A 121,896-nucleotide genomic window follows, 5' to 3' on the forward strand; every position below is an offset into this window, starting at 1 on the left:
TGGTAGTATTGTTGACCTCATACTGGTGGTAGTATCATTGACCTCATCCTGGTGGTAGTATCATTGACCTCATACTGGTGGTAGTATCATTGATCGCATACTTGTTGTAGTATCACAGACTGGTGGTAGTATTATTGACCTTTTGCTGGTAGTAGCGTCATTGACCTCATACTGGTGGTAGTGTCATTGACCTCATACTGGTGGTAGTATCATTGATCGCATACTTGTTGTAGTATCATAGACTGGTGGTAGTATCATTGACCTTTTACTGGTAGTAGTATCATTGACCTCATACTGGCAGTAGTATTGTTGACCTCATACTGGTGGTAGTATCATTGACCTCATACTGGTGGTAGTATCATTGATCGCATACTTGTTGTAGTATCATAGACTGGTGGTAGTATCATTGACCTTTTACTGGTAGTAGTATCATTGACCTCATACTGGCGGTAGTATTGTTGACCTCATACTGGTGGTAGTGTCATTGACCTCATACTTGTCGTAGTATCATTGACCTCATACTGGTGGTAGTATTGTTGGCCTAATACAGGTGGTAGTATTGTTGACCTCATACTGGTGGTAGTATTGTTGACCTCTTACTGGTGGTAGTATTGTTGACCTCTTACTGGTGGTAGTGTCATTGACCTCATACTGGTGGTAGTGTCATTGACCTCATACTGGTGGTAGTATCATTGACCTCATACTGGTGGTAGTATCATTGACCTCATGCTGGTCATAGTATCATTGACCTCATACTGGTGGTAGTATTGTTGACCTAATACAGGTGGTAGTATTGTTGACCTCATACTGGTGGTAGTATTGTTGACCTCATACTGGTGGTAGTATCATTAACCTCATACTTGTCGTAGTATCATTGACCTCATACTGGTGGTAGTATTGTTGGCCTAATACAGGTGGTAGTATTGTTGACCTCATACTGGTGGTAGTATTGTTGACCTCTTACTGGTGGTAGTATTGTTGACCTCATACAGGTGGTAGTATTGTTGACCTCATACTGGTGGTAGTATTGTTGACCTCTTACTGGTGGTAGTATCATTAACCTCATACTTGTCATAGTATCATTGACCTCATACTGGTGGTAGTATCGTTGACCTTATACTGGTGGTAGTATCATTGACCTCATAGTGGTGGTAGTATCATTGACCTCATAATGGTGGTAGTATCATTGACCTCATACAGGTGGTAGTGTCATTGACCTCATACAGGTGGTAGTATCATTGACCTCATACTGGTGGTAGTATCATTGACCTCATAGTGGTGGTAGTATCATTGACCTCATACTGGTGGTAGTATCATTGACCTCATACAGGTGGTAGTGTCATTGACCTCATACAGGTGGTAGTATTGTTGACCTTATACTGGTGGTAGTATCATTGACCTCATAGTGGTGGTAGTATCATTGACCTCATACAGGTGGTAGTATCATTGACCTCATACTGGTGGTAGTATCATTGACCTCATACTGGTGGTAGTATTGTTGACCTAATACTGGTGGTAGTATTGTTGACCTAATACTGGTGGTAGTATCATTGACCTCATAGTGGTGGTAGTATCATTGACCTCATACTGGTGGTAGTATCATTGACCTCATACAGGTGGTAGTATCATTGACCTCATACTGGTGGTAGTATCATTGACCTCTTACTGGTGGTAGTATTGTTGACCTAATACTGGTGGTAGTATTGTTGACCTAATACTGGTGGTAGTATCATTGTCCTCATACTGGTTTTAGTATTGTTGGCCTCATATGGGTGGTAGTATTGTTTTTAATGTTCAAGCTGCCATGTCTTGTTATCAGCATACTTTGGTCTTTTGTATTCTTAGTTTAGGGTCTTTCTACAGGTTTGTATTCTTAGTTGTGGGACTTTCTACAGGTCGGTGTTCTTTGTTATTCATTTTATACAGGTTGGTATTCTTTGTTATTCATTTTATACAGGTTGGTATTCTTTGTTATTCATTTTATACAGGTTAATCAAAGAAATAAAATGCCTATAATATGCAGGCTTTCAATTCAAGTAATTCCACAAACTGATGTTCCCATAAAATCAATCTTTAACAAAACCATGAAAATTGATATCATTGGAAAAAAAATGAAACCACTGATTTTGATATTAGACATACCCTTAAATTTAGAGTTGCTTTTCCTTGATTGAGATGATTAAATCATAATTTAGCTATAGAGACAGAAAGAAGAAATAAGGTAAGCAGGTAAAGAGATTTGTTAGTTTTGTGTTCTTGATATTTGTTATCTAAGCTGCAGTTTATTTTTTAATAAAATCTCTCATCTGCAAACAAGTTAAAATCAGAACTCATTATTTTAAAATGCTCTGAATTTCAAAATTATTAAGTATAATTTTATTTTAAATTGAAGATTTCTTTTGATAATTTATTTAAATACAGGTTTTTTTTCCATCTTCAGTTCTTCTTCTCTAAAACTTTTGATTATACTAATTATGTTACTACTGTATAAAGAATGTATGATCTTTATGTTTGCATGCATTGTTTTGAATAAATAGAGGATATTTGATTTTCCCCCATAAATGCCAGATATATTTCATCATGTTGTAAAAAAATATGTGATATTTTAACAAGTGGTGAAATCACAAGTTAAAATATATTGTTTTTGGTACCACCGGGTGAAATATATCCTGTATTTAAATAGGAAAAGAAAATTTTCTCTTAGTTATATTCCAAACTTGCTCCAGAAATGAAGTTTTACAAGATTAAACTCACTTTTTGGCACAACACCCTCACCCCCCCTTTTTCATAAATTCACTTCACTTTCATGGACTGATCGTATAAATATATGGTACATAAATATATGTGACTTGAGAGAGAAGGATTGGATTGACCTAATCTGTCACAGTAAATAACACTTTTGACACTTGTAACTACTTGACCCTATCTGAAAACAAAGCCAGGTCAATTCAGCAATACATCACAGAGGTTTTACCGTAATTGTCAAGAAAGTAAGGGAAATAATTTAAGAGAGATACAAATGGAATCTGGCCAGATTTTCTCATCAAAGATTAATTTCCATGTCTGAAATGTAAAGCAGTTTCTATTTATTTGTTCTTGGTCACAAAGTACTTGTTTTTATTGCTGCAGGTACAAGATTTGTAGTCACTCACAATCATACATCACAAAGCATGATGGAAAACCTTATATTTTCACATGTAAAAGTATAAAGATATATTTCTAATATGTGAAAATATTATGGAATGAATAAAAATATGAAAATTATTTCACCAATTAGTCTCTATTTTTCACATTTAAGTAAAATTATTTCACCAATTAGTCTCTATTTTTCACACAACAACCTTCACATTTTTTGTTTCTATTTCAAAATTTTTTGGGTACTGCATTAAGACTTCTCATAGTAGCACAGTAATGCTCTTTGTTATTGAAGAATAACACCAGAAGGCGATCTGTACTGATTATTAAATACAAGACATCAGTTCAGTTAGGAAGAGGAGACAAGACTGCCATGAGAGTATTTTCCCATCGAACTTAAACTTTAGTGAACATATAACATAAACAATCTGTTGCCTGGATCTCAGTTCTAGTCCAATGTGGAATGCCTGATTACTTCTACCGTCAAAAACAGATGAGTGATGATTGAAAGCTGATTAGATTAAGGCTGACACTACTAACAGCAACATGAGTACTATCACAAGCAAGTCATTTTGGATGAGTATGTTGCCAACAGATCTATTTTCATATTAGTAAAACAACAAGTAGTCAACACAATGACTGAGAAAAGGAACTGATGTGACTCTAAAGAGCATTAAAACCTTGTCATGTCACCATAGAAACATTTGAAAGACATTTTGCAGGTTAATAACAAAAGTTTAAAAGAATCATAATAATTCTTGTTTAATCATTGTCTCATGATTCCCAAGTGGATACTTTCATCCTCACTGCGGTCTTTTGATTCCAGATGTGGATACAACTATCCTCACTACAGTCTTGACTCATGATGTGGATGCAGTCATCCTCACTGTAATCTCTTGATTCCAAATGTGGATAACATCATCCTTTATGTGGTCTCTTGACCCCAAAAGTGGATGCTCTATAGCCATAATGGTGGTGGGGTGGGATGATAGGATCAGCATATTTTCAGTTAAACCATTTTCAGAATTTTCTTCACTAAGCATCACAAACATTGGAGATCAATTTTTCTTTTAGCCAGTAGTGATGGATTTTGTTAACCATGCATGAAAACGGATCTTAGTGGATAGATCATTTGAATATGAGCCAGACCAGATGGTTGAGAAATTGTGGATTGTTGTTCAAGATGGACCCTTGGTTCTGTGACATCTTGTCCCTTTTCTGTGGTAATTCCCAGGGTGTGGCTGCCAACAAGGTAAGGAGATTACTGAACCTTAATCACTGGAGCCACAAGGGACCATGTCATTGAGGTCATTACTGTGAAAATCTTCAGTGACTTATCAGTTTGGGACATAATAATACATAATTAAGTACTGATGCTCAAGAATATCTATTTATTTATGTATCTGTCTGTTTGTCTGTCTGTCTGTCTATCTATCTATCCTTGATCATTCAGCAAAAGATTTATATCTATTGACATACTTTTCTTTGACAGTGTATGTCTATGTGAGTTTGTGTGTCTACCAACTGTTCACATCTTTATTTATCTACATATATACAGTGTATATAACACAAGGGCCTACAGCTAAGAGGCCTGCATGATTTCAAGTATATTTATAATAGATTTGTGAAACATTCTTATAGTTTCATGTATTAAGATAATTTGTATACTTGCTACCTACATTAATTTGTCGTGATCTCCTGTGACATTTAATCTCTCTTCTTGAAGTAACTCAGGCTCTAACATTTGAATGCCAATACAGTTTGAATGCCAGTACAGTTTGAATACTACTACAGTTTGAATGCCAGTACAGTTTGAATGCCAGTACAGTTTGAATACCAGTACAGTTTGAATGCCAGTACAGTTTGAATACTCACTGTTCCTTTTTGTTGTAATTTATTTTCATGACCATTTGATCTTCAAGATTACTAACAAGCTAATGTCAAGGAAAAAATCAACACCACTTCCAACTACCTTCTCTCCAGTCGACCTTCCGGACATGTTTGCAAATTTCTTCCGTGACAAAGTACAAACCATTAGAGATAAGCTTGACACCACAATTTCAATTGACTCGTCGTCACCATATAGTTGGGATACAGAATTTGAGCAGCAACCATTAGCAGCATTTGAACCTGTCTCTATGGATTTCGTACATACAATCGTGATGAAGAGTGCACCAAAGTCATGTGAACTTGATCCAGTTCCAACATCACTGCTGCTTGAGTGCTTAGATCAAGTATTGCCTTCACTAACTGATGTTATTAATACCTCTCTCTCATCTGGGGAATTCCCATCATTTTTTAAAACTGCCATTGTAAAGCCTCTGCTGAAGAAACCAACACTAGACCATAACGATTTAAAGAACTACCGCCCAGTTTCTAATCTCCCATTCATTTCAAAAATCTTAGAAAAGGTTGTTCTATCCCAGCTTGTATCTCATCTGAATTCAAACAGTCTTTTTAGCAATGTACAATCTGCATATCGCCCTTGCCACAGTACTGAAACTACTCTTCTAAAAGTAGTTAATGACATTCTCTCTGCTTTGGATAGTGGAAAGATTGCAGTCCTCACCCTCCTTGATCTGTCTGCAGCATTTGACACAATAGACCATGATATATTACTTCACCATCTCCAGCATGTATTTGGCATTCATGATACAGCCTTACTGTGGTTCAAGTCCTACTTGGTCAACAGGACACAAATTGTACCTGCAAATTGAATACACTCAAGCCCAGGTGATCTATGTTGTGGTGTTCCACAGGGGTCTGTTCTTGGACCTGTTCTCTTCATTCTGTACACTCAGTCGCTCTCAAGTGTCATAGATCATCATCCAGTGTCTCACCAATTGTACGCTGATGACACCCAAATATACAAATCTAGCCACCCAACTGAAGTTGATGCTACCATCCAAGGTGTAGAGAGGTGCATTTCTGATGTTAAATCATGGATGACATGTAACAAGCTGCAGATGAATAATGATAAAACTGAGGCCATTCTGATCACAATACAAAGACTTTCTCATTCACATCCTTTACCTCAAACAATAAATATCAGCAACACCAACATTACATTCACACAATCAGTACGAAACCTAGGTGTTACTCTGGACAGTACTCTCACATTGCACCAACATGTCTTGAACATATGCAAGGTTGCATATCTTGAGCTGAGACGCATCAGCTCAATTCGCAAATATCTTTCAGTTGATGCCACTAAAACACTTGTGTGTTCATTAGTACTTTAAAGACTGGACTATTGTAACTCAATTCTGTCTGGTTCATCTCAATATCTACTCCAGAAACTTCAAAAAGTTCAAAACACAGCTGCTCAGATCATACTTAGAGTACCATGATCAGAGCACACCTCCCCGTTGCTCTGTACCCTACACTGGCTACTCATTCAATCCAGAATCAAACACAAAATTTGTTCTCTGTGCTACATTTCACTGTCAGACTCCAGTCCAACATACCTATCTGACCTCACCCATGTGTACACACCAGCAAGATACTTACGCTCCTCCTATGACATTCATATACTCATTATTCCCACTATGAAAACAAAGTCATATGGGCAGCGTTCTTTTGCATACCAGGGCCCAGCAATGTGGAATGAATTGCCCACTGAACTTAGACACAAAGACACAGTGATCACATTCAAGAGGGCTCTCAAAGCTCACTTATTTCGACTGCAAGAACAAACTTAAAGACCTGATAATGTTTCCTACCTGAAATATTCTCAGCATGTTTTTATTTTTTAATGTTTTTCTAATTTCATGTTGTTTGTTTTTGTAATAATATTATTATGTTTCTTATCTTATAGGTGTTGTCTAATGTTGTAAAGCACTTAGAGCTTCTAAAGATTAGGCACTATACAAAGTCCTCATTATTATTATTATTATTATTACTATCATATGCTTTAATATTTGTATTATTGTCATATTTTCAGAAGAATCTTTGTATCTTTTACAAAGGAGGCAATTAATTATTCTGAAAGGTGAGAAGTAGTAGGTTTACGGTAAATTTTACTTCAGACTGAAGGTGCCCAACACCCAGGCTCTCTGTCCACCACCCGTGTGCTCTTCTCTTCTGGAGGACAGGAATCAAGAGGGAGCTTATTGTTAAACCACATTGTGACAAGCTTTTGGAAAGGTGTCTCATCTTTCAAATGGTGCATACAGCAAGGATTATTGGTCACTGGCTGTACAGCTGTCTGGCATGATATTTTTTCTTTCCTCAGAGGGGTTGTGCAGTTAATGAGATATCATAATTCCAAGCAAAGACAATTGACATGAGTGCCACCTTGATTTCTGAGGTATGCTTTGAATGTTGTGCTGTACATGGCAATCATGACCCGTCCTTGTCTTATATGGTTCATGTAGTGGTAGAAATGAAGGACATATGGAAGATGCAGGAAACTGTTTAGATGGCTATTCATTTCAACTAGTGTTGGCATTATTGTGAACACATTCAAGACCATTTTTACATCAGGATATTCAAGACTATTGATACATCAGAACATTCAAGACTATTGGAATTCATTTGGAACATTCTATACTTTTGGACTTGTGATAGAACATTTAGAATTATTTGTAATTTATTTTACAATACTATAAGTGAAGTGACTCCTTAAATTTTCACTTTAAATGACAAAATCCAGAATGTTTTGAATGAGTTCTCAACAATCCCAAAGCAGTGTTTTAGTCCCAATAAACTCAATGAGCACTTTGTAATTCCAATGAATAATTTCAATATATAATTCCTCTCAAATTACATCTGAACACAACTGTAAATGATTCCAAATATTGATCATAAAACAGGAATGAATAACTGTTTACCAAACTCAAATATATACAAATACACAAATGATTGATGATGCAACAGAGTGTTCTGGAAAACCCAAAATTTCTAATAAACCTCTTGTTTACTACAAAAGTCAGGTAGGCACTAACTCCATTCACTACCTTCATTCACAGTCATGACAAAAGTCAGGTACACAATATATATATATATATATATATATATATATATATATATATATATATATATATATATATATATATATATATATATATATATATGGTACCACTTAAAACACATTAAGGGGTCCTGTAGACAGCTTGAGATAAAGTTTCCAACTATTAAACAAAGGATTCTTTTCACTAAGTGGGAGCCCATTCTCAGCAATGAAATCATGAGCCATCATAATGGTAAGTGAAACTGAACACATGCAATGTGACTACAGTTAACCTGAAATGACCAGCAAGTTGTGTATCTTACTAATTTTGCCTGTTGTAGCTTGAATGACTAGGAAGCATAAGTTATGTATTACAAGTACATTCATGAGGCTTAGACAAAGAATCAAAAGGTGCTTTATTTAGTCATGTCAGGATCCAGAGTAGATTCCATTTCAGACAACAGGGTCAAAATATTTGGTCAAGATGAAATTGGTATACCATATTCCTGAATGTGTCATTTTTCTCCTGAATTGCATTTGCTATGTATATTTATTTTGCATTGTTTGTTATTTAGGTTTTTATTTTTAAAAATTTTATTAAATGCTATTGTAATGTAATATTTCATGTTGGACTTTATCTTGTCCGAAATCAAGTTTTATTTCTTCTTAACCTGAATTGTTGATTTTTTAATTTTATTCTGTCAACAACTAATACATAGCTAAAATGTGGTCTATGTGTATGGGTTTAATATCAGGATCATTGTTAATAGAAATAAATATGTTTATTTAGATTTGGGTCTAGGTTATTGGAATTTCCCACAATTTTCATGGTGTACATGACATTTTCCAGGTTCTATAATATAAGTTTAGTAATTGATTTCTAATAATAAATATACTGCTCTGGTGGCCTAGTGGTTAGAGTGTCCATGCCGGATGCGAGGTCTCAGGTTCAAACCACAACCAACTCATACGAAAGACTTATAAAAATGGTACTGACAGCTGCCTTGCTAGGCACTCAGGATTAAGAGGTTAGTGTTAGGACTGGCTGGCCTGGTGTTGGGATAATGTGACTGGGTGGGACATCATGCTACATGTCTGTGGCAGTATGTCCCAGTGCTAGACATTGCTGTAAACTGCCATGCTGCAGATATTGTAAAAATATGACTGAAATTTTTTTAAAGCAGTGTTAACATCCAAATCACACACACACACACACACATAATAACTAACATTTTATTCTATAAACATTAAGAACTTTCTAGAAGGTTATTTTTCATTAGGTAATGATTTTTAGAAAATGCTAATTATGACATGAGGTCAAGCAGAGGAAAATATAATCTTGTTATTGAAATAATTTTAATTTGTCCTTAAGATTTAGGAGAATCAATTTGTATTACTGTTGTGTCCAGAAGTTCTTTTGGTTTGCAATTCATTTCTTCAGATTATTCATGTGATTTTTCTCTTGAAATACAAAAGTGCTCTGATAACATTCTTGGAAAGAGAGACACGGATTTAGAGTGAAATGCAAACAAAAGGATATATTCTCAGATTGCATTATTGTGATCCAACAAAAGACTGTTGGCACGTCAGCATTATATAGGTTATTGCAGACACATCAGCACCTTCAGGGTTAGACTTGATTTGGATATCTACCTAAGTTTATTCAGAACTTTAAATTATTAGGACTTGGGTCTTTGATTCTATGGTTATTTTGGGATTTAAATCGCAATACTATAACTTCTTTTTTTTTCATTTTCACTTTCTTTTTTGGGGAAATAAATTATTTTGTTGAATTTTACAAAGCTTGATGTTTTTTTTACTATTTACCGTTACTTATTTTAAGAGCATAGACTTGTAACACATTGAGAACCAGTCTCAGTGTCTCCATTCTGAGCCATGGAGTCCAAATGAAAAGATTGAAGAAGCCTAGGTGATGATTGCCCTAAGAATACCATTGGTCTTTGGCAGCAGGAATAGTCTTGTGTAAAGTCACAGCAAGCCTTCATTGCAAGCAATCTCTTGCTACAGTTCATTAACTAAGAATGGACATTGGTAGTAAACAGATCCTTTAAAAATGGTTAAAGTAATAAATACTAAACATGATTTGTTGACCCTCCAAGATGATTTGTAAGATTGTCGGTACAAAGTCCTTCCCAGTCCATGGTGAAGTGTTTGGGTCTCCCCCTAGTAGGATGTATGGAATAGGTGGTGTGGGCATGACAACATTTTCTATGGGATGAAGGCTGATGTAGAGGTAAACTGGGACAAAAGCAATCCTTTTTCTCATCATTGGACCTTAGAAACAATGTTCTTGTTAGAGAAAACAGCCTGTACAGTTTTCCCCAATTTCTCAGATCTTAACTCTAAAGGGGTGCTCACCAGATAATATGTACTTTTTAGAGAGTGACATATGTAAGGTAAAGTTGTTTGCATTTAAAACTTGCACAGTGGAGAGAATGTTTGCATATCTCTATGCTACATTAATGTAATGTGGATGATATTTCTTTTGGATATTGTACTTTTGGAAATTGTAAATGATCTTAACATGCTGCTAACTAAAATGACTGCTGAATTTGTCTAAACCACATTATCCTTAGCAGCTATTAAAATAGGGAAAATGAAATTTTGCCAGACTTGACAATACTAGATTCTGAAAGTGCAATGAATGAATTATCAAATATATAAAATGTTAAAAATAGTTATTGGCTATTATTTTTTACAATTTTCTAAATGTCCTCTAGATGACCATGGCCTGGTGGATTGGACAACATTAGTTGTGATCTAAGGATGGCATTTTAGGAATCATTGATATGGACTTGAAAATACATAAGTATGGCATTTTAGTATTCATTAATATGGACTTGATAAGTATATAAGTATGGCATTTTAGTATTCATTAGTATGGACTTGATAAGTATATAAGTATCGCATTTTAGTATTCATTAATACGGACTTGATAAGTATATAAGTATGACATTTTAGTATTCATTAATACGGACTTGATAAGTATATAAGTATGGCATTTTAGTATTCATTAATATGGACTTGATAAGTATATAAGTATGGCATTTTAGTATTCATTAATATGGACTTGATAAGTATATAAGTATGGCATTTTAGTATTAATTAATACAGACTTGATAAGCATATAAGTATGGCATTTTAGAATTCATTAATACGGACTTGATAAGTATATAGGTATGACATTTTAGTATTCATTAATATGGACTTGATAAGTATATAAGTATGGCATTTTAGTATCCATTAATATGGACTTGATAAGTATATAAGTATGGCATTTTAGTATTCATTAATATGGACTTGATAAGTATATAAGTATGGCATTTTAGTATTCATTAATACGGACTTGATAAGTATATAAGTATGACATTTTAGTATTCATTAATATGGACTTGATAAGTACATAAGTATGGCATTTTAGTATATTCATTAGTATGGACTTGATAAGTATATAAGTATGGCATTTTAGTATTCATTAGTATGGACTTCATAAGTACATAAGTATGGCACTTTAGTATTCATTAATATGGACTTGATAAGTATGTAAATATGGCATTTTAGTATTCATTAGTATGGACTTGATAAGTATATAAGTATGGCATTTTAGTATTCATTAGTATGGACTTGATAAGTACATAAGTATGGCATTTTAGTATTCATTAATATGGACTTGATAAGTATGTAAATATGGCATTTTAGTATTCATTAATACAGACTTGATAAGTACATAAGTATGGCATTTTAGTATTCATTAATATGGACTTGATAAGTATGTAAATATGGCATTTTAGTATTCATTAGTATGGACTTGATAAGTATATAAGCATGGCATTTTAGTATTCATCAATATGGACTTGATAAGTACATAAGTATGGCATTTTAGTATTCATTAATATGGACTTGATAACTATGTAAAAATGGCATTTTAGTATTCATTAGTATGGACTTGATAAGTATGTAAGTATGGCATTTTAGTATTCATTAGTATGGACTTGATAAGTACATAAGTATGGCATTTCAGTATTCATTAATATGGACCTGATAAGTACATAAGTATGTCATTTTAGTATTCATTAATACAGACTTGATAAGTACATAAGTATGTCATTTTAGCATTCATTAATATGGACTTGATACGTATATAAGTATGGCATTTTAGTAATCATTAATATGGATTTGATAAGTATATAAGTATGGTAATTTAGTATCCATTAATACGGACTTGATAAGTATATAAGTATGGTATTTAGTATTCATTAATATGGACTTGATATGTATATAAGTATGGCATTTTAGTAATCATTAATATGGATTTCATAAGTATATAAGTATGGTGATTTAGTATTCATTAATATGGACTTGATAAGTACATAAGTATGGCATTTTAGTATTCATTAGTATGGACTTGATAAGTATATAAGTATGACATTTTAGTATTCATTAGTATGGACTTGATAAGTACATAAGTATGACATTTTAGTATTCATTAGTATGGACTTGATAAGTATATAAGTATGGCATTTTAGTATTCATTAATACGGACTTGATAAGTACATAAGTATGGCATTTTAGTATTCATTACTATGGACTTGATAAGTACATAAGTATGGCATTTTAGTATTCATTACTATGGACTTGATAAGTATATAAGTATGGCATTTTAGTATTCATTAATATGGACTTGATAAGTACATAAGTATGGCATTTTAGTATTCATTAATACGGACTTGATAAGTACATAAGTATGGCATTTTAGTATTCATTAATATGGACTTGATAGGTACATAAGTACGGCATTTTAGTATTCATTACTATGGACTTGATAAGTACATAAGTATGGCATTTTAGTATTCATTAGTATGGACTTGATAAGTATATAAGTATGGCATTTAAGTAATCATTAATATGGACTTGATAAGTACACAAGTATGGCATTTTAGTATTCATCAATATGGACTTGATAAGTACATAAGTATGGCATTTTAGTATTCATTAATATGGACTTGATAAGTACATAAGTATGGCATTTTAGTATTCTTTAATATGGACTTGATAAGTATATAAGTATGGCATTGTAGTATTCATTAATATGGACTTGATAAGTACGTAAGTATGGCATTGTAGTATTCATTAATATGGACTTGATAAGTATGTAAGTATGGCATTTTAGTATTCATTAATATGGACTTGATAAGTATGTAAGTATGGCATTTTAGTATTCATTAATATGGACTTGATAAGTATGTAAGTATGGCATTTTAGTATTCATTAATATGGACTTGATAAGTATATAAGTATGGCATTTTAGTATTCATTAATATGGACTTGATAAGTATATAAGTATGGCATTTTAGTATCCATTAATATGGACCTGATAAGTATATAAGTATGGCATTTTAGTATCCATTAATATGGACTTGATAAGTATATAAGTATGGCATTTTAGTATCCATTAATATGGACTTGATAAGTATATAAGTATGGCATTTTAGTATCCATTAATATGGACTTGATAAGTATATAAGTATGGCATTTTAGTATCCATTCATATGGACTTGATAAGTATATAAGTATGGCATTTTAGTATCCATTAATATGGACTTGATAAGTATATAAGTTTGGCATTTTAGTATTCATTAATACGGACTTGATCAGTACATAAGTATGGCATTTTAGTATTCATTAATATGGACTTGATAAGTATATAAGTATGGCATTTTAGTATTCATTAGTATGGACTTGATAAGTATATAAGTATGACATTTTAGTATTCATTAATATGGACTTGATAAGTACATAAGTATGGCATTTTAGTATTCATTAGTATGGACTTGATAAGTACATAAGTATGGCATTTTAGTATTCATTACTATGGACTTGATAAGTACATAAGTATGGCATTTTAGTATTCATTACTATGGACTTGATAAGTATATAAGTATGGCATTTTAGTATTCATTAATATGGACTTGATAAGTACATAAGTATGGCATTTTAGTATTCATTAATACGGACTTGATAAGTATATAAGTATGGCATTTTAGTATTCATTAATATGGACTTGATAAGTACATCAGTATGGCATTTTAGTATTCATTAATATGGACTTGATAAGTACATAAGTATGGCATTTTAGTATTCATTAGTATGGACTTGATAAGTATATAAGTATGACATTTTAGTATTCATTAATATGGACTTGATAAGTACATAAGTATGGCATTTTAGTATTCATTACTACGGACTTGATAAGTTTATAAGTATGGCATTTTAGTATTCATTACTATGGACTTGATAAGTACATAAGTATGGCATTTTAGTATTCATTACTATGGACTTGATAAGTACATAAGTATGGCATTTTAGTATTCATTACTATGGACTTGATAAGTACATAAGTATGGCATTTTAGTATTCATTACTATGGACTTGATAAGTATATAAGTATGGCATTTTAGTATTCATTAATATGGACTTGATAAGTACATAAGTATGGCATTTTAGTATTCATTAATACGGACTTGATAAGTATATAAGTATGGCATTTTAGTATTCATTAATATGGACTTGATAAGTACATCAGTATGGCATTTTAGTATTCATTAATATGGACTTGATAAGTACATAAGTATGGCATTTTAGTATTCATTAGTATGGACTTGATAAGTATATAAGTATGACATTTTAGTATTCATTAATATGGACTTGATAAGTACATAAGTATGGCATTTTAGTATTCATTACTACGGACTTGATAAGTTTATAAGTATGGCATTTTAGTATTCATTACTATGGACTTGATAAGTACATAAGTATGGCATTTTAGTATTCATTACTATGGACTTGATAAGTACATAAGTATGGCATTTTAGTATTCATTACTATGGACTTGATAAGTATATAAGTATGGCATTTTAGTATTCATTAATATGGACTTGATAAGTACATAAGTATGGCATTTTAGTATTCATTAATACGGACTTGATAAGTATATAAGTATGGCATTTTAGTATTCATTAATACGGACTTGATAAGTACATCAGTATGGCATTTTAGTATTCATTAATATGGACTTGATAAGTACATAAGTATGGCATTTTAGTATTCATTAATATGGACTTGATAAGTACATAAGTACGGCATTTTAGTATTCATTAATATGGACTTGATAAGTACATAAGTATGGCATTTTAGTATTCATTAATATGGACTTGATACGTATATAAGTATGGCATTTAAGTTATCATTAATATGGACTTGATAAGTACATAAGTATGGCATTTTAGTATTCATTAATATGGACTTGATAAGTACATAAGTATGGCATTTTAGTATTCATTAATATGGACTTGATAAGTACATAAGTATGGCATTTTAGTATTCATTAATATGGACTTGATAAGTACATAAGTATGGCATTTTAGTATTCATTAATATGGACTTGATAAGTATATAAGTATGGCATTTTAGTATTCATTAATATGGACTTGATAAGCATACAAGTATGGCATTTAGTATTCATTGATATGGACTTGATAAGTACATACAAGTATGGCATTTAGTATTCATTGATATGGACTTGATAAGTATAAAAGTATGGCATTTTAGTATTTATTAATACAGACTTGATAAGTATATAAGTATGGCATTTTAGTATTCATTAATATGGACTTGATAAACAACTTATATTAATTTAAAACATGAATGTGGAGATGTTAAAACCAGACCAAGATTAAACTGTCATAGAAGTGAACAAGCTGTTACAAAATGATACAAGTAGCTCAAAAGAAACATTTGATAAATGGTGATATTGTTTTAGGTTTGTATTGGTATGTGAAAAGAGCACAGCTTTCACTGTTTTTAAAACTTTAAAGGAACAAGCAGTTTAAGAAGTTACTGTACCAAAAGTGGAGACAGATCCATTTTCAGAACTGTTGAGCACAAAAAGCACAATTTGACAGTAATAAATTGCACATAAGGAATAAAGGCTATAATTAACTTTATTTACTAATCAATAATGATTACATATTTAACTCCATTCACCATGCAATGGTGATAATATATACATAGTTAACTAATGATGATTACCTAATTAACTCTATTTACCATACAGTGGTGATTACATAATTAACTATAACATGCAGTGGTGATTACATAATTAACTCTACCATACAGTGGTGATTACATAATTAACTCTACCATACAGTGGTGATTACATAATTAACTATAACATGCAGTGGTGATTACAGAATTAACTCTGTTTACCATGCAGTGTTGATTACATAATTAACTGTACCATGCAGTGGTGATTACAGAATTAACTCTATTTACCATGCAGTGGTGATTAAATAATTAACTCTGTTTACCATGCAGTGGTGATTGCATAATTAACTCTGTTTACCATGTAGTGGTGATTACATAATTAACTCTGTTTACCATGCAGTGGTGATTACATAATTAACTCTGTTTACCATGTAGTGGTGATTACATAATTAACTCTGTTTACCATGCAGTGGTGATTGCATAATTAACTCTATTTACCATACAGTGGTGATTACATAATTAACTCTGTTTACCATGCATGCAGTGGTGATTACATAATTAACTCTGTTTACCATGCGGTTGTGATTACATAATTAACTATAACATGCAGTGGTGATTACAGAATTAACTCTAATTACCATGCAGTGGTGATTACATAATTAACTCTGTTGACCATGCAGTGGTGATTACATAATTAACTATATTTACCATGCAGTGGTAATTACATAATTAACTCTTTTTGCCATGCAGTGGTGACTACATAATTAACTCTATTTACCATGCAGTGGTGATTACATAAATAACACTATTTATCATGCAGTGGTGATTACATAATTAACTATATTTACCATGCAGTGGTGACTACAGAATTACCTCTATTTACCATGCAGTGGTGATTACATAATTAACCCTATTTACCATGCAGTGGTGATTACATAATTAACTCTACTTACCATGCAGTGGTGATTACATAATTAACTCTATTTACCATGCAGTGGTAATTACATAATTAACTCTGTTTACCATGCAATGGTGATTATATAATTAACTATATTTATCATGCAGTGGTTATTACATAATTGACTGTTTACCATGCAATGGTGATTACATAAATAACTATTTATCATGCAGTGGTGATTACATAATTAGCTCTATTTACCATGCAGTGGTGATTACATAATTAACCCTATTTACCATGCAGTGGTGGCTACATAATTAACTCTACTTACCATGCAGTGGTAATTACATAATTAACTCTATTTACCATGCAGTGGTGACTACATAATTAACTCTATTTACCATGCAGTGGTGATTACATAAATAACACTATTTATCATGCAGTGGTGATTACATAATTAACTATATTTACCATGCAGTGGTGACTACAGAATTACCTCTATTTACCATGCAGTGGTGATTACATAATTAACTCTATTGACCATGCAGTGGTGATTGCATAATTAACTCTGTTTACCATGTAGTGGTGATTACATAATTAACTCTGTTTACCATGCAGTGGTGATTACATAATTAACTCTGTTTACCATGTAGTGGTGATTACATAATTAACTCTGTTTATCATGCAGTGGTGATTGCATAATTAACTCTATTTACCATACAGTGGTGATTACATAATTAACTCTGTTTACCATGCAGTGGTGATTACATAATTAACTCTGTTTACCATGCGGTGGTGATTACATAATTAACTATAACATGCAGTGGTGATTACAGAATTAACTCTAATTACCATGCAGTGGTGATTACATAATTAACTCTGTTGACCATGCAGTGGTGATTACATAATTAACTATATTTACCATGCAGTGGTAATTACATAATTAACTCTATTTACCATGCAGTGGTGACTACATAATTAACTCTATTTACCATGCAGTGGTGATTACATAAATAACACTATTTATCATGCAGTGGTGATTACATAATTAACTATATTTAACATGCAGTGGTGACTACAGAATTACCTCTATTTACCATGCAGTGGTGATTACATAATTAACCCTATTTACCATGCAGTGGTGATTACATAATTAACTCTACTTACCATGCAGTGGTGATTACATAATTAACTCTATTTACCATGCAGTGGTAATTACATAATTAACTCTGTTTACCATGCAGTGGTGATTACATAATTAACTCTGTTGACCATGCAGTGGTGATTACATAATTAACTATATTTACCATGCAGTGGTAATTACATAATTAACTCTATTTGCCATGCAGTGGTGACTACATAATTAACTCTATTTACCATGCAGTGGTGATTACATAAATAACACTATTTATCATGCAATGGTGATTACATAATTAACTATATTTACCATGCAGTGGTGACTACAGAATTACCTCTATTTACCATGCAGTGGTGATTACATAATTAACCCTATTTACCATGCAGTGGTGATTACATAATTAACTCTACTTACCATGCAGTGGTGATTACATAATTAATTCTATTTACCATGCAGTGGTAATTACATAATTAACTCTGTTTACCATGCAATGGTGATTATATAATTAACTATATTTATCATGCAGTGGTTATTACATAATTGACTGTTTACCATGCAATGGTGATTACATAAATAACTATTTATCATGCAGTGGTGATTACATAATTAGCTCTATTTACCATGCAGTGGTGATTACATAATTAACCCTATTTACCATGCAGTGGTGGCTACATAATTAACTCTACTTACCATGCAGTGGTGATTACATAATTAACTCTATTTACCATGCAGTGGTAATTATATAATTAACTCTGTTTACCATGCAATGGTGATTATATAATTAACTATATTTATCATGCAGTGGTTATTACATAATTGACTGTTTACCATGCAATGTTGATTATATAAATAACTATTTATCATGCAGTGGTGATTACATAATTAACTCTATTGACCATGCAGTGGTGATTGCATAATTAACTCTGTTTACCATGTAGTGGTGATTACATAATTAACTCTGTTTACCATGCAGTGGTGATTACATAATTAACTCTGTTTACCATGTAGTGGTGATTACATAATTAACTCTGTTTACCATGCAGTGGTGATTGCATATTTAACTCTATTTACCATACAGTGGTGATTACATAATTAACTCTGTTTACCATGCAGTGGTGATTACATAATTAACTCTGTTTACCATGCGGTGGTGATTACATAATTACCTATAACATGCAGTGGTGATTACAGAATTAACTCTAATTACCATGCAGTGGTGATTACATAATTAACTCTGTTGACCATGCAGTGGTGATTACATAATTAACTATATTTACCATGCAGTGGTAATTACATAATTAACTCTATTTACCATGCAGTGGTGACTACATAATTAACTCTATTTACCATGCAGTGGTGATTACATAAATAACACTATTTATCATGCAGTGGTGATTACATAATTAACTATATTTACCATGCAGTGGTGACTACAGAATTACCTCTATTTACCATGCAGTAGTGATTACATAATTAACCCTATTTACCATGCAGTGGTGATTACATAATTAACTCTACTTACCATGCAGTGGTGATTACATAATTAACTCTATTTACCATGCAGTGGTAATTACATAATTAACTCTGTTTACCATGCAATGGTGATTATATAATTAACTATATTTATCATGCAGTGGTTATTACATAATTGACTGTTTACCATGCAATGGTGATTACATAAATAACTATTTATCATGCAGTGGTGATTACATAATTAACTCTATTTACCATGCAGTGGTGATTACATAATTAACCCTATTTACCATGCAGTGGTGATTACATAATTAACTCTACTTACCATGCAGTGGTGATTACATAATTAACTCTATTTACCATGCAGTGGTAATTATATAATTAACTCTGTTTACCATGCAATGGTGATTATATAATTAACTGTATTTATCATGCAGTGGTTATTACATAATTGACTGTTTACCATGCAATGTTGATTACATAAATAACTATTTATCATGCAGTGGTGATTACATAATTAACTCTATTTACCATGCAGTGGTAATTACATAATTAACTATGTTTACCATGCAGTGATAATTACATAATTAACTCTATTTACCATGCAGTGGTGATTACATAATATACTGTTTACCATGCTATGGTGATTACATACATAACTCTATTTATCATGCAATGGTGATTACATAATTAACTCTATTTACCATGCATTGGTAATTACATAATTAACTATGTTTACTATGCAGTGGTAATTACATAATTAACTCTATTTACCATGCAGTGGTGATTACATAATTGACTCTTTACCATGCTATGGTGATTATATAAATAACTATATTTATCATGCAATGGTGATTACATAATTAACTCTATTTACCTTGCAACAATGACGACAGAGTTAATTCTGTTAACCATGCAATAATGATTATATCTCTCACACCATGCTGTATAAGAAGCTTTTCTTTTAGATTTCAATAGTTTCACCAACAAAAACAGGGTTTAAAGAATAAAGTTAATCTTTCCAGTTTTTTAAAGCTGATTTAAATTTAATTACTCAATAGTACTTGAGATAGTACAAGACACAATAATTCAGAAGCTACCTGACAATTTATTTTTCAAGTGCATTATCATTGTGTCCCATACTATCTTTAGATACATTGCCTACAGTAAATGACATTTATGTAAGGTAGTAAAAATAACTAAAATTTATTATTGTTTGATTTAAAAGATCTACTATTGAAGGTTTGTCAACAAAATAGAAGAACGGAAAATAGTTATGCCTGTGGACGTAACGATGGTAATTGCATTTAAACAACCAGAAGAATAAAAAAAAAATCACAAATTCAGAGAATCAAATAAGTTCGTCAAGACAAACTTGAAATTACCAGTATACAACCACCAAAATGCCTGGCATATTGTTTATAAATTCTAAATTCTTGGCGCTAATTCCGTAATAGCGGGAACACCTTGTAATTCCTGTCCAACAAGAACCCTACTTGGACACAAAAGTGCCTTTGTCCCTGATAGTGGCGCTAGATGGTTAAACATTGTCTGATCTGGAATATACTCAATTAGAATTTTATTAAATACATTTACGAACATAATTCAGCTAGATCTAACGATGAATGATTTATATTTTGTCAGTATATTTATTTTTTAAAAATATTATTAGATATTTAGAACATGTAGAGTTATTCAGAGTCCAGTTCTTCATCCAAGTTTAGTTGATAGTACTTTTTGTTCACTTCCTTTCTTCTTATATCTCTCATTTTTGGTCGTTTCATCGTGTTTTCTTCCTGTGTTATTTTCTCTGCACCTAGTTGCGCTTTGTTGTTGTGTTTGGTCATATATTATTGTTGTTGTTCTTGTTTTTGTTTCTGCATTGCCTGTTTAATATTTTGTTGATCTTGTTGCTGTTGCTGCTTCGTTTGTTTGGTAGGTTGCTTTGATTCCATTGTTTTCTGTTGGGTATTCTGCATTGTCTGTTGTTTCTGTTTGTCTTGTTGTTTGTGTTGTTTTGGTTCTTGCTGCTTTTGTCTCTGTTGAGTATTCTGTGAATGTTTCTGTTTATCTTCTTGTTTTTGCTGCTTTTGTCCTTATTTTCTGTTCTACACTATTTGTGGTTTCTCTTTTTCATGATTTTCTTTCTGCTTTTTGTTTGGAAAAATGGTCATTTCTGAGACATAGACTTGCTGTTTATTCTCTTAAGTGGGTGCCCATTCTTGCTTTGGTCACTTTTATTTTAAATTTTCCTTCAAATCTCTCCAATATTTTCTGCAGAGGTATTTCTAAGAGGATATCTGCTAAGTGCAGTTTGCTTTTTGATTTTCCTCAATATTGGTGACGGTTCCTTGATGGTTACAATTTCTCCTCCAACGATTAATTCTCCTAATGGCAAAACTGGCTTGTTTCCTTTGGGTCTTAGTATGTAGCCTTTGAAGCCCTTCCTGTTGAGTGATTAAGTAAGTCTAACAAAATCTGTATTTTTATTTGTAGCAGTGTCATCACTGTTGCCATTCCCGGTCTTCTTTCCAATGGTATTCCTGTCATGATTATTTCGTGCGTGCCTTCCTTGTAAACACATTAAAGAAAGGGTAATTCTTCTGTCTCTTCTTCTACTCTTGAAGTATTTTTCTAACTCTGTCGTTTCTTTGTACGCAGCCGCCATTTTTTGATATTCTTCGTTTAGTTTCAGTCCTGTATCAAACCTGTGGACTTTCCGGACGGTTTGTTTCGTGCGTGCCATTGCAGATGAAAATCGGAAGACTTTACTTCTCAAGAATGAGTATACACGTGTAACTTCACCATTTAATGCGGCCACAACCTCGCATCCTAGTTACCGAGACGGCTATGTGCGTGAGATCATTTATTTGTATGTATTAACATTTGCTGCACGTACTGACGGATAAATAATCGTTATGCGAAAGAACGGTTAAATCGTTCAACGATGGACAGATTGCGATCAGCGCTAACGTGCCCATGACAAAATGTTTGAACACTATTCAAGAAAACAATTTATGTATGATTTTATAACAATATAAAATATATGGTGATTCCATAGAAAGCCGGAAGTTTGGTGAAAATTGTCCCCCATATTACAGAGATATAGTAGTATAGTGAGATGGGGATTCTGGCTCAGCAACCTCATAAAAGCCTCAATTTGCCAAAAACACCACTAAAATCCAGTTTTTCACGTTTTTGAAAAATAAAAAATCCATCAAACTAAGAAAAAAGTTTTATATCTCAAATTAATTGGTGAAAGGGTAAGATGGGGGATTCTGGCTCAGCAACCTCATACAAGCCCCAATTTGCCATAAAAACACCGCTAAAATCCACATTTTTTTCACGTTTTTGAAAAATAAAAATCCATCAAATTAAGAAAAAAAAATTATATCTCAAATTATGGGAAAAAACAGTGAGATGGGGATTCTGGCTCACCAACCTCATAGAAGCCCTAATTTGCCAAAAACACAGCTAAATTCCACAATTTGTTGAAAATAAAACATCCATCAAATTAAGAAAAAAATTTTATATCTCAAATTATGAGTACAAAAAAATTGGATAGGAAATTAATCGGTGGGGTTATAATTTACTGGCTTTTCACGAGTTTGAAAACAAAATGGAACTGTATAATTGAAGCAAATCATCACAGTGATGCGGTGAAAAAATATGGAATCTCATACGGCTAGATAACTAGAAAGGCACTAAATTTTTTCCTGATTATCTAATTGATTTTTAAAATTACGTTGCTTAAGAAACTCCTTAACTGATGGTGGCTTTTCACTTAAAACAGTTTTGTTTCGATTTCTGTAATATGTCAAAAGACAGCGATAACTTTTCCTACCACAATCGTCACAGATCGGAATTTTATCTCGAATTCCGATACCGCAATTAAGACAGGGAAATGTTCCAGCATCAGGATTATTTCGCAGCAAAAAAGCGTGAGTACCACAATATTCTCTCACACAACTTTTTCCACATTGATCAGTACTATCCTGTAACAACCACTGGCATTTGTTTAAATTATACATCTTATATTGTTTACTATTTATTTAATTTTTAAATTTGTCTTAAAAATATGGTTAAAAATCAATTAGACAAATGGTAAATATAATAGATGTCACATCAGAGGGCACAATTACTTGGGTTTGCAATGTCAACCCGAAATGTTAGAATACCGAATCGACAAAAGGTTGTTTCATTGCTGAGGAGATTTCATGAGGAAATATTTCACGAACGGATAAAATGGCCGCGGTCAAATATTGATCTGATTAATTTAGCTACCAAAATAGCGGAATCCAATTATAATCCATTAAATTTGAACTGGGAAATATTTGGACAAGGCATTTGAAACGAATTGTCGTTGCAAGAGCGAATTAATAGATTATTAAACCGCACTGTTGGGCAATCTAGAATAAAAAATCGTCAACAGGTTACTAAATCACTTTCAGAGGACTATAAAAAATTGACGGGCTCTAAACCAGAATGGCCCAGATCAAATATTCAGCTTGAAGAGCTAGCTGAGCGGGTAATAAATATTAAAGACAGGTATTGGATAAAAAGGTCAGTTTTACAGGAGCTAAAAAAACGAGGCACTAGTTTTGAGCCAATACTTGTATATGACGAAGTATCTAAGGGGCTCGACAGAAAATTTGAGTTCATTCCAAGATTGAGACGAAAATACGATCGATTTGCATTACATGATCTAACAAAAATCATTAACCAAATTGTTCCGAAAATATTGATTGACCAGCCATCAATAAAAATTAATGTGATTTATGACGTTGATATGCTCAAGGCGACCGATCCAAATAATAATGTACAAAATCGCGATTTTAGATCCTCACCAAAAATTATTCTTGCTGGCACAGACTTAGATGATTTAGCTAAAGACATTTATCAGCAAATATCGAAGATAGTTGAACAACATAAGTAGTGAAGGGGGGCACCCTACGGACAATGGGAATTAGCATTACAAGCCCCCTTGGGGCACTCTACGGACAATGGAAATTTAACATGGCGAAAAATCGTGGGTCACTCTACGGACAAGGGGAATTTAACATGGCAATAAATCGTGGGTCACTCTACGGACAAGGGGAATTTAACATGGCAATAAATCGTGGGTCACTCTACGGACAAGGGGAATTTAACATGGCAATAAATCGTGGGTCACTCTACGGACAAGGGGAATTTAACATGGGATTTTTTTTTTTTTTTTTTAAAATTTTTTTTAAAAAAGGGGTAGGCAATGGAAAGGCTATCTCTTTTCGAGAAATATGGCTGGCCCTGAAAAGGGCCTTTGGTTTATGTTAATATGCCCTTAACATAAAGGGCATTTGCGACATCTTCTTTTCCTCAAACTTCGTCTTACAGCAGGGCCATACATCAGAGTCCTCTTGAGGCAACCTTGTCTCTCTATATAGACTCTTCTTATCCACAGACTGCTGTTGGTCCTGTAGACAACGGTCCACTTGGATCGGACATACATGAGCATGTCCGTCCTGAACATCATTGTTGACACAAGGGTTGAAGATTCAACGTCGGTCCACATGTTGAGGCTCCGAGAATAGGTGAATCAATGCAGTGAACTGCGCTTATTTATAGGGACAGAAAGGATTGAAACGGATTGAGTTCATTCACCAATCCGAACACGCGTTACAGAATTCAGTCAGCCCGCATCCAATCCGAAGAGAGCAGTCTGTGACGTCACGTAGTCAATATAGATTCGCTAGCGCTTGTGTGCAGTCAATCTATGCGATAGTGATTCAACATGACGGAAACTCAGAAAACGATCCAGTGGGGTGCACCAGCAGGGGAGACCGCCCAAGGGAACCCGGACTTACTTTCAGAAGAGGTGAATTGGGATTTTGTGGATTTTCTCTCCTCGCAAGAATTTGTTCCGGAACCTTCGTTACCTTCTTCATTACCGCAAGTGGAGAATTTTAGACAGAGACAGAAAGAAGAATTGGAGAAATTTATACAACGACAAAAGGAAGCGGAACAGGCTTTTCTCCTACAGCAACAGCAACAAGAAGAAGAGGTAAGAAAAAAACAACAGCAAGAAGAAGTAGCAGCAAAGAAACAAGAGGGTGAAAATCAAACGGTCACGGTACTGTTGGACATTTTAGCAGAGTTAAGAAGTCTGAAACAAATGTATCAGACTTCTTTATCACGACCGAAGAGAATACGACCTTCCCGAGCCAAACATGTCAACCCTGTGACTAAGCCTACCGTACCACCCTTAGTGATTTCAACCCAATCATCGTCATCATTACGCAGTCCAGAAGTAGGCCTTGGCCGTGGCAAAGGCTTAAGGCAGTTAAAATTGATTGCTTAAACTCACCCCTTCACCATAAAGAAAAAAAGGCCCTTTTCAGGGCCACCCACATTTCTCGAAAAGAAATACAATTTCAATTTGCCAATAACTCAAAAAAAAAAAAACTCACCCATGTTACACTTATAGTACGTGTCTGTGTATGAGTGCGTGAGTGTAGCTTCTTATTTTAAAATCAAAACTCAAAGACTCTTACCTTATATCATTCATTTATTCTTTTCTCCATTTTTTACAATCCAATTCACAATTCACAACACAACACTTTAATAAAAAGTTCATTGATTTCTCCTTGTTTAGTCTCTCTGTTTTTTGAATTTCTTCACCGTCACACTCTTTTCCTCTTCTTCCTCCTCGCTTTCTTCCCTTCTTCTTTTTTTCTCCTGTTTCTTTTTCTTCACCTGTCTTCTTTCTTCCTCAGAAGAATCCCTCTCTTCCTCTGAAGAATCCCTCTCTTCTTCTGAAGAATTCCTCTTTTCTTCTGACTCCTCTTGTTTCTTTTTTGGGCAATCTGGAGACCAATGTCCTTTTTCTTTACAATAATAACAGGTATCTTGACTTTTGTCTTTTTTATCCCCTGTTTTTTTTCTTTTTTGACGGTCTGGACACTCTGAAGACCAATGCCCTTTCTTCTGACAGATATAGCAAGTATCTTGACTTTTATCTCTAAAGGAAGGAGAGTAGTCCGTAGGCTGGTCTGAAGAGAATTTTCTAATGACCCCTCGCAAAGCTCTGACGAAACGTTCCATCTGGTTAGTCTCTTCCATCGTTGTGCTCGGCTTGAGAGTGAAATGAATAGTGAAAGGACAAGACACACACCCTTTTATATACGCTGGTCTGCTATGACTATAAAGTAGTTTATGGTGTTTGAACTTGAGTCATTTGACTTTTTGCTTTCAAGATGAAACGATCCCATTCATTCGAGAAGAAAGAAGAAGAAAGTAAGAGGCAGAAACGTGATCTATCGCCTCGTACCAGGGCTGAAATCTTGGCACAAATTCATGCCAGTGATTTTGAAGAGGACATGAGTGAACCAGAATTTGAAACCTCTAAACCAAGTTCACCACCCTTAGTCAACCCTGAAAAGTACTATTCCATTCGAGAGACTGAAAAGCGCTCCTCTAGAAAATTTAGAACCACGGCTTACAAATACACGGTGAAGTTTAAAGATTTCAAGGCTGAAGTGCCGTTAGAGAAAGCAGAAGTGTTCATCACCGAGGTGTGGAATTCTTTGCTCACTGCACTCAAGCGACAATGTCAACCCAAAGAAGACGATCGCTTGAGACTTTCCATACAACACGACGGTTTGAAATCCCCTGTTTGGATCGAGTTTAGCACCCCTGCAGAATTGACTGCTTCCAAAGTCATGGACAAGATTCAACACGTACAACAATCTAATGATCAGTTTGACATCACCGATGGTAAAGCCACACTGGACATGACCCACGTCTCTCCTCCTCAAGGGACCGGACGCAAAAAGATGTTATTGGTGGACGACCTTCGCAACACCAAAACGAGTCTCGTCCGAATTAACAACCCTCATGACCAGATGTGTTTAGCCCGTGCCATCGTGGTGGGACGAACCTATGCCAACAAGAACGACACGGTAGAATGGAAAAGAACCTGGGACACTATTCAACGATCCGATCGAGCCAAACAACGAAACGAAGCAGAACTCCTGTTACAACAAGCTGGCCTGCCCAAAGACACACCCTGTGGCATTCCTGAGATGCAAAAATTGCAAGATGCCCTAGCTCCACGATACACCTTGAAAGTGCACCCTCAAGAAGTGCGCGGACCTCTATTGTTTCGAGGGCAAGATTTTAAGGACGGAAAATACATTCACCTTTATCATCACGATGACCATTTCGATACCATTACCAGTATCACTGGATTCCTGAAATACAGTTATTCCTGTGAGAAATGTGACCATGGTTATAACAATCGAGAGCAACACAAGCATTGTGGATCGAAATGCACAGGATGTTTGGCCTCTTCACCCTGTCTGAGCGAAGAACCAGTGCCTTGTTCCACTTGTCTGCGCACGTTTGTCAGCCCTACCTGTTACCAACATCTGAAAACGCAAGGTTCACAGAAGAAATGCGCTTGTCAACTGCTCAGATTGTGCTCTACGTGTGAACAAGTCATACGTACCAATAATACCAAGGCACACGTATGTTCAGGAAAGAAAAAATGTCACATTTGTCACCACATCGTGGACTTGGAACACCAATGTTACGTGCAAAAATACCAACCCCCACCAGAGAAAGAGGACGGTCACAAGAAGAAAGGCAATTTCATCTTTTTCGATTTCGAATGCATGCAAGAAACCGGCATTCACATTCCTAATTTCTGCGTGGCTCATCGAGCGTGCGAGAAGTGCATTCAAGAACCTATCTTCAGTCATTGCCATCACTGCAGCAAGATACCCGGAGGGCGTGAAAAAATCTTTCGGGGACCAAACACGTTAGCCGATTTTGCCCAATGGGTCTTAGACCCCGTCGACAAGACGTGGAGCCAAGAGGACATCGAACGTTACGGAGATTGTCATCGTCATGCCACGGTGATGGCTCACAATTTCTCCGGATACGATGGACAGTTTCTTTTGAGGTACTATACGGAACAAGGCACCGAGCGTCCTAAAGTGACTTTGAACGGAGCCAAAATCATTTTCATGCAAGTGGGACAAGTACAGTTTAAAGATTCGATGAGCTATTTGGCCATACCTTTGAGTCGAATGCCTAAAACGTTTGGAATGACAGAAATGGCTAAAGGGTACTTTCCACACTTTTTCAATACGGAAGCCAATCAACACGCCGTTCTACCCCATTTACCTGAGGCTCACTATTACGACCCCGACAACATGCGTACCGAACAACGAGAAGCTTTCTACGCTTGGTACCAGATTCACGCCTCGGACCCTTTCGACTTTCAGGAAGAAATGCTAAAGTATTGTCGTTCCGACGTGGACATTTTACGACGTTGCTGTGGAAAATTTCGAGAACTGTTCATGGAACACGGAGGGGTCGATCCTTTGAAAGAAGCTTGCACCATTGCCAAAGCGTGTTCCCTAGTGTATCGACAACGATTCATGCCTGAAAACACCGTGGCTGTCATCAGCCCTCAAACGACCCACTTTGTCAAGCGTCAATACTCGGTCAAAGCCCTACGTTGGTTACATTACTTGTGCGACAAGGAAGACAAGTGGATTCAGCATGCCCGCAACGGAGGGGGCGAAAAAACCATCGGAACGTATTCAGTCGATGGTTGGGACTTAGAAAACCCCAAGATTGTGTACGAGTTTAACGGTTGCTTATTTCACGGATGTCCCGTCTGTTACCCTGACCGTGACACTAAAAATCAGTTTTTGCAACGAACCATGGAAGACTTGTACCAGGACACTTGTCAGCGACGCCTAAAGTTAGAACAGCAAGGATACCAAGTGGTGGAAATGTGGGAACACGAGTACGATCACCGTTTGAAAACCGATCCCGAGTTTAAACGCCTCGTGGAAAGTTACCAGTTCATGGACCCGCTGAACCCGAGGGATAGTTTGTACGGAGGAAGGACCAATGCCACCTGTTTGCTGTACCAAGCCGAGGAAGAGAAAGGAGAAGAAATCAAATACTTGGACGTGTGTTCGCTGTATCCCTACGTGTGCAAATATTGTCGCTTTCCTGTAGGGCACCCGCAATTGCTGACGGAACACATCGACCTGGTCAACATTCGACAATACGAAGGCTTGATCAAGTGCAAAGTTTTGCCTCCCACGAACCTATACCATCCCGTCTTACCTCACCATTGTCAAGGCAAACTGATGTTTCCATTGTGCCGTACTTGTGCCGAAACGTGCAACCAAGACCAGCCTTGTCAGCACACCCAGGAAGAACGGGCCTTGACGGGAACCTGGGTCAGCGTAGAATTGTTCAAAGCTCTGGACATGGGATATGAACTGTTAGAAGTATACGAAATTTGCCACTTTCCCAAGACACAACAGTACCACAAGGGTGACCCTACTCAGAAAGGCATTTTCGCCGACTACGTGGATGCCTTTTTGAAACTGAAGCAAGAAGCCAGCGGCTATCCTTCCTGGTGTCACACTCCCGAAGACCAAATAAAATTCAAAGAGAAATATTACGAACAAGAAGGCATCACTTTAGACCACATCGAGAAAAACGAAGGCAGGCGATCGTTTGCCAAAGTGATGTTAAATTGCTTGTGGGGTAAAATGGCACAACGGCCGTGTTTACCCAAGACGGAATATTTGACAGAACCTTCCCGCTACTTCCAGATGATTCACGACAAAACCAAATACATGAAACACGTGGACGTCGTTCGAGAGAATTTAATCTTGGTCAATTACGAAGAAGATCTGGACTTTGTACAAGACGACCCTTTTGGAAATGTCATCATTGCGGCTTACGTCACAGCCCATGCTCGCTTAAAATTGTACGAAGCTTTAGAACTGTTAGAAGAACGCGTCCTGTACTTTGACACGGACAGTTGCATTTACATCCATCACCCGATTCAACATCACCCTAACATCGAAGGAGACCGTTTAGGAGCCTGGACAGACGAGCATCCCGACGACAAGATTCTAAGTTTCGTCAGTGGTGGTCCCAAAAATTACGGCTACGAATACCGGGACAAACAAGGAGAAGTGCACACGACGTGCAAAGTGAAAGGACTGACTCTGAATTATCGTACCAGTCGAGTGGTCAACTTTGGGGTATTGAAAGAAGCCTTGCAATCGGGAGAGGATGGAAACTTTAAAGTGACCACCTATCAACCGAACAAGATTGTACGTTTACCCACTCACCACATCGTCAGTCGACCCTTGGAAAAAGTCTATCAAATCGTGTACCAGAAGCGAGTGCGACTTCCCAATCATTTCACCTTACCGTACGGTCACGTTGGTATTGGTCTGTATATAAAAAGGAACCCTAGGCAAGATCGATAGTTCATTGGGACTACCAAGACCGAGCGAACAAGATGAATACTTTGAAAAAGACATCGTTTCAGTTTGGGGATTGTAAAAAAGTTGTATCTTCCTCTAGTGTGACTAATATTGGATGGATAAGACCCAGGCATTGCGACGGAAAATGTCCGGAAGGAAACTGCGATTGTCCATGTGGTTACCATTGTAATTGCGTAACGGAGTTTGCAGACGAGTGCGATTGTGAGCCTTGCGATGGGACCGATGCTGTACGTTGTGACCTGAGCGATGCCGTAAAGCATCATGGGAACTTTGTTCTCACTGCCCCTGTCATGGAAAGTGATGCTGTGCGTGTCAAACCTGAGGGATGTGAAAGCGATGCCGCTCGTCCTCTTAGACATTTTACCGGGTTTAAAGGGGAATGTCGACCTTCACGTTTACCTCCCTACGGATGTCATCCAGCCCTGAGCAAACTCCTGTTCCTGTCACCCAACCCTCATCGAAACGAACCTGTGAAAGACGAATATTCGTTCCCTGTGCGTTTGTCGGAATACTGCGACTTTGAAAATCGTCTTCAATCGTTCAAAGGAAAATGGCCAAAGTATCTGGGAGGACCGACCCCTGAAGAATTAGCCAGAGCCGGATTTTTCTACTTGGGCGAAGGAGATAAAGTCAAGTGCTTCAGTTGCGGTGTGTCACTTCACCACTGGGAACCGCAAGATTCGGCCTACGTTGAACATGCTCGATGGTCACCGAATTGTCATTACTTACCTTTAGTGGGACCGAGACATTGAAGTAACTTCTTACCATAATAATCTGTTCATGGATACTTTACAAGAGAACATTCGTGCTTTGCCTGTGGAGTTGAGAGAACGCATTTACCGAGAGCTGGTCAAAATACAAGTGAAACGTAAAGAACAATTGCATCCGTTACGTCACCGGTGTTTGAACCACTGGTACCTGAAAGCTATACAAGGATTGATTCAATTGAAAGTGTTCCATCGGACAGACATTGATCAACGATCCTCTAGTTTTCAAAAGGATTGGTTTGGTATGGACGATTCTACCTACATCATTGTAAACGTACTGCATCGAATTCCAGAGGAAGAGTTAACGAATTACCAACATCTTGAACACAATGTCAACTTAGTGAAAGAGGAAACTTCTGAACGAATTGTAATGTGTAGATTAGTGACTCAACGATTTAAATTCGACACTGAAGTAAAACCATGTTTGTGCAAACAGTACATTTCTTGTGTCAGACCAAAGAGGATTTAGTATGACCTATTCATGGATACTTTGCTAGAGAACATTCGTGCTTTGCCTGTGGAGTTGAGAGAACGCATTTACCGAGAGCTGGTGAAAATACAAGTCAAACGTAAAGAACAATTGCATCCGTTACGTCACCAGATCTTTAACCACTGGTACCTGAATGGTATAAGAGAACTGATTCGTCAGAAATTGTTTCAGTGGTCAGACCTTGTTCAACACTTTGAGTTAGTGAATGATCGAAATGTTCATTATTTTGGTTACTTCGAGATTCACCTACAGCAATACATTGAGGAAGACAAGTTAAAGGATTATCAACATATTTTACGTGGAATCTACTTAGAGGAAGAGGAAACTTCTAAACGAACTCTGAAGTTTCGGTTACAGTATGCAAGATTTAGATTCCCTACTGGAGAACGAAGATCTCTGGCTAGAAAGTACGTGTATTGTTTCCGAAACAAAGAGACTATAAAAACAGGCTGCCATGCCACGACTTATGTCACATGTCATCCAACAGATTCCGTGGAAGGAACTCAATGACCATATTCAAACCGTGGATCATTACCATCGATTATTACAAGAACTGTATCCATTCAATTTGGGACGACAAGTGGTGTGTGTCTTAGTGACTTGTTTTTTGGGATTTCGTTTACCAGCCGATTCTTTGTGGACTCTTTACGATCAGTACTTACCACCTCCATGGCCTTAAATGGTCACGAAAAACTCCTTTTGCTCAAAGCCTTGCGGTTTCATCTGGATACTTCTCGACCTCAACAGGAAAAAAAGATTCGTCAACTTTTAGCTACCCAAGACGTGTATGACGATGTGTGTGTAGCTTGTGACTTACACCCTCATTGGACAGATGTTCGTGACTGGAAAAAGGGGGGTTTTGAGGCTTGGACCCAAGAAGTGGCCCAGTATGCACAAGAGTTGTTCAAGGAAAAAAGTTACTTTTCAACCTGTGTTAGTGACGGTGCCAGAAGAACCCGTCACCGAGAACAACCACTCGCTTCAGGACAGGACTGTCATGGACATTCCTGAAAGGTCATTCCGGGAGGACACTTGTGTGACAATACCTCATGTAGAGACTGTAAGAACATTACACACTGTCCCTAGGACATCTTGGTTACCCAAAACATGTTGTACAGACACTTGTTTATATTCCACTTTGATCGCTTTGCTGTGTTTTATATTCCTGTACATCACTATTTGGGTTGTATGTATTTTTGTCTTTCGTGTTCATATTTGAAACATTCAATAAACGTGTTCTGAAAAAGTATATAAACTCTTGTCTTGTTTGTTTTTCGTGTCACAAGTGACATTTCTCACACCATGGCTACCTCTGCTGTCTCTGCTCCCTCTTCCTCTACTGTCAAAGTCATCGACGAACACTTAGATCGTGCCAGTTGGGAGGCTTTGTATCTTCGCCATCCCTTTAACATGCTCATTGCTGGACCTAGCGGTTCAGGCAAAACCGAATTCGTCAAACGTTTGATCGAGCATAAACATCATTTGATCGATCGGCCCCCTCAACGGATCGTGTGGTGTTACAAAGAGTGGCAATCGGCGTACAGCCTTTTGCGAGAAAGTCCAGGCGATTCCATCGTGTTTGTGGAAGGCATTCCTAAAGAAGACGACGGCATCGTCTCTGACTCCCGTCTAACCCATTTGGTCATTTTCGACGACATGTTAGGAGAAGACGAAGAAGAAATTAAATTGTGGTTCACGCGCAAAGGGCATCACCGTAATGCCAGTGTCGTTTACATCACCCAAAATTTGTTTCAACAAAGTAAAGCCCATCGCACCATCAGTCTCAATGCGCATTACGTGGTCTTGTTTAAAAGCCCTCGAGATAAATCGCAAGTGCAAGTCTTAGCCAAACAGTTAGGAACGCCTTGGCTGACTCAGGCGTACGACGATGCCACTCAAACGCCACACGCCTATTTACTCGTCGATTTGAAACCTACCACTCCCGAGGATTTGCGATTTCGTACCCACTTGTTTCACCACTGGTGCCAAGACGGAGGGCCTGTCCTGTACACGTCTCCGTCCTCGACTTCATTTCACTCCCCATGAAAAAAATCTATAAAAACCTCAGACCCTTTTTCGTCTGTCTCACACTCAGTGCGAACATGACGTCCCTTCAGTCGCATCTTCCCGTCAAATTGATTCGTGCCTTGTATGGCATCAGTCGAGAAAAAGATCCACAAACACGAGCCCGTGTCTTAGAAGCTAGTCTCAAAGAAGTCTTACGATGGTTCACGGTGACGGCACGTCAATTACTCCAAGGAATCATTCAGATTCCTCATCAAACCCAACGCTTTTTCGATCGAAACAAAGTCGCTTTGGTCCAACTGGCCGATCCCCGCATCGACACTCAAACCAAAAAACAAATCATTTTGAAACCTGGAGGGAGCGGTACTCTAGGAGGGGTCATCATTCGTTCACTCTTAAGATGGGATCCTAATGCCCCCAAAGTTATCCCCAAGACAAAAGTTCAACAAAGCCCCAAGAAGAAAAAGAAAAAGACCAAGTTCCCAAGAAGAATAACTTCTCCAGTGGCAGGACTCTCCTCTTACCAGACACCACCACCCCGGAAAAAGAAAAGAAGCCCCCAGAAAAAGAAACAGAGAAAAAGTCCCCAGAAAAAGAAAAGTCCACAGAAGAAAACTAGTCGCAAGAGAGGCACTTCGGCCAGGACGCAACCTTACACTCGCAAACCACGACCTGCCACAGCAGTGACTGCGTCTCCGGCATCCTCACGTTTGTCCACTTCTCCGTTGATGACACCCAGAACTGAAGAGTACTTGGAGACGTTGATCACACCAAGAACATCTCCGTTGATGACCCCCAAAAGAACTTCCCCAGTGGCAGGATCCTCCAATTTAGTGGCAGTGGCTGCTGCTCACAAAGTACCTTCTCCCAAAATCAAAGTCCAAGAAAGATCGGGCATGTTACAAAGTTTACTGGATTTGTCCAAGCAAGAACTGGCTCGATTTAGTCCGTTGCGTACCCCTGCACGACGTGTCATGCCTGTCCTCAAACTGATAAAACGTAAAGACAATCAGTGGCGACGCGTTCCAGTATAAAAAGAGCCTGTGACCAAGTCGGGGTATCAGTGAACTTGTAAAAGATGTCACCTCCAAGAAGCCACAAAAGAAAGAGACAAAGGCAGACGCGTCATCCGACAAAGCGCTTAGCCAAGCATCGACATTACCCTAAGAAAAGACACAGTCGTTCCAAGAAAAAGAGGCGTCAACAAAGGGGAGGATTCCTTGGCGATTTTGGGAAAAACATTGTCACCTTTATGACAAAGCGATAGTCCCAAAAAAAAGATAAAAGGGTGTGCGTTAAGTCATCGACGTTAGTGTCTGTTCGGTGAATGTCCCGGAACCCACAAGCAAAAATGTCACCCTCCAGAAAACCCCAAGGAAAGAAAAGGAAAGGACTGCCACCACGTTTAGCTAAACATGGGGACCTGTTATCTGTCCTGTCCAAAGCTTCTCCACCCCCACGAAAAAAACTCATTCAAACGGCCTCCAAAGAGGTCATCGATACCGTGTGCGAATGTTGTTTGAACGTTTTGAAAGGCACGATCCCTTTGTCCAAACACCAGAAACAATGCTTAGGCAAACATCGTCACGTTCTTCGCCAAATGGTTCAAAAGAAAATTCCCATTCGTCAAAAAAAGAAGATGTTGGTTCAACGTGGAGGCATTTTGCCTCTCTTGTTAGGCCCCATACTGAAAGGAGTCTTGGGAACCATGTTGGGAGGACTGGTGGGAGCAAGATAAAAAGGCCTTCGAAAGTCCCAAGATCTCAGAATCGACCCCTGACAACCCCATGGAAGGACGAAAACTAGCTTTAGTGCCTTACAAACGATGGATGGAATACCATCGGTGGCAAGAACAACGCACCCCGCATTTACCTCCCAATCCCAATTTGAGCGAGATGTCCCAGTTACAACACGAATTGCAGTCCTTGATGGATCGCCAAGATTTGTCCGAAACAGAAAAATCGCAAAAGTACGGTCAACTCTTGCAAAGACTGCAACTCTTTCACCAGAAAGCTTTAGACGAAACAGCTTTACCCACTCTGAAAGATTTTAAGACCTTGATGAAAAGTCCAGCACCATCATCATCATTACCACCACTACCATCCCCAAGGGTCACCAGAGATGCTACCCCACAAGGACCTGAGGAAGAAGAGATGCGCGAAGTGTTTCAAACACCGTCAGCAGCTCCCATTTCGAGTAAGATTGCAGCATCCTTGTTGACCCCGTCCCCTACACCCCAACGAGAAGAAATGAAAGCTTGGGTTAAAAAGATGATGTCCACGCCTCCTTCGACAGAAGTGAAAAAGAAAGAAGGGAAACCAGAAGCGAAAAAGGAAAAGAAGACCAAAGCCATTCCATTGCCACCACCATCACCACCACTACCTTCGACTTCTACTCCCGTAGCCCATCGGACACGTAAATCCGTTTCCAAACCACCCTTTCGACCCACCCAAAGTAGCATCACCGAAGAGTGGGTGACTTATTAACACATCAACACAAAATAAAAAATGGAAAAAGTCTTAGCCAGCATTTACTACGATCCCTCCCATCCTGCAGGTTACGCAGGAGTTCAAAAATTGTATCGTGCTGCCAAAACGCGACTGAAAAGTCTCCGTTTACCTCAAGTGCAACGATGGTTACAAGAACAAGCTACCTACACTTTGCACAAACCCATTCGACGCAAGTTTGCCAGAAGTCGCACCCGAGTGGAAGGCATCGATCATCAATGGCAAGCCGATTTAGCCGATGTCTCTCATTTGGCCAGCTACAATCGCGGCTACAAATATTTGTTTTGTGTCATCGACGTCTTTTCCAAATTTGCCTGGGTCGTGCCTTTGACTTCCAAATCGAGCAGCGAGTTAGTGCGAGCCCTGCAACGGGTGTTGAAACAAAGCGGTCGTCGCCCTCTTCGATGGCAAACGGACAAAGGCACCGAATTTCTGAACCAAGCTTTCCAAAAAGAATTAAAGAAACGTGACATTCATTTTTTTACCACCGAGAATCCCGAAACCAAAGCCAGCATCGTGGAACGTTTTCAACGCACTTTGAAAGAACGCATGTGGAAATATTTTACGCATCACCACACTCTGAAGTATATCGACATCTTACCGCACCTGGTGCAAGCGTACAACCAATCTTACCATCGAAGCATCGGACGTGCCCCGCAAGACGTGACTCCCGACAACGAAGTGCTGGTGTTCGAGCGCCTGTTCGGTACGTCCCCGACGAGGGCTGTCCCTAAGAAAAGTGGAGAGTTGACCGTAGGAGATTGGGTGCGCATTGGCAAAACCAAACGCACTTTCGACAAAGGTTACTTACCTAACTGGACGACCGAACTGTTTCGCGTCACTGGACGAGTACATGGCCGTCATCCTGCCGTCTATAAATTGGAAGACATGAACGGAGAAGTACTCAAAGGAACGTTTTATTTGCCCGAGTTACAACGTGTCACCAAAAAAGAAGACGACGTGTACGACATCGAAAGCATTCTCGAACGCAGAACCCGTAAAGTGGGCAAACGACGTGTCAAAGAAGTCAAAGTACGTTGGAAAGGATATCCACCCAGTTTCGATTCTTGGATCGACGCTTCGCAAGTCATCGACTATAAAAAGAAGAAGTGACCATCATGCCCTTTCACACATCAGCAGACGCAGCTACGTCGACCACTCCTTCTTCCCCTAGTTCTTCTGTGCAAGATTTACAAAAACAACCCTTGTGGGTGTGGTGTGGAGAACGTGTGCCTAAAACGCAAATCGTCTTTTTCTGCCAAATCTTCGTGGTGTATTGTGTCATCGGGGCAGCCATCGCCAATTTGAGTTTGCAACAAGGAGACAAACAATTGTGGACCATTTTATTGAGCAGTTGCATCGGTTACCTGCTTCCCAATCCCTCCCTGAAATTCTCCTCGAACGGGAACGTTGTGTCCAGTGCCAGTGCCAGTCACCACTCCAACAACCACAACCAGAACCCCATTTTGGGCGGAGACACGCCTCTGACGTCCAGTAATATCCCCTCGGACAGCCACAGAACTCTGGAATTATGAGTCACCAAAACCAATTTTACTTAACCTTACCCAGTGACAGTTCCATGGAGGTGTTTCCCAACAACACGTTGTGCTGTTACACGGCCAAATTACCTCAGGCCATCCCCTTAGATCACGAAGCCCATTGGGAAGTGGCTTTAGTGGAAATGATTCACCCGACCCAAGTCCTCAATGTCATTGACGATCAAAGTAAATTTACGGTGGAAGTTTATGACGAACCATTGCAAAAGTGGATGAATGACAATAACAAATATCCCCATAAAACAAAAAACAAAGTCAATCAAAATTGGATGGACTATGAGTTGTTCATTCCCTCAGGCTATTATTTTAGTGGTCAACATTTGGTCAGCGCCATAGCCTCCAAGTTTAATGGCGTGTTTGGGGAAGCTTTTAAGGCTTTCAAGTCCAAAGCTGTCACCCTGGAATACCACAAAACAGCTCGTCGCTTCCTGATGAAATTTCCTGAGGGGGAAAAAATCTTGGGTTTCTATTTCTGTGATGAATTGTTTGACATGTTGGGTGGTAACGTAAAGATGAGGAAGAAAGTAGAACAAACACTAAAACAAAAAACCATCATTTACAGCAACGAGTCTTTTGGCCAGTATTTTCATGCCCCGGTAGAACTGAACCAAGGACTGAATTTGATCTTTGTGTATTCCGATGTGGTGGAATACAACGTGGTGGGACACACCTCCGTGCCGTTACTGCGTGTCATTCCTTTCAAAGTGGACTCTGCCACAATCGCTGACGAAGAAGGTGGAAACACTTACCACGTTCACCGCGAATTTGTCCATCCTCACTATTTGCCGGTCGGCAAGTCGTATTTGGACACGGTCAACATTACTATAAAAGGAGATTTGGGACAAGATATTCCATTCACCAAAGGAAAAGTCACGGTGAAACTCCATTTTCGAAAACGGTTCTCGCACGACTCGTAAGTAAGTAAGTCATGTATCCAGTGTACCGAGGGGTTGCTCGACAGCGAGGACACGGTTTAGGAGACATGTTAAAATCGGCCTTTCGTTCGGTGGCTCCAGTCTTGAAACCGATGGTGACACGAGGATTGCACGCCTTGAAAGATGCGGCACTGACACAAGGCAAAGAATTTCTCCAAAATGTCATCATCGACAAACAAAACCCTAAAGAAGCCTTCATGAGGGCTGGCAAAAATGTCTTGCTGCAAACGGGCAAAGACATTTTAGGTCGACGAGACACACCTATAAATGCCCTGCACGCTACCGAGTCAAGCATTCAGCAAGGACAAGGCAGAAAGAGACGACGAAGAAGAAAACACCCTTTCACCAGACTTCAAGCGAGAAAGGCCAAGAAAAGAAGAACCGTTCGAGACTTAGACGTTTTCGATTATTGAGACACAGCAACAACAAAAAATGATGCACCGAGAGTCTTGCGCCTGTTCCAAGACGGAACTGGATCTGTTTGCCATGCCCCCCACCATGATGACCATGCAAGAATCCCAATGGGTGGAATTTCATCCCGTCTCCTCATTGACAGCCTCAGCTCCCATTGAGTTTGAAATCAAAGGACAGCCCGAAGATTACATCGATCTGAATAGCAGTTACTTGTACTTGAAAGTCAAAGTTCTAGATAAGGATGATAGTGGAGTAGAAGACACTGAGATTATAGCTCCCGTCAACAATTTCATGCATTCCTTGTTCAGCTCAGTGGACTTGTACTTGAATAACAAACTAGTCAGCAGCAGCATGGATACTTACCCTTACCGTGCCTACCTGGAAAATCTCTTGACGTACGGACCAGATGCCAAGACAAGTCATCTCAATGCCTGTGTGCTGTGGGTAGATGACGAAGCGGGCAAGTTTAAGATAGCTGACGCAGGTGACAATGACGGCTTTGTGACAAGACGAGACAGAATAGTAGGTAAAAAGAGTTTAGAACTGATGGATCGTTTGCATTTGGACATGTGGTTGCAAGAGAAATATTTGCTGAACGGTGTCAATGTTCGCCTGAGACTGAATCGTAGCAGTGCCGCTTTCCATTTGTTGGCTAATACTGCTGCTGGCAATCCCAAAAGCCAAATCGAGGAGGCCAAACTCTACGTACGACGCGTAGAAGTGTTACCTAAAGTGGGAAACGACATCAGTCAGACGTTGAGCAGAACGACCGCCAAGTATCCCATACGACGTGTGGAAGTGAAAACGTTCACCATTTCTGCTGGACTGCAATCCATAATCGAAGATCATCTGTTCCAAGGACAGTTACCCAAACGTTTGATCCTTGGTATGGTCTCGAATGCAGCCTTCAACGGAGCCTTCACTGAAAATCCTTTCAACTTTCAACACTTCGACGTGAAGAAAATCGAAGTCAGTCGCGATGGCAAGACTTTGTGTACCCGACCTTTCGAAACTGACTTTGGTGATGCAAAGAATTACTTGAGATCGTACTTGTCCCTGTACGAAGCCACCGGCCAGTTAGGAACCAACACCAGTCACGGCATTGATTACAAAGAATATGCAGAAGGCTATACTTTGTGGGCTTTCGATTTTACTCCAGACCAAGGCAGCGACGAGGGACATTTCCACCCTATAAAATCTGGCCAAATTCGTGTGGAACTTCAGTTTGCAGAACCACTGAAACAGACAGTGAACGTCATCCTGTATGCAGAATTCGATAATACCATAGAAATCAACAGTTTGAGAGAAGTCATTCTAGATTATTAGAAAGCCATGGAAGACTGTTATCCCTCTTTACCTAGTGGAGAAACTTTGGAGATGGAATGTGAGGAGACCGTGGAAGGAGAAGAATCTCAAGACAAAGACGAAGAAGATATCATAATGAAGTCGAGATGGCCAGAACAAGAAGCCCATTTAGTCTGCTGTTTTGCCAAACACTTGGTCGACAAAATGACGGAATTGATCAAGAAAAATTGCTATGGATGTCAAAACGATCATCCCAGTCAAATTCAACACGATAAATGCCTGATGTTAAGTCAAGAAGAAAAATTGGACGAGTATCTGGACGAAGCTTGGAGTCTCATCTCGAACAAAGACGTGTTGCACCAGTGGTATAAAGACTTGCGTGAACATTCTTGTCCACCATTAACCACTCAAGAGATCCATCGTATCGAAGCTCTCCTGAATCAGAGTGAGGAAGCAGAACGAATAACCGTTTATTCGTCAGACATTTTCAAGCAAAAAGTCAGGATCGAAATGACGACTTATTATTACCTGTGAAGAAAACAAACACAAATCAATGGATACCTGGGAACTTTATTACCTTTTGAACCACAGTTCGTATACGTCTTCTTGGAATCCCGTCGTCTGTGCTAAAGATGAACTCCCTCATCGCAAACCTAAAGACCATCAAGCTTACGTGATCAACACGGACGAAAGTCATCTCCCAGGAACCCACTGGGTAGCCGTCTACTTTCCTCAAGAAGGCTGTGTGGAATATTTCGATTCGTACGGATTGCCCCCTTTGGAAGACGATATCATCGACTTTATGAGAAGAAATGCTCAAACCACCCGATTCAATAACGTGAAATTACAAGGCACAGATTCCTTGGTGTGTGGACAGTACTGTGTGTATTTTCTGCATCATCGCAGCCTGGGCTATTCCTTAGAACATTTAGTGACTCATTTTGATCCTCGTTCTTCTGCTAGAAACGATGTGAAAGTAGATCGATGGTTTTGTGACCATTATGCTTATCTTTTGTCTCAAGCTAGGAAACGTAGTGTCCATCAATGGCCTAATGATTTCCAACAGTGGAAATCACAATTTCATTCACAACGTTGTCAGCCCTGTTTAAAGTAGATTGTCCATTGAGTAAACAAATGTTGGTGATTTGAAAAAAAATTGTTTCATGTTATCATGTTGGATTATTGTTAAAAATGTTGTTGTTTAGTGTTAAGTGATTTTTGAATAAAAATGTTGTGTTTAGAAAAAAATGCCTTTGTCTTTTGTTTAGCTATAAGAATGTTGGATTGATTCTCTTTCATTTCTTACTATCCCTCTCATGAACGTTGCGGCTCAAAAACCGTGTGGGGGATGTTTTCCTTCACGTCCGCGCTTTAACTTTAAGAACCGGGTTGTTCCCAGTCTAGCCATCCATTGTCGACTCATCCTCCTAAGAAGATGTGCTCCAAACTAGCTAAGCTCAACGAAGCCTACGTGAATTTGCATAGGGTCAGACACAGTCTGATACCGAAGCCAGAAGAAATAGAGAATGTGAGAATGTTAAAAATCACTGAAGACCTGATAGAAGAGCTCTTCAGAGAAGAAATGAACAGGGAGAAAGAAGAATGGACAGAGAAGTACAGACTTCAGAAACAGCAGCAACAGCAGCAACAACAGCAACAGCAACAGCAACCTGAAGCTGACAGAGGCTTTGTCGATTGCCGTATCGACACCAAAGAGTTCTTCTTCTCTTTCCGAAGAAGCAGACCTATCGCCAGAAAGTCTATCCTCAGAGGACATCGCATTCTTAGAAACTAAAAAAGAATGTCATAGCAAAAACAAAAAAACAGCCCTTTTCAGGGCTACCCAATACTCTAGAAAAGAAATAACGATCGATTTGCCAATGTGTGTAGGTAGAGTAGTGTGAATATAAACACTAACTCTTTATTAATAGTGGAAGTGTATGTGTTTGTGTGTTTGTGTTTGTAAGTGGTAAAATAGGTTGGTGTGGATAGTAGATTAAAATGATGTTAGTTTTTTTGGCTGTTAGAGGTATATATTTTGGGTTAGATTGAATTGCTTTGCGTATGTGGATAGTCTATTGAAGTGATTTATAAAAATTTTACAATAGTAATGGGTAGCATAAAAAGTGAGTGAGTGTTTCTTTTAGGTCCGCGCGTTGTTGTTGTTGTTTTTTGGTTATTGATCTAGGTAAGATGAATTTTATGTTATTAGGGGGATGTTTTCCTTCACGTCCGCGCTTTCAGTATAAATTGAAACTCGTTCGGCAGTCCAGCTACCCTTGTTGATTGATCAACACCAAAAATGAACACGAGACTGGAGAAACTGTTGGAACTTCATGTGCATCTGGAATATGCCAGGCGCATATTAAATGAACTGGCCGCTGAAGCCATTGTCGAGGAGGGAAGGATAAGAGAGGAGGAAAGAAGAAAAAAAGAAGAGGAGGAGAGAAGATATAAAGAAGAGGAGGAGGAAAAGGAGAGAAGAAAAAATTTCAGAATCCCAGAGAGTGAAAATTGGGATTCTGAAGCGACATATCCTGCCTCTGCTCTCTCCCCCCAAAAGGTAAAAAGTAACTGGGGGATAAGATGTGTATGTGGCGCCAGGCCTGGAAGGTGCCACCATTAACCAGGTGTCCATGAAGTTCCAAACAAAACAGCCCTTTTCAGGGCTAACCAATACTCTAGAAAAGAAATAACTATTAATTTGCCAATGTGTGTAGGTAGAGTAGTGTGAATATAAACACTAACTCTTTATTAATAGTGGAAGTGTGTGTTTGTGTGTTTGTGTTTGTAAATGGTGAAGTAAGTTTGTGTGAATAGTAGATTATAGGTTTCTTAGCGTATGTGAAGAGTATAGTTAGGGTTATATTATATGAAAAAAGTAGGGGATGTTTTCCTTCACGTCCGCGCGTTGTTGGGTCATGATCTAGGTAAGATCCATTTTATGTTTTAGGGGGATGTTTTCCTTCACGTTCGCGCTTTTCGTATAAGAACCCACAGTATTAGTTGTTCAAACCATTCTGCAAAGAATAAAAAGAAGATGGCGTCAAACCAAATGGACAAAATACAAACCTTGCAAGACGTTTTAGACAACTTAGGAATAATGGAACAGATGCTAATAAGACTCGTTGAAGACCATTATTCCTATAGTCCCCATCGTGTAAAGATGGAAATTAACAATTTAAGAAAAGCAAAGGACAAGATTAGTGGTGTGATGAAGGAAATAAAGGAGGAGAAGGAGGATGAAGAGGAAAAGATAAGAATAAGAACATGGAACGAAAAAATTGAAAAAGAAGAGGAAAATGAAAAGAAGAAGAAAGAAGAAGAGGAAGAGAAAAAGAAAGAAGAGGAGGAGAAGAAAAAAAAGAAAGAGAAGAAGAGTGTAGGAGATAAGATAAGAACTTGGTGGAGGAAAAGAAGAAATTAGAAGAAGAAAACCCAAAGGCCCTTTTCAGGGCCAGCCATATTTCTCGAAAAGAGATAGCCTTTCCATTGCCTACCCCTTTTTTTAAAAAAAAATTTTTAAAAAAAAAAAAAATCCCATGTTAAATTCCCCTTGTCCGTAGAGTGACCCACGATTTATTGCCATGTTAAATTCCCCTTGTCCGTAGAGTGACCCACGATTTATTGCCATGTTAAATTCCCCTTGTCCGTAGAGTGACCCACGATTTATTGCCATGTTAAATTCCCTTTGTCCGTAGAGTGACCCACGATTTTTCGCCATGTTAAATTTCCATTGTCCGTAGAGTGCCCCAAGGGGTCTTGTAATGCTAATTCCCATTGTCCGTAGGGTGCCCCCCTTCACTACTAACATACATTCTACGGATCAGGTTGGGAAATAGATAGAATAAATTCTATGACAATCTTTACTCACGCATTTAAGATGGATGCTGGAGGATTTTATATCATTCTTCCACCATCAATAACGCGAACAAATTTATGTATTAATGTGAAAAATGAGGACAATAAATGTGTGTTATGGGCACTGGTATCAGCGCTATTTTCCGCTTAAGATAACGCTGATGGTGTAACAAAATATTTGCCGTATCGTGATCGTATTAACATGACAATGATTGAGTTTCCAACACCCCCCGACCAAATTAAAAAAATAGAGCAGCAAAACCCTGAATTATTTCCTAGCGGGATAAATCTTTTCTTTCTCGATTCATCAAACAAACCATTTCCATACCGAATATCTCCAAAAGCCAAATATGTTACCGATGACAGTACGATAAATTTACCGCTGTATCGTAGACACTATGTTTGGATAAAGAATTTTAGTAGCTTTATCAGAAGCTTGATGACGAAACATAAATCAAAAAATTTCTTTTGCTACTCTTGCTTCTGTGGATTTCAAACGAAAGACAAACGTGCTGACCACAACAACTACTGCTATGAAGATCAAAAGACCATAATGCCATCAGATGGAAAGGATATACTATTCTTCAAAAAATGGGAGAGAGCTAGTAATCTGCCATTTATAATCTATGGCGATTTTGAATCGTTTATTAAACCATGTATATACACTAAATGTAATTGCTGTCAACAGCCATGTAAATGTGGTTAAAAAAACAATTCGAGTCCAGCAACATGTTCTAGCATTATATTGTCTGCACACAGTTTGTATCAAGGACAAATATTCTAAATTATCTCCGGTTTACAGAGTAAACAAAACTGATGATCTCCCACCAGAAGCCCATATGCTGAAATATTTGTTTGAGGAACAAAATCGAATACAGCAGCTGTTTGATTCAGCTAAGGACGATGACTTTTAAAACCATTTTCTAAATTAGCTAGCTATCAAAAAGCTGTAAAGTGTGTGATATGTAAAAAAGATTTTTCAGTAAATGATCCGGCAAAAGTACCGTATGACAGCGCTTTAACAGATAAATACCATGCTGCGGCACATACAAAATGCTGTGATGTTCAGGAAACGCAGAAGTTTATTCCAGTGGTGTTTCACAATTTGCGTGGATACAATGGCCATTTCATTCTTCGTGCGCTTGGTCCTCCTGAAATTGCTGAATACTGCACTAAAAACAAAATCCGACTGGGAGGAATACCAAACAATTCAGAAAAATTTATGTCAATTACGATTGTCAATCTAAGATTCATCAACAGCTCTGTTTATGAATTCATCCTTGGATATGCTAGCGAAAAATTGTTCAAATTTCCCATCGATGAAAAAGTACTATAACGACGATCAGATTAAATATTTGACCAGAAAAGGAATTTTCCCATACGAATATTTTGATGGTTTTGAAAAATTTAGTGATGTATCATTACCTGATAGGAGTAAATTTTACTCTTCGCTGAATAACAGGCATATTATCGACGCTGAGTACAAACACGCTAATGAAATTTGGGAATTATTTAGCTGTAAAAATTTCGGCGACTATCATGATCTATATTTAGGTGTTGATGTGTTACTGCTCACAGAGATTTTCGAACAGTTTTGTAGAACCTCTCGCAGCGAATACGGTTTAGATCCAGCTCATTATTTCAGCGCGCCAGGTCTGTCGTGGGATGCATTATTAAAGTTAACGGAAATCAAACTTGAGCTGTTAACTGACCAAGATATGTACCTGTTTGTCGAGAGAGGAATTCGTGGTGGTATTAGTGTAATAGTTAAGAAACAGTCTGTCGCAAACAACAAATACATGTCATCATATGATTCAACCAAACCGGAGATTTTCATTGCAGATTTTTACACGAACAATTTATATGATAAAGGAATGAGTAAGCCGATGCCATATGGAGGATTTAAATGGATCATTATAGAAAAATTATTGAAATCGTTAATGATGCTAAACGGCGCAGTAAACTGGCCAAGGCAAATTATTTTGCGGACCAAAAAATAATCAGCGGTGATCTTGTGCTGATCTTGAAAAAGAAAACCAACATGTTTCTCAATAAACCTATATACGTCGGAGCTTCAGTGCTCGATTTATCAAAATGGATGATGCTTGATTTCCACTACGGATTTACCAAAACAATAATGACCAAATGCACGATTACTGTTCACTGATACTGATTCGTTAGTTTATGAGATTCCTGGTGGTGATTGCAACACCGATCTTTTCCAGGATATTTATGATAACCGCGAACGATTTGATTTATCTGATGTCCCACCAAGTACTGGATTTAATGATCCAACAAACAAAAAGGTGATTGGTAAAATGAAGGATGAATTTATTTTTATGCCAGTAAAGGAATTCGTCGGGCTTCGAAGTAAGATGTATGCGTTTATAAAAGATGAGGGTGTTGATAAAACGAAAGAAGAAAAAAAAAGCAAAAGGAATCAATAAAAATTACGTTAAGAACAAGATGAAATTTAACGACTATCTTGACGGGTTACATCGCTTGCCAAGGGAAAGTTTGCCGACAGCAACAACAAGAGGATTTTTCGTGGCTGTACTGCTACCGTTGCCTAAAGGGTTCTTTTGGTGATATGAACTGTACATCATATTTCCTGAGCAAATCATTTGTTTAGTGACTTGTAAATCCACCTGGAATAGCACAATCATCTGTCCTCTGGCCATTTTGAATTTCGCGCTTGACATGCTGTTACACCGGTATGAGTCGAAAGAATGCGCAGGGCTGTTCCCGGAAGAATTGCATGCAGCAAAATTACACATTGTAATGAACAGGTCACACCAGACTCACATATCATCCATCAGTATCAACACATATTGGGGACGGGGATTTGTCAGACTACCACGGGGGTTACTGGTATTATTATTATTATCACATAACATTTCATGAAAAAGTAAGTTATCGTTACACTCTTGATCACTCCTTATTATTACTCCGTCAGTTAAATTATTCACAAACGGCCGAAGCTAACTCGCTCAGGAAGAATTCACATAATACCAGGTTAGAAAGTTGTTTTTCTTTTCATGGAGATAAAGTCATTGATAGTTTCTATCAAAGAGTGTAACTCGTAATTAAATTTATATTATGCAGATACGGATTTTCAATTTTAAAAAAACCACAACAAAACAAACCTAAACTCTTCAGTTGCTGTATGCGAGGACAACTACATCACATTTTGCACCTAAAACGGTGACCACAACCCTCCGGCGAATTGACCTTTATTTTCGCCGGATTGAATTAATGACATGGTCTTCCGAGAATTATGCGTTGGTACGTCACTGTCTTTTGAATGTATATGTGTAGTTTTTCAGTCTCCTTGCGATTCTGAAGCGATAAATGACACGCGAGTGAAGTCGAATTGAGCGGAGGGTTGTGGACAACGTTGCACTACTTGTGTTCATTTATATTACCGATAAGGTGATTTCATGTTGTCAGAGATTTCGCCGTACTTTATTGATAAAACGTTAGACTCCTGTGGTATATTTTATGCACGCCTGTATTAAACTATAGCTGAATGAATTCAAAAGAGCTTGTACAATTTATAGATTACTACGAAACTTTATATCAGTTGCAACCAAAACGAATGATATTTTCCAGATTGTTTATGGTACTAATTCGACTTAAACCTATCAAAATTAAAATTTCAGTCAATTGGAACAATAACGAATAACTCAGAACATTTTCTGAAAAATATGGCTTCGAAACTGTGGACAAAAGTATTTCGATGATTCATAAAAAAACTACAGACAAACCCAAGCAATAGCGTACTACGGAGGTGGGGGGTGAGGGTGGGGGATAGGGCATTTGCCTCGAGCGCCAGAGATCATGGGGCGCAAAAACCACTTTGGGCTATCATCGTCGCCCCGGGTGCCATTTACCTGTACGTATCTGAGCCCAAGTTCAAAAAGTTAGATATACTTTAACATTGGGTGTGTAGAGATATTATTATGCACGCATTAATATATGTTGATGTTTAATTCTAGTATTTAGTTAAAATAAAAAAAACAACGTAAAATTTTATTCAAATACGTTATCTCAGTTGTTATTGTTTTATTGATTGTACATTTTAGTCCCCGGGGCTCACATTAATTCCAGGTAAAATACGAAACAACCTTAAATAATATTTTATATATATATTTTTTCTTAATATTACACATTTAACTGTTATCTTAACCAATTTAACAATTTTTATTATTAATTACCAGATTTATGTAAAATAACGTGTTGGGTACGGGTATTTTTTTGTATGGGTACGGTCTACATTTTATTATAAAAACCGGAACTTTGATGAGACCTGGAGTTTGAGGTGCAAACGGCCGTCGAGATGCAGATTAAATGTTAGCAAAGTACGGTACTATCCATGAAAAAAGGACGTGTTATACAGGTATAGGTCTTATAATACCCTTTGAATTTGCAGACTATTTGTAAACTTGAACGTTCTTAGTTTGTAACAGCGGCCATCTCAAACCTAAACTGATACAAGTTACGCAGTATTATGAACTTATCAGTTTTGACGCATTTGTATGGGCAGCCGTCGCCGCCAAAATTACAATAATCAAATGATCTAGTATGAAATCAAATGCTTTAACCTAGCAAATGAAATGATCAATCCAGATTCCAAATGATGTGGTGTCACATGAAATGATTTAACGAACAAAACCCGAAATGGAATTGCGTAAAAATAGTTTGGGTCCAATCATTTGGAACTGTCTACCTACTGATGTTAAAGAAGAACCATCAGAGCATTCTTTTCGTCACAGGCGTTTGAAATGGATACAATCTAAATAATGTCTATAACCGGTTATGGTCAGCTTCCCCCCTCCCCCCGCACGTGTGTGTGTGTGAATGAAAAAGCTTTCATATAAAAAGTGGCGGGCAACAGATTGTTGGTTTAATGCGTATGCTATGTTAGGTCGTTAAACATGGTAATTACTATTGATCAGATAAGATGAAGATTTAATCTCCTTAGCTGATAGTTCTTGCTGAGATGAAGCATTGAAAATTCGTGCAGTACAAGACAGATTCTAAAATAAAATACACGGACATTCATTAATGTGGATAGTCAATTTATCCTGATTGGAAAACATAGTTCTTGTTTATATCAAATGAGAAGAAACAATAACCTTAGCTGTTAAATGTCGTCTGCTAAAATCTCAGACGAATTCTGTAAATACGCCCGTCGATTGTAAGTCTGGCTAACAGCAACCCCTCTGTTTGTTTGGATTTACGCTAGCTGATTTACACTTTGATCAGACCGTTTACATTCCATACATTTCATTTAATACCGCATCATTTGGAATATGAGCTGATCATTCCATTCTAGATTACATAATTTCATTTAATACTATGTCATTTGGAAGCAGATTTCATCAATCTGTTTTGTTCTTTAAATCATTTAATACCACATCATTTGGAATCTGAATTCATCATTTCATTTGTTGAGTTAAATCATTTCATTTCATACTACTTAATTTCATTTAATAATATGTCATTTGGAAGCAGATTTCATCAATCCGTTTTGTTCTTTAAATCATTTTATTTAATACCAGATCATTTGGAATTTAAAATCATGATTTCATTTGTTGAGTTAAATCATTCAATTTTAGACCACATCATTTTATTTAATAGCACGTCATTTGGAAGCAGATATCATCATTCCGTTTTGTTCTTTAAATAATTTTATTTAATGCCAGATCATTTCATTTAACGCCACATCATTTGAAATCTGAATTCATTATTTCAATTTTGGGGTTCAATCATTTCATTTCATGCTACATCATTTCATATCACACAACATCATTTGGAATCGGAATTCATCATTCCGTTTGATAGGTTAAATCATTACGTTTCACTCTACATCATTTCATTTAATACCACGTCATTTGAAATCTAAATGCATCATTCGGTTTTGTTCGTTAAATCATTTCATGTGACACCACATCATTTGGAATCTGGATTGATCATTTCATTTGCTAGGTTAAATCATTTGATTTCATACTAGATCATTTGATTAATGTAATTTTGGCGGCGATGGCTGCCCATACACTTGAGCACTTACATTCACATTTTCAGAAGCGTACTGTATTTCCCGTAGGCCTGTTCAGTAAGGGTTGTTATCTTGCTTGGCTTATTAATTCCTCTAATTTACCCATGATGCAGTGTTCTTTCTGGTGAGCAATGTATATAGTAATGGTATCAGACAAAGCTCTGAATGAATCTTATGACCAGAAAATTTTAGTGTTAGGAGCCTCAAGACATTTACATGTTTATGAAAAAATGCTGTGCATTAGGAAATTATGATTTGTAGTTATTTGAATAATAATAAAAAGATGTGATGTGATTTTGATTTTTAATGTAGCTTTAACAATTTTTCAGTCATATTGCTGCGATGTCTGCAATGTGGCAGTTTATAGTGATGTCTAGCACTGGGGCATCATGCCGCAGACATGTAGCATGATGTCGTTTATGCTTTCCTAACAGAGGAAGGCAAAGATTATATTTTTAGGCGACTTGTCATCCACTTACGAATGGCATTTTGACTAAGTCTTGATTCTGAGGTCACGTGCACTGCTTATTCCACTACATTCAGAAATGAACACAATAACAAAAGCTAAAGTTGTTTATTTGATGTATTTTTATAAATGACGACATGGGTCTTTCTGCCTCTGAATTCAATCACTGTAAATATCAGTACATTTTACCACCCGGCCGCCAGTCAGAGCCTTTGAAATTGCCGTCCAGCTATTGTATCATGTTCTTTTTTATGTACTCTTATAAAATGGCAACATGTATGCACATAAAGGGGTCTTTCAGTCATGCAATTGTGTCATTGTAAATATCAGAACAGCTAATTGATCAACACATTTTCTCATAAAGCAGGTGGCTGAAGCAGGACTGGCAAGTCTTTCAATTTTGCTGCACACCTATTACATGCGAATGGAGGACTCCCGCCTCAGTGATTTTCTGCATCCCAGATAAAAAATTGGCATCCAAATATACATAATTAAGCATTTTTGATATCTCTGCAAGACATCTCCTGTAATGAAACTGCAAAGACTATAGTCAGATTTTTAAAAAAATATGTACCAGTTGTGCAAATTCTCACACATTTAACCCCCATCTTATTGTCAGTCCGTCCATGAAGCACTATATTGCATCACTTTAAAACTTGTTCCATTGTTTCAATTTATTTTCAAAATTCCATTGAATACCGGTGAAAGGGAACCAGAGTTAGCATCCTTATCTCAGCCTACTTTGTATATATTTAATAAAACATCGACACACTTAAAAGAATCCAAAGTCCGCTTCCGAAGTCGGTTTGTTTTATAATAAAATAACCTTTGTATTGATATCCTTTTAAAAAATCTCAGCTTAAAAGTCGGTTCCAAGGTCTGCTTGCTTTGTAATAAAAATAACCTTTGTCTTTGATGTCCTGTTTATAAGTTGAAACAATGAGTTTACTGCTCGCTGTCAGTTGTGTTTATGCACCATCTAGGCTTCTATTTGCTTGGCATCTGTAGTTATAATCAATACAAAGGGGCATTAATGTTTTAGGGATAAATAATATAAACAGCAATAACTTGCTTTAATAATACTTTTTGTAACCCATGCTAGCGGAAAGATTGTCATTTGCACTCAAATGTATTTTCAAATAGTGATTTTTATTTGCGAGATACTGTCATATACTTGACCTGGATATAATTCAGTCTTGGTTATTTGCACCTTACACTGTCATGCATGAATGGCAGATGTCTTCAAAGCAATCAGTTGTTTATTTCCCGTTTGTTTGCAATTTTGTTGGATCCAGTTTTCAGTCCGATAACATATTCAAACCTTTGAGTACAACAAAACACGATTTGTTTCTCAATGTTCAAGCCAGTCAACAGTGTATTGTGTGTTATAGGACATATGCGATACATGCTACAGTATGGATGCCTATGCTACTGTACATGTACGAAGTAGTGGATATGTTTTATTATATAATGGTCATGATGAAAAAAGAAGATTAAATGATAACAGTACAAGGTTAATTTCTTTCATTTTATTATCAAATAAGCATTTTGTTTATCTATTTTATTGCAGCGTGCATTGTGGTGGGGGCCTCATATTTAACACAAATTTATTTTGTTTCTGATGTCTTGGGGCATATGACCTAGGTATAAAAAAAAAGTTATACCGTAAGTTCTGGGACAGGAAAACAAAAATATTTTATCATTTCCTAATATATATGGTAAATACCATAATTCATTTTTGAAGCCAATTTAGGAAGCAAGTAACTATCAGCAAAGCCCAACAAAAAGTTTGAACACAAGCATAATCCCAGTCCTTTGTGAGTGTAGTGATGAACATTAATGGCACTTGCATTTCCTTCAAACCCCCTATTGAACTGTAATGTCACCCTCTTAGTAAGAGGGGTGGTTAATTGGTTTTGGCTGGCATTATCTAGGGGATGACCCCCTTTGATTTTATAGCTCGGTGGGAGTGGAGAGATAAAATATCAACAGTGAATGGAGCAAGACTATTTGGAAGAAATAATGCAATATGAGCCCCCTTAGACAAGAAAAATAACAAAACTTAATAACAATTTATAGCGGTACCTCCAATTCAGTCTAAGTTATGTCAGCAGAATTTAATAGCAGTGTCTAATTTGGATTTATTTTATCATAATGAGTGGTGAAAGAGCACAGTGTTCACGATGGATTGCATCACCTTCCTCTCGTGACCTGTGTATCCTTCTATTCTCAAGTCTTCATATTGTGAATGCTTCTTCTGTTCCTAGACTTCCTAGTCCTTTATTCTGAATGTGTCATCTATTTCTGGACTTCCAACTGCCTCCTTCAAACTGTCCTGTCTCTCCCAGAAAGTTGTTTACTTAAAGTACAAAATTACCCCTAAATCTCTATACGTATCACTTTCTATACATACATAAAATTCCCTCACTTACTCAGAATCATGAATAACTATCCGAACACTGCATAAATTCTGAACTAATTCAATAGATCCTCACTCTCGCTTCACATTGAGCGACCATAAATTAACACGTGAGCGGTGTATCTGACATAAACATATCTCTTTACCTACACTATCACATGCTTGATTATTATTGCATAAAATTCACAGAACTCTAGCTCACAGGAATCCCTAACTTACAAGATTATTTAAACATTACAAAATCTGATATAAATATGTGATTATTGTTAACTCAAGATAATTAGTATTGTTCTAACAGACAAAGGAAATTATTTCATATAACCCTATGAAATCCTACACATATGAAAACTTGGAAAGTATGCAGTCCATCAAGTCTATCAATGAACTAGTAACTGTAAAATTAAGGAGATAAATTGCATAACAACTCTAGCATCAACAGATTTCCATGAAATGGAATAAACGATACATAATATGATCCTAGTCATATCAATCACATTTGCACAAAACAATCAAAAATAGAAAATTACATGAAAAATTAAAATTGTGTACCTTAAAGCTTTTCTTTCAGAAATTGTGCATCCTAGCACTAAATCCTGTCTTCTCTTACAAGACAGCCACCTGGTCCCCTTTTCTTGTTCAACGAGGAAATTACTATTCTTTTTAGGCTTCCTTGGAGCCAAACTTCTCCTGTCAGGAATTTTGGACTAAAGACCAAGGTCATCACTTTAAATTCACAATACTTCCAAAGTGTATGCCTTAATTTTACTCTGACCAATTGTACAAAGCGGTTCTTAAATTTTCCCATGATAATCATTTCTTTTGTCAGATTTTAGACAGTCTACAATCTCTGACCAACTTTGCATATCAATTCCCCTTTGAAAATGATAATTTGACTTGGGTTCCTATCAAACAGTTATGGTTGGTAGCTCAAATGTTTACTTTCTATGGACAGTGTTGTGATGCCCTGTTCAAATCTCAATGAGTCATAGAAATTAGCTTTTTAAGTTTAACACTGACATGGGGGGGGGGGAGAAAAGAAGAATGGTCAAAGTGACCCCTCACAAAGACTTTTCTGGCTTAAATGTGATAAAATTTTAATGTTCAATGCATTCAGCTTTAAGGTTCAATACAATTCAAACAGCGACACTTTACATGAACCTTTTGAATTTATATTCGAATTGTAGCAATTGCAACATTGTGTGACAGTATTAAAAAAGGGGAAATTTTGGGCGTGTGGATATTGGAGTCCAGGCTTGTGGAATGTCAGTCAAGGCTTGTGAGTTTATTTAAGTCACCAGCCCAGGGCCTGTGTCAAAAAATAATTTTCTTTGAGCACTGATATTGGAGAGAATTGTTTAGTGGCACTTGTTTTTTTGTCAATGGGATATAGATCAAACGAGGGCTGTCATTTATCTATATACATGTTAATTGTGTTTTCTAAGGGGATATAACTGATACATAAAGTTTCTTATATACAATCTAATTCTTTAATTCATTGATTTTTCATATACGTCTACATTGTTGTGAATGGGATATAGATCAAACAAGGACTGTCATTTCTTTTATACATGTGATTTGTGTTTTCTAAAGGGATATGACTGATACATGAAGTTTCTAATATATGATCTAATACTCTAATTAATAGATTTTTCATATACATCTACATTACTTAACACATTGTGGAATGTAACACTCAAATGTAAGTTGTCAATATACAAGTAAATTTCTGACTAGATTTGTATTCATTTAATACAATTTCCACTGGTTATTCTCTGTCTGTGTAAATACTAGTCACTAACAATTGTGACTAATTAACAATTTCACTTGTGTGCTAAATTTCATAATATTTTTAGCCTCCCCCCCACAACATTTATCAAAACATTTGCTTATGTTGACAATATTACCTTGGTCCCAGCGTTGTAGAGATAAACACATAGTACTGTACATGTATTATGAAAATGGTGACATTTTTTAAAAAATTGGCAATAAAATATTAAGGTTGGCAATTTAATTTGGCGACAACCTTTTTAAAGCCAGCTCCAGCCCTGTATAACTGTCACCATGTGGTGTCGACCTTATATATGCGACTAGATTTAATTTAATGCAAAAAATTGAGAATCCATTATAACTAAAGCAGATCATGAATATTGTATAAATAATGCTAATAAGTAAAATGAAGATGATTTAATTTCAATATGTGAATCACTAAAATGTGTAAATTATATATATAACATTATATCCATGGTGAGCATAACATTAAAATTTGAAAAAGTACATTTTTCTGTTTCTAAATAAAATGAAAATAAAGATAAAGTTAACATGAATAGATTTATTTTTGTTATAATGATTAGTATATATAATTAGTGTTATAATGATTAGTATATATAATTAGTGTTGTAATGATTAGTATGTATAATTAGTGTTATAATGATTAGTATATATAATTAGTGTTATAATGATTAGTATGTATAATTAGTGTTATAATGATTAGTATATATAATTAATGTTATAATGATTAGTATGTATAATTAGTGTTATAATGATTAGTATATATAATTAATGTTATAATGATTAGTATGTATAATTAGTGTTATAATTATTAGTATATATAAATAGTGTTATAATGATTAGTATATATAATTAGTGTTATAATGATTAGTATATATAATTTACTATGCACTTCAAGTACTGGGCAGAACCGACTCAGTTAGATACACAAAATCAATTTCCAATGTTTGGGGGTTGGAGAGATGAGTGAGTCCATTTGATAGCGGTCAGGTAGATATGTTAACATAATGTTATGTAGCTGGAAATGACAAAACTCAGAGGAGCCAGGGTCAGACTTTGGGAAGTCTTGGGCCATCTGGATAAGGTGTCATAAAATGATATTTTCCAGGACATTTATTTATGAAGGCAGTCTGGAGAGAATTATTCTGACTTTGATTGGAGTGTTAACATTTTTGGTGGTTAGAAAATGTTAATCCTGATTGGCTGAGCTAAATGAGGGTGTGCATGTTCCCAGACAAATTTCAAGGTTTTAAGCAATCTCCTTCACTAAATTAGTCCTTCTAAATTTAGCCCCTGGAAATAACAAACTTTTTTTTATCATTAAGTTGTTGAGGGGACAAGTGTCTGGAAAGTGAGGGACATGAAAATAGAGATTTTACTGCATAGAAAGAGTGAGTCTCAAAAAAGCACAAAGATAGTGTCACTTTTACATGCAGAATGTTCATTGATACAAGTTATGTAATCATTTGTTAAATTTATTTGTTTTAAATTCATACATTAAACAGTTTTCCATGAGTTCAGAAAATAATTATGCATTCATGGTCTTGAGTGTTATATAGCTCATGCAGTCTAAGAATGCCAGACAAGATTTTGTTGACATGAATGTGCTTGGATTTAGCGATTTTTATGTAATAGAAATCATGTGTGCATACATGCCAACCATTACACTTTGGTGTTCTCATTATCCTGTTTTTCACTAAATTATGCTTTCCAGGATATTCTCCACCCCCCCACAAAAAAAATTTGTTTTCTGATTTTTAATAACATCCCATTAATCCCACAGATCATATTCTAGAAAAGACTGCTTCCATGTAACAACGACATAAGAGTACGCTTGTCCGTAGACTTGCATGCACTTTCATAACAGTATTAATATGTTCTATTTATAGCAGCTGTCCTATTTCCAAGAAACATGCTGGTTTCTACTTTCAAACCTTTGAACACGGATTCATTGTTATGACTGATGTTTGTTAGAAAACCAATCAACAGTGCACTTTATATCTTACCTAATCGCTTTTGTAGAAGAGTACTGCATGTACTTTTTCCTCACACTGTTATATTCTATTTATAGCAGCTTTATGGTCTAGTTATGAGAAAACAGACTGGTTTTCTAATTCTTGATCTTTGCTCTCAGATTCTTAGTTCCAGTTCATATATAGTACAGAACCAGCCTGTAGGTATTTGGCATCACAGTCAGATTTATTCTAGTCTTTGCGCGTGTTAGAGTAAAAATGTTTTCAAATAGTTTCACAGATAGAACAGAAAAAGACCAAAAAAAAACCAGAATCCTCCAAACATGAATACATGACTGACATAATGCAGCATTCCATTCTTGGGCAGCTTCATGCCCATTGTAGGTTGTGCTGAAAGGATTTTAATATGGTAAATTTGATGTGGAGAAACACATAGAATTAGCTTGTCTTACTAACTCCAATACTAAGGTAACTTTTTTTCATTGCAGTACTCAGTTGCAGATATGAATGTTATAAATGCAGACTTGTTATTTACCAAGTTCTTAATAGAACACAGACTACCCCTAGTGGTAGCAGACCACGTTGGTCCTTTGATCAAATGGATGTTTCCTGCTTTCAAAATTGGAGAAAAATATGCATGTACAAGAACAAAATCATCTAATATTGTTTGGTGTTTAGCTGAAGATACTTCACTTAAAAAAACAGAAGCCATGAAAGTTGGACTGTTTAGTGCTGCCACAGATGGGAGTAGTGATTATGATGACAAAAAGTTGAACCCAGTCTGTGTCAGATACTTTGACAATGAAAAGGGCAGAGTCAGAGAGTTCTTCTTTCATTACCAGAATTAACAGTACATGTATATTCCACTGGATAAAATGACAATATATCAGTGATTGGAATTCATAAATGAGTTGCATCATATATTTTGAAAATGTCTGCATCAGTGTACATACTATATTGTCCCTGTCATTTGATACACTTTGCCGCAGGAAAGGCTGCTGGTAAATTAGAAGGACAATTCCTTAAGTATCAAGTTGGCATTCTACCTGACAATGTACTTCCTGTAGAGTTGATGTGTGATGGCACCTTATTTCCCAGCTAAAAGACCCAATCCTCTACTTTGTCAGGTTATGAAAGGAATATTGGTTATTTACTGGTCTAATACTGATTGAGAGATTGTTCAGTATTGTTAACAAAAATAAAACTGAATTCAGGTTCAGGCTTAGTAACCCAGTACTTAGTGCTCTGTTGGTGTGCAAAATATTCATGGTCTCAGCTGGTACAAAGTGTTTTGAAATGCAACATGACAGTCTATTTGCTTTTTAAAGCTAAAAGTGTTACATATGAAATTTGGATTACTCTCTTTCTGCTCGGATTATTCTACTTGTCCACTTGGATTACACTTTTTCCTCATCAGGGGTTGGCATGTAGGTGTATGGTAGGAATTTCATGCATTACAGTGATATGCATTGTGAAAATTAAATTACCTGTCTTAAATGATAATGTATCATGTATGTAGAGAATTGATTTTTCTTTTTTCTGGAAATGTATGTTTATGAATTTCTCGTTACCAAGTAATATAGTTTGGACAAGGACTGTACTTCATTAATTCATTTATGTAATTAGGTTGTGAATTCTTGTCAACCAAGAATTGAAGGTGTTAGCATTAGGAAAGTGTTTCAACCGACATAGTTCAGGTAGCAATATACAGCATACAGTGGGGTGTAATAGTTTATCCAAGAGGTCTAGTTATATCATGGTTTCCGTTAGTAATGCGAGTAGTGGCTAGAAAGGACATTAATTTATGGTAATCAGGTTGTGAGTCTTTATCAGGTTGTGAACTGACCATATTGGCTTAGTTCTATTGAATTACGATTTGATGTAAAAAGAGTGGGAATATTGTTTGATCCTAGAATGGAAAAACCTGACAGGTATTTAGGTTGGGTATTATATTTTATCGGAAATACCTGTACTGCACAGTGGAAAAGAGCACAGTCAACAACCAAAACGGTTGATGTCCTTAAGAAGCTGGAAAGTGAGAGAAGGAAAAGAAACATTGCACTGTCACCAACAGTGATTCAGAAAGGACCAGATGCAGCCAGGTTATGCTGACATACTGGCAATTTGAGTTCAATCAGTCACTTGATTATATGATGAAATTTGTTTTATTGGTATAACAGAACATATGTTTGAATTTGAATCAATTTTATTACTCTATTTCAAAGAGAAAGTGAATAATTCAAATGTCTTGCTCAATTTCATGTATTTGATTAAATTGTTATATTTTACATATGTGGGCCCGTGTTGTTAAATTCTGTATCCCTGCTCAGATCTCTGTTATTCCATCCATTAATTTCATATTTATTATTACTCGATCTGGACAATCACTGCACCGGTGGCCTAGTGGTTAGAGCATCCATGTCGGAAGTGGGAGGTCGTGGGTTTGAACCCGGGCCAAGTCATACCAAAGACTTACAAAAATGGTACTAACAGCTGCCTCACTAGGCGCTCAGCATTAAGAGGTTAGTCTTAGGACTGGTCGGCCTGGTGTCAGGATAATGTGACTGGGTGAGACATCATGCTACATATTTGTGGCATGATGCCCCAGTGCTAGACATGGCTTTAAACTGCCACACTGCAGACATCGTAGCGATATGACTGAAAAATTGTTAAAGCTACGTTAAAAATCCTTATCACACACACACATACTCGATATGGGCAATAACTCCATAGTAGACCATCTCCTAGACCAGATCACCAAAGCACCCAAACGAGTAGGGATCACACATTGCCCACCTCTGACACAGGAGAAGGTTTTATTTTCATTTCTTGACATTTTTACTATTATCACAAATGTAACATAATTAAATTGTTCAAAATAAATGGAATAACAGCGGATTGTTCATTTGCTGTTAGAGTATAATTGCTTGTATATCACATAAAAAATCATGCAATATTTAAAATAAGCACAAATATAGAAGATGCTGATTTATGTATAAATATACAATAAAGATATGTTTCATTTAAATTTCCCCAAATTATAATAATAAAGAACCACCTCAGAATGCCAGTAATGACAGATCCACTTAAAACTTTATTATGTTGTACACCGTTCTAAACAGTGTTACGGCTGCAGTTATCAAAAGTTGGCTAAAACAAGTTGAGTAGCAGATTGGATGGTTATTATGGTGGATAGTTTACTTGCCTTGGCAGAATATCTGATAAGGATTTTTATGTGGTCTTAATGACTGGACAAATGAGAATTAGTAAAGTACACTTTTTTCATGGGAAGTATCTTTCTTTCATTTCCCAAATGATAATGATGGGATTTTTTGAAGAATGTTTGTGTCATTGTGACTTGATGTTGATCATTGTAAACAGATGTGGTTGTGACAGTAATGAGAGAAGCATTCTCTCAGGAACTGCAAGTTTATGACACTGCATCAAAATGGGGTTTGGGATGACGTAATAACATGAGAGTCCTCTGGTATCTTGAGTATTAAAGTTAGCGAGTGGCAGATAAGTAAAGAGATATACATATTTTCATGATACATTATAAATTTATTTGGTGTTTTTTGCTCTGTATTAAAATGCATTTAATTTCCAGTGTAAACCAGATGATTACAGAAAATGGTCAATAAATAAACTCCATGCTAGATTTCAGGTTTATGCAAAAGATTTGCTTTGATATCATGGTAATACATGCACTGAAAAATATTTATACATTGGCATATACTGGTCTTAATGTTGAGAACTTGATGTACATGTTGCATGAAGTGTACCAGTGTCAATTTTTGTAATTAAATCAGTCTTTCTATTTGTTCAGATTTTATGATAATGCAGCATTGTCAACAGGTAAATTTTACTCGGGTTTGTGGTAAAAGTAAAACTATTAATTAACTTGGAATTTAAAAGGTGGGTCATACATTCAGAAATTATTATCTTATTTCATTGTGTTGCTAGAAACAACCAAATATTCAAAAACAGAAGTATTTCAGAAAGTTGTACAAGCAACACTTGTATTGTCACCACATATGCCACTTAAAAACTAATATTATTATTTCTTCATATGTCTGTTGGTATTTTCCCATTGGTCAAAATTTCTTGATTTAGTGTTATATGTTTCTTAGGAAATTTTGTACTCCTCAGGAATTTTTAATGGTATTAGTTAAAAAACTTAATGTAAATCAGCACCAAAATCAAAGTGCTTGACAAGGAACTCGTCTTAATCCAAATAATTAATGACGTTATTAGCTCTAGCACTAAAAACCATATATTTATTCAAAGTATACATGATAGTAAGTTAGGATGGAAATCTGATGGAAGAACATAGATGACTAACATCAATTTTAGAACCACTTTTATTGACAATAGACCAAAGTATATTTAGAGTGTGTTACATATATTTGGTTTAGTTGTTGTAAGTTTTAAAATCTTTTTACTTTTAATTTCATTACATGTCGAATTCTGTTTACTAGGAATTTGATATTTTCCAGAAAATTCAGTTTTAACTGACTCTTTTCGTAAACACCTAATAATAGAAACACTATTTCTATTTTTTACTTAGTTTCCAACCTTGATTCAGAAATCACTGAGACTAATAAACAACTTTCTATTTTTATTTTTTCTTGGAGTAAAATGATTGGTTTTTATCAAGGTCATACTGGGAGTATGTGATTTTTAGATGTAAACTGACTCTATTTCACAATTCTGGGTTTCCAGAAGTTGAGCAGTATTTAGATACAATAGTGATGTTTAGAGAGCTTTTGGGTTTTTACCTTGAACATTTAGATATTTCTAGTTTGGGCTTTTACCTTGGACACTTGAAAAATGTTTGTTTGTGACCAGTTTGGAGTTGTTTTAATTTTTATTCAAATTATTTGGATTCTTAAAGATTAATTATTTTTACTGGAAACATTTGAATGCTCATACAGAATTCTTGGACAAAGACATTTCATTAAATTTTATTCAGAGATTCAAACACAGGAATATTATTGTTTATGAATCAACAAAGAACTGTAAACAAATCCATAACATAAAGGCTACAGTATATGTCATCATCTTCCATTTTGGATTTTTCATGGGGACTCTTAACCTGATTAGAACATTTCATTACTAGGACTTTTAAAATTTAATTCATGGATTATTCTTGGATTATTTTTGGTTTGATTCTTAAAACCATAAGTTCTTATTTTTTCATTTTTATATTGTTTTTCCAGGAAAATGTTAAAATTTTCAATGCTTGATGTTTTCACTGTTTCTTTTGTTACTGTTTTTTTAGAGCCTAAAACCTAACATAAGAAGTGAATGTTAGTTACAAAAAGAGAGAGATAATTATTTTGACAATATCATAGTGATCAAATACCTAGCAAGCCTATGGGTTTTCTGCCAGCCATACCTGGAAACTTTCCAAGTGACCAAGCCCAGTGATGTCATGGTGATTGCTGTTAGTGCTAGACATAAACCAACTAGTTGTTCTCCATTTTTCCCCCTTCTTTATGACATGACTGGTAGGGGACCATTCATACCAGTACATGTTTTCTGGTCCCCAATCAGTCATGATCTAGACCATCATTTCACATTTAGGAGGCTGATTTAGTCATGTGACTAAGGCCCTTTACTAATTACTACCAAATTACACTATACATGTATTTATAAGGTGGGATGGGCTGTTTATTACAGTGCATATGAAAGTAATGGCTCATCAACAGTAACCAATCAGTTTTACATTTGTAGATGTTTTTGATGCCCATTACTAAATTGATCAGAAAAATTATGTTTACGGCATTTACTCTAATTAGTTTGCAGAATTATAACAAAAGTTATAAGGATGCTGCCAGTCTAATTTAAATATGCTGCAAAATGAAAGTACATTCTGCTGAGTGAAACTGAATTGTAGTATGATCTGAAATTTACTTCCTAGAATTGCTGAAAAATTAAATCCATTACCCAGATAAAGCCTATAAATCCAGTATTATTTTAATTTATTGGGAATTTTCGACATTAAAAATAGAAACTTTTGCTTGACAAATCAGATATGGCATTATGTTTTGTAGATATGGTATTATGTTTTGTAGATATGGTATTGTGTTTTGTGGATATGGTATTATGTTTTGTAGATATGGTATTGTCTTTTGTAGATATGGTATTGTGTTTTGTAGATATGGTATTGTGTTTTGTAGATATGGTGTTATGTTTTGTATATTACATTTTCATGCCATTATAACGGCTTTTAAAATTTGTTGACATTTTTTACATTTTTATTTAGCACTGGAGCTCATACTTATTGCAAACAGAAAATATAGTTTTCTTTTTCTTTTAATAGTTTTTCTGAACTCAAATAAGCATTATTTTTAATTCCAGCTAATGTGAATGACACCTCTGTGGAATGTTCCTTTGAAGACCTTCATCCACTTCCTGTGTGAATTGTTGGTGATATTATGTATTGTAAGTATTCACGCTAAAATAAAAAACATACATTTGGAGGAATTGTAAAGTGGCTGATATATCCTTTTCACATATCAATTTTTCATTGCAAATATGTTAGCAGTTTGAATAGATATAGGTGCAAGAGTCATAGATAGATAAAGAAAAACTTTTTTTGAATCATATTAGATTGACACTTGACCTATAACTGATTTAAAAGTATGATGACACATCTTTAGACTCACTGGGTTAAAGGTCAGATGAGTTTATGGTATGAACCTGCATCTGTCATGCATTGTTCAAAGCAGCTGGGCTTGTTAGTCAATCTTCTTGTAACATCTTATGATTAGTAAGTATTATTGAAGAAACATTTGAATCACATAAGTGATATAGGGGCCCCAAGTGGCAGAGTGGTCTAAAGCGCTCACCATTCCAGATCACTACCAACTCACCTCTGTCTGCGTGGGTTTGAGTCTCAGGCTCGGCTAGTGTGGGTATGTGGGAAAGCCTGTTAGTAGCTTCTCGTGGGTCGGTGGTTCTTCCGTGGGTTTTCCAGGGTTCTTCCTCCACCAGTTATAGTGGCCGCCATGTATAGCCTATCTTGTGCTGAAAAATGGCGTTAAACCCTAGAACAACAACAACAACAGTGATATATATATATATATATATATATATATATATATATATGCCCTAGTTAACTTTTTAAGACACTACAGCACTCTCAGACTTTTGGAACACAGACTTACGATTTTAATCAAAGAGTCTAAAGCCATCATAGACCATATTTGATTCCTATTATTGCTATCCTGTATTTTGGCCTAAACTCTCCAGATTACTGCAGCAAAGTAATTGATTAACACCTTGATGTGTATACATACTAACCTTGATTCCATTACTCAGTCATGAAGTTTTGCAATGGTCACAATTACTTCTGGTACCGGGGCCCCGAGTGGCCGAGTGGTCTAAAGCGTTCTTCGTTACGGATCACTGCCATCTCACCGCTGTCTACGTGGGTTCGAGTCTCGGATTCGGCTAATGTGGGTATGTGAGAAAGCTTGCCAGTAGCTTCTCGTGGGTCGGTGGTTCTTTCCCGGGTTCTTCCTCCACCATTAATACTGGCCGCCATATATAGCCAATCGCGTGCTGAAAAATGGCGTTAAACCCAACAACAACAACAACAACTTCTGGTACCCAATGCACATAAATATTCAAAACAGTATTTTTCCTACCTCTGGTAGAATCACATGTATGTTAAAGTCAAGTGAGCACTAGTTATAGATAATCAAGTCAATCTGTTCCCTATTCATTGGTCACATGCTTCACATTGTACACAAAGATTACAGCTTTTGATAGAAGTATGATAAGTAGATGATCTTCATAACAATTAGGGACATATATGGGGATAGATATTAATAACTGACTAGTCTTTCAACATTTTAAAAATAAATTTCTGCATTCATCAGCATGATCAGAATTTAATCAGATAAATAGATTTAGTTTTCAAGCCCAACAGGTACTTCACTTAGAATACAGGAGAGGCCCAATCTGAAATTATAGTAGCCAATGCACCTGGCACATTTGAACATTGAAGTCATCAGAACTTTTAAATTATTGTTTAAATTTTGGAATATTTTGAAATTAGATGTATTTTAGCAGGCATCTGTTTACTTTGTAGTGTGTGTTACTGTGTAGGCTGTATACATGTGACAAAGCCACATGATACAGTGTGCTATAAATAAAAACACCTTTTACCTAAATCATTCGCTTTGAATAGGCCTGCTGGTAAAATTTAAAGCAGTTTAGCATATATTAAGTTCAACTTACTTTAACCATTTGTGTGAATTTTTGTTATTTATAGATGGATTTAAGAATAAAATCATTTTCGTGTGTGTGTGAAACAAAACCTAATTCACCATCAGGTTTTGTGACCAACTATACCTGACTTCTCTCAACCTCACAATTAACTGGTTTATGTTTAACTATACCTGACTTGTCTCAACCTCACAATTAACTGGTTTGTTTATGTTTGACTATACCTGACTTTTCTCAACCTCACAATTAACTGGTTTATGTTTAACTATACCTGACTTGTCTCAACCTCACAATTAACTGGTTTGTTTATATCTAACTATACCTGACTTGTCTCAACCTCAACTTAACTGGTTTGTTTATGTCTAACTATACCTGACTTCTCTCAACATCACAATTAACTGGTTCATTTATGTCTGTATCACCATCAGGCTGTGTGACCAACTATACCTGACTTGTCTCAACCTCACAATTAACTGGTTTTGTCTATGTCTAACTATACCTGACTTATCTCAACATCACAATTAACTGGTTTGTTTATGTCTAACTATAACAGGCTTGTCTCAACCTCACAGTTAATTGGTTTGTTTATGTTTGTATCACTGAATCCTCTGAATCTGAAAAATAATTTTAAAAATATCATTGTTGTCTTCATCAGCTTTGGAACCTATATCTAATAATAATAATAATGAGGACTTTGTATAGTGCCTAATCTTTAGAAGCTCTAAGCGCTTTTCAACATTAAACAGCTATAACATAAAAAACATATATAATGATAAGATTACAAAAAACAAACACCATGAAAATAAATAATTAAAAAAATATCATTGTTGCCTTCATCAAATTTGGATTCTATATCTGACTTACTGAAGACTTCATATTCACGATGCTAATCAACCCAGCTCTGTAAAATGCTGAACGAAGTCTGCTTCCTCCATTTTGGATAATGGAGAATTGGAGCCAGTTATAAATAGCAGTGTACAGTAAAAATCTTTGATATCAGTCACATGATATGACATAATGGTCATTTACCTCAATGCCTATAGTTTCTTATAGTGGGTTTTCCATAAAGCTGACACTTTGAAAACCAGTCCATATAACCAGTATTTACTGCAGGCATCAAAATGCACATCTGTTTTAAATTGATGATTTCCAAGTGTCCAAATGTGCTTACATGTGAAATGGACCTAGGCATCCAGTATTTCCCTTTACTGTCATTTATGCTTCAGAGACCCCATATTTTTAATTTGACTCTCACTTTTGACAGCAAGGAGATTTTTGACTCTCAGTCTTGCACCCCAAGGGGATACACTGGCATCAAAAGGTGCTTCCACTGGAATATGGTAGAGACATCCAAAAGCGCTCATGCATGGTAAAGTGTTAAAAGCAAATTTCACTTAAGGTTGATGAAGTTTTTACATGCATGTTTGTGTGTTTATATATATATATATATATATATATATATATGACTACTGTAAAATGTTGTAAAAATCTGTAACTTATTGAACTTTTATAATTTTAGGGATTTTCTCAGTAAGGTGGGGGCATATATATTTTACAAATATAAATAAAAATTTAGTTTTGTTTTCTTTTCTTGTAAGTAGATTCTCCCATGTAATACACTTGGCACGTTTCAAACACGGAGATGTGAGTCAGGACTATTTCTCCATGTTAACCCTGAGACACGCACACGTGTTTGCTGTATAACTGTGCCACTCCCAAAAGGTAAAGTTTAGTTCTTTCTGTTAAACATTTGTAGTGTCTAGAACTCTTTTTTATTGTCACTTACTAACTTTGGTGCCTATGTTATATTTTAACAGTTTATTGTTACATTTAGAGTAATGATTCTTAATGATTGAATTCTTCTTAAAGACACTTTAAACTGCCACACTGCAGACATCGTAGTGATATGACTGGAAAATTGTTACAGCTACATTACAAGCAAAGGTACATGTCAGTCTTAGTGATTACAGTTCATATCACAAGAAAACATACACCACAGCCTTCAGTAATTAACATTTCATATTACAAGTATAGGTTTCTGTGATGGTATTTCATAATAAAAGTAAAACTAAATGCTTCAGCGTTTACATTTAATAATAATAATAATAATAATGATAATTATTATTGGACATAGAGTGCTTAATCTTTAGAAGCTCTAAGCAATTTACAATATTTGATAACACAAAAAACATATACAATGACAATATTACAAAAACAAATATTGAAGTTTTCTATAAATTATGCTGAGCTTTCTCAAGGTCAAACAACAGAATTTTACCAAATTGTATCAGAGAAGCCATTGTCAAATACCATCACTTGTACTAAAAAACGAAAAACCTTAAAAAATTTCCTAAAAGACAGTCAACACTATTTGATCAGATGTGACAGCATCTTGAATGCTTTTCAGATTTATACAAATAGTTTTTATCTGCCATCTGTTTTCATAATTCATAATTGGTCTTATATCATATCAGGGTATGAATACATCAGTTGTGAAGAAAATGGGACTCCTGACAGGATAGAAAAATGCCCAGATGGACTTTACCAAGTGGACAACACAACAACTGCATCAGAGGCCAAATGCACCAGTGAAATTGAATGCAATCCAGAAGGTAGGTAAAATTGAATGCTTTTGTCTCTGCCATCCATTTTTTACTGTTCTTTTTTGGAGGCAAAACACCAAATCCATTTAAGATATGTGTATGAAATTTGGTACACATATTTTGCTAGTAATGTGTATGTGCTGTGTATTCTCACGGTTCTTCAGTGCTGTACTGATACACATATAGATAGGGGTGGTAGGGGTGAAATTATTCATCGATATATCAATGCCCAATACTTTTGCCAAACTGATACACATATAGATAGAGGTCATAGGGGTGAAACGATTCATAGATATATCAGTGCCCGATACTTTTGCTGAACTGATACATGTATAGATAGAGGTGGTAGGGGTGAAATTATTCATCGATATATCAATGCCCAATACTTTTGCCGAACTGATACACATATAGATAGAGGTCATAGGGTTGAAACGATTCATAGATATATCAGTGCTCAATACTTTTGCCGTACTGATACATGTATAGATAGAGGTGGTAGGGGTGAAATGATTCATCGATATATCAATGCTCAATACTTTTGCGGAACTGATACACATATAGATAGAGGAGGTGGAAAATCAATACAAAATGATACTTACTGTATGCAAGTTACTTTAAATATTCAGCAGACATGAATAATTATTAGTCCCTTGCCTTATTATTCTATAAATTGAGAATTCATATGAGACAGCTGGCACATGTACAGACACTCATTTTTGTCCACAAAATAGAAAAAAATGCTGACAACACCCACTTGCCTTCTATAAATTGACACAAGGTGACATGTTGTAATCTGTCCCCTCCCATTGCTGATTCCATGCTAGTTATCTTATCCCATCAGCATGTTCAGCCTAAAGGAGACATTCCAAATGAGTTCCAGATGTATAATGAAGTACTTTACTCATCATTTAATAACTGCTTTCACCTGAATAAGTTTCTTTGTTCATTCGTATCATATTGATTTGGGTCATATTTAAAAGCTACACTTCCGGTCATGCAGGGAAATATGGTACTATGAATTTTGATTGGTGATTATTCTTTGTTCCAGTAAAGAAGAAGCACCACTCAGAACTTAATGTAGCTTATTCCCTGCATGATGCACAGGAAGTATTGGCCACGCAACAGAGAAACTTCATGCCAATGGGGTCATTAAAAGATTGTAAAGTATTTAAATTGTACATGGGAAACAAATTTGTTATGTCTCTTTTTATTTTGAGATATTTAATCAGTGACTGAACATGCCAGTTGGATAAATAAAATTAGCACAAAATCTGCTTGGGGTGGGTGGGTAGATTTCAAACTGTACATTTTTGTTAACTTGAATGTGTTTTAAATTTCTTTTAAAAGAATGAAAATGGGTGTTGTCAATAGTTTTCCTGCTTAGGTAAAAACAAAACAAGTTGTTGTGGCTGCAGTAGTCGTTTTGTATGTGGAGGACCATATTTGAATGAAGATACTGTTGCATTAGACAGCTTTGATGCTGATCTGCTTTGAAATATAGTGGCCAGTACTATATATAGAATTTAAAAAAAAAATGAGACTTCTGGAAAACCACCCAGAAAAACTGGACAGTATTTGACAGAAAGCATCCTGGCACAAAGGATTTCAAGTTTGTACAAATGATTCCAATCCTTCATAAGATATTGTCATTACTAAAATATGTAAACTTTTAAATAACTTATAAAAATTACTCAACATAATTTATGCAACATATCAAACCATTCGATATAATTTATTCATCATGTCAAACCACTCAAGAGATACAACTTGTCAAAACCACTCAGTACAATCTAAACAAATTATCAGAAGCACTCAGTAGAACTTAAATAATTTATGAGAACAATTTAAATAACTTGTCAGAACCACTCAGTAGAATTTAAGTAACTTATCAAAACCACTCAGTAGAATTTAAGCAACTTATCAAAACCACTCATTAGAATTTGAACACCTTTTCAAAACCACTTTGTAGAATCTAAGCAATTTGTTAGAACCTATCTTTAGAATTTAAAACCACTCTGTAGAATTTAAACAACTTATAAGAATCACTCAATAGAATTTAAACAACTTGTCAAAACCACTCATTAGAATCTAAACAACTTTAGAACCACTCATTAGTTTACTGATCACACTATTTTTGTCATGCTCAGAGACAACTGTGCAAATATAAGAGCAGTTCTTGTGTAAGACGCAATTTTACTTTCTCGTTCATGAATATTTCTCATCACATATTCTGAAAATAAAATAAAACTGCAACAATCACAACTACAATATGGCTAATCAATTTTTTTTATCTGCTTGTCCAGGACAAGTAGTTCCTAAATTTAAAATCATTTGCCCAGATTCAGTTCGATGTGTTCACATTTTAATCCTTAGTAAAACAAATGCAATAATCTACAATCTATGTAGTTCTTTACAGGACATAATATTTTAGATTCCATCATCAAGGTATCTTTCATGTACTGTTTCTTGCCCTGATATGGTAGCATTGCTTCTTCAGCAAGAACTGAAAATTCTTCTCTTAAGATATTTGTCAGATCAAAGTCTTTTTTCCTGATGCTGTTCTTGTAATTGGCACCAAATTCAACACTGTGTCTGGAGTACATGTAGCATTTCCATGACAGGAAATGGTTTTTCATTATTGGGATATGGTGAAGGATTTAATAAAAACAGTTCTTGTTCTTTAACAAAATATACCAGTTCATTCATATTTAGTTCCAAAAATGGTCTTTCCTAGTAGAATCTTTGTTAGAAATATACCTTCAGGGATTTTTGGCAGTGGTGTTACTGTGTCCAAATCTGCCATGAGACTTTATTGATTTAATCCTTAATTTGTCAGTTACATTGACCATTACACAGCTTAATTATCATTGTCAATTACACCAGCTACATTTCCATTGTTATTTACACTGGCTAAATTTCCATTGACAATTACACTGGCTGAATTTCTATTGACATTTACACTGGCTGAATTTCCATTGACATTTACACTGGCTGAATTTGCATTGACAATTACACTGGCTGAATTTCCATTGACAATTACACTGAATTTCCATTGACAATTACACTGGCTGAATTTCCATTGTTATTTACACTGGCAGAATTTCCATTGACATTTACACTGGCTGAATTTCCATTGACAATTACACCAGCTAAATTTCCATTGTTATGTACACTGGCTAAATTTCCATTGACATTTACACTTGCTGAATTTCCATTGACATTTACACTGGCTGAATTTCCATTGACAATTACACCAGCTAAATTTCCATTGACATTTACACTGGCTGAATTTCCATTGACATTTACACTGGCTGAATTTTCAACTTCATGTAAAACTTTTTTCTTCAGAGGCAATAAATTCAAGCACTGGATAATTATCAACCCAATGTGGCTGAACATTTTTTTCTGTCTTTTAGTTTATCGTATTTGCCATTTTTTGCTGCTACAGTGTCTGGCTTTTTTCTCTTTGGCAGCCATTTGCTTTTTTTCCTTCAGTGTCATGTGAAATTTTTTCTGTAAATCTTCCTTTTGAACTTGCTTATAAAAAATAATTTAGTAAACTTATTTTATCCGAATAGTAAAGATCACTTCATTTTTAATAAGTGAACGTCATACATTTTGTCATTTAATTGTAAATACAGACAGATCCTTAATCAGTGTAATTGCTGCCTGTCAAGTACAATACCATGTGTAGAAGTTGATCATATGGTTAATCTTTTAAAAGAATTCAAGACTCGCTACCATCATTTAATAAGCTCATAAAGAAAACTTGCATTTAATATTCAGTAAAGTGCCTTCCATTAATTTAATTGGATTGACTCATTGGATTGAGATCAAAGGGTGATCTGCTCATGAGTATCTGGGATTTTGTGAGCACAGTGCAACAAGGTCATTTAAAACTGCAAATTAATCATGCCTGATTTATTTTGTTTTGATTGGCCAATAATTTGGTTTCTTGGCCCAGCATGCAGTCAAAGAGTAATGGAACATGCACTTGAAGAGTAATGGAACATGCACACATTCAACAGATATCAATTATCACTTACAGTAGGTGTGATAGATGGTAATGAATACATCGAGAGAGGGAGATTCAGGTATTCATTATCCATAGAAGTAGATTCAATCATTCATTATGCCAAGAGAAATATTCAGGCATTCATTATGCCCAGAGGTAGAGTTAGGCATTCATTATGCCAAGAGAAATATTCAATCATTCATTATGCCAAGAGGAAGATTCAGGCATTCATTATGGCCAGAGGTAGAGTTAGGCATGCACTATGTTGAAAGTTAGATACAAAACATTCACTGTGCCCAGAGGGCTTGAACAGCCAATTAAAGTTAGATAAAATAATTAAAACATGAGCATTAGATTTTGCCTGACTTGTTTATAATTGGTATTTAAAAAAGGTGACCCTGACAAGTGCTTTGGAAAATATTACTCTGGAATTGTATCAGCCCTGTACAACAACAACAACAACAATTACTACTACTACTATAATAACAACAATACATTGTAGTAGTGTCCTTGCAATTGTGTACATGCTTTCACCCTCCACAAGCTGCTGGTAACTAAGTAGATCCAAATCAAAATTCGCCAAGTGTTATTCGAGTGATAGGGCTTTGAAGTGAGTAACCTGGCAACACTATGCTTTCTCTAAGAACTCTGCCAAGAAAACAGCAGATAACTTTGATATGTATTCTGAAACAACTTCAGGCATTGAACCTTGCTTTGTCAAAGAGTTTGATACAGGCCTGTGCAGCATTGAACCTTGCTTTGTCAAAGAGTTTGATACAAGACTGTGCAGCATTGGACCTTGCTTTGTCAAAGAGTTTGATACAGGCCTGTGCAGCATTGAACCTTGCTTTGTCAAGGAGTTTGATACAGGCCTGTGCAGCATTGAACCTTGCTTTGTCAAAGAGTTTGATATAGGCCTGTGCAGCATTGAACCTTGCTTTGTCAAAGAGTTTGATACAGGCCTGTGCAGCATTGAACCTTGCTTTGTCAAAGATACAAACCTATGCTTTATTGATCCCTGCTTCATCAGTGAGTTTAGATACAAGCCTGTCTCATGTGTCATAGTCTTTCAGAATCTCCTAATGATTAGTCTTAATGGCAGTTTGAAGAAACCTTGTATATCACCTTGTGGTGGTGGTATTGTTTCTTGTACTTCATTTTACAAGGAAATAATGTTAATTTCATTCAAATCTTACATTATCAATGGCTATAAAACACTTGTTTTCTAATGAAGGTTTCGTTCATATGGAAATTGCTCTTGTTAGGTACATGCATTGTGAGTTTCTATTTTCAGACAAAAATTGTTATTATTTTCCAGAAAACTTGAAGATCTCAAACTGTGATGCACAGGGGCACTGTATCTTCACTTGTGTTTGTAACTACAATAAGGGATATTGTGGAGAAAACTTTTATGACTGCCAGTCATTCCCTGCCGACTGCCCAAAGAGATGGGTACAAAATGACTGCTCTTGTAAATGGTAAGAATAGGTTAACATTTTTAAAGACAGAAGAGTTAGACTTAATGTCATCTAGCTTAGTGAGCATATTTGCGCAATGGTGCCACCGCATGTACTTTGAAGGTTTGAACTTGCACTGAATGAAGTGCATCCCCTGGAATTGAATCATAGGCACTACTGCACTGAACTTAAATATCTCCAAAATACAGGAATGAAGTTTCAGGAAAAATGCTTTGAAAATTATTGTAATATGCTAATATTATGGAGTGAAAGGCTTTGACTTGTCAAAATACTGGTATAGCCACTATACAAAATTTCTTAAGCCAAGCGATTTTCAGGGGTTTAATGATTAACTGTCCTGGATTGTTGTTGGAAAACAAAAGATAATCCACCAATTAAAAACAAAGGTGATGCTGAAACAACAAACTTTCCAATGTGTGGAAAATTATGAATTTGTTCAGCCAAAACTCAAAACTAAAATATATCAATGGTGATCATAGTTGATCAGTATTCAGAATTTTAGCCTTTATTGTTGTCATTCTTTCATGAACATGTAACATTATTTTAATGTATGCTGGTTATGTGCCTTGTGCAGTTAAACATATGTACCTTTTGTAGGATTGCTTATGTCATTGAAAAAGAGTAACTTGTGAGCACATGGATCAATGTAAATGAAACAGCTATGTACACCTAGCTGAAATGTGATCTGCAAGAATGTGATTTCGGTAGAAATAATGAATAAAGCAAAATTTGCATCTAATATTTTTGGGGAATAAACAAGGATTTAAGGGCTGCAAGCACGATTTGCGCTCTGTACTGTACATTATTGTTCAGTCTGGTCACATGGGTAAATTTGAACTGGCCTGTAATTTATGAAGTCTTCATTTACCTTATTTAATTTCATGTTGGAGAACTCAGACTGTGCACAGGCAAAATAACGAAAACAATCATAGTTGTTTATAACGGTTTATTGGTGTGGTTAGTGAAACCTCTTGCCACTGCTGTGTGACCTGTGTCAATCTTGCCATAAAAAGTGGTATTTTTTGTTTACATGCGTACCAGTCTTGGGACATGAAAAGAAAGATTTTTTCATACCCAAAGATTTACAGCCATTATGATATTAAGAAAACTATTTAAAATTTTCAAGTTGAGATCTTTGCTCATGGATAAGCTGCATCCATATACCATGAGGCTCCATGTCCATATACCATGAGGCACCATGTCCATATGCCATGAGGCACCATGTCCTTATGATGTGAGGCACCATGTCCTTATACTGTGAGGCACCATGTCCTTATACTGTGAGGCTCCATGTCCATATACTGTGAGGCTCCTTGTCCATATACTGTGAGGCTCCATGTCCATATACTTTGAGGCACCATGTCCATGTACTATGAGGCACCATGTCCATATGCCATGAGGCACCATGTCCAAATGCCATTAGGCACCATGTCCTTATACTGTGAGGCACCATGTCCATATACCATGAGGCACCATGTCCATATTCCATGAAGCACCATGTCCATATACTGTGAGGCACCATGTCCATATACTATGAGGCACAATGATCATATACTATGAGGTACCATGTCCATATACTATGCGGCTCCATGTCCATATACTATGAGGTACCATGTCAATATACCATGAGGCACCATGTACATGTACTGTGAAGCATCATGTCCATATACCATGAGGCACCATGTCCATATACTGTCAGGCTCCATGTCCATATACTGTGAGGCACCATGATCATATACTATGAGGTACCATGTCCATATACTATGAGGTACCATGTCAGTATACCATGAGGCACCATGTGCATGTACTATGAAGCTGCATGTCCATTTGCCATGAGTCACCATGTCCATATACTATGAGGCACCATGTCCATATACTATGAGGCTCCATGTCCATATGCCATGAGGCACCATGTCCATATACTATGAGGCACCATGTCCATATACCATGAGGCACCATGTCCATATGCCATGAGGCACCATGTCCATATGCCATGAGGTACCATGTCCATACACTATGAGGCATCATGTCCATATGCTGTGAGGCATCATGTCCATATACTATGAGGCTCCATGTCCATATGCCATGAGGTACCATGCCCATATACTATGAGGTACCATGTCCATATACTGTGAGGATCCATTTCCATATACTATGAGACACCATGTCCATATACTTAGAGGCACCATGTCCAAATGCTATGAGGTACCATGTCCATATACTATGAGGTTCCATGTCTATACTATGAGGCACCATGTCCATATACTTAGAGGCACCATGTCCATATACTATGAGGCTGCATGTCCATATACTATGAGGCTCCATGTCCATATACTATGAGGCACCATATCCATATATGATGAGGCACCATGTCCATATATGATGAGGTACCATGTACATGTACTATGAGGCACCATGTACATGTACTATGAGGCTCCATATACCATGAGGCACCATGTCCATATACTGTGAGGTACATAGAAATGATGGTCCCGTGCTACTGACAGTGTTCCACACAGACATGCAATGTCTGAGGAGGACAATTCCCACAGTGAGTGTAGTGATAACCGTCATGGTTTAGCCTACTCCGCTCCCACAGTGGAAAATAGGCTGAGTTTAGTTTTAAATGGCTGTTGAGGAATATATCGGATGTTGCTGTTTTCTGAATGCTCACCACTATCAACAACAAACCAAGTTTACATGGTGAAGGCTTCAGTAGACAAGGATGAACATCCCTCCTTCTGTCAAATGATACAGTTGGCAAAGAAAATTGAAGTTTCAGACCATCAGTGTTCTGGCATTTCTTTGGTTTTCTTTTCTTAAAGTTAGTCACTAGCAACATTTTCACCATGCTGGTGTCAATCATATTTGGAGATATTTACCATAATGTGCTTCTGAAAGTAGATAAAAACATTACCCTTATAAATATGATGTTCCTACTGTTTACACGGTGGATAAGAATGTTTTCCATTCTGCCTCTGCATGATTGAGTAACATCTTCTGTATTCGATCTCGTGTTACTAGCCCTTTTTTAACTTTACAAGAAAAACAGACAAAGAATGCATCTTTTGGATCACATTACTATTTGACTGTACTGGAACTGCCTCTCCAGCTTGCTTTTCCATTTGCCAGTGCAACAAATACATGTCTGTATTTATTTGATTCTTCTTGGCATCCTTCTCATATTCTCAGCTTGGTCAGCAAATACATTGCTATACCTATTTGATTGGCTGCCTTCTCATGTGTCCTTTGTAGATATTCCTGCTGACTTAGTGGCATCCCATTTCTGATCAACTTAGTCAGCAAGTTATGATGACAACCAAAGTAGCACTATTCCTGTCTCACTAGTGCAATGAACATTAGCTCATGGCATGAATCTCCTTGGAAAGGCCCCAGTCAGAAGTTATAGTATGAAAGAATGCCTGTTTATACAGTTGGGGAGTCTACCTTTTGCCATGCTTAGCCATGGCAAGTGGGGGTCTGGAAGAGTTACCTCATCACATCAGCCTTATAGAAAGGAAGTCTATAGTCTTTTAATTTTGGGAGAGAACCAACTTTATGGGAGAGTAGTCCTTATTAAGTTGGATAACTTGGAGGTGATGGCCTGACTCCATCAATGGGAGAGGGGGATGAAATCATGTAATACTTTCATTCTGGTTTGGAGGTTCCTGACCTGGTGCTTCCAGCTAAAGATTACCACAGACGAGACACATTCCCAACAGGCTGACTTGCTGTCAAGAAGAGGCCAGACCCTTCTCAGTGAGTGGTCTGTTCATTGGTCAGTCTTTCATTGGATCTGTGCACTTTAGTAGTCCTCTTTAGTGACATGGCGGAATCACAAACTACTTGTCTTCCTGGTCATGGACCCAGAAGCCTTGGCTGTGGATGCACTATCAGTCAGTTGGAGGGTTGATCCCTGTCTAACCCCACCTTGGTTTTGATACAAAAATAATGCAAAAACTGAGGGTAAAAACTGCAAAATAATTCTGACAGCTCTGGGTGAATGATCTGCTTTAGAAATTAGCTCCTACATTCCCAGGAAAATCCTAGCATGGTTGAACCTGCTTGAACATCTGCAATCTCAAGTGTTTCATCCTTGCCTAGACAGGCATCTTGCCTGGCTGTTGTTGGGAGATCCTTGTGAGGAAAGGAATTTCATCTTCAGCTGTGGATATAATCTCATTAACTAGAAGGTTTTCAAGTTTGAAAAGTTTTGACGAAAAGTGCTGTTTTTGGAGATTGAAGTGTCAACATTGAGTACCACAGTCCTGCAGTTGGTTGAATTTTTTCTTCTGTCATTTGAAGAGCAAGATTCAGCTCCAGTTACTAACATAGGCTCCATGGTGAACAATACTTTTCATGCTTCATGGCACAGGAGAATTCGGTCATGAATGTTAGCTAGTTTTGACTATATTAGACCAAATCACACACCCAGCTTGTATGGAGTAAGTGAGGTGCATCTCCTTTCAGTGGATCCAGATCTCTAGTTCAGATTAGATGGTTCATTGGTCCTACTGACATTACTGGGCATTGTAGCTAAAAAGTTGCCATCAGAAGGCAATCTAAGACTTGTCATACAATCTTTCTCTTCATTAAAATGTCCACAATGCAAAACCCTGTCTGTGCTTTCAAGTATCACATGAAGGTCACAGCAAAATGTTGTGGGATACAATCTCTTTAGCATTTAAGGGTGGGAAAGATAATTTAACACCTCAAGCCCTGACATCATGGCTAAAGTAGATGATACACTCTATGTATTCTGATCGCTGTGTATACTAAAGTTTGAAATGATCAGATATTCTGCATGAAGATGAGCTTTATGTAATTTCTTCAAGTCTCACATTCAAACATAATAACTGTATCTGTGACAAAATAGAAGTCATTAGCTGGCATGCATAGTCAGTCATCTTGCATTTATATCTGTGATCAAGCTTCTTGAAAACAAGCGTTAAATCTGGATGTGCAATGACTGTGGCCCAGATGACCACCAGGTCCAGTTGATGTCAGTACAACCAACTGACATGAGTGGGTTTAGCACTTTTGATGGATTCACCTCAAAAATTTTTTTTGTTGACAAGGAGAATTATTTTCTTTGTTATCTGTACAATCAATATGGGCTACATGACCATCATTTGTATTATTGTCATGAAAGAAGCACTGGTTAACCTTTATATAGGAATTCCAATCATTCTTCACTTATGGGGTGCATATCATGGAGAAAGGATGCTCTGCATTTCTCCTCCTATTCATTTAATATGAATGCGATAGGGAAATTTATTCAAAGGAGAAACCAGTTTGTTTTGTTAATTATATTTCTTCAAGAACATCTACCAGATCACATTACAGTAAACCCCTTCCACTACACCTCCTTGTATATGTGAGCATTGTAATTGGTGTATCACTCAGTTGAAAACTGGTAGATGTCCAATTGATGGATAGCCTCTAGGCTGTACTATGGGGAAGTAATGAGTACGAGTTTTTCACTTGTCTACATGGTATAGAGATGGGAAAGATGAAATCTTTTAGTCTTTTCAGGAAAGCTGTATTCAGGAGGTATTGGAATTTATTTTCCAAATGTTAATGTGATCAAGCAAGTATCCTCTGAGGAACATAATTCACTCAGAAATTAGCATTGTAATTTATCATAAGCAATAAGAAGTTAGTTTACTCAACATTTTGATACAAGTTTGTATCCTGATAGGTTAAATTCAGAGGCAAAGGTTTCTTCTTATTTTCTAGATCCACCAGTAGTTTAGGTATACAAAGACGGATTCCATTTAGTGAGTTGAAGGTTCAGGTTTTTTCTTATTTTCTAGATCCACCAGTAGTTTAGGCATACACAAATTAGTGAGTTGAAGGGTTTATTTCAAGTGATATGGTAGTCCTAATCAATCAAGTTTTAAAATTGGCATATATATTAATGTTAATCAAGTTTCAACACCTGCAGTTACAGATTTTGAATCAGATGATGAGGAGGCATGTTAACACTATAGAATGATGATATCCATGTGTTGGATATTTATCATTTGATTCTCATGTAGGCTCCACTGCTTGCCTAGACAACAAAAAGTTTTAAGTTTGTTCCCGTATGCCTGCTAGAAGTACATTTGAAAGAAGTTATCATTTATTCCATGAAAATGAGGGAGCAAAGTAAGATCCAAAAATGTTATGATACTAGTATCAGAGGAACTGAGAAGACATGAGGCTTTTCTTGTTTGTAAACAGAGCCAAGTACATTCATGTGTGGACAATGAATGTATTGTTGTTGTTATAGGGTTTAATGTCATATTTCAGCACATGATAGGCTATACATGGCGGCCAGTATTAATGGTGGAGGAAGAACCCGGGAAAAGCCCCGGAAAGAACTACCAAATCACAAGAAGCTACTGGCACGTGAATGTATTGAGAGGTACCACTCTAAAATCTGGAATTATAGGATGTTGTTTAAATTCAGAATTTAAATGTAAGTAATGGATTTGTTTGGTGGCGTTCAAAAACAACAAAGTTCACTGTAAAATATATTGTATAATGGGAAATTGCTTTATGTGAATCTGGAAATATATCAATAGCAAGCAACTTTGCAAGTTGTTTTTTATTATTTTATTGTAATCAATCAATGACTATCGAAATAAAGAAACTAATGCAACCATTAATTAATGTCGCTTTATATAGTCAACTATAATGGTGTGGGAGTATTCAGCCTAGCAACCAGTCTTAGTAGTCATGATAATGCTATAATATAAAGCCTAGCCACCAATCTCAGTAGCTATGATAATGCTCTTGTATTCAGCCTAGCAACCAGTCAGTAGCCATGATGCTGTAGTATTCAGCCTAGCAACCAGTCTCAGTAGCCATGATAATGCTGTAATATTCAGCCTAGCAACCAATCTCAGTATACACAATGATGCTGTAGTATTCAACCAAGGAACCAGTCTCTGTAGCCATGATAGTGCTGTAGTATTCAGTCTAGCAATCAGCTTATAAAACATTAAGCAAACTGGAAACAAATGTACCATATTTCATGTATTTTTTCATACCCTTTAATTTTTCATACACAATTCATTTATCAGAATAATAATTATTTAAATGTATTTAAAAAATTTGTACACTTTGTATTTTTCGAAAAAATCCATTACATTATCGGGCATAAAATTTCTGCTAAGAAGATTTGCATTTGCATAAAAGATTGTTGGTGGGAAAATACAATGATCGATGCATAAGCATGGGCACCCGCAGCATAGGTCAAGGGGGGGGGTCACATGCCCCCCCCCCCGAAATCATACTGCAAATAATATATATATATATATATATATATATATATATATATATATATATATATATATATTCTGACAAGTTTAATCATGCAAATGAAGCTGAAAATATATCAGAAGATTTAGTTCAAAATGCTTAGTAAGTATCAGCTTTAATTTCAGACTGCTTACTATGCTAACTCTTCTGGCTGTGACTGACTCCCCTCCCCCCCCCCCCCCCCCCCCCCCCGCCACTTGCAAAAAGTTCTGATCTCCTTCCCCCCCCCCCCCCCCCCCCCCCCGCAAAAAAATCCTGTGCGCACTCTTGTGCACAAGCATTCTTATTGTTATTAAAATATCTACTGGTATTTATTAACAAATTGACAAAGGACTTCACAGACCATACCTTTAAATATTATCGTTAATTAGTTCTTATTAAGTCCATCACTGTAACAAAACATCACTTGCATTTTAAAACAAGTTTGGAAGCCATTTGATGTTTTCTTATCCAAGAAAAATTACATCTCAGTACATGCTCAAGTGAAGACCACAGACCATTGGTCAACTAGTCTCTTATTGTTTCATTATAGTCATACAAACATAAAACGTAAAAACTTTGTCATTTTCCATCCTAAATTTGAAAGTCATGGATTCTGTTAAATTGATTCATAGATATACATATACTATCTCTTAAGTGCTTGTTCTGTTTTGACTTGAATATGATTAATGTTTTATTGCAAATCTATTCTACGATATACCCCACTATTATCTATCTTATTGGCAAGTTCAAATAACAAGTAATACATATGATTGCTTGTCCTTATAACATATGCTGTGTGAACAATGGCTTCAATAGCACACTGACAGAACAGGTCAAATCAGTGAGGCTGCCAGTAGGGAAATGAGGCTCTCTTTAGAGAGCCTCATTTCCCTACTGGCAGCCTCACTGATTTGACCTGTTCTGTCCATTCTTGCCCTCAATTTGGTTTCAACTGGATAACCAAAGCACTATGTTTAATTACTGAGTAAATAACACTGTATAGGCATGTGGTTGTTGTGACAATGTCCATCATAATTAATATGATAATGAATTGTTGATTTAGCGGTGTTTATTGATGATGGAATATAGTAGGGTCATATTACATGAGGATTATCACAATCAAGTAACTGAAAATTAGTCTTTTTTTCCTCATAGCAAAAGCTACAAATAAAAACCAGCCCGAATAAATACAGTCTTGTACACTGACAAAATTTTGTTCCATCTTTCTTTCTCTCTCACACACACACTCGTGAATGCACATGTGTTTATGTGCATTAACTAAAACATGATTACAAGATCTTTGTTTTTTTTATTGCAATTTGATAATGGGATTATTGTTGCAGTTAATTTCTTGACAATGTGGACTCATATCGTTGCATACAATTTACCAATAAATAATACCCATAACTAATACGTGTTCAAACAATCTTAATCATTTTGTCAACATTGCACAACATAACAGTTACATATGCTCTAAATGCAGACAAGCTTACACACTGAGACATAATCCCCCCCTCTCTCTCTCTCTCTCTCTCAACAAAAATCTTTTGAGTGCTTTTCTTTTTATTGTAATTAGATTCTTGAGTTGAGGGCAGAATGAGACAGCAAATGTACTTTGTATATTTGTACCGTTAGGTTGTTTTCTTTGCTAGGTGTCTTCAGACGATTGTTACACAGCTGTTAAGAATGGGCTGAGACATCAATAGATTTAATTTATTTTCTTCATCCTTTGAAGTCTTTAAAATTCTTCTGGAATTCATGTATTCTTTTGCTCTTTTTTTGGGGTTTCTGTGCAGTTTATTTCCATTGTTAGACTTATTACCTTTGTACTGACAAATGCATGGCATTAAAAGTTCAACCCTGTCATATAATGGTGCTTGTTGTGCATAGAACTGGTACAACTTGATTCAATAAATGAATGTGTGTGTGTGTGTGTGTGTGTATGTGTATGTGTGTGTGTGTGTGCGTGATATGTTGGGAGAATGAAACACCAGTCAAACTTATGCACATAGTAATGTGAATTAAACAATTTTTTAAATTGATAGTGTTTACACATTTAATTTTGTCCAAATAATGTTTGGGAAGGAAATAAAGATGTCATACTTTGTTTAAAAATAAAAAGGAAAAGCCACCTAACAAGCATGTATTTAATCCAAATTGATGCAATTTATAGAGACTGAGATGCCAGTCTGCTGATTTGCCTTTAGTGCTAAAGGCATTTTCCGCAGTCTGTGTACTGTATGCAATACAGTGGTTGGCATGAAACAATTACAACAGTGGCTTTTATAATTAGAGTCACCGTCTGATTGTACAAATACATTCTGGCAGTATGCAAATCAAGTTCAGTTGTTTTTGATGTCACGTTTCCAGTTTGCGAATAATCAAAATTTCTAAAATAAACTTATTAACATTTTTAATATTTTGATCACTATCATTATGTATCTAGAAGTATGCTAAAATGGCTGTACGAGGAATAGTTTCTTCATTATTTCAATTTTGACATCTTTTTAGCCCAGTTTAAATTTGAGAGTACCTGAGGTAATTTCACTTTAAATATTTCAGTAACTGAGGTGCAGTTAGAAATTCTGGTACAGGAGGGTATTAGTTCGTATACATTTTAGACTGGCTCCGGTCCACTTTGATTAGTACCCCACCACTGGTTGTATGAACCATGTACCTGGCACTATTATTATTTAGCTGAGGATGATTTAATTCCTTTATACCTGACAAATTTCAAACCAGTCTTTGTTTCATCTGTACAGGATTCTTTTAATTGTGCTATTTTTAGTAGATGGAGCAGCCTAATACATGGTAAGGTACATGGTTGTGATGCTGATGCTTGTGCAGGTAAAAATAAAAGTAAGTTAACTTCATACAGTGTGCAACATCCAGGATGGCAACTGTTATAAAATGTAAACTAAAAGTAAGAGGATGATACTAATGATGAAAAAGTCCCCTAGCACTATTTTATAATTAACATTTAAAAATAATGTGTAGGCATTATTATTATTATTATTATTATTATTATTATTTTTATTGTTATTATTATCAATGTTGTAAATACAATTATATTAATATTTCCTTAATATAAATGTAATTTTCTGATACCATATAAATCATTATTATTAAAATTATTTATTTCAGAATCAGATCTTGTTTTTTCTATCAATAATAACAATAATAAAGCAATGTTTTGTTCAGATGACATTTTGGAATGTGTGGCATATAATGGAAAAAAATGATAAAGTTCACATTCTACTTGAATTACATTGTTATGATTCAGAAAATTTTGTCACTATTGTTTTTTTGGTACATTTCATTTTAATTTTACTGGTTATAGCAGCTGCTGTTGCATACAGAATAAATGAACCGATTTTTATTTTTTACATGCATGCACATCCACATCACTATCATCACCATATAATGTACATTAGGCTGCTCCATGTGCTAGCAGTAGCATATTACTACCATTGCACTTGCATCAATGATTATGTTTTTCCAAATGAAAAATGTATTGCTAATGAATCATTGTATGGTTGAAATTTGTAAGGATTAAAGGGACTAAATAATCCTCAGCTAGATTGTAACTGTGTCAGGTAAGTATTTTTGAAAACTGGATGTTGGGTACAGTTTATTCCTCAGGTAGATTGTAACTGTGTCAGGTAAGTATTTTTGAAAACTGGATGTTGGGTACAGTTTATTCCTCAGGTAGATTGTAACTGTGTCGGGTAAGTATTTTTGAAAACTGGCCCTGACATAGACTTTAGTTTGATTTTAACACCTTAGTAGAAATGATAAACGGGTATTGACAGTGATTTTTTTGTACTTTTCATTTGTTCGTCAGGTTAAGGGGAACCAGAATTTTTCTTACTGGGCTTGAGGGGAACTAGCATTTTTCTTAGTGTGTATGAGAAGAACTAATCTTTGTCTTAGTGTGTATGAGAAGAACTAGCCTTTTTCTTAGTGTGTATGAGAAGAACTAGCCTTTTTCTTAGTGTGTATGAGGGAAAGCAGTATATTTCTTATTGTGTATGAGGGAAGGCAGTATTTTGCTTATGAGGGGAACCAGTATTTTTCTTAATGTGTGCAAGAAGAACTGGTATTTACACAGGAACCAGTATTTTTCGGTGACTACATTATCATGAAAATTATACTTCACTAACTAAATATAGAATATAATATTTCCCTTGGATTTACAAATGGCATAGTGATCATCCTCAGGAAAAGACATTTTCAAAGCATATCATTTAGTACAAAGTGAACCATATTCTGTTAAAATATTATGGGAATAATAATATTTAGACTAAACAATACCAGGGGACCAGTCTAATATTCCTATAACAATAATGATACAACTATATATCCATCTGAAGTTGGGCATATTATGGTAGTGCCCTTCTGTCTTTCAGCCCATCAATATTTGCTTTTCCAGCCCATAACTTTATAATGGTTGAAAAGATTTGCATGACACATTGCCTAAGTATATGACTCAGCTAGGTGGTGCGTTCCGTTGTGATGTGAGATATTGTGAAAAATGTCACATAGAAAGTATTGTGACATTAGTTGAATAGGAAACTGTTGCAATATAGAGCCATATTTGTATAAAATAAGAGAGTTGGACAGTTAAATCATTCTCATTTCACATATTCTTGTTTTAATATCAGTCTGCAGATGTGTTTATTGTTGTGTTTGGATATAATTTGGATTTACTAAGTGCTCATATTACTGCTTGGACTAAACTATTATTCTGGGATTATAGTGAATTTATTGTTCTGTATATCTATATTATGTATTATTATTTTCACATTATTGAATCAATTTTATGTTTCACTTTTTGAATGTACATTGCATAGGATCTATAAATCGGTGCTTATAACCATTAATAATATTTATAATAAACCTGTTTATGAGATTGGGATTATTTCCCATTGGATGGGTCAGTCAGGTAGGTTCTTTTATGATGTGGAGTATTGCAAAATGTAATGTAATGAGTAGGATAAAACTGCGTTTCGGCCCCTTTTGTGTATATAAGGAGAGAACTGAGCAATTAGTTCATTTCTGTTTTGGATTCTTATATGTACATGTATTAATATCAGTCTGCAGATGTATTTAATGCTGTTTAGATAATTTAAGAGGAGACGTTTTTTAGGATTTTTCATTGGAATTACAAAGTGATTGTTAGACTAAAATATTATTATGGGACTTGGGAATTACACAAAGGGGTTCTGGACAATGCCTTTGTGATACATCAGGACTGTTGGCAGACCAGTACATTCAAGGACCTGAAATTCATTCGGAAAATTTAATTTTTTGGGACTTGTGTAGAACTTGTTAAGGATTATTTTGGATTTAATTGATAATACTAAGTTCCTGTTAAATGTTCATTTTATAACTTTGATAATTAAATTCGTTAAGTTTTACAAAACTTATTTTATTTGGCTTTTTTCATTTACTTATTTTATGACCAGAAAGTTGTAACATTATTCAAAGAAGTTCTTGACAATGCCATTGTGATACATCCAGACTGTTGGCACATCAGCACATTTGAGGACCTAGAATTCATTTGAAACACTTTATTCTTTTGGACTTGTGTTAAATGTTTTTGAATTATTTTAGATTTATTTAATAATGCTGCAGGTTCCTCTTAAATTTTCATTTTATAACTTGTTGGTTTTGCTTCTTTCTGTTACTTGGTTTAAGACCATAGAGTCATAACTGGTATCTACTACAGAAACTTAAAGTTTAAAACACAGCTGCTCAGATTATCTGTAGAGTACAAAGAACTGAGCATGCCCACCCCCACTATGTAACCTCCACATGCTACCTATTTGATCCAGATTCAAACACAAAATCTGTTCCCTATGCTACATGTTGTTGGCTGTCTCCAGCCAAAATATACCTATCTGACCTCACCCATGTGTAACACACCATCTAGAAACTTACACTCCTATTCCGAAACTCACAGTTTCATTCTTCGATGTTAAAATAAAGTCATAGGGACAGTATTCATTTGTGTACCATGGCCCAGCTACATGGAATGAATTGTCCAATGATCTTAGATACAAGGACACTGATCTCATTCAAGAGATCACATAAAACTCGTTATTTTGACTACAAGGAAAGACTTAAAGACTTAATAATGGTTACTTCCATTATTACTGTCAGCATGTTTCTGTTTCATAATTTCTTTGTGTTCGTTTTTGTAGTCTTGTCATTGTGTACATTTTTATGTGTTATCTATTTCACAAAGCACTTAGAGCTTCTAAAGATAGTCCACATTATTATTGTTATTATTATTATTATTATTATTTAATTAAATCAATAAACAGGAAACCTTCACCTGCAAGTTCAACTTTGCGAAGTTCCACAAACACGCAGAAAAGCATAACCACACCACCCAGTATACCAACAGGTGGTACATCAAAACCTGTAGAGAACAAGGATGAAACTACAGTTGGTGAGCTTTTTTTTTCATTTTCCTATTTTGATTTCGCATTAAAATATGTAAGAATTAAACCATCTTTTACTTGGATAAAATGTACGTTTATTCTTTTTTGCAGTTAACCCACCTGAAACTATACTTGCAAACATCACAAAGAGAGAGGAATTGGGGAGGGGGTGTTGGGTTGGGTTGGAAAATAGGTTCACTACTCATTCGGTCATCAAAGAGATCACACAGATAGACCTGACTTACCTTGTAAAGGTCCATGTCAGCTTAGATAATCATGAGATCTATGAAATTTCCCTCTTGAAGAACAGTTTCTTGATGAGAAACTTTGTGCTGTTTTGGTTGTACCAGGATTGTCTCAGAGTGATGGTACCACATTTCTGTCCATATGGTTTTTTCATATGACTGGTAGCTAGTTCAGTCTTACGAGTGACCTGGCTTCAGGCATGGTCTTTTAGTAAACTGACTGGTTCCATACCTGTTGTGATATATTTTAATTTTAAATGGCTCAATGTAAAAGTGGCAGATATTATGTTGCCTAGTAGCATACTCTCTACAGAGATATCTATCAATCCACATACACGTATTCTGGAAGTTTCTACCCTAAGTCAGGTTGGAGAAGTGTTCTCTTTTCAAAGTGAAGTATACTTGATCTATAATTTTCAACTTTTCTTTCTTTCATCGGTGCCAAATATCTGGCTTTTCAGTATCATCACTTTGCCAACCTCACACAATTAGGCTACATTGCCAACCTCACACAATTAGGCTACATTGCCAACCTCACACAATTAGGCTACATTTCCAACCTCACACAGTTAGGCTACATTTCCAACAGAAATTACATTTCAAAAGAGGATTGATTGCATTATAAAATAAAGTGAATTTGATATTCCCTACCAAACAATATTTAATCCTATATCATCTTAAGAATTTTGATTAAAAGATTTTCATCTTTTTTTTCCCCACATTATGTTTCTAAACTATCAATAACAGAATAGAAACTAATGCGCAGCTTGCATCAATGCCTGTGAGATCAAACCACATGTACATCATATGGAATTGAACCAGCTAATAACTCCAGTCCACCACAGCTGGAGAAACTTAATTTAATTGGACTGACAGAAAAATAAAATCCCTCCATTCCAGACCAGCTGGAAACGTTTCAAGGTGCAGTAATTGACAGTATGACTCAAAATTTGAATTTGGAATAAACGAAAATGAGATTACTTCTTGAAACGAAAGACCAAGCCTGTGATACGCTCTCTATTTTAAGGAACATTACGGTGATGTTATGTGTGCATGAATTTGGTTACTGTGTATTTTTGTAATGCACTTGTATATATTTATTTTGGAATCTAGCAGAAATTCAAAGACTTTATTTTTTATAGTGTTCTTTTTATTATTCAGTTTAATTTAGAAAATGAGTAGATAAAAAGGTTACAACATTTTTATGGGAAATTCAAGTATATCCCAGAAAAACTCATTCATATTTTCCCATATGAATGCAGTATCCTATAAATATTATTGGTGGTGTATTTATACAATATGCAGTGTTAGTTATCAGTTCATAACCAAAGCATGTCCATCTTTGAATTGATTCTTTGCCCATTTTGTCATCTTTCAATAGATGAAAGACTTTTTAGAAATTCATCATCAACAAAGTTTATATTTTGAAAGTCATTTTTTGTATAGTTATCGATTTTTCTGGACTGTACTTGTGGACTGTCCATAAATGTACTTATGGACTGTACTTATGGACTGTGGCAGAGATTCATTGTTTATTGGGTCCTTAAATTCTTGGGTTGTAGAAAATATAAACTGCAATAAAATTTGGTACAAAACAACTCACAGTATGCTAATAAATGACCAAATCATATGTTCTCTTTTGCAGGTGAGGATAATAATGTACCAGTGAATGGAATGGGGGATCTGCCAGACCAGAATCTGAGGTAATTGTGTACTTCTCATCTCTGAACAATTGTTTTGGGAAACAAATTTGACCAATACTATTTCTTCCTTTCACTTTCTATTTAAGTCTGTAAGTATATGTTTATACAAAACATGATCACATGGTTTTTGTTACTGTAGGTATATTGTCTGTGTAGTCTTTGATCTTGTATTACATAATTGGCCATACAATTCTACTCTGTACTGTGGCATATAATAACAATATAAAGTCATTTTCCTATGATGAGCCATGTGACGGATTGGGGAGGGGATTTTTTGTTTAATAATATGACTAAAATGGAGGGAGGTAGACTTATAAGATAAAGCTATGCCAAAGTTACAGATTTACAAAAAGGACATTGCATTGTTTTCAAGAATGTGCTTATCAGGGATGATGTACATTAGGCTTGAGTTCAGAGAGATAAAGCACTGTGCCTGTTTGATGGTTCATTTTTTTGTTACATATCCATTATATATTTGCCATATCTCTTGCTCTGTTACACTTATAAAAAAAAGTTGGTATGAGGATTCATCTTCAAAAAAGCCACAGAACCATAAAAGCTTTTCACTCTTACATACTCTGCTTGAGTTACATTATTTCTGTTAGCTCACCTGGCTATAATGGTATGATCCTTCATCTGTAGTACATTGTTCATCATACATTCTTTCTGTTAGCTCACCTGGCTGTAATGGTATGAGCCTTCATCTGTAGTACACTGTTCATCATACATTCTTTCTGTTAGCTCACCTGGCTGTAATGGTATGATCCTTCATCTGTAGTACATTGTTCATCATACATTCTTTCTGTTAGCTCACCTGACTGTAATGGTATGATCCTTCATCTGTAGTACATTGTTCATCATACATTCTTTCTGTTAGCTCACCTGTCTGTAATGGTATGATCCTTCATCTGTAGTACATTGTTCATCATACATTCTTTCTGTTAGATCACCTGACTGTAATGGTATGATCCTTCATCGGAAGTACATTGTTCATCTTACATTCTTTCTGTTAGCTCACCTGGCTGTAATGGTATGATCCTTCATCTGTAGTACATTGTTCATCATACATTCTTTCTGTTAGCTCACCTGGCTGTAATGGTATGATCCTTCATCTGTAGTACATTGTTCATCATACATTCTTTCTGTTAGCTCACCTGACTGTAATGGTATGATCCTTCATCGGAAGTACATTGTTCATCTTACATTCTTTCTGTTAACTCACCTGGCTGTAATGGTATGATCCTTCATCTGTAGTACATTGTTCATCATACATTCTTTCTGTTAGCTCACCTGTCTGTAATGGTATGATCCTTCATCGGAAGTACATTGTTCTTCATACATTCTTTCTGTTAGCTCACCTGGCTGTAATGGTATGATCCTTCATCTGTAGTACATTGTTCATCATACATTCTTTCTGTTAGCTCACCTGGCTGTAATGGTATGATCCTTCATCAGTAGTACATTGTTCATCATACATTCTTTCTATTAGCTCACCTGTCTGTAATGGTATGATCCTTCATCTGTAGTACATTGTTCATCATACATTCTTTCTGTTAGCTCACCTGACTGTAATGGTATGATCCTTTATCGGAAGTACATTGTTCATCTTACATTCTTTCTGTTAGCTCACCTGGCTGTAATGGTATGATCCTTCATCTGTAGTACATTGTTCATCATGCATTCTTTCTGTTAGCTCACCTGGCTGTAATGGTATGATCCTTTATTGGAAGTACATTGTTCGTCATACATTCTTTCTGTTAGCTCACCTGACTGTAATGGTATGATCCTTCATCTGTAGTACATTGTTCATCATACATTCTTTCTGTTAGCTCACCTGGCGGTAATGGTATGATCCTTTATTGGAAGTACGTTGTTCGTCATACATTCTTTCAGTTAGCTCACCTGACTGTAATGGTATGATCCTTTATTGGAAGTACATTGTTCGTCATACATTCTTTCTGTTAGCTCACCTGTCTGTAATGATATGATCCTTCATCTGTAGTACATTGTTCATCATACATTCTTTCTGTTAGTTCACCTGGCTGTAATGGTATGATACTTCAGCTGTAGTACATTGTTCATCATACATTCTTTCTGTTAGCTCACCTGACTGTAATGGTATGATCCTTTATCGGAAGTACATTGTTCATCTTACATTCTTTCTGTTAGCTCACCTGGCTGTAATGGTATGATCCTTCATCTGTAGTACATTGTTCATCATACATTCTTTCTGTTAGCTCACCTGGCTGTAATGGTATGATCCTTTATTGGAAGTACATTGTTTGTCATACATTCTTTCTGTTAGCTCACCTGGCTGTAATGGTATGATCCTTCATCTGTAGTACATTGTTCATCATACATTCTTTCTGTTAGCTCACCTGGCGGTAATGGTATGATCCTTTATTGGAAGTACGTTGTTTGTCATACATTCTTTCTGTTAGCTCACCTGACTGTAATGGTATGATCCTTTATCGGAAGTACATTGTTCGTCATACATTCTTTCTGTTAGCTCACCTGTCTGTAATGATATGATCCTTCATCTGTAGTACATTGTTCATCATACATTCTTTCTGTTAGTTCACCTGGCTGTAATGGTATGATCCTTCATCTGTAGTACATTGTTCATCATACATTCTTTCTGTTAGCTCACCTGACTGTAGTGGTATGATCCTTTATCGGAAGTACATTGTTCGTCATACATTCTTTCTGTTAGCTCACCTGTCTGTAATGGTATGAGCCTTCATCTGTAGTACATTGTTCATCATACATTCTTTCTGTTAGCTCACCTGACTGTAATGGTATGATCCTTCATCTGTAGTACATTGTTCATCATACATTCTTTCTGTTAGCTCACCTGGCTGTAATGGTATGATCCTTCATCTGTAGTACATTGTTCATCATACATTCTTTCTGTTAGCTCACCTGGCTGTAATGGTATGATCCTTCATCTGTAGTACATTGTTCATCATACATTCTTTCTGTTAGCTCACCTGGCTGTAATGGTATGATCCTTCATCTGTAGTACATTGTTCATCATACATTCTTTCTGTTAGCTCACCTGACTGTAATGGTATGATCCTTCATCGGAAGTACATTGTTCATCTTACATTCTTTCTGTTAGCTCACCTGGCTGTAATGGTATGATCCTTCATCTGTAGTACATTGTTCATCATACATTCTTTCTGTTAGCTCACCTGTCTGTAATGGAATGATCCTTCATCGGAAGTACATTGTTCTTCATACATTCTTTCTGTTAGCTCACCTGGCTGTAATGGTATGATCCTTCATCTGTAGTACATTGTTCATCATACATTCTTTCTGTTAGCTCACCTGGCTGTAATGGTATGATCCTTCATCAGTAGTACATTGTTCATCATACATTCTTTCTATTAGCTCACCTGTCTGTAATGGTATGATCCTTCATCTGTAGTACATTGTTCATCATACATTCTTTCTGTTAGCTCACCTGACTGTAATGGTATGATCCTTTATCGGAAGTACATTGTTCATCTTACATTCTTTCTGTTAGCTCACCTGGCTGTAATGGTATGATCCTTCATCTGTAGTACATTGTTCATCATGCATTCTTTCTGTTAGCTCACCTGGCTGTAATGGTATGATCCTTTATTGGAAGTACATTGTTCGTCATACATTCTTTCTGTTAGCTCACCTGACTGTAATGGTATGATCCTTCATCTGTAGTACATTGTTCATCATACATTCTTTCTGTTAGCTCACCTGGCGGTAATGGTATGATCCTTTATTGGAAGTACGTTGTTCGTCATACATTCTTTCAGTTAGCTCACCTGACTGTAATGGTATGATCCTTTATTGGAAGTACATTGTTCGTCATACATTCTTTCTGTTAGCTCACCTGTCTGTAATGATATGATCCTTCATCTGTAGTACATTGTTCATCATACATTCTTTCTGTTAGTTCACCTGGCTGTAATGGTATGATACTTCAGCTGTAGTACATTGTTCATCATACATTCTTTCTGTTAGCTCACCTGACTGTAATGGTATGATCCTTTATCGGAAGTACATTGTTCATCTTACATTCTTTCTGTTAGCTCACCTGGCTGTAATGGTATGATCCTTCATCTGTAGTACATTGTTCATCATACATTCTTTCTGTTAGCTCACCTGGCTGTAATGGTATGATCCTTTATTGGAAGTACATTGTTCGTCATACATTCTTTCTGTTAGCTCACCTGGCTGTAATGGTATGATCCTTCATCTGTAGTACATTGTTCATCATACATTCTTTCTGTTAGCTCACCTGGCGGTAATGGTATGATCCTTTATTGGAAGTACGTTGTTCGTCATACATTCTTTCTGTTAGCTCACCTGACTGTAATGGTATGATCCTTTATCGGAAGTACATTGTTCGTCATACATTCTTTCTGTTAGCTCACCTGTCTGTAATGATATGATCCTTCATCTGTAGTACATTGTTCATCATACATTCTTTCTGTTAGTTCACCTGGCTGTAATGGTATGATCCTTCATCTGTAGTACATTGTTCATCATACATTCTTTCTGTTAGCTCACCTGACTGTAGTGGTATGATCCTTTATCGGAAGTACATTGTTCGTCATACATTCTTTCTGTTAGCTCACCTGTCTGTAATGGTATGAGCCTTCATCTGTAGTACATTGTTCATCATACATTCTTTCTGTTAGCTCACCTGACTGTAATGGTATGATCCTTCATCTGTAGTACATTGTTCATCATACATTCTTTCTGTTAGCTCACCTGGCTGTAATGGTATGATCCTTCATCTGTAGTACATTGTTCATCATACATTCTTTCTGTTAGCTCACCTGGCTGTAATGGTATGATCCTTCATCTGTAGTACATTGTTCATCATACATTCTTTCTGTTAGCTCACCTGGCTGTAATGGTATGATCCTTTATCAGAAGTACATTGTTCGTCATACATTCTTTCTGTTAGCTCACCTGGCTGTAATGGTATGATCCTTTATCAGAAGTACATTGTTCGTCATACTTTCTTTCTGTTAGCTCACCTGGCTGTAATGGTATGAGCCTTCATCTGTAGTACACTGTTCATCATACATTCTTTCTGTTAGCTCACCTGGCTGTACTGTTATGATCCTTCATCTGTAGTACATTGTTCATCATACATTCTTTCTGTTAGCTCACCTGGCTGTAATGGTATGATCTTTTATCGAAAGTACATTGTTCGTCATACATTCTTTCTGTTAGCTCACCTGTCTGTAATGGTATGATCCTTCATCTGTAGTACATTGTTCATCATACATTTTCTGCTGTGCATCATCGGTTTGCTATTGCTATTTTACAACTTTTCTCTTAAACTGTTTGACCAATTTGCAACTAGGACCATTTTTGGCATGGTCTTTTTTTGTATTAAAGGTCTTTCAAATTCATTTAGTGGATGCTGATGGATGGCCATTGCTGCTAAAAACATTTAAAGAACTTATCAAAAATGGATAAACAGGATTTGACCACTTTTAGCAGATTTATGTTTTTATCCTCATCTTTGTGAAAATTTTACAAATGTGCCATCAGAATTGGCCACCATTATTAAATATGGAAAAAATCTTGATATGTCTTTAAAATTCATTTCAAACAAATTTAATCAAGTTTGACACAAAACATCCTATCATAAATGACTTAAAATTTTATACCAGTGTTACTTTTCTGCGCTAGAAAATGGCTAATGATACTAAAAATAGAAAAGTCTTTTGAAATGACTTTTTCAGCAAAATTGGGGAAGATTATTTGACCAAATTTGACAGAAGGAATCATGGCATGTTACAAATGATGCCAATTTGCTATATATAGCCACTGTAACTAGAAATAGAAAAATTGTTTAAGAAGTTCTTTTAAATAAACACTGAACAGAATTTGGCTAAATTTGACAGAAAGCAACTGCTTGAAGGCCCTTCAGTATTAAATATGGCTTCCATTATTAGAAATCAGAAAAGGTTTACACAGATTTATCTAGAAAAAACTTCACATGGAATTTTAACCAACTTTGACAGAAGTCATCCTGTCATTGAGACCATTCAATAGTGTATACATTATACTGAGGTGATATCAGGTATGGATGAAAAAGTATACACTAGTGAAAGTTTGAAATAGTTGTTTTCCTGGCAATCAACAGGATGGGAAGAAATATTTACAGAAAGCATCCTAATATCTCAGATTCCTTGGCTAACTGCTCTTGTATTTGGTTATTAGGCAGAATCAGGCATGAGAGCAGTCTCAGTTCCACTTGAGTCTCTTGTTAGTGGCATCAAACTTGAGAATCATCTGAAGATACACATATCAACTGTTAACTGCATTGGTGTTTCTTAGCTCACCAAGCGATGAAGCCCAGTGAACTGATGGTAACGACCCTGTGTCCATTGTGTAGGTTTCATCAGCCATCACCCATCTGTCAGCAGTTGCTTGTTTCTGTGTCTTTAGTCACCCATCACCAATCTGTCAACAGTTGCTTGTTGCTGTGTCTTTAGTCACCCATCACCCATCCATCAACTGTTGCTGCTGTGTAGTCTGTATTTATTATCTGACTTCATTGACACTGGAATGTGAGTTTTATCATCAAAATTTTGGCAATGTTTGATAATGAGTGATGTATACATTTGATGGCCTGGCTTTGCTACCATTCTGAAGACTATATTTTTGTTGTGATTTTCATTAAACTTTGGAATATATGTTTATATCATTAAGATCTCAGATGAGTTTTGATAAATTGACTTTGATAAAACTTGGAATATATGCATATTTAAAAAAAAGTTGGAATGATTTTGATAATGAGCAAGGCCAACTTACATTTTTTAGGTGATTTGCATTTGATTGGCTGAGCTTTTTACCATCCTATGGCTTACATTTGGTAAATGGGTTTATATCTATAAGATCATAGATGACTTTGATTATAACACTATGCATATTAATTATGGCTTTATTGTTAGAAATGATTTTATGAGCCTTGAATGAAATAGGTAGAAATTAAATGATACAGCTATGGAGATAGTTTATCTATATTGTCTTCTTACAACGCTACAATAACTCCATAGTAAAATATTCAAGTGTTGTCTTGTAAGCTGGGTAGTAACATCAGGTTCACTTGTTAGAGTTATTGCCCTTTTTTACTTGAAACATGATGTAGTGTAGAACTGAATTTTGTGAACTAAGCCGGTCTTTCAGTTTTCAGTGGATCAGCATGAAATATACATGTTATGAATTTCTCATTATTTCATATTAAAGACCAATTTGTATTGAAAGTTTTGCCATTTGGTCTTGCAGCAGTGTTTTGACAGAACCCTATGAATGCAATTAGTCCCACATGTTTAAGTTCATCAGCTGTAAGGCCTAGTCAGCTTTTGATATGACCGTTCTTCATACATCATGCATAATCTGTTGACAGATGTCCATATCAACAATTGCATGTTACCAAGTTGAACTCCATATTTTTTATATGAGTTTGATTAAACTTGGAATATGGGCTTATGTCATAAAAATCTGATCATTTTGCATCAAGAACCATGCTTATTATTGAAGTGATCTTGCAAGTAATTCGCTGACCATGTTTCCACTCTTAAGGTCAAATTTTGGATCGGATTTTTATGACAAATGGATTATATGCTTATGTCAATAAGATCTCAGAAGAGTTTGATAATGAATGAGATCCACACATACTATATAATCTTGCACCTGGCTTTCTGAGCGTGTTATCACTCTGGAGGCCATATTTCTGTTCCAGTTTTGATCATCCTTGGAATATATGTTTATATAGTCAAGATCATTGACAAGTTTGATGATTGAAATACATGCATATTTAATCTTGCAACTGGTTGACTGTGTTATTTGTTGAGACCATAATGTAATACCTTGAGTGGAGTTTCCCCAAGCATACTCATGATACATTCATTTTGTCAAGATTATTTTTTGTTAAACATTGGGGTGTAAAATTTTGCTTCATCGGTGAAACTAGCATTGGTCATCTCATTTTTATTCATCACTAATAATACCTACTATGTGTGTATTGCGTTTCTGTTCTGGAATGTATGCCCCCTACGTCTCACCCACCATCGATTGCTATCTGTATTTTCTATGACTGTGTACTCAGTATTTTATATTAGGTATGAGTCCTTGAATTATGATAGGTATGGAGGAATTTGTGTACAAAGTCTGGAAGGTCAACAATATGCGGAAAGAAGAATGCATATCATGAAACTAGGGTGGTCTTATGCATACCATTGTTACAGTTGTCATGCAATACAATACCTGTTGTGATACAGGAGTGACACTACAAAACATAATATGATGCAGGTTCCTACCATTAGTTTCTATTTCCGTGTAATGTCTATGTTGCAGTGTTGGTGTTGAGACTTGATTATTGGTATTGTATATTTCTTCACTGTTAGTTTCAAATTGTATAATATCTTTGTATTGAATTCTGAAACCTGAAATATTTCTGCACATGAGTCTGAAATACAGCTTGAATGTGTATGTTAAAGGATTCTGTCAGCCATTTTGATCTTAGCAAAGCATCATGGGAGCATTTATTTCATATTGACATTGCATTTACATACTGTGTTTCATATGAATTAGAAATAGAATAGTTTAGCATGTGGTCTTTACATTAGTTTATATAACCATGTAAAGCTAAAACAGTTGGATGCCTCATCTCTGAGTCTGGTTGTCTATCTGGCAGATAAATAATGCACAAAACAACATTATTATAAATTAATTGTAATTTTTATATTACACAGCTTGTAAGAGTGTTAGTGAAATTTCACATAACATAGTAAGATTTTTCTTTGGGTGGCATTTATGATGCCTATGAATGTGTGTGGTAGAATGATGTCATTGTGTGAAATGCAATTGTCTGTTTTTTTTAAAAAATCAATATTAGACTTAACATTTGGTAGACATTATGACCTACAGTTGTATATATATTGTTCAGACAGCTTTGTTGCATGTTAATCCATGTTGTAACTTTGTATTTTCAGAGGTCTCCAGCAGCATGACATCATAATTTTAGTCACATTTATTGTGGTTATCCCAGCATGCATTGCAGGACTTGCCGTTTATTGCTGGAGGAGTCAAAGAAGCAGACAATATCAGTCAGTTGGTTAGTGGTTTAACTTAATGAACCATTGAAAAGTGTGGTCACCTCTGTATATGACATTGTCTGAACTGTCTTGGCAGAACCATAATATGACAGTTATTTTGGTGTCTATGGGTGTGCGTCTTTCTGTCTACACCTTAGGTTAATCTTGATTCTAAAGTTCGTTTCTTAGGTAAATAAAAGCTGGGATTGTGGAAAGAGGTTTCTTCTCAGCACGGTAGGTTACAGATGGTAACATTGGTGTGTTTTAACTTGTGTACAAAGTCCACTTGCTTATAAAAACCAGATTCTGTTAAATCATTACATTAGCGACAGTATAGAAGTATATTTAGGGGTGTAGAAATTTTAGCATCTCTGCTGTCTCAAGTTCAGACCATGTAAATAAAACCTGTTGTGATTGGGGCCCTGGTACTTGCCTTTGCAGGTCACTGACATATCACCTGCCTGCATTGGATCAGTTTTCTGGCTTGGCCAATGTGGGTATGTGGGTAAACTTGCCAGTAGTTTCCAGTGGGTTCTTTCTGGGGTTCTTTTGGGTTCATCTTCTACCAAATATTCAGGCTGGCACATACAGCCTATCATGTGCTGAAAAATGGCATTAAACCCATGCCAACAAACCAACCAATAAAACAACCAGCCATCCAACCTGTCAAGATTTATCTTTTGAAGAAACTTTTCAAACCACTGTGATGAAACCATCCTGCATTCTGTTCAGGAAGCGTTATGTAATCTTCAGTCTCAAGATACATGTTGAAAATGACTGAACAGTACAAGTTGGGGGTAAGAGTTACTTCTGCTGTTATCTTTTGGACAGTATGCAAAAGGAGAAGTTTGAAACCAATAATGAACTTACTTGACCACAAGGGTACTTTGGCAAGAAGAATTTTCCAATTTTTGCAATCAGATATTAAGAAGGGTAAAATTAGATAGCAAGCTTTACATTTTTTTTTCCTAAGCTTGCACAACCATAAATGTGAGGCTAATGTCCGAATGTCTGAATAACAACTGGACCAATTAAACCAAATTTGGCAAAGAACCTCCTGGCATGAAGAGCTCAAGTTTATGTTATGAAATATGGCCACCAGTACTAAAAATAGAATGACCTTTAAACAACTTCTCTCAAAAAGCAATATAGACAAGAGAGTTTGACATAAAGCATCCTGTCATGGTGGGATTTTAAATTTGAACACATAATGCTGATCTGCCATCAAATAAGGCCACTATTACTAGCACAAAAAAATGACAGTGGCTTTTTCTCATAAACCGCTGAATAGAAATGGACCAAATTTGACAGAAAGGATCGTGGTATATAGGACTTTCAGCTTTATACATAATGATACTGATCTGCCATCCAGTAAAGTCACAAAAAAATTTAAAAAAAACTTTTCTGTGACTTATCTCAAAAACTCTTCAGTAGCATTTGACGAAATGTACAGGAATAATATTGGCATGAAGGCCTTTACATGACACTGTCTTGAAGTCCTTACATCATACTGGCATGAAGGTCTTATATCCTCCAGGAATGAATGCCTTACATCATACTGGCATGAATTCCTCACATCATCCTGGCATGAAATCCTTACATCTTCCTGACATGAAATCCTTAAACCGTACTGGCATGAAGTCCTTACACCATACTGGCACGAAGTCCTTATATCATACTGGCATCAAGTCCTTACATCATACTGACAAGAAATCCTTACACTGTACTGTCATGAATTTTGTATAATGCCATTCTAGCTTGAAGTTCTTACATCATACTGGCATGAAGTCCTTACACCATACTGGCATGAAGGCATTACACCATACTGGCATGACGGCATTACACCATACTGGCATGACGGCATTACACCATACTGGCATTATGGCATTACGCCATACTGGCATGAAGCCCTTAAGTCACACCGATCACAGTGACTGAAAAGAGGAAGATGGCTTCTTCAGCTGAAGTGACCAAAAGGTTTTAGATAAATTTAATCCTGTCAGTTTTAGGGTTAAAATATCAAAGATCAAGGTCACTAACTGAACAAAGGAAAATTAGTTTTGCACACTAACATTTGTTATACATCACATGCATGGATCAAACTTTGTGGTTGGTTTGAACTTCAGGTATGAGCGATGCTTATCCATGTAGGGTTCACATAATCAGAAAGAGCAAGGTCAGTGTGATTTGGATTTGGATATTTTTTAACGTAGCTTTAACAATTTTTCAGTCACATTGCTATGATGTCTGCAGTGTGGCAGTTTATAGTGATGTCTAGCACTGGGGCATCATGCCACAGACATGTAGCATGATGTCCCTCCCAGTCACATTATGCTGACACCCGGCTGACCAGTCCTAACATTAACCTTTTAATGCTGAGTGCCAAGGGAGGCAGCTGTTATTACCATTTTTATAAGTCTTTGGTTGGACTCGGCCTGAATTGAACCCATGACCTCCCAAGGTGGACGCTTGTACCATTAGGCCACTGGAGCAATCGCAAGGTCAGTTTGACAATAAATATTAAAATGGCTTGTGCAAAATAACTTGAATTCTCCATAATCAACAGCTAACAGCTAGCTTACACGTAGTGTATGGAAGAACTGTATTGCTTTGAGTGTTAAAAAAGTCAAAGGTCAAGATCGCAGTGACTGAATGAAGAAAATGAGACTCTGCACCATTATCATTGCATCACATACAGGACCACAGTTTAATGTTGGCTAGCACAATGGTTAAGGAAGAAGCTTTCCATTTTGAGGTCAAAGGTCAGTGTCACTGTGACTGAAAGAAGACAAATGGTTACAACACAGTAACATCAGTTTGACATCAAAGACCTGAATCAAACTTTGAGAATAGCTTGTGCTTGGAGTAAGGAACATGCCTAACATTTTTGGTGTCAGAGGTCAATTTAAGTTTGTGGAGGGCTTGCACGTAATGAATAGAAGATGCCTAGTGATGTTGGTGTCAAGGTCAAGGTGATTGTTGCTGAAAAAAGCATTTTGCAGAATAACTTGTTGGAAGAGTAAGTTCCATCATGAAACTTTGAATAGTTTGCGTTTAGGGTAATAAAGAAATCTGTAGATTCTTTGGTTAAAAGGTCAGAGGTTATGGTCATGACAAGGCTAATAAGATAATGGTTTCAACACATTAAATTCAGTGTGATGAGTATCTACATCATGGAATAGCAGACTGTTAAACACAGGACAGGTATATAATGTGCTGCCAACATTGATCTTCATTTGGTTGTATTAAACACAGGACAGGTATATAATGTACTGCCAACATTGATCTTCATTTGGTTGTATTAAACACAGGACAGGTATATAATGTACTGCCAACATTAATCTTCATTTGGTTGTATTAAACACAGGACAGGTATATAATGTACTGCCAGCATTGAACTTCATTTATTTGTATTAAACACAGGACAGGTATATAATGTACTGCCAACATTGATCTTCATTTGGTTGTATTAAACACAGGACAGGTATATAATGTACTGCCAACATTGATCTTCATTTGGTTGTATTAAACACAGGACAGGTATATAATGTACTGCCAGCATTGATCTTCATTTGGTTGTATTAAACACAGGACAGGTATATAATGTACTGCCAACAGTGATCTTCATTTGGTTGTATTAAACACAGGACAGGTATATAATGTACTGCCAACATTGATCTTCATTTGGTTGTATTAAACACAAGACAGGTATATAATGTACTGACATCATTGATCTTCATTTGGTTGTATTAAACACAGGACAGGTATATAATGTACTGCCAACATTGATCTTCATTTGGTTGTATTAAACACAGGACAGGTATATATTGTGCTGCCAACATTGATCTTCATTTGGTTGTATTAAACACATTCAAACTCTCTTTAGGTTAAGTTCCTAATCTTGATATGAATACAAGGTAGATCACTGAGTGTTCCAAACAACCTTGAAATGGTGGCTACTTCATTCTTGTTGGTCTTGGCATTTTGTAATTTTTAAATGCTTACGGAGATGGCAGGTAATGGACATGTATAGTAGTCCACATACTGCAATGCCAGTTATTTATTGGACAGCTAACCATACTAAGGTGAATGCCCTTACTGCTTTTACATAATCCTAACCTAGTGAGACGTCATGATGTCTCCATTCATGATTAGCTTCACCACTATGTAACCTTACTTTCATTGTTATTGTCTCCCCCTCCCATTTATTTGGAGACTCTAACAGTTGAAGATATTTGGAAGTAGGCTGCACAGGAATTACTTTCCAACTTGCCTTTCCTTCTCTTTCCTCTTCTCATCAGTTTTACTTCCAGTGTTTAAATGACTGAAGGGGAAACAGCCTTGCTGTAAAGTCTTTTTGATTGAAGCAAACTATATTGCCTTTCTGGCATGGAAAGTTATCAGTTTAAATGGAGGGAAACCTTGTTCTGTCTTCCAAGTTTCCAAGGACCCAAGAGTAACATTTGACCCAGACTCATACCATTGATATGTCAGTAGGCACTACTGGGGGTGAAATGATTCATTGATATATTAATGTGTCGATACTTTTGCTGAAACGATACATGTATCAATACAAGACATGGAAAAACAATAAAACGATACCGTATGTAAGTTATTTTAGTCTTCACAGTCATGAATAATTATTATTACTTTGCCTTATTATTCTGTAAAATTAAAATTCATCTGAAACAGCATTTGCAGTCACATGCATTCGTTTTTATTAGTAAAAACATAAAAGACTATTGAAAATACTCTCTCACCGTCTGCAAATTAACATGGTGACATGGTTCATAATCTATCCCCCCCCATTCCATGCTAATTATCTTAACTCAGCTGCAAATTCAGCATATACTATACATTCCAAATTTGTTCCACAGGTATAATGAATATTTTACTCATCATTTAATAACCACTTTTATGTGAAGTTTCTACATTGAGTTGCATCTGGTTGGTTTGAAAGCTACATTACCAGTGTGTCACATGGTGAAATATGTTATATTGAACTCTCATTGGTGGTTATTGCTTGTTCTCTTTCAGATTAAACGATAACCACCAATCAGAAATTAATGTAGCTTATTGCTTACGTGGCAAGACAACAGAGAGACTTCGCTCAAAAGTATTGATATATAAAGTACCTAAACAGAGATGCTGTCATGGTGTGCAGTTGTGTGAATCATGCAAAACTTTTACCAATTTGTACACTTGGAGAAGAGAGATGCATGAGAGCTCCCACAAATTAACTGAAAGTCCTGCATATGAAAACATGTTTGGCAAAGTATGCAATATTTATTTAACCATTCTTGTTTTGACATCTGTTTTTCAGGTAGGCAAATGTTTACACATCTGGGTTCTTCAAGCATTGCATAAATGGTTGTTAAACTAAATTTGATTGGCACAACATACCCAGGAATAAGCATTATGGCATAGTTTGAACCTTTCCTGAAGGAAGTTTTACACAAATGCATGTTTAAAAAATGGGCTAGCTAGAAAACCACAAAAATGTCAGATTCCCGGCGTGGTTCATTACAATTTTGTCTGGCAAATACTAGCTGACACTAGTAATGAAGACAACAATTTTTAAAGTTATGAAGTATATTAGTTTACTGGAGCTTAGGGAAGTGTTAAAGGAGATACCAGTGAGTGATTGAAATAGGTGTTAAATATGACTCAGATGTACATGTTGGATGGACATAAATAGATGGCATGACAGCCAATCTTATTTTCAGTGGTATTTCGATAATAAATGTAGAAAGGACAGAATATTGACCCTAATTAGAATGCAGACAATTTAAAAGTGTAATGCAATTTTCATTTTTTTAAAATCAATTTAGCCGTGTGGATCATATGCTACAAAACCATATATCCATATCAGGATTTAGATAAACTAAATTAATAAAGTAAAACAAATGTCATTAAGAAGAAAAGATATGTATTTGAATACCTCTGTCTGTACAAGCAGACTATACCATGATGCATAGGTCCAAATACAGTATGTATCATGGTGCATAGGTCCAAATACAATGTGTGTCATAATATTTAGGTCCAAATAAAATATGTATCATGATGCATAGGTCCAAATACAATATGTATCATGATGCATAGGTCCAAATACAATATGTATCATGGTGCATAGGTCCAAATACAATATGTATCATGATGTATAGGTCCAAATACAATATGTATCATGATGCATAGGTCCAAATACAGTATGTGTCATGATGCATAGGTCCAAATACAATAAGTACCATGATGCATTGGTCCAAATACAATATGTATTGTGATGCATAGGTCCAAATACAATATCTTTTATGATGCCTAGGTCCAAATACAATATGTATCATGATGCATATGTCCAAATACAATATGTATTCTTCTCATGGGTTGGTGGTTCTTCCTGGGGGTTTTCCAGGGTTCTTCCTCCAAGATAGGTTATACTGGCTGCCATGTATAGCCTATCTTGTGCTGAAAAATGGGGTTACACCCTTCAACAACATGTATTACAATGCAGAGGTCCCAATACAATATATATCATATTGTATAAGTCATGAAACAATATTTATTGTATATTGCAACAAACATTAGAAAAAAAACTTTTTTTCTATTCTTAAGTGCAACTGAATGTTGGCAATTACAAACTTATTTAATGTCTTAAGTCTTACATATCACAATACAGGGCTGACAGTACATTATGTTGTATCATTACAAAATATACTGACTGCCTTGATAAACAGTGCCTTATAATTACATTACCTGTAATACATTTGCTTTTCAGATCATTCTGATGGGTCCAACAACAACAATGGCAGTCATGATGGTGGTGGTGGTGGTAGCAGTGAGACTAGTAACATACCAGATAGTGTAGTGACTACACATCCTCCAGAAGAAGTTATTGGTTTGTATAATTCAGCAAGATTTGTCTAAAAGACAGTGCTTTTCTGTTACAGTGATCATTGCAGGCAGTGGTTCAGGTGACATACCCTATAAAAGTACAATACTTGTTACTTTGATTTGAACAAGTTAAAAATATTATGAGTCAATTAAATACCACTCACCATAAAGTGAAGAGTCCATTGACATTTACTGTGGGTGTTGATTTGCAAATATATTGCTTCCTTTTTCCAGCAGGTCCTAACAACTTGAATTTTAATTTTGCTGTATAAATACTGTGTTTGATGTAATGACTTTTTGACTTAAGATGTATTTTCCTTTTCTATAAGTTAGATTTTATTCCCTAGCGATATTTCCCAAGTTCTCTACTAATTTATGTGGCCCAAAAAGCCAATGGCTTGTAAAGATGGCATTCCAAGTTGAGAATCCTTTTGATCATTACACAAATGTAGTACTTCTTCAGTGCCAAGTAGAGTTTTACATCTTCCAGTGAATGTTTGACCTTAATCCCTCAGCTTTTAAGGGCTGCACCTCTTTGTTTCCCAACATGCCAAAACTTTGATAAAGCCAGTTTGATACTTACTCAGTGCCAGGTAACAGAGGGTGGTTATTTGAACTCCATGTGATCTTGCTGTACAATTGACACATGTTGAATTACAGCCTTTAATCAATTTCACACTCTGTCTGATCAAAGTGTTACTTACAGATCCCAAGCTCAGTCACTACATAAGCTCCTGCATATGACATTGAAAACTAGGGAACAGAGTAGGGACAAAATTTAGACACCACCAGTTTACAATGACTGGACTTTGATTGGGGATTTCAGAATTTTATCGGAAGTGAAGATGAATTATTGGACTTTGAACCAAAATGACATTAGATAGTGACATTTATAGGATACTGTGACTGTGGACTTAAACTGTCTTTGTTTTGTTTTATAATGTGTGGAATTAACGTATTATTGGATTTCAAGAATTTAATCATTCTGAACTATTTTTATACTGATATGTGACCTATAATTGAATATATGGCTCCAACATATAAATGGATTTAAGATATCATGCATTATGAATTTAATGGATTTAAGTTGTAAGTTGTAACATATTCAGACTCTGCCAACCTGTACAGTCTTATGGAAAGTACCCATACAATAAGGACTTGTGGCTATATCAGAATTAAAGCACAACTTATGGAAAGTACCCATACAGTAAGGACTTGTGGATATTGCAGGATTAAAGCACAACTTATGGAAAGTACCCATACAATAAGGACTTGTGGATATAGCAGGATTAAAGCACAACTTATGGAAAGTACCCATACAATAAGGACTTGTGGATATTGCAGGATTAAAGCACAACTTACGGAAAAATGAGTGCAGTAAGATCTGGATACTGGTTTGATGTTTGTGTTTCATTTGGATCTGGGTTTTATATTAAGTGGAATTAGTCAGGGAACCAGACTAAATTTACTGTAATGCTAAAGACACTTGATACTGCTTATTTTGCAATGCAAAACATTGCATGATTCAAGCTGTTAGTTAATTTTTGTAGAAATAGCATCCAGCAAGTGACAGTCAGCCAGAATGGACATTAAAGCTCTTACAAAGTTTAATAGTGCAGAAGAATAAAAGTAAAGAAAGCTGGAAGGACAACAATTATGTTTAGTTGACATCACATTTTGGTTTGAGTATGTCACATGGTGGAGAGATGATTGCCATCACTACAGCCCTCGTGCAGTTGAATTAATTTTTTTTACAGCAGTTAGATTTAATGGATATCCTGTGTTGATTTGAATATGTCACATGTCAGGAAAGATGATTGCTGTCGTTACAGCCAATGTGAAATTAAATTTACTTTGTAAGGATTATGTCAAGTTGAGTTCAAGAAGCCATTCAGCTCCATAGGGTTTGGAACTGTAGTTTATGAAACTGAACTGGATGTAATTAGGGATGCATTGAATTTCACAGACTTTTGAATTGAAGAACATATTTGCTGTCACTGTCTTGAATCACCCTTCTCAACTTTGAAATGCATGTTTTTCGACTGATAATAGCAGCACATATTTTATTACATTTTAGTGAAAACTGGTCCAAGGTATGAAAAAATCTAATGCCTAAATGGCAAGGTCTTGTTATGGTCTACTTATTCCTCTTGACTGTATAATTGTATTTTAAACTGGTTTGGTTCTCCATCCATCTAGATGGGGTTGTTTATTTTTCCAAACGTGGCTTTGTCTCATTGACAATCCGCCACTCAAAATGCATCTCACTTTGCAAAATTCACAACCATTTACAGGAGGGTTGGAAAGAAATTGGCTTTTTATAGCACTAAAAAGGTGGGTTGACTTATAGTCAAGTCAGCTTTTAAGCAAGTACATACGGTAGATATTTTTGACAGAAAAAATTCTCTTTAACACACCTTGCAAACAAAGCTGACCTTACCTTGCTATGAAATTGATTCCTGACCCATTACCATTTCCCCAAAAGAACCCATTGATACTGTGCCCAGAATAGTATATTTTGCATACTTTTTAGGTTACCTCTATGACACAGAAGCAAACTGTTGTACTAGCCCAGTGTCATGGTCCACACATAAAAAGTCAGAAACATGTACAGCTTCACTGTATCTGAAGCATTCTTTCTTTCCAGATACTAGGCAGTCATTTGACATGGGTTTCATGTGACTTAGCCCCAGGAACCGGGCTAACATTCAACATTCATGTATTTTAGTTGTATATTCATGATTAAGTTTTGCATTATTATATTCGTTGAATCCTGAAAACCTACTATGGATGCATTGTGATGAGTAGCATGACAAGTATAGATGACTTTGTCCCATATTTTATGATTCACTTTGTATAAGTTGTATTAATTCATGAATATATAACTGATTGCATGTCTGAGCAAGTTTTAGCATTTCACCAACTGTAACCCCATAAGTACTGTTTGTAATTGTATTCATGCATAATGGATGCATATTGCCATAAATATCATGGTATAATATGCATCAGGATGCTGATACAACGTTTTTATGCAGTATGTATCATGATACAAGGCTCTGATGCAGTATGTATCATGATACAAGGCTCTGAAACAGTATGTGTCATGATGCAAAGTTCTGATATAATATGTATCCTGATACAAGGTTCTGATACAGTATTATCCTGATACAAGGTTTTGATGCAGTATGTATCCCAAAACAAGGATCTGATGCAGTATGTATCCTTATACAAGGTTCTGATACAGTATGTATCCTGATGCAAGATTTCAATGCAGTATGTATCATTCATAGGACTCATTACAGGTGACATCATGATAAATCGGTCCTGATACAAGATGCGTAATGAAACATCAATCATGGTACACAATGTGCCATGATACCTATGTCCTGATACAAATACTTCTTGAAACTTAAGTCACAATACAAGATGCATCATGAAACAGAAGTCATGATACAATATGTATCACAATATAGATATCCTGATACAAGTTTTGTCATGATAAATATCCTGACTTTATTTACTTGTAAACAAGGAAAGATGATATTCCCTTTGAAAATTTAGCATCAACAAAAAAAATGTCTTGTATATTACAATGTAGGGTTAATAATTCAGTATTTGGTATAATCGCAAAAGACATTGATTACCCCAATGCATATTGATACATCATTACATATAATGCGTTTGGTTTTCAGATCATTCTGATGGGCCCAATAGCAGTCATGATGGTGGTGGTAGTAGCAGTGACACTGGTAAAATACCAGATAGTGTAGTGAATTCATCTCCTCCAGTAGCAGCTGTTGGTTCGTACAGATTATCAAGATTTATTTCATAGGGCTTACCCCAGGGAGGGGGTTAAAGGGGCTTACCCCAGGGAGCGGTTAAGTGGGCTTACCCCAGAGAGGGAGTTAAAGGGGTTAACTTTGTACATCTGTAAACTTGTCATTTAAATTGCTACAGTTTAGGTTGATTAGCCATTATTTTGATAGGTATGGGTGGGTTGAATCATCCATTATTCTGATAGCTATGGGGGCGGGGAATCAGCCATTTTTCTAATAGCTTTGGGTTGGAAGGGGGCGAAATAAAGCAATTATTTTTATAGCAATGGTTTGCGGAAAGGAATCAACCATTAATCTGTTCACTATGCAATGGGGGAATCAACCATTATTCTGATAGCTACAGTTTCGGGAGGGGAAAATCTCATTGCTCTGTTTTAAAGTTTATTTGGGTCTTTTTTATTTTACATGAAGAAGGAAAATCTGAAACTTCTTCAGTGGTACTGTTCTGGCTGATTGATTATATCAAGCATTTGTCATAATGACTGATTTATTTATTACAGTTCTTGGCAGTGTATTATTTTTTTGAGAAGGTTCCAGGCTTCTTGAAAAATTGTGACGTGTATATTTAAAATATTGACTTTTATATTTTAACAATTTTTCTATTCTTTTGCTTGTATCTTTGTTTTGTGTACCTTTTTTTGGATGCCTACATTTACTAAGCATTGTGCAAGTCACCCTAATACATGCATACAATACACTACAGTACTTTTCTTTTAAGGTTAATATTTATACATATGCTTTCCAGGTTACAGTTACACTGGTGCTAATAATGGTGGCTGCAATGGAAGCAAAAACCGATCTGTGGCAGTTGTAAAACCTCAGCTAATGGATAATGGTATGTACTATTTTAAAACCTTGGCTAATGGGTAATGGTATGTGCTATTGTAAAACCTTGGCTAATGGGTAATGGTATGTACTATTGTAAAACTGCAGCTAATGGATAGTGGTATGTACTATTTTAAAACCTTGGCTAATGGATAATCGTATGTACTATTTTAAAACCTTGGCTAATGGGTAATGGTATGTGCTATTGTAAAACCTCTACTAATGGGTAATGGTATGTACTATTTTAAAACCTTTGCTAATGGATAATGGTATGTACTATTTTAAAACCTTGGCTAATGGATAATGGTATGTACTATTTTAAAACCTTGGCTAATGGGTAATGGTATGTGCTATTGTAAAACCTCTACTAATGCGTAATGGTATGTACTGTTGTAAAACCTCAGCTAATGGGTAATGGTATGTACTGTTGTAAAACCTCTACTAATGGATAATGGTATGTACTATTTTAAAACCTCGGCTAATGGGTAATGGTATGTACTAATTTAAAACCTCGGCTAATGGGTAATGGTATGTGCTATTTTAAAACTTCAGCTAATGGGTAATGGTATGTGCTATTGTAAAACCTCGGCTAATGGGTAATGGTATGTACTATTGTAAAACCTCAGCTAATGGGTAATGGTTTGTACTATTTTAAAACCTCAGCTAATGGGTAATGGTATGTACTATTGTAAAACCTTGGCTAATGGGTAATGGTATGTACTATTTTAAAACCTCAGCTAATGGGTAATGGTATGTACTATTTTAAAACCTCAGCTAATGGGTAATGGTATGTACTAATTTAAAACCTCAGCTAATGGGTAATGGTATGTACTATTGTAAAACCTTGGCTAATGGGTAATGGTATGTACTATTTTAAAACCTCAGCTAATGGGTAATGGTATGTACTATTTTAAAATGGGTAATGGTATGTACTATTTCAAAACCTTGGCTAATGGGTAATGGTATGTACTATTGTAAAACCTCGGCTAATGGGTAATGGTATGTACTATTGTAAAAACTCAGCTAATGGGTAATGGTATGTACTAATTTAAAACCTTGGCTAATGGGTAATGGTATGTGCTATTGTAAAAATTCAACTAATGGGTAATGGTACATGCCGTTGTAAAACCTCATCTAATGGATAATGGTATGTACTGTACTATTGTAAAACCTCACCTAATGTGTGCAGTTAAGAGAAGTGTATTATTTGATCATATCCCTTTTATTTGTAATCATTCAGTTAAAAAGCTAATAATTAGAATACAACAAAAAATGACCATCCTGCTTTTAAACCACCCCAATTATTCAATATACCTTATTACAAAAAGATCACTTTAAAGTCTTGAGAGTAGGTTTATTATCAGTTTTTAATTTTTCAGGCTTGTCATAGTGTAAGCTTACATAATGATCAGACTGTCATCCATGTGCATGTTCTGGGAGGCATTGCTTAATGAAAATACACTTTAAGCAAACAAGGCAGTATAAAATATCATAATTAAGTCAGAAATAATTACTCAGAAGTGAGATGCATCATAGTGACAAATTAAAACAATCAGCACAATGGATGAAATGAATACCACTCTCTATCTCATGCAGAGCAGCCATGTGTTTTCAATGAGTGCCTCATAACTGATCAGTGAAACCAAGGTACATGTACACACTGTTAAACATATTCATAATAAAATGTATATAAATAAGATAAAATGTTGAGACTGGCATAGCAATATCTAACCTAAATTCTGTAGCTTTCTTGTATTTGAGACAAGGAAGACTCCAAGTGGACTTGACATTAAAAGGTCAAAGTTCTAGGAGAGAGGGACTCAAAGAAAGAAATTAGCTAACACAAAATAGTGAAAGTCATATGCCACAAACCATGCCAAAACTCAGTGTATGACTTGTATTTAAGGTAAGAAAGACACATATCTTTGACTGGATTGATGCCCTATTGAGAGGCCCCAACTCTGACCAGATTGGACCTCCTTTTTAAATTTTAAGGGGAATGGATGGTGTCCAAAGTTAATAAATCATAGATGCAGACTTCAATCAGGCAGGGGAAGCAGAGGCTGACAAGACATTTAATTGCTTGGAATTTCTTTTAAATTCATTCAGTTTAGTCTGCCTGTTCTTTGCTTAGGTGCATAGAGGTCATTAAATCTTTAATACCAAGATTTTGAATGTCTTTTTATATTTACTGAAGGAAATATTTCACTAGTTCATATGTACAGATACAATGTACAATGTATGTACAATGCCCTGGCATTGTAAGTGATTCTGGTGTCTTCCACAATCAGGTTAATAGTTTAAAACTTTATTTTCACTACCAAAGCATCTAGTTTTATGTATTCTTCGTGGAACATATATCAAGCCTTAATCATGACCAGATTGGACCTCCTTTTAAATTGTATGGGGAATGGTGCCCAAAGTTAGTAAATCCTAGATGCAGTCTTCCACCAGGCAGGGGAAGCAGGGGCAGACAAGACATTTAATTACTTGGAATTTCTTTTTAAATTTATTCAGTTTAGTCTGCCTGTTCTTTGCTGAGGTGCTGAGAGGTCATTACATCTTCAATACCAAAATTTTGAATGTCTTTTTACATTTACCATAGGAAATATTTCACTATCTCATGTGTAAAGAGTTTATGCTATGCACTGACATTGTAAGTGATTCTGGTGTCTTCAGCAATCAGGTTAATAGTTTAAAACTTTATTTTCACTGCCATAGCTTCTAATTTTATGTTTCTTCATCATCTGATCATACCTTGATCATTCTGAACCACCCAAGTAGAAATAAGTTCATAGTGACCTTCTTTAACAGCAATATTCTGACATTGATGGTTTATCTCAACATATATTTTCTGTCTTTGGTGCAAATCACCATCTGTAGGTATGGAATATTCTTTGATGTTAATCATAGTGTTTTTTGCGTCATTCTGAACCATTTCAGAGGAATATGGGTCACAGTGACCTTCATATTTGTCTTGTATGATGAATGTTGCTTAGAGTGTAAAAAAGTTTGATTTAGCAATTCTTCAGTTGTAGATATGATGTGGTCATGTTTTTGCATCTTTCCAAACCACTCCAGCTGAAAGTTGCTGACAATGACTTCCGTTTATTACACTAATAACTTTGTTGTTAACACGGTGACCCCAGTATAACAAATAATTTCTTACTGCCAGATCTCCATCTTCAAGTATGTTGTATTCATGGAGCCTGGTCAGGCTGTTCCTTACATCATCGTTAACCACCCCAAGTGAATGCTTGTTACACTGACCTGCTTTTCCTACATAGATTATTTAGTAATTTCCAGGTTAACTCAGAATCAGTGTTCTGTCCTCCATGCAGATATCCAGTTGTAGACATGATATCTACATGAAATTATGTCAAGATGTGCCAGACATTATTGAGCCCCTCCTACAGGTGACTTACATTTTTACACTTATGATTGTTTTATGGACACTAAACTTTAATACTTTTCAGGGATCTCATCCAATGCACTGAGAGGAATGTCAATGGAAGGATATTCAGATTTTACCTGGAGTATACTTGATAACCCTACTATCCCACTTGATGAAGAGACTGGTTTAAAGGTTACAGTAGATAATCTGCAGAAACAGGATGATGTGACATCAGAGCAGCAGATCAGTGAAGAGGTCCATGTTGAAGAACTGCAGCAATCTGACACAAATAACATCTAGGATATTCATACAAAACTCATTTCTTTTACATCGTTTTAAATATGTTTAGGCAGTAATTAAAAATGTATTAATTGTATTTAGTCACTTGCAGGTATATTGGATGTTCTTAGAACTCTGTGGCTTCAATGGATTTTTATTCCTCCTTGCTAAAGGCACAACCTTCTTGTACCAAATATAGTTTGTATTACTAATAATAGCAACTAAATATAGATTGTATTACTAATAATAGCAACCAAATATAGTTGGTATTGCTAATAATAGCAACCAAATATAGTTTTGTATTGCTAATAATAGCAACCAAATATAGTTTTGTATCGCTAATAATAGCAACCAAATATAGTTTGTATTGCTAATAATAGCAACCAAATATAGTTTGTATTGCTAATAATAGCAACCAAATATAGTTTGTATTACTAATAATAGCAACCATATATAGTTTGTATTACTAATAATAGCAACAGACTTTTATCATCTTAAAAAAATGTGTAACAAACTATAGATCCATTGGCTCTCGGGATGTTGCATTCATCAAGGGAGATAACTTGCATATTGAAAAACTTAGATCTCACAGTTGTGATCTACCTCTCTCAGTTTTTAAAAGAACAATTGGAAATACTTTTAAAGGAAATAGTCATTCCTGAAATAATATTTAGAATTTGGTATAAATTTAAAAAAAGATGTAAACATTTTTTGGGAAAAGAAACATTATGGTTTAGAGGAGGATGTTTACAAATTGTCAGTGACCATGATTCGCAATATGCCTGGGCTTATGTTTTTTACATCTGGTCAGTATCACTTAAACCCAATAAGTTGTCAGAATTCTATGTACTTTGGTTATGCTACTGTGATTTGATTCGGTCCAGTCCATCTAGTTCATGAAATAATTGGTCCACTCTTGTCTAGTCCAGAAACAAAGCTGGTCCGGTCCATTTAGTCCAAGATAAAATTGGTCCAGTCCATCTAGTCCAAGATAAAATTTATCCAGTCCATCTAGTCCATGAAACAACTGGTCCAGTTCATCTAGTCTAGGAACAAACATGGTCCAGTGCGTCCATTCCAGGAAAAGACTGGTCCAGTCCATCTAGTCCAGGAAATAATTGATCTAATCCATCTAGTCCAAGAAAAAAAACATGGTCCAGTGCATCCATTATAAGGACAAACTGGTCTAGTCCAGGAAACAACTGATCTAGTTCAAGAAAAAACCTGGTCCAGTCCATCCATTCCAGGAAACAACCTGGTCCAGTCTATCTATTCCATGAAAAAACCTGGTCCAGTCCATCCATTCTAGGAAAAATCTGGTCTAGTCCATCTATTTCAGCAAGTATATTTGTTAGCATGATGAGGAAAAATCTAGTCAGTGTGATTTATGGTAGCCTTGTTCATGCTTTTTATACTTAGACAATTGTTTGGTCAAAACCTTGTTAGCAGAGTTGTATAAAAACTACTGATGTAGTCAAACGAAATAGTCATTATGTTTTTACGTTATTGCTGTGTATTGTGGAGTTCTCTTCATCACATTGATAGCTCTCTTGTTAGAACCTAATTAAGTGCCAACCATGTTTTGATTTTTGACTTATAGAAGTATTTATTGTTACAATCAGTGTAAAACAGTCTCACCTTGTATTATCACTATTAACTATGTCTTTTATGTTAGATAAAGGGGGTGGAATAAAACAATAGTTAAAATGCATGCAAATCCCTCATTTATAAGAGCCGGTGATCACAGTCATGTGAAATAATTTGAATTGATCAGTCTAATTCTATTGTAAATATTATTAATGTTTGTAAGTAATATAATTAAACTATATTAACTGTGATCAAAGATAGCAAGGCAGGCAAACAAAATGAGTACTTTGTGAATATACAATTTTGTTTGCCAGGTATGGGTCATTATGGAGAAGTGAGTACCAGAGTTTGTAGAGGACTTTAAATTCATGACTTGGCACTTAGAGATTTGCCAAAGAATGAGAAGTTTCATTATTACACACAAAAAAATTGCTGCATTATTATTTTACCAATGGATGAATAATTTCTGGAAGTAAAAGTTCCTGGTCCTTGAAAATGAGGACTCTTGTTTTATTGTGGATCAGCCACAGCAAAATCAGTGACATAATACACAATGTTTCAGTATACAGGTGAAGGTTGTTGAAACCTCTTGGAAAATGTTGTTAACAATCTTCAACAATAATTATTAAAAAAGTGAACAGCTTAATTAGAAAAAGCTCATTATTGACAGTTTTTCCCAACATGATTATAAAATGAGTATACATCTATTAAACAGAACTGTTCTACCCCTTCCGCATGTTTTTTTAATATTTTTGTTATGGATATGTCAGCTGGAGAATCTCTTTACAATCAGTTTTAATATCAAGCAATGAAATAGATTTGAAAGAGAAATGCATTACAGAAGGAGCTGTTAACTTGTCTAAGAAGAAAATGCAAATCTGAAGACATGTTTGATATTCAGAAGTTTGATTTTGATCCATGTATTTTAAGTTTTATTTCTTCAGTAGTGATGGTATTGATGTCATTCACTTCATATTCTTCAAATTGTATACCATTTCATCACTAATTCAGCTGTAACTTTGAAACAAAAACTTGTACTTTGATATGCTAGGATTTTCTGACATACAAAAGGATGTGATCATAACATAAGCCACAAGTGAGAGAGTATTCCATAGAAACTTTATATTAATGAGTTATTGATCAGAGAGTATTCCATAGTACCTTTGTATTATTGAGTTATTGATCAGAGAGTATTCCATAGTACCTTTGTATTAATGAGTTATTGATCAGAGAGTATTCCATAGAACCTTTGTATTAGTGAGTTATTGATCAGAGAGTATTCCATAGAACCTTTGTATTAATGAATTATTGATCTATATTTTTTTCCTTCTAATTTTTTGTGAATTATAACTTGTTGAGAGCTCTTCATAGCGATAACTTTGGCGTCGGTCAGTATGTGTTTATCTCTCAGCATGTCTTCATTCCCTAGATTCAACTCATTGTTAAGGTATTTTGCTTTTGACTAAATGAAAAACACGTTAAACAAAAAGTTGGTCTTATAGTGTACAGAAGGCGTCTCCTATAGTCAACAAAAGGGGTCTCATATTTATCAAAAGGGGTCTCATGAAGCCAGCAAAATGTGGTCTCAAGTAAACAAAAAGGGGTCTCTTGTCAACAAAGGGGTCTTTTAGTCAGCGAAATGGGGTCTCTTTTAGTCATTAAAAAGAAGTGTCTTCTAGTCAACAAAAAGGGGTCTTGTGAATATAAAATTTAAGTATCAGAATGTTGTATTAGGGCTGGGTTTTTTGTCCTTTTGAAAGAACCTATACAAGATCAGTATTAATTATGACAACCTTATTAGTAGCTCAACTTTATACATTGAAAGATTTGCAGAATTTAGATTAAAACAAGTTTGGAAAACTCTGTAAAATCTTGACTTTTTTAACATCGTTGTTTTTGGCTTCTTAATAACCTACAGCAACAACAAGCATTCAGTATGTGATGTAGTACCTACACTCTGTATTTGAAAAACTATTAATAGCGTAAATTTGTATAACAGTAAAGCTCATCCTAATAAGTGCACAATGTGATGTCATAATAAGCACAGACTCTGATGTCATAATATAATAAGCACAAACTGTGATGTTATAATAAGCACAAACGTGATGTTATAATAAGCACAACCTGTGATATCATAATGTAATAAGCACGAAACATGATGTTATAATAAGCACAACCTGTGATGTCATAATGTAACAAGCACAAACTGTGATATCATAATGTAATAAGCACACACTGTGATATCATAATAATTTTGTCCAAAATAATTGTTGAAGGGAAATTAGATTGTCTTTGAAGATTGATATTTTGTTTGATCAAATTATTATATTGTTCTGAGGTATATAGATATATTTTCTTTTGTATTTTTAGTTGACCTGTTTACCTTTGTATCAACATCTGCACATATACATATGAACCACCTCATTGAATCATAACCATTTTTTTATAATTCTTAGGTCCTAGGCATCCATTTGTAGTGGGTTTCATAGCACCTACTTCCAGGGGAGGTTACTGAGGTCCATACAAAAGCATTTCTTGTACATGCTTAACTTTGTATGTTTAGCTTAGGTTCTTAAATAAATATTGTTATACCTGAAATCATGGAACTTGGTACAGGGATGCATATTGATGAGTTATATACCTTTAGAATAAAAATAGGTCAGCACGACCCATATTTTATGCCTCTTTTTTGGGGGGGGTTAAGTTTTGTATGATTATATGCATCTCTATCAGTATAACTGTTAGCATAAAAGAAGGTCACAATGTTCTACATTTCAGGGGCTCTGGGTGACCTATTGTTCAATGGTGCTTGCTTTTATGGATCACTGACTTCTCACTTTCGTCTGCATGGGATCGTGTCCCAGCTCGGCCAATGTGAGTACAACAAAAAGCTTGGCAGTAACTTCCTGTTAATTGGCAGTTCTTCCAAGGGTTTTTGCTGGTTCTTTCTCCACCAAACATACTTGTCACCATGTATAGCCTATCATGTGCTTTAAACCCAAAACAACAACCTACGCTTCATTTTTTTACTGTTTCTTAAGGTTTTGCATTTAGTTTATGACCAACAGTTTTTGCGACCTGTGTATATACTGTCATACCTAGGTTCATTACACTTGTTGAGGGGATGCATCTGGATAAGTACTGCACCCACATCACAAGAAATAGGTCAGTGTGATCCATATTTTAAACTTCCATGACTCTTTTAAATTTTGTGTTTATTTCTTAATCTCCACTAATACAAGAATAAACTAGATCAGTTTGCATATCACACTCATACAATAGTCTGATCTGCATTTCACATTTTATTGGTTTGTGTTTGCATTTAGTTTATAACCAGATTGACTTTTGGTACCTTGTATAAATGTCATACCTGGAATGAAGCTTAGTCGCAAGATCCATCTCTGACAATCACAATCCTTCCAATCACAAAGGTCGGTCACCATGATCAGTTTTTCATGATTCACTTGCTTGGATCCAGACTCCAGCACTCTTTGTTCCATAGTCATCAACTCAAGGGTAGTATGCATCTTTATTAGTATCACAGCATACAACTGAAGAAGGGCAATGTGGCCTAAATTTTTTATTTTACGGATTTAAGTTATGTAGTTCATGACAGTACATGCTTTATACTCCAGTATAATACTGTTGTATCTGGAATTAAACGCTTAGTGAGAGGATGCTGAGTGCTACACTCTCATCATAAAAGTAGGTCACTGTGACCCATATATCAAACTTCACATATATTTGTTAAATTTTATGTTTCAGGTAGATGATTGTATACATCAGTGATTTCCATTTCATACAAAAAAAGTTACTGTCACCTGTATAAATTTTCTCCACTGAGCTCATTACCATGTATGCACACTGTCCAACCAAGAGCCATGAAACCTTTGTGAGGGAAAATGTTGTTGAGTCCGGGATGATTCCAACATTGTGACATACCCCAACCCGATTTTGTTGTAATATGGTGCATTAGTAATCAAAATAATGTCAACTTTTGTGTCTGTTTTCCATTCTGGTAGGAATGAAAGATAAAAAAGAAATGATATGTTTAGAAGTTGATTTTGGTGCAGATTTGATGATATTAAATCCCAAAATTATATTTTTATCTACATAATTACCACTACCAATACACACAGGAATCTTGAAATAATATTGAAAACTGTTCAAAGATTTTTGCCCAATCTAAAGCAATTTAATAATCTGACATAAAATCATTGAAATTTATACACCAGTTTCTATCTAGTTCATCTAGCTTAACCTGTTTTGGCTTGGGAGGTAATTTCATGCAGATGTTGGGGTACAGCTTAAAACGCGACATGTGATTAAATGCACTCAACATGCTTTTATATGATCATTCTGATTCCCAGTATGGAATAAGGTAATATTTCTGATATGGAGACACATGTAACAGATATGATTGGAATGAGGGAAAATGTCTGACATTAAGATTTACTAACTTTTGATTAACAAATTTGAAACATAAAAATTCTGGGTCACCAACAAAATTGGGTCCCAAATAACTATAGCAGATTTTTTCATACAAGTACAGAGGTCTCTGAATTAAATTTCTTAATTCAGTGACTTGTTTGAAATTTTGCTTTTCGTCTTCATTAATTGTGTGCTGTTTATGATCAAATGATGAAACTTGATGCATCGGCATTAGTACTACAGTCGTACACTGTGACCTATATTTTATGGTTTACTAACATAGGTTAATAATCATTTGTATTTCATAAGTACTTGTATTTAACTTGTGTCTACATTTTGTTTCATTCTATAAACATCATAGCATGCACAAAAGCTAGGCAGTTTTTTGACCAGTGAAGTTGGAAGCAAGAATAAATAGGTTTATTCAGTGGTATACTTTCCATATTACTGAATATATAATATACATGGTGATAGGTTACCCTCAGCAGGTTGATTTGGTATTTATACATGTAAATAAGTAGTCACTATAAATATATCTTTCACAGAAGTTAGTCCCTTTCTGATCAGTTCGGTTTAAAGTAAGAATATATTATTTTATATATTATACATGTAAATAAGTAGAAACTAAATTAGAGGACTGCATTTTGTGCAATGACTCAGTTCTAATGACTAATCAAGGCAATTACTGATGCATGAAATATGCTCTTAGTGGTTGAGTTACTGTCTGTAACTTGTGGCCTTGGACTTTCCCCCAATCAAATCTGGATTTTGAGGGTGGACAATAATATTAGCATCAGAAATAGATTTTGAGAAATACAGTTGAAAAATAATAACATATTATCAATACACAGTAGTACCTCTACTTGAATATGAAAGATAATAACATTTTCTCAATACACAGTAGTTCCTCTACTTTGATAGATTTGAAGAGGATGTTTTTTTTAATATTTAATGGCCAAATATTGTATGTCATAACTGATTTTTTTCTTCTCATTAATTATTGTTTACAATTGCTGCTGGAGACTAATTAATTCTGTATGGAGGAAGGCTGTAATCATTGCTTCCATTCTGGTTATTCATACATGAAGATCTAATCACACTTATGTGTTCTATCAAAAGAAACATGGAATCAGCAAGAAAGACGCTTGGTAACTTTTCTACACATGTATCAAACTCTGTTGTTGCCTTTAGAAAATTTACTACTTTTCCCATGTGAAAATCAGTTTAGCAATTTAAAAGTTGTATATTCTTGTTCGCATACTGTTTTTATCTTTGTTGACATAAAACATTGCCTTGTTCATGTTTGTAAACAGTGCATCATCAGACTTCAAGATACAGAAATAAAATGTGTATATTCTTGCTTTATTTTATACAGGACTTAAGAATTTTAATTGTTTTACAGTTTCATGAAGAACAAAAGAAACTTCTATTGTTGCCAAATTTTTTCTAAATATTTTCTCTATTTATTAAAAAAAGAAAATGATTGTATTTTCAATTTATTTATAGGCATATTTGCATCTTCAGGAAAGGGTAGTGCATGATTATTTGTCTTTCATATAGAAAAATGACAAACTAATATTTTCCAGTTTTACATTTTTAAAATAAATTAAATTCACTTATTTGCTGTGTTATTTCTGTCACCCTCATTCTGCCTGACGAGTTATCGGTCTTGGGCAGTCCATGCATATAGATAGGTATTTGTATGCCACTTAACACAATAAATGAGTGGCCTCAAATACTGTAGTATCATCATTTTTTGTGGGGGACCAATTTTCGTGGTTTTCATTGTTGCCCCGATCCACGAATATAAATCCACAACAAAACATAAGCTCCGTAGGATGACGACCCCCCCCCCCATATACTTAGAGTGTTTCATTCCTAGAGATTAACACAGCTACTAGTATTTGATAAATTAAGGTTAATACTGTCATCTGGTAATTATACATTAACTTTTACATGTGTTTGTTTTATTTTTTATTTTAACATTTTGAAA

The 121,896-nt window shown here is 35.8% G+C and overlaps 1 protein-coding gene across 2 annotated transcripts; it reads left to right on the plus strand.

Moving 5' to 3' along the window:
* Positions 1-49,139: 49,139 nt before the first annotated feature.
* On the plus strand, positions 49,140-121,522 carry LOC149774872 (uncharacterized). 2 transcript variants are annotated; one of them, XM_089944653.1, is made up of 12 exons: positions 49,140-49,227; positions 63,899-63,982; positions 67,375-67,495; positions 68,248-68,385; positions 73,710-73,869; positions 87,489-87,616; positions 89,499-89,556; positions 98,562-98,683; positions 105,436-105,555; positions 109,244-109,351; positions 110,133-110,222; positions 113,689-121,522. In XM_089944653.1, the coding sequence occupies exons 2-12, from the start codon at positions 63,908-63,910 to the stop codon at positions 113,904-113,906; spliced, it is 1,338 nt and encodes a 445-aa protein (XP_089800779.1). In that variant the 5' UTR covers positions 49,140-49,227; positions 63,899-63,907; the 3' UTR covers positions 113,907-121,522. The 2 variants fall into 2 exon arrangements, with proteins under 2 accessions (XP_089800779.1, XP_089800780.1); XM_089944654.1 differs by lacking the exon at positions 109,244-109,351.
* The last annotated feature ends 374 nt before the right edge of the window (positions 121,523-121,896 follow it).

The sequence above is a fragment of the Sinohyriopsis cumingii genome, unplaced genomic scaffold (genome assembly GCF_028554795.1).
Source record: "Sinohyriopsis cumingii isolate HCF-2022 unplaced genomic scaffold, ASM2855479v2 utg000127l, whole genome shotgun sequence".
Classification (NCBI taxonomy): domain Eukaryota; kingdom Metazoa; phylum Mollusca; class Bivalvia; order Unionida; family Unionidae; genus Sinohyriopsis; species Sinohyriopsis cumingii.

What these genes read in the sequence shown, in the direction of transcription:
- LOC149774872 (XM_089944653.1), top strand. Translation starts at nt 63,908, where the DNA reads ATGACACCTCTGTGGAATGTTCCTTTGAAGACCTTCATCCACTTCCTG. An exon ending in AATGACTGCTCTTGTAAATG is followed by an intron (nt 73,870 to 87,488) that starts GTAAGAATAGGT and finishes ATCAATAAACAG; the next exon opens with GAAACCTTCACCTGCAAGTT. An exon ending in TCCTCCAGAAGAAGTTATTG is followed by an intron (nt 105,556 to 109,243) that starts GTTTGTATAATT and finishes TTTGGTTTTCAG; the next exon opens with ATCATTCTGATGGGCCCAAT.